Source organism: Lepisma saccharinum, unplaced genomic scaffold (genome assembly GCF_977018435.1).
Source record: "Lepisma saccharinum unplaced genomic scaffold, izLepSacc3.1 HAP1_SCAFFOLD_519, whole genome shotgun sequence".
In the NCBI taxonomy this organism is placed as follows: Eukaryota; Metazoa; Arthropoda; class Insecta; order Zygentoma; family Lepismatidae; genus Lepisma; species Lepisma saccharinum.
The window spans coordinates 55,958-196,201 of NW_028143201.1; the positions used below are offsets into that span (position 1 = coordinate 55,958).

Below are 140,244 nucleotides of genomic sequence, written 5' to 3' on the forward strand. Positions count from 1 at the left end.
ATTATATTACAAGGCAAGGACGCTACCACTGTGTCATCGGGGAGGCCAATACCCGGTGGAGGCACATAATGGTTCGGATCCCACTTTAAAATGTAGGTCCAGTCCCAATTAGCCTTACTGTGCATAAAGTGGACTTAAAATACCAACTCAATCAATCAAGTTGGTTTCGAAGTAGATTCTGAGAACAGTGCTTTAGCGTAAGTGATAAAAGGCTACCTCACTATTCCTATAGTAACCCTGTATGCAAGAGGGGTATTCATATTATATTTATTACATTTATTGTATTATTGACAGTCTGATCTTTCACTTCTCCTTCGATATTTTGAAAACTTTATGCTGGAAACTACACGAAAAAGTTATGAAACGAGATTTATGTAGAACCACCTTATTCAGTTCGACAATGGGTCCCAACTTCCAAAGGCCGGTCCCTGTGGTGGATTGGTTAGCATATCGCGCTACGACGCTAGGGGTCCCGGGTTCGAATCCTGGCCTGGTCATGGATGTTTCTGAGTGTCCATTCATCAATTTCAACACATCATCCCTCATTCCCATCTTCGCAAATTAGCACAAAAAGCGAAGTAAAATCAAGCAAATCAAATAAAATAAAATCAAACTAACTTCCAAGGCAAGTATCGCCACTACTGTTATCGCTTATTTTCATAATGTTCGGGAATTCTCATCTGACGTAGGAGCATGAGGGGTTTTCTATAGGACAAGTGTCTCTCTTTCTCGATCCTATCAGAACAATGCTGTTGCCATTTTCGTAGCTATAAAGTTCCTGAATCCTGATCGACAAGATTACATAAAACTGCTTTTGACGAAGCAAATAACATTTATTGTATTATCGGTGCAAACAATAAGAACATTAGTTACCGGTGGAGGAACATCGGATCCCACTTTAAACAGTATAGGTCCTGTTCCGATTAGCCAATTTGTGCATAAAGTGGACCTCAAACAACAATTCAACCAAACAAACAAACAATAAGAACATTAGAACTAGGTATATGATTGTTGTGAAATGTACAGTATGTATTCAATTTAAAGAAATTTCACTTCTTTATTCTGTTAGCTAATCAACTCTATACATCATGCAAATATAAAATTCTTGTATGTGAAGATAGTGTTGAACATTCCTAAAAAAATATTTAATGAACGTCTAAGAAAATTTCACTAGATATGAAATTTGATTGGACAAAGACAAGACAATGTGGCGGTAAATGTTGAAAAGTGCTATGAGAGAAGGTAAACATTTAAGATTAGTACATCTAGCAACTAGGCTAGGATGGATGCTAGGAAAAGGGTTTTATGTTTTGGGGTTGAAAAGTGTTTACCTTATTTTCATATTTATATACATTCGATATTATTATTCTCACCGTCGTTGTCTTACAATACCCGGTGGAAGCACACAGTAATTCAGATCCAAGTTTTAACTGTAGGTCCAGTCCCAATTACCCCTTTGCGCATACAGTGGATTAAAAATCAGCTCAAGCAAATTTAATTTTACATAATAAGTAAATGTCCTCGGAAAGATTGTGCGTGTGTTTGTGGTAATAAACAATTATCTTTAAAGCAAGCTATTATTGTTGTTATCATATCTGTGTGCAGACTCTTATACTCAATAAATCAAATGAGCTACTATCCTGCTATAAGTGCTTTTTTTCTATAATTTTATCATATTTCATACCTGAAATACATACTTTTCCATTTTGTTATTAACTTTTCAACACCTTGTGCAATAAAAATCTTTGAAAGTTAGGGGATTTTTTTTAGTATGTTCATGAATTTTACGCTGTGTGACCTCTCATATAAAGATTGAGTTTTGAAATGTTGATTCATTTCGTTATTTTACATAACTTCTTGGCCACTTGTGTCTTTTGACGATGAAGACGAGTCATAATTTGAATTGATTTCATTTTTATTACTTAGAGTCGCTTTTCTTCCACTTTTGGCTAGTTCCGACGATGTTGAGTGATGATAAGGTGAAATTGATGAAGAGACACAAAGAATACCCAGATTGGGATTCGAACCCGGCACCCCTGGCGACGTCGCGTGCTGTGCTTCAAGCAGTGTTGAATCCAACCATTTTCCTCCGGGGGAATATCAAACTTCCCGGGAGGGAATGTCACAATCACAAAATTATAATACTAATAAAAACAATACTAATATTATTAATTTGCCCCTTACCTCTGATATGCAATTAAATTAAATTAAGTATAATTTTCGACGAGACTGCACAAGCACGTCACCACCATTCCAGAGCAAAGTGTTAACACTGACTAACCATTAAAATAGCTGCGAGAAGCTGAAATTCGTTACAACATTAGAAGCTTACATTATACCAGCCCTGCCGTTCTACACCTGCCCGTTGTTGAGTTTCAATATCTGACGATAATTTTTTCTTATTTTGCCATTTAATTATAAAGAGGACTGAATCAGTGCTTATTATTACGAAAACAAAAGGAAAGTACATGAAACAAACCCAAAGTGAACATAGTTGCCAAGTTTCTTAGCTATTTGTCGAATGTTCTACCTAGTTATTAAATTTCTCGGGGGGGGGGGGGCTATTTCTGGAGGAGATCCCCCGGGCCACCCCCTGAATTCATAACTAGCTTCGAGTACTTTACGAGTTTTCGTTTTAAGTCCACTTTATTCACAGAAAGGTTAATCTGGACTGGACCTACAGTTTAAAGTGGGCTATGAACCAGTACGTTCCCTTGTAATCAAGGGGTCCCGGGTTCGATACCCGGTGGAGGCACAAAGTGGTTCGGATCCCACTTCAAACTGTAGGTCCAGTCCCAATTAGCCTTACTGTGCATAAAGTGGACTTAAAACGCCAATTCTTTCATTAATTAACCAGTACGTGCCTCCACCAGGTATCGAACTCGTGTCTCCTTGATTACAACGTGACGGCGGCACCATTGCGCCATCGAGAAGGCCTGCGTGCTTTTCCAACCACTCCGCCACGGTTATGGAATTTTAAAACTTTGAAAAATCATGGAACCATTTATACTTTATATTAAGTGGTAGAATTAAAGTCATGAAATTCTGACTTGGTTTCAGCATTTTTCACACAATTTTTCGATTGTTCTTTAAACTTCTTTAAAATTACCTGAATAATAATTAAATTGAACTCTGTATATCTTATTAACTATCAAAATAATAAGTTTTGGTTTTTCTTTATTACTAGTTTCAAATGAGCTATTCTAATTTATGTAGGGATGGTAAACTGACCGACCAACCCCCCCCCCTTCCCTCACTCGCTACGCCAATGACTGCCACATCAAAAGAAGGGAAAATACCACTTAAATATACTTTTGTAGCAAATATGCATTTGAATATTTCCTATACCTACGGCATCCTCTTCGCATTGTGGAACATTCTTGTTCTGTATTGTTTGGTAGATCTTGCAACCGCCTGCCCGAATTGTAAGTTCGTTATGATTTATGAAGAGCTGAAAGATTATGTAGGAGGGCAGAGCGAGGGACGAGCCTCGAATAATACGCCCCTGCGTCCCCCACGGCTCTTGCGCCGCTGCCGACGACGCACGTGGGTTGAAGACGTTATATACACCGCGTCGCGGCGCTCAGTTGGACATCGCAGCCACCACCACATCGACAGACGCCCGAAGACCCTGTTGGAACTGCAACGACGGACATCGTCACAGAGGGCAGCACCTATACTTCCAAACAATTTCCATTTGCAGTATCGGTGAGTATTGCATTCATCACAACTGCAAAAATGTGCAAGGGCAAAGTTTCACGTTTGCTAATCGTGCTTTTCTAGCCAGATATCACTGATACACAGTGCTTAAGCAACAATATTTGAAATGTCGGAAGGAAAATGTTATTATAACTTCATTTTATTAGTAGTTTATCCAATATTTATGATGACTTCTTTTTAAAAACTAAGCTCAAGGTTACTTACAACCATCATCACATCACCCCATCGAGCACGCTACTGACATAAAAGCAATACCGACGGTACCAGGTTCGTTTCCCGGTTACGACACATGTTATGGTTTGCTGATGGGCTTTCTTGGTAATAGTAGAGTGCATTATTGTTCTTTTTGTACTTGGTGGATATCGACCGTTAGGTTAACCACCAATATTCACGTAATTTGTGGGCGATAAAGTGAATAAAAAGTAGAGAGAGGACAATGCTACTCAGAAAGTCTAGCAGATATCATCCGTGTAGTGGTTGAATTGTTGTTTAAGTCCACTTTATGCACAGATAGGCTAATCGGGACTGGGCCTGCAGTATTAAGAGGGATTCGAACCTCTGTGCAAGTGCCTCCATCGGTATCGAACCCGGGACGCGTTGATTACAAGCCGACAAAGTTTTACTGGATGAATTGGAATTTAATTATTACCAAATCATTTTTAAGCAATTGGCTATGCCTAATGTACTAAGTTATAAATCTAGTTTTGTTGTGTATCCAATAGTGTTCATAGATTGAAAAAATGCAATACCATAGATCCAGAAATATTGAAATGTAATGAAAATTCAGCAAGGAAATTCTGATTTTCATTTATATATCAATGTTTTTATAAAGAAACAATCGAAATATCTCTTAACTTTGAAATATAAATTCGAATCTCAATACATGGATACTTCTAGCATTACTCGACCACTTTGGAAACAAAGCATTTTTTTTCCTCTCGGCTTTAACCACTTGTGTTCTGAATAGTGTTCGAAATGTTGTATTTTCTTATTTCTTAGTTAATTGCTGCGAGGAGGTCAACAAGTCAAAGTTCATGCTGAGAGAGACTAATTGGAACCTTACCTACACTTGAAAGTGAAATTAGAACACTGTTCATTATGCCCCCGGAGGGGATCGAATACGGCACCCCTTGATTACAATGCGACAGGTTATCACTACGCCACCGGAGGGGTGTATTAAGAGGAGGTGATGTATGATTAGATGGGATTGTTGCAAGGTAATACAATGGAACATTCATATCATTTCCGTGATTCGAACCGAGAACCTTCGTAGGCGATGTCGTGAGTCGCAAATTGAACATGTTCGGTCATTGGCAGCGTTCCTAACCTATCAACACATCAAAACCGATCTCCAGGATCGTACAATTGTGCGATTGAAGGTACAGTTATCGAGTCTCACCCCTTAAATATATAAATCCGCGGGGTGAACTACATTATCAAGATTGCAATTGCTGTCAGAAAACAAATAAATAATTGTGGACTATTTTATTTTTCTGATTACAGCAGTTCATATTTGTCGGAAAATCGACAATGTTTTTAGTATTAGGAATGTTTCTGTTCAGTTTTTAGCAGTTATTTGCATTCAAAGAACTTCTTTTTTGTCATTTCTTAAAGTTGTTGGTTATTTCCACTTCCCGTCACAACATCAAAATCAGAACTTTCACATCAAAGTTGACATCATTGCTAATTCTTTTGGATACCAGGGTCGTACAATTACCGTGTAGTCCGAGGACAGACCTCGGACCGTACGCCCGCACAGGACATGAAATGAACATACATTTACTATCAGAACCGTACGGTTGGCAACGCTGGCAACCGAGAGTCCATGTTCGAGATCCGTTTCTGCGTTCGAGTATTTCCCGGTTAGTCTGATGGATCAACTACATTATATTTACTGATTCTGATATTAATTTCTTCATTTCATACTTCCACGTTAATCTAGGTGCAGAAATACATCACTTTGTATATTAGTATCAAACCGCTGAATACAGTACAGAAATATGCCAAACAACCAAATTGATGATATTTAGACAATGCAAAATTAACTTCATTTGGGAAGTGATAGTCCATACATGTACGTATATTCTACCATATATTGCGACTTATGACAGTACAATGTACGTATTGAAGCTCAACGTACTGTACAGAAGCTAGTACAAACAGGTTATATACAATTTCAATTTGTAATGTTGGTTCAGAAACGTTCGATAATCCGATGATAAAAAAGGTTTTATAAATTATTATTATTATTATTATTTTAAAGTCATAGTTGTATAAACACAGGCTAATCGGAACCGGATCTACAGATTTCTGTTATTGAAACCACGGAAAGTTCACACTTATCATTCATGTTCACTCATTTTTGCTATGCAAGAGAAATACCACGTGTTCTAAATCTGAACTGACGAATTCATACATCAACCCTCATTTCCACGATAGCTTATTTCAAGTGCGTATAAGAGCAGTAATCATTCAAAAAGCTATTATCGGGATTGAATCCAGGTGTTGTGTGCGTATGATTGATTGAAAATAATATTTTGGGTGCGTTAACGGCAACAAGGCTAATTTTTTATTCCTGCCACGGATGAAATTACCCCCGTAAGAATATAACGATCGTATTTAATGCTGTGACACAAATATTTATATCAGCCTTTTAAATTGTTTGTTTGTTTCAGTTAGGTTTAAATCCACTTTATGAACATAGGCTAATCGGGACTGGACCTACAGTATAAAGTGGGTTCCAAATTAAATATAAGCTTGTTCATGATGTAAGTACCGTTTTGCAACTGACTCCGGTGTGTTGAGAAAACACTTTTCTGCCCCACATTTCCATTACAATTTCAATGCATTATTCAAGGAATATCTTTACAATGTTAATGATTTTCAATATGTAGAAGAGTATTCGTCTGTGATTTATGATGGCGACATTAACATGAATTCATAACAAATTACGTGCATCATCTTACCTGTAACTTTCAGCCCTTGTCTCCCAGATAGGTGGGTTTCATGTGACGTCAGGAGGCGCACAGCCGCCATGTTTGGGGCCAATTTTATTTGTTGTTTGCAAGGAAATATCCACCACGTAGCGTTCGTTACATCTGCACCAATCGCATGTTTGTTTTAAATCCACCATGACTGTGTTAGTATCTCCTGCCCGTCCGCTTGAATTTCGTATGCTTACATGAACTGGCCTCAATTATGGCTGCTCGAGGCCACAATGCAACAGTTTGTGACTTAGGTGAAATACACCTACAGAGGACTTGGAACAATTTCTTGCTTTAAATGTTGATTAACCTTTGCACATGCATTACTTGCTCCGTGGCGAAGTTGTCAAAGGAACGGGCTACGAAACCACACGTCCCCGGTTCGAAACAAGTGTTGTCTCTTTACAAGCACAAAATGTCCGTTTTCATTCAAAATTCCCATCATATTTTAGTAGAAAAATGAAACTGCAATCACCGAAGTTTCTTCACATCTTAATGTTAGGAGTAGCAGTACTACTACTACTAAAAGCGGATCCAGAATTATGATCCACATTAGATCAGAATAAGCATATTACAGACATAACAGTGGAAACAATGTAATTTTGTACGCATTAAATGCAGCCATACTATGCTAAATTGCAATTTGTTTTTTCAAAAGAGATTAATAAATTTGGCAATGTTTCTCTTAGGTTTACTTTGCGTTCGCATAAGCTAATCGACATTTGGACTTTCATATTACAAGGCGACGATGTATCTCCACTGATTGATTTGCTTTAGTTTACTTCGCCTTTTGTGCCACTTTTGGCTAATTTTCGAAAATGAGGATGAGTGAGGATATGATGAAATTGATGAATGGACACTCACAAACATCCATGCCAAGGCCAGGATTCGAATCCATGACTCCTGGCGTCGTAGCGCGATGTGCTAACCACTCCGCCACGGAAGCCGGCTGTGTCTCCACTGGAAATTGAGCCTGGCACTTCTTGATTACAAGTCGACGACGAAGTAGCTTTTAGGAAGAACACGTTGTTCTACAGTACTTCTAAAAATATTAACAATTAGCTGATTACCCGGCGTTGTCCGGATATTTATTTATCCCAATCTTGTATTAGACAAGAAAATAATGAATTCTAACTATAGTGTAAAACGTAACTAATTTTAAATGTGATCGTGAATGTCACCAATTAACTTAGCGACTCCGAAAACTATGGATTCGACACTAATCTAGGTCATTTGTGGCATTTTATTTTTCACCCCCTCTCACAACCCATGCCGATAGGCGATGAACTTGGAGTTGAATCGCTTTGGGAGTGTCACGAAAACTATGGATTCCATTCGCAACACAGCCTGAATGTTAGACAACCCGAGAAACACTATCGTCGTGCGGATTGCATAGAGTCACGGATGTCTGTGCCGAATTTAATATCGGTGGTTCTCGACAATTTGTACATGTCACCCCTTCCCACCCCAACCCCTAGGGGTGCCAGGGGTGTCTTACTCCCACAGTATTTAATTCCAGGTTGCAAGTGATACGTGTGCCAAGTTTGGTTGAAATCGCTCCAGGCGTTGCTGAACAAACAAACACACACATATACACATATACACACATACATCCATTTTTATATATACATAGAAGAGATGATTTAAAAAGGAAAAATGAAACTTGAGAATTCGCTTTCTGGAGCAAAACTGTCACAATCATTGGAAAGACTTTTGTGTGGCCTAGATTTTAACTTCATTAGTGTAAATTTGCAAATATTCTCATACTCCATACTTTATCCTTTAAAGGCTTTCCCAATGTCGTTGTATTAACGTAATCATTTTATAATCAAGACGTCCCAGATTCGATTTTGGATAGCGCACATTCCAGTTTTCAGCAAATTCAGTTCTAATTAACTTGTTTGTGATTTGCTTTGTGAAAAATAATATTACCGAAAGTAGGCATTTAAGGATTCTGTCTGCCTTGTGTTAATCGAACACTTTTTGTTTGTTTGAATATAACGATATCATTACTTTCTAAGGCGTTTAATATTTTCCATTTGGGAGGAGTACGTGCGAAAGTATGTAATTATATGTAAATCTTAGCCCTGGTAATAACAATACTCCAAGCTGGAGAACTGAAATTGTAAACATATCAAAGAAGACGGTAATAAACGAAGCAAGAATATTAACCCGAAACGAAGTGCGTGGTCTGTCACCAGGCCAGAAGGTTCCTCTGACGCACAGCTTCTGGAGCTTGAGCGAGACGTTGCCAATCCAGGATTCCTGTTGCCCAAGTATGACTATTCACGCGGAAACTGACGTTGGAGTAGAAGAATTCGCTTTCGCCATTTTTAGTCAGAAACGCGGGTTTGCATAGACTGACCCTAGTCTCAGGCCCGTAGCTAGAGGGGGGGCAGAGGGGGCAACTGCCCCCCCTGTGAAAAATACGGAACACATTCCTACCTGGAATTCTCTCTAATCTTTACAATTATATCATATGTTACTCTAGCATCATAACAAAGACACTTATTGATTTTGTGATTTATTAGGGTGTATGGGATTCTGTATAATGTCGTATCAGGATTGGGTGGGGGGATTCCCTTCCAGATTCAGACTTCGGGAAATGATTTCGCAATTTTCAGTATCTAGAACAGTTGTGACATTTTGAGTACGGTAGTCTTGTATTAAAGGTACCTAATGTGGTCGGATATTTTTCTTGGATGTGTTACTTGGAACTGCTTAAATATCTGTTTCCCAAGTCTACCTTTTGGTAATAATGATTCATGTGTTAGAGAGAGGGAATGGATATTTGATTTTTGTTACTACTTAGCGTTGCTTTTCTGCCACTTCTAGCTAATCGCAGCAATGAGTGATGACGTGAAATTGATTAAAAGACACTCATAAACAGTGCCGCAACCACATGGGGGCTGGGGGCATTGTCCTCCCCGCCCCCCGAACTTGGATGGAAGTCCATTATAGGGGAAGCAAACATTGAAGTAAAAAAACAAGACTAGGAGAATCTAAGAAAAGCAGGACAATTGGATACTCATGATGGAATTAGTTTTCACGTGTTCCTTGCATTTTTCTTCCAGACGGCCAAGGGCACTTGCAAGGGGAACAGAGGGGCAATTGCCCCCCCTCCTCGATTACAAATTTTATACAAGTAAAAGTACATTTTGTAAAATTTTCTTGCTCGCTCCGCTCGCAAAACCTGCTGTTCTTATAGTCCAAGTTCAGAGCCATAGTTATGAGGCGGCGGGAGTCGGCCATGGGAGCCAAACAATCTGTATGAAAGAAAAATGTTAAAGAGAATGCCATGGCGCCCCGTAAAATTATTTGCGCCCTGTTAAAACAATTTCTTTCTATGAAACTTAATATGAAATATTAATGATGACACTGTAATCCAAGAAGTCGTTGATCAATCAAGGGATTCCTATTTGTTTTTCAGGTGTCAAACACATGTATTTCACCTATAATTCACACAATATTTTGCAAAATGGTTAACATAACCAGTAGATAACCAGTAGACAAACATTGTCTGTAGTGATTCAAGAGTCTCCCCTTTGAAGGAAATGGAGTCTAAGGGACCAATGTTTTAATGTTTTAGCAAGTAAAAAAAATGTATTACAAATTTTTACACAATTCATCAAAGTGTAGATAATATGTAACCATTATTATTTAATTAATTCGATTTTTCTTCCATAACACAACACAATGGTGTTGTTGGATTCTCGTTAGATTCCTTTGTGCGTAAATATCTTGCATACTGGAAACTAGAGGGAATCATTATGAAGCATGATTTATAAAAGGCTCCCTTAATCAGTTCTGCAGAGATGCCCAAAGCTGTTGGTACAAATTAATTGTCTATTAATATTAAAATAAATTTAAAAAATGCGTTGCGCAACAGCCCATGAAGGGCCTAGGCATACCTACCGACTGCCGGTCTCCCTTCCACGCTTTCCTTCGTCACCTCTAAGATTATCGACCTGTAAATATCAAGTAGATACAGTCCCTATTAGCCTATTTATGTTAAACTTTATATTCTTTGGCAATCTGGAAAGCTCATTATCGAAATGTTGCTATTTGATCTTGCTCGAAGTTTTTTTTTTTTGTTCGTTGGAGTTTCAAGATATCATCCCTTTTCTGTTACTTATCTCTTTGGGGGCAACTGCCTCTATGTATCCTGCTATATCTGCCAATGCGACACCGTATATTAAAAAATTGCCCCCTCTAGGATTGACTTCGCCCCCCCTGCAAAGAATTCCTGGCTACGGGTCTGCCTAGTCTTGGATTTCAGTCTTCCCGTTATGGCTCTTGGTACAAAACTTCAAGTGGCTATCACTGATGTGGTCTCCTGCTCGCCAGAACAGTGAGCCATTACGAAAGTGGGGGAAATCGTATTCTCAAGGGAAACGGGATTGGCACTGTCTCTCCAAGAATTATGACGGAAGTCCGTTTGTATGTGTGCAAAGTACAAGTTTTGTTTCCTGGAAACGAAACATTCATGGCATGGCAATTTACAGAGGGCACAGATCAAGTTACGAATGGTACAGCAACAAGAAATTAGATTGTACGTGCCCCTCCCAAAATGGAAGACTAAGTATTTTAAATTAAAAAGTATTGATAACACTCTATTACTCTGTACAACGAACAATGGTCGAGAAATCCTTTCTCAGTCAGTAAAATAATCTCGTGTACACTAATCGGGACTAGATTTACTAATCACTTTAATAAAGGCCGAATTACACGGAACTCGATTTCCAGTAGGATTGTGCTGGCTACCCATGTGTTAGTTTTCGCCTCACACGATACTTGTTATCGTACTTGCAGGTATACTTTTCTTCCCATAAGACATGGCGCAGATCAGACAAGATAAAAAGATTGATGGGCGATTTGAACAATGGTGTAGAAGAATTACTGCTGTTATTAAAAATTAAAAAAGAATTGACTAGAAATTGGCTGGAAGGAAAATATGGTAATCAATACGTACTGAACAAGCTGTTTAATGAACTCGAGTATGCATATTCATGCATGAGATTCGCAGAATTCATTCAAAACAAAAATATTTGGTTCAACTAAAGTTTCAAAATAGGCTATATCAAACATTCGATACACTCATAATAATAAGAATTTTCATTATTGGCTAATCATATTTGTCACGTAAAAATTCAACCAACATTCGCAAACCACAGACAAAAAAACTTTCCTTCGGCCAACTCACAGATTATCTTCACATGCCAAACTTCGCTCTGATTGGCTGTTCCACATAATCCACTCGAGGCGAGGAAAGCCAGTTGTAATTAGAACATGGCCTATTCCTCAAAACCAGTCAAGCAGCCCGCCGGGCGGACATGATTTCCAGCCAGGTAGCCAGTTCAGAGCCAACCAGGGCATTCCTACTGGATATCCAATCCCACGTGATTTGGCCTTAAGTCGATACCGGAAATCAAATCCGGGACTTGTTGGTTACAAGGGAATAACGTTAACGATGGACACTAAGGAAGAGATCAATATTTCCCATGTTTATGGCATTTACAATCAAGCTTGACCTTCCCTGTAATCATTGTTAATACAAATAACTAAGAACTTCAAAAATCTACTAATGGTATCACATTATAATCAAAGGATTCTGGGTTCTTTTCATGGTGGAAGTTCAGATTCCACTTTATATTAGTTTATCTGACCACAAATTGGGCTTTGAAAAGCCATTGTAATTGTTCTGACGTGAATATCACATTACGCACACACGGCTATGAGGCTGTGCTCGCATGGCGGAAACTGTACATTACATTTCCAGTGTTACTATGCGTTGATGTCGTATGCTTGCAGCATAGTCTGTGCCCTCCCAGAAAAAAAATCTAGAACTGCCTGTGGCTCAAGCCTACCGTCGCCCACCCAATGGCGACGCCCTCCTAACGCCGACTCTGGTTTCAGGTACTGAAAACTCGATTGTAATTATCTGAATCGGTGGATTTTCTAATCGATAAACGGGTCCGCGTCGGGGCGATTAAAAGAGATCTAAATGAGAAACCTCCAGGAAAGCGTTTCGAATTTCTCTTTTCACTCATCAGGCAGTGATTTCGGCAATTTCCTGCTTTTGCAGGGGACAATTTCGGAAAGGAAGTGCTTTGTATCTCTCCCCGAGTCTCTTCCACGTGTCAAATAAGATGAACGAACAATGAAAACAGAACAAAAAGTCAGAAGTTGGACCACATGACGCTCTCAAATGCTGAAATAGGAGGAAACAAACAACAGACATTCAGTAAGATAATGGGAATGTACAGGTGAGTCTCAAAGTACATATTATAGAATGGGGGCGCCATGATTGCGAGCCTGGCAAACTTGACCTAACATTGGAGCAGCGGAGTATTTAAAGCTATGATTCATTGTGCTATGATCTATTGCTAAGATAGCATCTTCCGCTTGGGGTGTAAGGGGTAGTAGTACACCCTGGCAGGAGTGCCCACAAGGGGGGATTATGGAGCAGGATGCGCCATCGAGATATTTTGGGGGGATTTTTCCCCTTCAAATAATATAAAATTCAACATTTATATATTTTTCCAAAAAATATTTTTAAAATTTTACACCTTAACGCACCATATTTAATCCATTAGATGAAGAAAAGAAAGTGTTTAAGGGTGTTATTGAAAGGGGGGAGAAATATCCAACTATTACATATTAGGCCTTATTTGACATGTGGGTTCTGGGGGGGGGCAGTATCCAACTCTAGGTCTTAGATTATGGCGGTCTTTTAATTAGAGGGAGATTGAGCATTAAATTGAGGCTGTATCAATTCTTGTGTATTACTAATGTTTTATACTATTGCTGCATTACAAGACATAAGCGATATTCTCGATATTCATTAATAACACCACTTCTCGTATAATGCTTAGTGTTGCTATACTGCTTAATTTAAAGCAGGTGCATCATTTGGAACAAAAATATATCGAATCCGCATTTCTAACTACTTGTCACAGGAAAATTTTACTTTAACAAGTTAAATTTGCACTGAAGATAAAATCCACGTAATTATTGTTATGGGTTACTAAAGAAATTATATTTACGATTACGATATGGTTTGAGGGCGCGAATGATATGATTTGGGGGGACGCATGGCATGATTTTGGGAGGGATACGCCATTGGCCTTGGGGGGGATGGACACCCCTGTACCCTGGACTGCAACTTGCAGACTATCGAGGCTTTGGCGGCTGGATCTACAGTCAGTAGGGCTGTGTGTGTGTTGTCCTGTGTTTTGTCCTTATGTGTGCTGAGTGTTCCTTTACAGCCTCAGCTTTTAACCCAGGTAAGAATATTTTAGTCCTCCGACATTACAGCTATGCTATGTAGTTATATTTTAGTTATGGTAAGAGGGCTGTGACGGTTGCAAAATAGCCCAAGTGCTGACGGACCCAAAATTTCAAATTCAATGAACCAATCACTCAATCAAGCATCTCCCGCTTGTCATTTAATTCTCTTACGATTATCAAATCTGAATGTACCAGGGCTGAAGAATTTTTGACAAGAAGGACCTCGCTATGGTTTGCGAGAATACACCCTATCGACCTTGATGAAACAAACCTAAATTACCCAGTGTGGACTGAACATTTTATCTCAGGTATCTACAATTACCATGTACCCATGGGCGTCCGCAGGATTTTTTCCAGGGAGGGGCAAGGAAGGATTTTTTTCCAGGAGGGGCAAAGAAGGCACATTTTCTCCCATAATAGTGTTGTCCCTCAAAAAACATTGCTTGAATTTGAATTTATCATGTTCATGCAATAATAAACACATATTCTTTTGGCTGAAAAGAAATTATGTGTGAAATATATAATTTTTGGTTGACTTTCATTTTCCAGGGGGGCGTGGCCCCCCTTGCCCCCCATTCCGGACGTCCATGCATGTCCAGTGGCGTATACTATCTCACTATGACATCTGGTCCCAGCCTCCCCGATGGTAGGTCGTCGCCTTGTAATCAAGAGGTCTCAGGTTCGATACCCGGTGGAGGCACATAGTGGTTAGGATCCCACTTTAAACTGTAGGGCTAGTCCCGATTAGCCTTGCTGTGCATAAAGTGGACTTAAAACACCAAATCAACTAACCAACCAACCAACCGACATCTGGTCCTAAGCTGTGGAAGAAGGGAAAATACCAGACCTGCATAAACGTCGTGTAGGAGGTGGTTAGACACACCCATTTCGCTCGTTCTCGACGTCTTCAAGGAAATCGCGTTGCCATTCCAACGGCAGCCAGGTTGTCAAACTCCTAAGAAATCAGGTTGCCAACTTTAGAAACACTATCATTTTCTTATTGTAATGAACAATTTTACTCACAATTTCTAATCTAATCTATTCTTCTTTGATTTAGTCACTGGGCTTCAGGCTTCAGGCTTCGCAGATAGCCTAGCTACATAGTAGAATATACGCTCTTGTGTATTTAACCGGATAATTGTCGCAGATTTTATGCCAATTTTTTTTTGCAAAACAGTGGGGTGCGACCATTGTGTGAAGCTTTTACTTTTAAAAAACATGTACCGGTATTTCCAGAACTTAAGAAACCAAATCATTCATTACTAGGTAAACTGTCTTTGTTGCAAGATTACGATGTACGGAATACTCGTGAATATACATTAAAATTGAATAGTTCAAATCGACGCACATAATTTCCTCGTGACAGTTTATCCAACATTTTTCCCGTGTAAAAAACGTTAACACATTAGTTGTTATTTATGTATGCATTATAGTCGAAATATTACACTCGAGAAAATTTACTACAGTTTTACGAACTAAATTTAATCTTCTATGTTCGAAGTTTTTGCACCGTTATCATTGGTTTTGTTATCTGACGTAAAGATTCGACGATTACGTGATGAAATATTATAAACCAATTTCTGAACTGAAAAAACAGGGTGCGACGATTATGGTAAGTAACTTTATATATATATATATATATATATATATATATATAATAGCCCGTACCTCATAAGACAAGGAGTGGAAACAGTGTTCTTTTTACGACGAGCTTAAGACACTCGCGTCCTGGCCTGGATTCGAACCTGGATTCCTTTGCATCGTAACAAGCTGTGTTAATCACTCTGCCACGGAGTTGGTTTCAAGTTTTGTAATACAGTAAACTGTAGTAAATTTTATTGAGTGTAATATTTCGACTGTTAACTTTGATAAACTGTCACGAGGAAATTATGTATGTCTGTCGTTCCTCTGCTAGGTATGTAAGAAATCGTTCAACAATCTCTATCATCTTGTCAACAATCAACTTATACAGTATTGTAACCAACAGATTCAGATCAACAATGTGTTCAAATGTGTTTTCTATTCTTTAAACATAGCGAGTACGAGTAACATCAAGATTAAAACTTGGGTGGAATTGCTCGACAATCGAGATCATCGCGTCAACAATGAGCTTATACGTATTTAACCAACAAATTCAGTTGTGTGTTCAGATGTGTTTATCTATTCAATTGGACACTTTAGAACATTTTGCTGCAACATCGGAATTGACCGCTAGTTTTACGGAAGCTATGAGTACAGTTGGCTGTGAAGTTAGAGAAAAAAAGTAGAATTACTTTCGGAACATCTCCAGCGAACTGCGCGAATCTGTCTAGCGAGCCTAGTGGGCGTGTAGAACGTGAGCAACGGGCTTAGCGATAGGTTCTGGGTTGAGATGACGTCAGCGGCTCGCTTGGTTAATTGGCTGCTTCGACAGTTGTGACTCGTTCCGAAGCTTCAAATGCATAAGAGCCAAAGATGTTACGGAAATAATCTTCCTCTACCAGGCATTTGCGTTCCCGTCTGCAAGCGCAATATACAGGAATTCTTCACAGAAAATGATCTGTGAGTGTTTTTTTTTTTAAAGTTAATTACTGTAGTACTGTAGTAGTGTTTTCTATAATGACATACATAACATGTATTGTGAATGGTTAATGTGTAGAAAGAACTGTATTGCAACAATAAAATTGAGTCCCCGGTTAGCACGATTTTTTTTAACACGAACTCTTGATTTTTCGGTCTCTTGATATTCGTGTTAACGAGGGTTTACTGTAATACTAAAACATTAATGATTTCCTTAACTTATTTGGAGAGAAAATTCATTCTCCTCTCTTTCAGTTATAAATTCAATTAGAAATGTATCTTTTTATATACCCTCATGAATTATCTTTTCCCTGAACAATGTTTAAGTCCGCTATTGGCCTCCAAAGTTCTTTATCGTCATCCTATTTGGGTTGCAGCAGCACGCCACCGATTAATTAAGTGAAAGAAGCAGCACTAGCAAACGACGTGAAACATTACAAAAGTCCCGCAGCCAAACCAAAATTCAAGAAGTGCCGGAATAGATTTTCAGCACGAAAACAAGTGAAGGAAAGATAACGGTATCTTCTACTTGAATTTCTATCCAATTGACAATTTTAGATTGTTGACTCACAAAATAGAATAAAATTTCAACATTGCTTTTAATTCTTAGAAATAGATATTCGCTTTGTCATGGAATGCCCCCAAAAGAAAACAGTATACTTCTCAGAAAAAACTAAAACAGGATTTCAAAATTTCTGAAAAGTTACAGTATTAGTGTAGGTATCTATTTTGTTGCTCAAAGTCAAATTTGTCTTCCCCCTGTCCTAGCATAAAGACGTCTTGTGTTGTTTTTAAGACTAGAAAGAAGATAGGAAAGTTTGTCTCACCCTGTATAATAAACTTAATTTAAAAAATATTCACTTTTTTCTTATATTATTATTGGGATGAAAATAACTTTGTTGTTACAATTATTTTATTAAACTCCAAAAAATCTTGTACTGTGTTATAAGAATCTAGGAATAATTGAGGACTAAAAGTGGTAAACGTTGTAAGTGCCAAAAGCGAAAGTTGTGGGAAAATCGCATCGTTCCGCACATCAGCCCGTAAGAACGTTCACACTAGTGACCTCTTTGCACGCCCTTTGAACTACTTAGAGGGCTACCAGCCACTTTTCACGTTTACCATATTATAAAGCATGGCACATTTCACAGTTTTACGTGGAAAACGGTGTTTGAATTATTGTGGCATTTGATGAACACAAAAAAAAAACTTGTAAAAAAGCAAAAAATTACTAGGTTTTATATTTCTAAATTGAACAAATTAGAATCTTTCGGGTTTCATATGTCACATTTAATTGATTGATTGTTCTTCTCTTTTCTGCCACCTTTGGCTCGCCAATCGTCGCAACTGTACGACCATTACTAGAATATGGTACTGAATTGTGGAGCTCAGCAGTTAAATGCCATACGAAAAAATAATAGAATCAGAAACTATTTGTCAGTTCACTGTGTATGAAAACTATAATTGCTATGTGACATTTAAATATGAGCGGTTACAGTCTCTTAATTAACAAACACTGTATTTAAGAAGGTGTAAAAAGAAGTGTATTTGTGTCTGATAAAAGATTGATATCGACTATTTCTTGAGTACAATTGAGTTATAAGGTTCCCAAATATAGGACTAGATGGAATTATCTTATTTTAGTACATAGCATAGTCGACACGCTAACTACGTTAACGGCCGGCTGGTTTTGAAGTCAACGGAGCGCGCCCAGCAGCTGCAACAATCACATTCAACCCACAGTGTTGCCACACATCTACTCTACGCCAGCTTGTCCCTTCGCGCACAAGCACCTTCCCACGGTCTTCACATTGAAGTTGCAAAGTACGACAACAGCGTATCCGCAGTCATGTGGCTGAGACTCCACGTGGAGTAGACGAGCAGAATAACAGCTGCGCCCATTGGCTGAAGGTTGAGTGTGATTGGACGAAAACAACTCGCCCGCTGTTTATCCCCACCCACGTTCGTGGTGGCAGCTCTCTTTAGATCTTGGACGTTAAGCAAGTAATCGCGTCATCTATAATAATGGTGGTGGATAACAACTCTTATGAACAAATTATCAAGACATTGGGCTTAGTGCTGTATCTGGTCATTGTTGCGCTCAGCAGTAAGCAACAATAAACATTTATTACTATGGAGTTGCGGAAAGGGGCGCTGGCCGGTATACAAGGTGACGCAAGCACACCCCGTGGTACCCTCCAGGCGACGCCTATCTTTTTAGAGGTAAGTCTTCCGAAAATTAAGTTCGAAAACTGTTTCTGAGATTCGTTATCGTGAAGAGATAAGAAGAAGCTGACTAGAAGACCTCGGCGTCTTGAGAGCGAGTCTGCAACTCCTTTGTGAAACGAGTTCTTTGGGCGGGAGTTTCCTTTGTCTCAGCTTGCTCAACAAGTTCTCCAGAGTTGCACCAGACCAGAATCTCTCTCTTCACGGCGGCCTAATATGCTTCTCACTCGCTTTAATAGCGTGCTGTCAGACACGATAGGAAATTACTGCCGTTCCAAGCAAAGTTTATTGCGAATGGAATATCAATCTGCATGATTCTATGAATTCCAGCGCTTCGTTCGTCTCTGATTCCGGAGTCACTTCACGCAGTGTTGCCACGTGAAGGGAAATTTCCCTTTTGCAGGGTCAATTCGGACACAATTTTAAGCGGGAAGGCAATGAATTTTCTAAAAGCTACAATCTGACCAAGGGTAGTTCTCTTATTCTACCAGCCAGTTGCTCTTCTTAGGCATGTCAAATATGCAGAATCAAGTGTAAAGAGACTTCCTGGAGTGCTGCTCACAGGTAAACAGGTTGTAATTCTGCTAATATATAGGAAGTCAAAACTTGACGAATCGGCGTGGAGGAAGTCTCCACTGGCAACAGGGACAGAGGAAAAAGGTAGAACGATCATTCTTTGGTTTGATTGATTCGAAGGTAAAAAGCAAAATTCAGTTAAAAATACCAAACTTTCAGGGAAATTTGAAGACATCAGACTCAAGGGTGTCCCTCCCCCTTATATATCTGGAAACAGTTCATGTATTTCGAATGGTGAAGGACAGTGGTAGCGTCGTCGCCTTGTAATCAAGGGGTCCTGGGTTCGATTCCCGGTGGAGGCACAGTTTGGTTCGGAACCCACTTTAAACTGTAGGTCCAGTCCCGATTAGCCTTACTGTGCATAAAGTAGACTTACAACACCAAATCAATCAATCAATCGAAAGGTGAAATCGTAGTGATATTTTAGTACAAACATTTTCCATTCAAATGATTGTTCTTGCACTTTAGGAATATAAACTGTTAATTTCAAGAAATTCCAGACACTTATAGTGCAGAAAATATCAAGAATTAACGTATTTTAAACAAGATCCTTTGGAATTTCTCGGCTGTTCAGGATTAGGAAGAGTCGGATAATGGTTTCCGAGGTCGGAATCTGACCTTGATAATTCACATCCCGTCATTTTGATTTTTTTTTACAGTACCCTTTATCACTCAAACATAAATCAGAGATACCATGAAGGACAGGAAGCAAGGCAATTCCAGTTTCTATCTAAATAATAGTCTGAACTTGCAAACAGCGCCAAATATTTTCTAATCAATTTGAATATTATGATTTGTAAAGTAAAGTAAAGCGCTCCCCTGTGCTTTGCGCCACGCCATGAAGGCGTATAGGGGGTATGGAGTTAGGGCCCCCCACTTTCTTGATCACGGACAAAGGTGGGGATGATGTGATCAGCACCACGCTCCTAGCCGCATTTACCTCCCAGAGTTTCCTCCAGGTACCCACTTTATACGACGCTGGGTGGCCGCCGGAGCCACTGGAACAGGTGGAAAAAATCCCGGTTCTCCGCCGCCGGGGATCGAACCCGGATCTCTCGCATGTTGATTTGTAATTATTATTATTATTATTTTTATTATTATTATTATTATTATTATTATTATTGTAAAGTAATAGTAATAATAATAATGAAGGAGTCCCGGGTTCGATACCCGGTGGTGGTACATGGCACAGTGGTTCGGATCGCACTTTAAAACTGTAGGTCCAGTCCCAATTAGTCTTTCTGTGCTTAAAGCGGACACAGCAATTCAAAAATCGAAATAATAATAATGATAATAATAAAAGTATATAACTGAAGGGTAAGAAATCTTACTCTGCTCCCTCTGAGAAAAAATCCTGTGGGCCCCCTTGAGCAGACTTAATATCAATACATATTATATTAAGTTCCAGTTTCATATCCATATTTATGTGCTGTTATTTCTTGTTTCCACTCTGAGTATAAGCCTATATTATATGTTCGTTCATGAGGGCTGTGTCAATACCGACGCCGATGTACAGTCACCGGCAATAAAATTGGGACACCTAGATCCTGAAATATTCGCTTCCCTGTAAAGCATTGTGTGTGTTGTCTAACTCTACGGCGTTGGTAGAAGTTGCCATTCGAAATTTGCTGTTGAAATCCACTTATCGCCGTTGATTTAGGCAAGACACATAACACCTTGCAGAAAAGCGAGTATTTCAGGATCTTGGTGACCCATTTTTATTGCAGGTGACTGTACAAGCAAGTGGGTAATTTTCCAGTTTTACTTTTTCAATTGTGAAAACTTATGGATCTATTTGTTTCTGGGGTAATGAAAATTAAGTTCTGACATGGTTCCTGACGCTGTTTATTCTTTGCATTAAACGGTAGAATATGAAACATTAAGTTCTGACTTGGTTCCTGCAAATGTTTATTCTCTTAATAAAATGGCAGCATATGAACCATCACGATCTTACTTTGTTGATGTAAATGTTTATTTTCTGAATTAAATTATGTAATATAAAACATTTAGTAGTGACCTGGTTCCTACATTTTACACTCAATAATTTGAGTTATCATATTTTCTCGTTTGATTATTCTGCTGGAATAGTCATGAATTACTTATCATGATTATTATGGGATATGTGACGTAAAAAATAGTTCAGACGGTTCAATGAGTAAACAACCCGAATGAAATATTCATACCTTACGATTCTAATCTAGCAGTTAGGTATACATGTTGTCACAAAGGCTGTTTACTATTCACCGTTCGTTTCTTGTTTTGTATAAAAAAAATAAAAAATACATATTAAAGAAAAATAAAAAGCAATGAAATTCACTTGTTTGTTCAAAATGCTTAGATATTTGTAAAATATTCGTTCAGTGTCTGTTTACTTGGCTTTATCAAAAATTTAGAATTTTTGTGGGAACATGCAATACACACACACTCAAGAAAAATATATGCAACTGAATTTCCACCAAAAACGGAATAACGCTCAAACTCGTGTATCACGACACCCGAGTATTAACGGCATCGGCACTTGGAATTGTTTGACAGCAATTGGTATAACAAGACAACAATCAACGCCGATTGTGGATTAATATCAAAAGGAGTGTCCTGTTGTTACCACTTATGGTGGCAACTCAGTTGCATATTTTTTTAGAGTGTATGCTTTCAGGAATTTATATATTTGCGCCATGTTTCATATTCAGATACATAGTTCACCATATTTTGCTAAAATCCGGGCTCCATTTAAGTAACTGTCGATATCAGTTAACTGTGTCCTTGTAAGGGTTCTGGGTTCACAACGGAGTCACATTCCGTAGGTTCAGTCCCGATTATCTTCTCTGAGCATAAAGTGGACTCACAGCAAACTTTTTGACCGCCTATAAGTACAGGGTGTCCGAAAAAGAACTCCTGGGTTTGGAATTCAAGTTATTTTATTTATCTATTCTGAATCATACGTAAATGTAACGTATTTTATGGAAGCAATGTTCCAAGTTCACCATTTACAGCCCTAGACATCAAGCCGATACCCCACTTCAGATCATACTTTGGTAAGCATATATTACATATCATATAGGAATTTCATTTATAGTTGTGGCTATTCTTTGAAGTGACTGTTTCTTTTTCTTAATATACAATGTATTTTACGTAGTACCCAAAGAAAAAATCCATGAGCGTCAAATCGGAACTTCGCGGTGTTTTCTTTTTTTTTTTTTTCCTGCGAATCGGTTGCACGGCTTCTATGAACAACAGCTTGTACAGCTATTTGACTTTATTGTTATCTGGTGAGGAATGTGTGTAGTAAAACTTGTTTGTTGTCGCTTCACGATTACGCTAAAAACGCTAAAAAACCAATACACTCGTGTTTGAAACCTGGGAGTTATTTCTTGGACACGCTGTATATAATAGAGTCACTCCTTTTTCGGTCATCAAGGTTGCTGGAGGTTGACGCTCGTGCCATCGGAAGTAGAAGAAAAATATTGGTCGACAACTCCATCTTCATTCATCAATAAAAGTGCGGAGAAGATAGAAAGAAAGCTATAATGAACATTGAGAAATATAAGAATTCGTATTGACAGAAGCACGAACGTTCCGTCGACCGATGTGGACCTGTAGATGCGAAGGGCTGAATAGGCAGTTCTATCTTCTTACTAGCGAACGAAATAAGACCAAATAAATAAACACTCAAGAATTTTTCACAACCTGTACCGTTACAAATTTGCTGGTAATGAGTATGCGAATTTTGTCGACGTCAGAACTTTCAAAGCTATCATTATTTGTTAATTTGGCAATCATTATTTTAAGAGTTACTACGGATGGAATTTCATTGGTAGGGCTGCCCCTTGAGTAAAATATCATTCGGCCCCTACAAAAAAGTTAACTGATCGGCAAGGTTAGAATTGCATTAGGATATAGGTTTTACTGGAGTAAAATAAACTAGTAAGTTAGAAATAACGGGATGGATGATACAAATTTATTGGAATCCTAATATTAATAAGCTAACTCGTGGAATTGAGAATCTCTCTTGTATTCATAGAGAAGCCATTAGTTTAGAAGAGTTGAATTAAAACTGTAAATAATTATGATCATCCAATCAAACATACATAGTATGTTTCTCCTGTCTTTTAGGACTCAAGGCATTTGTTTAAAAATATGTAGAATAGCATCCACTTTCTAGTTTTTCGTGATGCTTCTAACTTACAAAAAACAATGATTTTGTGTCACCATCTATGATCAAAAAAATAAAAGCTTTACAGAGTCAAAGAATCATCTAAAATTTGTAGATAATAGCATAAACTAAGTTGTTCTTGTAGCATTGTAGCAAGGCTGTATACTGAGTCCATCTTTTCGGCGCCCTTTGGGAACAGGGCGTCATGTTAAAAGGGCGCAGTGGGATTTTGCCCGGAGTCCCGGTGGGCCAGTCCTGCTCTGCCAATCAGCACCAAGATTGTCAAGACACTTCTTAGCTGTCCTGACTATCCACGATGTGTTCGAATTCATTTCAAACGTAGCCAACCAATTATGAAAATCGACCTCGGAAAGTAAGTTCACTCTGAATTCCCACGATAACTTTTCAGGTGACAATTTCTATATCTTGACAAATTTATGCTTGAACTGGCATGGGAAATATTCTTCACAGTCCATGATGAAAATATCCAAGCAGACACACTGCACTTGCTAACAAGTGGGCGGAACCTCGGGAAGTTCTTCTCGACCACTGATTGGCTGTTTTCTCGCCGGTTGGTGAATCAATGTCTAGAATTCAAATTATGCCAATGTGACATCTCTGATATGACCTTCTGCCATTCCACTTCCCTTGTTACTGATAAGGAAGTGTGAATGTATAGGGCCCCAAGCAGTTTCCATCTCGGTCGTAGGTGAGGTGATGTGATCAGCATCACGTACCGGTCGCCTTTACTACCCACGGCTGCCCTATGCATCCACCAATCAGAGCGAGTTAAGTGGTCACCTTTCGAAATTCACGTGTTCGAGTCCTGCACTGGGCATGGTTGTAATTTGTGTTCATCAATTTCAATTAATCATCACTCATCATCATCGTCGCGATTAACCTAAATTGCAAGAAATTCGACGTTATTCGAGATTATGTATGCGTAACTTCATCAATAGATACATCAAGCCATGGCCTTGTAATTTCCCATTTGTTAATTTTTTCACGTTCAACCAACAATCACAAAGGAAATAATTGCTTTACTACTACTGCCCTCTTCCTTAGATACACTTGCAAATTTTCAGAACCGATCCATTGATCCACACAGTCTTTACCGCCACCAGCATTTTCACATTTCGTTCATTTCGAAAGCAGATTCTCGATATTGCAGAATCTGGAACTCGTAATGCTCACTTTTTTCACTAACATTCTAGATTCACAAAGAAATCTAGCTCATTGTTCTAAAAAAATGATTTCGTAAAGAGTTATGCTCGTGTCAAAAATTCCATGTAGGTTATCTTCGCGTACTATTGTTCCAATCGAACAAATACAGACGTTCTGTGGTGACAAGTTCGAGTCACGTGACAACTCACATTCTTCGGATGGCATTTTCCGGGCAAATTCCGCTTACAAAGAAAAGGAAAGAGGGGAGGTGGTCTTCGACCTTAGCTATTTGTTTGACAGTTCCAGGAATAGAGCAGCATTTGACGCCACATATGTGTTCGTCAAATAGAGCTTCCAGTTGGCTACCATAAAGGTGTTGCAATTGAATGGCGAAGTGGGAAAAAGCAACTGAATTGCCAATAATTTATTCTTCCCCCCCAAAATATCATTCCCCCTCCCCCAGGAATAAAATGTATCAAGCACAGGGGGTATTTCCCCCCACCCCCTACAAATACCACCCTGGTTATAAGTGCTGTTGTAATGCCGCAACATAAGTACACTATAGAACAAAGAAGTTTTACGATTGCTTTACTTGCAATTGTGAAATATTTTAATTATACTAATTAACATAAATCTATGCGGTTGAGTTAACGGGTTAGGCGCCTTTGATTTCCTCGACAAGAGGAGTGGTTCTTGCCGCTACACAGGCACGCGTTCGACCGACACAATAACTAAATAAAGGCATTGGCCCTTTAAAATTAACATTAGATCTTCTATAAACTGCAACTATGTAATCGTGAAGTTTGAAGGCTACAAACGCTGATGTGCACAGCAAAATAGCACTCCCCTAAACAAAATTATAAATACGCCCTTATAGTGTAACCATTTTGTAAAATGTAGTGAATATAAACATACATTTGGGTGGAATAGAAAAAGATGAAAACACTCACTACATTTTGGGTTCATAGCAGAGCCTGATTAGAAACATAACTAGTATAGGGAAATTTCCAGACATAAGTAATAAGCAAGGTAGATGCTTTGACAGGTCGTTTCAGAACTTCTCTTATGAATTTATGGACCAAGTGTTTTTATGGAAGAGTTGAATTTAAACATAAATTTTTGTAATTATTTAATCAATCATACTTTATTGTTTCCTACAATCTTCTACGAATCAATTATAGTGACCAAAAAAACTGTAAAATATTCATCAATTTGTAGCTTTATTTCATTTGGTGACGAATAAAAATTAACATTCAGCCCTGCCATCTATGAACGAAAAATATAAGTTTGATACCCATTGGTTCGAGAGGCTAGCGACAGCCTTATTAACTTCGGAGATATACGCTAACACAGCATTAAACTTGACCTGCCTAACCTATCCATGTAAGTATATAATAGCAGAAATAAGCATAAAAATAGGTTAGATAGGTTAAGTTTTGTTTATTTAAGCTATTATATGCATACGTGGATAGGTTAGACAGGTCAGATTTGGTGCTGTTAGCATGTGTTTTCAAGTTGGTAAGGCTGTTGTTAGTCGCTAGTCCCATTGGTGTGTTCTCCTTAGGTTCAGCATCTTAAAGGAAATAACTCTAAATGATGGACAGTAGTTAAATATAAGGCGGACTACTAAAAAAAAAGACATAATGCCCCCTCTTTTGAAAATCCTAACACGCCAATGTTGCTAGCTGATTTTAATTAGATAAGTGAAACTCTGGAGAGTGCAGTTGCAGTAACTGAATTCCAAATTTCGTGTAAGATTTTATATCGAATTTTGCACTTGACTTGGCAATATATCATAATAAGGTTTTTAAAAATTAAGAATAAAGTGTGTAATCTTACACTTCGTGACTGCCAAAAAACAAATATGGCAACCAATACCTAGAGGAACCCAGTTTTCTTTTGTTTGTCTCTAATTAGGCCTAAAAGATTGATTCATTTGACTAATGATGAGAGTTTTGTACTCTTTTCACTTACACCTCAATATGCATCTCACTTGCTATTTCTCTACAGAAGAGAAAATATATCGATAATCTTTTCTTTTGACAGATAAAAAGATTTTGAAAAGTTGTATTTTATGTATAATGTTTTAGCAGTAATGAACACGTTACATGTGCTGCCATCTATTGATTTTCTGGATCCATGTATAGTCTCGAATGGATGTCCATTAAGAAGACGTCGATAGTTTTGCATAATATATTCACAAGATGGAAAGTAATTTGGAATACTGCATAGAACAGGGACAAAAATAGAGACTAATGTTGTTATTGTAAGTACCTAGATGAGCGAATAGTCATTTGAAATTAGACTAAATATTATATTTAGTTCACAGCACAGCAAGAGCAGTTTAAAAAGGACAGATAAGTGTAACCTATGAGGAATACCTAAAACGTCTTCTTCTTCTTCTGTTATACCATAAGAACAGGAAGACATTAGTGTTTCATAGAAAGTGAATGATATTCAACAACAGTTTGGAACATAGATATTAACAATAGAACCTGAACTCAGCAACTTTGGCTAGAAATTGCAAACGCGGTGCGAGCCATAAAATAAAGAAGAAGAAGAAGACCTCAAACTTTGTTGATCAATTTATTTATTTAAAATGGCATACGTCATTATGAAAGTGAGAATCATGGGGGAAATATTTCTCACTTCTCTAATAATAGAATAAACTATGGTCATTATTCCATGCAAAAGTTATATTAAAAGGCGGATAAGGAAAGAAGGAACCGTAAGCACAGGGACGGGGGAGGGGGTCGTAGCAAAGATCCAAATCTTCATCTCCAGGCCCCGGACAAGCCATATAATTTAATCAAATTATCAGACTTCGCTTGCAATACTGTCAACGACAGTTAGAGATTTTATAAGGAAGATTGAAGTCGAAATTTCTAGTTTGCACACACAGATTACATTGCACAGTCTCAATCCAGCTACTTCTTCTAAAAAGATAAGAAACGAGATTGTACAATCATTTTTGTTTCCTTGCACGAAACCACCAAGACGTAAATTTATACGGCGATATCAGTTCAGAAGTTGCCTTTGTACATCTACAAACGTTTGATTAAGGGATTTCGCTTTCAACTCATCGCGTTAAGCCAAACACCTCACAGACTTTAAGACCGTTTTCGCGTCCTGACTGAAGCACTGAGCAAACAGCTGGGAGCTAGGACGAAATCCCAGGAAGTAAAAATAGCTGCATTTAGGGTGCTTTAATATGGATCTGTTGACAATGAGACAATGGTTAGTGGTATACAGTTATTATATCTTTCAAGAACTAAACATTTCAGTCAATTTACCGGGATGAAAATGGTATATGTAGTTACGTCATAACCAACATTTTAATTGACAAAATTGTAGAGACGAGAGGGAGAAAATACAATATTTTCTTTTTCACATTCATATGTACTTTTGATTGCAATGACCTACCTAATATGCCAGACACAAATCAAACTGTCTTCACAACAAAGTGTACTTATTAAAAGCCACAGACCATGCTTGTTTAAAAGAAGAATGCAATGTTGTGTAAGAAGTTTAACTTACAATTTCTGTTTCCAATATTTTCATTACACTTTGCATTTCGGTAGTGTACTATTTACACGCAATCTACGGGGGCGTAGCTAGCGAGTGATGGCAGGCGGGCTTCAGCCTAATCTGAAATAGCCTGCCTACATGAGAGATTTACAGACTATTTTTTAGTAGAGCAAGAATAACAGACAGAGTGGATGGGTTTGAAAAGGGAGAAAGGTATAGAAAAGAGAGTTAGAAAGAAAGACATAGAAAAATGGGCTAGTGATAGAAAAGAGGAAGAATGAAGAGCATAGAAAGAATGAGACAATGGCGATAAAATTGAGAGGAAGAAAGACGAGAATCGAAAAATGAGTCAGATGGTGATAAAAAAAGATGGAAGGAAAGAATGAAACAGGCAGTGATAAAAAGAGGAAAAAGAAGAGTATAGAAAGAATGAGACCGATAGTGATTTAAAAAGGGAGAAAGAAAGACGAAAATAAAATAGAGAGAGATATATAATGATAAAAGTAGGGAAAATAATGCGCCAAAGAATGGTTCAAGAAAGGATAAGAGAGTGGTAATAAAAAGAGAGAAAGAAGTGTACAAAAAGAATGAGACAGATAATAATAAAAAAGAGGATGAAAGAGAGAAGAAAAGTTAGAAATGAAGTAGGATAGTAGGAAGAAGCAAAAATGAAATTGAAAAATAGGATGAAGGACAAAATGGAACAAAGAAAGAAATAGAGAAAGGGGGAAGGTGAAAAATAGGATTTTTGGATGAAAGAAGTGGAGCGGGAAAGAAAAAGAGATAGAGAAACAGAGCAAGTAAGAGAGAGAAATGAAGAAGTAGAAGATGAACACAGAAGAAGGGAAAGAAAGTTAGAAAGAGTCAGAGAAAGTGAGAAAAGGAAGAGAATCTGAGCATTTCCTCGACCCTTCAGTCCACCAGAAGAAAATTCCTGGCCACATCACTGTGTAGTCTAAAGTTGAAATATTTATATCTATTGTGAGAATGTTTTCTTACAATAAAGCATAGAGGGAGCAAATTCGACTATTTCGACTAGACCGCGATAAAAGTTGACAATCAGGGTTTCAAACTCAGGGCTCTCAAATACCCTGTATATCCACTGATCAGAATCGTTGGTTGTTGTCTCAACAGTAGCATCAATTCACACACATTGAAGAACTCAGAATCCCTTCGTTTCATTTCTTCATAGGGTCTCCAAGATAATGGGATATTTAGTACAGTTTCCGTTCTATCAGTCCTACGTATCTTCGTCACAAGAAATAATGAAGTTGACCGACAGATCTATAATGTTTAAGTGCACATGGAAGACCATTGCATTGATCATCCGTTCAGATAAGAGTCCTCCTTTCTGGATCTATTTGGCGTGGAAGAATAATAAAGATGTTGGTTTTTAATTAATACCTGGTTTCGTGGTCCTTTCTTGAGAGAAGATGAAGTATGACGCAACAGGTTTCATTATTCATCAAGAGGACATTGCATCAAAAGGAACTGAAGTATTTCCTTCCTGCTACTAGTGCCACAATGTGCATGTTTCAAAGTTATCCGCACAACGTGTGGGCACAGCTGATGGACAGTATTGGCGAATGAAGGATGAGGGAGGATAGTGTCCGTCCTTCTTCATACACACACACACACAGGGTGTCTCCAAAACATGTATACACATTTTAAAATCAAGTGTCAATTGCATTTTGAATCACTGGAATTGGAAGAGTTACATCCCAAGATGAGTCCATGCTCTCAATTCACATGATCCGGACCGGAGAGTGCAGTTTTGTGAGTGGTACTTGAGAAAATGTACCCAACTGAAGGAGAATAGAAGAATACCCTTCGCGTTCACCAGACCTCATTCATTCAAATTGTGTATACGTTTTATTTGGGACACCCTGTATATATAAAATACTAAACGAAACTCCTTTTGAGTTTGAGTTTAAACTGCCCTTGAAGGACGAAGGTCTGTAAAGCGGATTTTCATAGGGTGATGCGTGCTCACTGCGTCGAGTCCAATCGCGGCTGTTTACTGGCTTTCGAGACCGAACCAGTGGCGCAACCACAGCGGGGGCAGGGGGCATTGTCCCCCCCCCCCAACCTTCGACGGAAGTCAATTCTAGGGGGCAAGGGGGCAAACATTGACGGCCAAGGGCACCTGTGGGAAGGGGCACAGAGGAGCAAATACCCCTTTCGATTTAAAATTTTATGCAAATAAAAAATACATTTCGTAAAATTTTCTTCTTCGCTTAGCTCGCAATAACTGCTTTTCTGATTTTCGTCAAGTTCAGAGCAGTAGCTAGGGGGCGGCGGGAGTCTGCCATTGGTGCTGAATGATCTAAATGAAAATAAGTTTTGTCAGAGAGAATGCTTTGGCGCCCCGTGATATTATTTGCACCCTATTAGGGGCAAATAGGGAAGTTCAAGGGGGCAAACATTGACGGCCAAGGGCACCCGCAAGGAGGGGAAAGAAGCAATTGCCCCCTTCGATTTCAAATTTTATGCAAATGAAAATACATTTCGTAAAATTTTCTTCCCCACCTCGCTCACAATGCCTGCTTTTTCTCAGTCTTGTCAAGTTCAGAGCCGTAGGTAGGAGGCTGTGGGAGTTGGCCATGGGCGCCGAATGATCTAAATGAAAAATAAAGTTGTGAAAATGTGTTGTATACATGTATTGAATTAACTTAGAATACCTACTATATAATTTACTGTTAGCATGTTACATATGTGTTTTCTTATTTTATGCCGCTTCATGTTGCATATGTGTAAAACATATGTTGTACATGAAAGTTATACATGTTTTATGTAGAAAATAATTATCTTCGGAATGCATTTATCATTCATTTTCTGCCATTCAAGAATACGGTTTGTATGCTTGTTTTTCATTATTAGCTAATGTGAAATTTAAGGTGTTGAAAAAATATTTCAAATCGTTTGTTCCAAACAAATGCTTTAGCACAGACTTCTACCCCCTTTTTTCGTAATTTAAGAGGATAATAACGTCTTTGATACTGCTACTACCACTAGTAGTAGTAGAAATAATAATAATAATAATGCCATTATGAATGTTTTTGTTGTTATTATTGTTATTATTATACATTATTATAACATTATATATATATAAATGCCATTATTAATGTTTTTGTTATTATTATTATTATTATTGGTACGTTTATCCTTGCCCCCCCAGACAAAAAATCGTGGTTGCGCCTCTGGACCGGAGTGCACTACTTTTTCTTTTCAAGTAGTTCCCTAATTGTCCTCACGATACTGGGTCAGCACATGCATTTTTTGACTCTCCCACCAGGGATTTCTGAATTTCTTCGATTCTGATTAGAAAAGTAAATTCTCATCTAATTTTCCGGTCTTGTACTATATGCCTGTGACTGAAATTCTTCGATTCTGGATACAAGAGTAAATCCTCACCCAAAAGGTACGTACTGCATAGCAGCTAAATCGCAACTTGAAAGGAAAGCATAAACATAATCACAGATATGCAAGGGAACAAAGCCGATAAAATTGATTGCCGAGATTACGTTACATTAAAAGCGCGCCTCGAGGTGTCAAATTAACAAGCTCTGTCTCCCTTGCTGTGATTTGATTATGAAAGCTTTTTTATGCTACGTAACGATGCACACGATTGATACAAGGGCTGCTTTTGCAATTCCAGAGATAGAATCGGTTTATGTACACGAGCCGTGTTCAAGCGGTAGTGTGGGAAATATTATTAGTGCAAAACAGTCGGCGTATTTGAATGTTCTTTCGTATTCTACCTTGTGGAATATTGGCAAATGGAAGTGTCTAACTCAATACAAATGTGGAGGTAAATTGTTTGCATAAATACAATCTAATACACCCCGTTTCGAGTTTATCGAGTGAATAAAACAACGAAAACGTACTCAGTAATGAAAACTGGAATGTATAGTTGAATGCATAAATATTACGAGGCAAATTGCCCACTACCGTATTAATTTACTTTGTTTCACGCTCAAGAATTGAAAGAAAATACCAACGAAGCCGTTTACAAGCTCTGCAACAGTAGCAGAACAATTATATTCCTTACAAACTCGTATGGTGTAAGGGAGATTTCACCCCGAAGCGCCAAGCAGCACGAGCCACATTCGCTTTCGGACGAACCAATCAGCAGTAACGTTTTACGCTGTATCGGCATGAGAGGCCGGACAAGCCGGCTTTCGATGAAATCCTCAAGGGGCATTCCACGAAGAGTGGTCCTACTCCGTGTAAATAACAAAATGAATTAATATGGAAATTATTGTTGTTCTTAATTGCATTAAGGTTAGATGTTTGTGAATACATGTAATTTGCACATTTCATCAATAAAAGTTACTAGCATCTACAACCTATATGCTTCACAGACAAATGAAGTCAAAATTTGCTACATTTTTAAAGCGTCACACACTTAACACATTTTTGTTAATGCTTTGCGTGCATTCAGCCTATGCCTTCATAGTTTTTTCTTTTGTTAGCAGACACCACAAAGTATTTCATAATTCTGTGATATCAGTTCACTATGAATATCTTAATCCAATATCATGAACCTTAAATTTTGTGTATAAAATGTCACACACGTAACGTTGAAATGCCTCTCGAACTACACGTGTCGCCTGTCGCTTCGGTGTGAAATCTCCCTTAGGGAGCTTTCCGTAGGGGCATGACAGGCCGCACAGCGTTTGCTTCGGCGTGAAATCTTCCATAAGCAAAAGAATCACCGCGCATGCCCAACAGATTGAGCCGACACGATGCACGACACGTATTGAAAAAACGACTCAGTCCGAGTTTCACGTAAGCGACAAGCGACATGTGCAGATTGTCGTAACGCTTCGGTTTGAAAATCTAGTCGCCTGTCGCGTGTCGCTTCTGTATGAAATCTCCCTAATATCCAGTTTGGATATCCGCCTCTAAGAATAGGGGTGTTGATTCAAATTAAAAGTCCACTTTAATACATATTTTACGGTACCTTAACACACTCTTGCTCAAGACTAGTATCTACTGTGGGACGCTGCACAGTCCGCCATAGTAAAGAGGTAAAATTATATACATAAATACTCTTTTAGTTCGAACACGCATTTTAGTATATCATCTAGGTGTATAATGAATGGGACTTCCTCCATTCATTTTTTGTGACGTCAATACTGGTAGTAATCTATTGATTCGGGGAATACATCACCATTTTACTAGGTGTTGGCGAGGTTGGTGTTAGATGCTTGTGTATAAAGGATATCGTACATTTTTATTGAGAGTGACGGCGTTAACTGGCAGACCGAAATTTTATACCCTAGTTGACTGACGTTCTGAGATTTAATAACCTGCTGAAACTTCATGACATCACGTGATAAGAGTAACACCGTTATTGCTATTTCGGACAACTTAAGATGCTCCTTACACGACTGAAGAAAGCTAAGAAACAATAACTCTTTTATTATTAATATAAACTTACTTTTAAGTACAAAACATAATTTCTCCCACACCTCCCGCATAGCGTAGTGGTAAAGTCGTCGCTGTGTGATCAAGGGGCTCAGGGTTCGATACGCGCTGGAGGCACTTGGTGGCTTATTTGTGCATAAAGTGAACGTAACACAAAAACCCATAATTTCTACCACCAAATATCCTACTAGGAAAAAGGCGATTCGGGGTTTTATTGAATTTATTGACTTAGTTTATTTTATTTCGCTTTTATGCTAATCGCGACGATGAGGATGAGTGATGATAAGATGAAATTAATGAACGGACACTCACAAAGAACACTAGTATCCAGGCCGGGATTCGAATCCGGGACCCGTGGCATGGAAGAGCAGAGGGAAAAAAAGTGATTGAGGGTTTTATTGAAGTCTTGGTAATAGCAAGGAATCATAATCTCAAAATGTCAAGATTAAATGCATGGAAGTGGAATGTAAGTCATGTTATTTTTGTTTTCGGGAACTTTTGTAGGTTTGAAATTACCATAAATTTACACAAAATGTAACTGTTCTCAAATGCCTTTCATTTTCTTTTTCTTTTCTTCAAGAAAATTTGCAAAGATGATTCAGTGTGAGTTCACACACACGTATGTGGAAAATTTATTATTTAATATTATAATACTATTATTCTTCTGAAAATCAAGAATATTGAAATCATCTCTGATCGTTTGGAAGGATATGTGTTTGACGCAATCATATTTCAATAGCGAATAAACATTCACGAGTGATCTGTGAATTGTTGAAAAAGATAAACAGAAACGCAACCATACTGTCCATTTTCTGTACAAAGATTCACAGTAGCAACCTGGGCAATATATAGCAATGAATAATAGCATAAATTGATATTTAGATGAAACTTTACACGCTTTCAATTTCGTTGCTAAGAAGGAATAATATCTTGATAGTCACCAACTAGTATTACGTATTAATCTAAGCATAGAATCCAATGTAATTTCATATTAAATAATTTTCAACATAAAAATTGCAATTGAAGACTAAAATTGGCAAACGCTGTAAGTGCCACAATAATTCAAACACGGTTTTCCACATTAAACTGTGAAATGTGCCATGCTTTATAATGTGGTAAACGTGAAATGTGGCTGGTAGACTTCTAAGTAGTTCAAAGGGCGTGTAAAGAGGTCACTAGTGTGCACGTTCTTACGGGCTGATGTGCGGATTCCCAACACTTTCGCTTTGGGCACTTACAACGTTTACCACTTTTAGTCCTCAATTGAAATAACAACATTTAGTCCCTTTTATATATTCTTACTTGTTCTTACAAAAATAATCGTACAGAAATAATTCCAATAGTCCAGTTGATGCCATTACTACATGGTCGTTTTTCACATCACCCTCACACCCTATACCCGAACGAGGTCATGCACGAGTCCTAAAACTCAACCCGGGAGCGAATAAATCGGATTGGCTAGATGGTTGGAAATCGTTTGATTCTTGGTGTGAAGCGAAAGGATGACAAGTATAATCACATTCTAAAAAGACCATTTCTAATCATGAAAGCGTTAATCTCCAATATTTGCAAATCGAACTGCTATTTTTGTCCACTACTGGAAGAACAATTTTTTTCATGCAGGCAGATATGTCGTAGGGATGGAATAGATTAATCGCAATATCGATTTAAATTAATCGGTAATGATTGCTTACCGAACTCACAATGCATAAAAATTTTCTTGATCGTTAAGAGGAATTATTTTGAAATTCATGCAAAGTGAGATATTTGTAATATTCGTCGACATTCACATTTTATCATTGACAATGCCTTTCTTAAATTTTGTTATTTTTTCCTCAAAAATAACATGAGACCCCCACTGTTTTATATTTCCCTTGTGTTAGTACATATACTCAGCTACAAGATGTATATGTATATATTTCTATTGCTCTGATGCTTTTTTGAGAAAATCTTAATTTTAAAGTTTTGGATTTTTCAATTTTTGAGTATTTAACATGCTATATCTGCTAATAGCATAAATATCCCAGTGAAGTGCTATATCAATTAGTTTGTCGTAATAGTAAGCTTTCATGCTCAGTAATTTTTGGGGTGCTGTTGCTTAACCAAGATAGTAAGGGCAGAAAATGGGGGAAAACTGGATTTTGGACACTCTTTGTTGTAGCACAACAATCGAAACAAGTGAATGTTTATAAGCAAGCAGAGTTATACCAACAGTATAGTATATATAAGAAGACAGAAGTTTGCAGTGTTGGTGCTTTCCAAAGATACAGCACTCTGAATCTACTCGTATTTCACTTTTCATGAAAATCTGAGAGTATCACCTTGGATTTTGACACTTTCTACAGGGAAGGGGATGTTTTCTCAGGATCTCAAAATTATATAGTATTAATTTCTTATGACCTATTTCAACATAAACATATCAAGCCAAACAAAAAATACAACTATCCAACTATCTCTGGTTCGATTCACGGCGGCAGCATATTTTAGCGGTTCAAATTCAATTTAAAACTGTGGATTTTTTGGCACGAGTAGCTAATCTGAGCATAGACTATCACGTGTATTGCTGTCAACAACGGAAATATTTGTACAGTCACCGGCAAAAAAATGGAACCACGGCTGTGGTAGACGTTGCCATTGGAAATATGCTATTAAAATCCACTTCTCGTAGTAGAGGTAGGCAACTCACATAATGCAAGGAAGCTAGTATTTCAGGCTCTACGTGTCCCATTTTTTTTTGCCGTTGACTGTACATTATACTATATAGCTGGCTATTCGTTAAACTTTTTTCATCAAATATTGTGTCATTTTGTTAATTTACTTATGAATACAAAACAAAATATTTGTGCACGCTGCTTTTAAAAGACTTTTTGCAAAACTGCGGTATATTGTTCTAATACAAAACCGAACAGAATCATCTAGTCATATCCGGTGACGTAGCCGAAGAAAGACGTACCTAAACGGATGAAAGCGTAGTAAAAGTTAGTTGCCCATGAATGGCGAGCTGTGACGTTGCATAACGTCAGATAACAATCAAGTTACTGAAATTTATCAGCCGTCCTGTCTTTTGTGCTTAAGTCTCGCAACTTATCTTCCAACGGAAAGCTTTAGGAGCGATAAATTCTCAGGCTCGGTCGCTGAATGACTCTCAAGAGAGAAAGTTCTCGGGAAATCTAAAGAGTGGCTAAACAAGCAGTCTGTTATGTTAAGTGAGAATCAAGATTGTAGCGCGAAACTTTGTACCTGAAAAATATAGCCAGAGGACAAGGTAAAAGCACGTAGGCTTGAATGAAGCTGTATTGTCCTGAAATTTCTTTGAACCGCCAACCAGTGAAACTCAATATAAGGATAGTTTTAGACGTGATTCTCGTCTCAACTTTCAAATGATGAACTTGTTCAGGTCCTAGGCAACCCTATATTTAATTTCAGTTATAATTTTTAGGCCTAATTATACCAGATGTTTACATTAAATAAGTATTTTTTTTTTTTTTTTTTTACATTTTGTGGCTCTTTTTCAAATAATTTTCCCCAGTGGAGGACCGGGGCTGTAGCCCCCTTAAAACCAGAGCCTAGTTTTGGCTTCTCGAATCTCCGAAAATATATCTAGTTTCTGTACTATCCCTGTAGTATGATTTCTAAACAAAAAATGGCATTACGTAATTAGTACGTTCGTTTCAATTTGCCAGCTTAAACAATACGACACGTGAATGCTTTTTCACTGATGAAAGATCATTCGTTATTTCAATGATTAAATCGCCTTGGTTCTGCAAACACTGAAAAACGGATTCGTAAGCCTTGATATGATTCGATTTTAGAGATGGTTATATTATAATTTATTATATGATATTCACCGTAATCTTTAATGTACATGTTTAATAAATACTATAGGAACTATGCGAAATTTCGTTTATCCGAATTGGGAGTGATCGCATCAAATTCACATAAACAAGTTTTTAGTGTCTCAAATATTTAATTAATTGGCTACTTACGACGCTGATATATATATATACAGGGTGCTCGGAAATTCCCCTTACAAACTCTTAGGGCTAGTAGAGGGGACTGAGTAGACAATATTTGGAATAGGAACCCATGTCCGGAGACGTTCCTTTTCCGTGCTACAACCATGACAATGTGTCGGATGTGCCTGTGTTGGTATGCAACCGGGTAGGCAGTACATGACTTCCGAAGATCACCTAATGGTCTAAAGTGTAATCATTTATTACAACATGTCAAATGAGGTGTTACGTAAGGTACACAATTGAATGATGTGTGACAGTACATAATACAAACAAATTTATTTGGTAACAATGCCAAGGGAATAACAAAGAAACGTACTATTCATTGATCACAATAACACTTGTGTCGACAGTGGAACGCAACAATTAGTTTCTGTCTTATGCACTGGATGTGTCGCATACGGCACTGCTCAACTACAACAGTGGCTCAATATGACGACCACCAACGTTGCACACATTATACGACGAATCATTTTCCGGTACACTCGCTCCATCACACCGGTGTCCCGTTAGTTTCTTGTGCAGCGACCAGAACTCGTGCCAGCAGATCTTCTTCTGTCTCTACATGAGTCTCGTACACCATACTCTTCATACGAACCCACAAGAAATAGTCCAATGGCGTTAAATCCGGCGATCGTGGGGGCCACGCGGTTGGATCACCTCGGCCTATCCATCTTTGCCCGAATCTTCGGTTAAGATGTGTCCGAACGTCACGTGTAAAGTGAGGCGGTGCGCCATCGTGCTGAAACCACAGTTGCTGACGGACGTTCAATGGCACAGCATCCAAGAACAGGGCCAATACTTCCTGTAGGAAGATCAAGTACGCGGCACCCGTTAGCCTGGCTGGATAACGCGGCAGGGTAGACGTCACGTGCCATCAGGTGATCTTCTGACGTCATGTACTGCCTACCCGGTTGCATACCAACACAGGCACTTCCGACACATTGTCATGGTTGTAGCATGGAAACGGTGCATTTCCGGACATGGGTTCCTATTCCAAATATTGTCTACTCAGTCCCCTCTACTAGCCCTAGGATTTGAATTTGAATTTGAAGTTAAAATTTTGGGAGCGTCAGCACTTAGGCTATTTTGCTCCCGTCACATTATACGGGGTGCAGCCCCTTATCATTACAAATAACAACTCTAACGTTGCATAACTAAAAATCTTAAAATCTTCTGACTTCTGTTAAAAGCTGAGGCTGTAAATGGGCACTCAGCACACACAAGGACAAAAAACAGGACAACACACACAAAATTATACTGGCCATAGTGCCAGTCGCCAGAGCCTCGTTAGTGTTTATTCCAGGGTGCACTACGTGGAAGTGAGGTTGACTTTTGGGCGCCTACGTGGAAGGTACCCCTTACACCCCACTAGCCCTAGGAGTTTGTAAGGGGAATTTCCGAGCACCCTGTATATGTGTTTTCTTTCTTCAGATTATTAATTATGGGTCCAGCCAGGGTTTCGACATAATAAGGGCCTCACACACATACATTTTTCATTAACGTATAACTGAGTTTTGTATGACAATTGTATGATGTAATTGATCAGAATATAATAATTTTTAATTTACGATTATAATTATTATTCTTACTCTGGAAATAAAAACTTGACACAAATTCTTTTTCGATCTGCTAGCTCATTAAGACAAGTATATCCCCAAACGAAAGGACCAATCTTTTGACGTCATCAGGCTTTTTAGCTTATCGAGGTTAGTAGTATCTCGGAGGCCCAGGTTGAGCACCTAACAAGAATGGGGTCAGAAATTCAAATTTCGAAAACAGACTCCCTGGTTTGGAACACACTCTATTTCGACCTGTTCATGGGAACAGAAAGACACCCACCCACGCGATTCTCTTGCACACAAATGAACTGACAGAATGGAATCTGTTTGAGATCCTTGTCTCCAAACGCCATTGGATCTATTGACATTTCGAGCTCCCCGTGGCCGAGTTGGAAGTGTCTATTAAGCCATCTCTCTTCACCTTCAAGGCTTCGATTTCACCCTGTGACGTAGAACTTTGCGCGAGTGATAATTGTACCCAAAATTGACTAAGTACGAGGCCATTATGTAAGCAAGAGAAAGAAACAGTGCGATAGATGACAATCTTTCCGATTCACCCAACAGGCCTTGAATTGTTTCAAACATTTTCCAAATATAACCACTTTCGTACAATATGTATGCACAATCGGCGAAGAAGATAAACATAGGAAAGTTTTATACCGCAATTCTCGTCCTTTCTTTACGTCTTTGTAAGGAATTGAATTGTATTTATACGAAGTGGAATCTGTTGCCTACTTATTGTTGCTTTTGTCTTAATTCTTGAACTTCACACATTGTGGTAAAGTAGAGTGAATAGACATAATTATGAAAAATTTACCTCTATTATCTTTTCCGTCGGATATACACTCAGCTGTTGCACGTTGGCATCCAACATGTCGGGCCTTCTCGATGGCGCAGTGGTAGCGTCGTCGCCTTGTAATCAAGGGGTCGCGGGTTCGATACCCGGTCGAGGCACATGGTGGTTCGGATTCCAGTTTAAACGATTAGCCTTACTGTTCATAAAGTGGACTTAAAACACTAAACTTCGGTTTTCTGCCACTTTTCGCTAATCACGAAGATGGGGATGAAATATGATATGATGAAATTAATGAAGAAAGATTCTCAAGAAACACCCATGCCCAGGCCGGGATTCGAACTCTGGAGGATGAAGATGAAAGGTGAGAAGATGAAATTGATGAAAGGACAATCATGCACATGGACAGGACACAACATACATATCCAACAAATGCTGTTGCTATTGATTGTTGTTATTATAATAATTACTCCGATTGACCATGTATGGACATGTAGGACTGTATATCCCATGTATATATATATATATATATATATATATATATATATATATACAAAGGCGCCCAATCCCCCACCCCTCGATTGTCATAATCCCCATAAAATACTGAATTACGACAACGATTCTACTGCTATCATATTACTGAAAGTCACTTTCTTAATCCTTACTGAACACTTTATTTGATCTGACCCCTTCTCAAATTCTTCCTTTTCTTCATCATTAAATTTGGTACAGCTAGTATCAAAAATGACTTGGAACGAGCTAAAGGAAATATGAGACATTGCGGATATTAGAGGAGAACTCGACAAAGGTCGACTATTCTTAAATTGTTGTATCATATACATTGAAGACTGTAGGAACTCATGCAACGTCTGACAGGAGTCTGCCTCGCATCTAGTACTCTGAACAGTGGCGTGCCCAAGGGGGGATTGGTGGGGGTTATAACCCCCTCCTTTGGCTCAGTACTCCTAAAAAAAGAACATCAAAGGTAGGAGAAGATGGCGAAATGAGGGCTGACTACCAGAAAAAGTGTACATAACCCCTCCCTTTCGAAAATCCTGGGCACGCCACTGACTCTGAATTTTGCTTAGAAATAATAGGACAGCTTTGAAATATTACAGACTTTTGGAAAACTGCTGATTCCCGCAACTTGTATTTTTCGAGTTCGACCTTAATATCCGCAAAGCCTCATACATCCATTTTCTCCACTCCCCCCGCCTTATCGCACATTAAATATATTTTAGAATGATATATACCTGTTTCTTGAATATTAGTCTATTTGAAAGAAAGAATCCCCCCCCAATAAATTTTGATGGCAGTCAGCTCCCTGTGGGCACCACAGAGGATAATACTGGCTGGGAGACCAGACGCCGGAGCCTCGTTTGTCTGCAACAATGCCGACTCTCAGAACAAGTTAAAAAACTTCATAAATACACGCTCTTTTTGATATGGTGTCTGCCAACTCTACCCCTCTCACTCATTCTGGTGCCATCACTGCAAGCGAATGTTAAGTCAGGGTTCGACACTGTTTGAAAAGGCAACTTCGTTGGTGATGATTCCTTATCTGAGAGTTTTTCTCTTTTTCGAATTTCCACCTCCTGCGATTCTCGTTTCATTTATTTCCACCTCTTTCCTCACACCCGTGGCCTCATTCACAACCCTACAGCAGGCGGGGACATGATCACTGGGATGCGTAAAACGAAATCGATATCATCAACTCCCTCTCCCTCGGAAGTTACAAGAAGCAACAGGTTCGCTCCTGGGGCTGTCAGAACAGACAGCAAACAACGTGCAGAAAGTTTCTGGCGAAATAAATTGAAGATTATGTCCGTTTTTTAACGATAATACGGCGAATAAACGGGCGTTAATAGCTCAATGGCCCTTCACGTTTATAGAATTAAGGAATAAAACACGAGCTACGTGTTATCGAAGATAGGGTTGTAGATGAGAAAGGTCTGCAGAGGAACTTTGTAGCCTCTATGAGTACAAGCACGTGGGGGCCATGTGGAAGCATTGGCGTCACGAAAAGGATGGAGGGGGCAGAGGTTCGAATCCTATGAAATTATAATTAGGCCTACTTATCTCAAAGAATGAACCGCTTAATCGATGTTAGAGTTTTCAAAATTCAGAAAGTTAGGTTTTTATGTAAAGGTGTAAATGAATTTAGAAAGGGGTGGCAACCTAAAGTAAACTTGATAAAATATAAAGACGGTGATTTTCTTGCTGACCCAAGCGATATTCTAAATAGATGGAAGAACTACTTTAATGACCTTTTAAATGTTCATGTAGGAGATAAATCAGAAGTAAATGAAGTGCACACAGCAAAACTTTTAGTTCCAGAACCTAACTTGACTGAAGTTAAAGATGCTATTAAAAGGCTAAAGAATAACAAAGCACCTGGCATTGATTTAATACCAGCTGAGTTAATTGAATATGGTGGAAATTCGTTAATATGCCAAATTCATAAATTAATTTGTTTAATATGGAATAAAGAAGAAATCCCTTAACAGTGGAGACAATCCATAATTGTTCCTGTGTTTAAAAAAAGTGATAAAATGAACTGCAATAATTACCGTGGAATTTCTCTACTCACAACAACATATAAAATATTATCTAACATTCTTTTAACAAGACTAACCCCATATGCTAATGAAATTATAGGTGATTATCAATGTGGATTTAAACGTAACAGATCAACTACAGATCAAATTTTTCACATCAGACAAACACTTGAGAAAAAGTGGGAATATAATCAAAGTGTCCATCAGCGATTCATTGATTTCAAAAAAGCATATGATTCGGTCAAAAGAGATAAATTATATAATATATTAGTCGAGTTTGGAATAACTAAGAAGCTTGTTAATATGATAAAAGTATGCACCAGTGAAACAGAAAGTAAAATTCGTGTGGGTATTAATATGTCTGACAAATTTACAATTCATGATGGGTTAAAACAAGGAGATGCATTATCTCCATTGCTCTAATTTTGCCTTAGAATATGCTGTTAGGAAGGTAAAAGAAACTAATGCAGGACTAAAATTAAATGGTGTGACTCAGTTGTTAGCATATGGTGATGATGTAGACTTATTAGGGGAAGATATAAATGTAATTAAGAATAATGCTAAAATATTTTTCAAAACTGCTAAAGAGATAGGTTTGGAAGTTAACAAAAAGAAAACTAAATATATGATTACAGGCCGAAACCAAGTGTTAGGTAATAATCAAAATCTAATTATTGATAACAACTCGTTTGAAACAGTTTCTAAATTCATATACGTAGGAGTAATATTAACAAATGAAAATTATATTAAAGAGGAAATAAAAAGTAGGCTTAATTCAGGAAATGCATGTTACTTTTCTCTTCATAAACTTTTGTCTTCTCGTTTAATATCTAAAAAAACTAAAAGTTGAAATATACAAAACAGTAATTTTGCCTGTAGTATTATATAGGTGTGAAACTTGGTCCCTTACATTGAAAGAGGAACATAAATTGAGAGCATTTAAAAATAAGATCCTTAGGAAAATCTTTGGACCTAAAAGGAATGAGGAGACAGGCGAGTGGAGAAGGTTGCATAATTTAGAACTAAATAATTTATATTCATGTCCACATATTATTAGAATAATTAAATCAATAAGACTTAGGCAGGCAGGCCATGTGTCACGAATGGGAGAGGAAAGAGGAGTTTACAGGATTCTTGTTGGAAAACCTGATGGTAAGAGACCTCTAGGAAGACCAAGACGAAGATGGAGGGACAACGTTGAGATGGATTTAAAAGAAATCGGTAGGGGTAGAAAAGAGTATATAGATCTTGCTCAAGATAGGGACAGATGGAAGGCCTGTATTGCTGCAGCCATGAAGAAGGCTAGAGAGTTAGTTAGTTTGATTTTTAGGTGCAAGGGCACGGAATGTAATTTACATTACTAAAATTCGCACCACCAACTTTTAAAGGGTTTTCTTGAACGAGGTGCTGCGCAAAATATTACCTAATAGCAAAGTAGAAGAACAATGCGGTTGGTATATTAATGGTATGCAGCATAAATAAACAGGTACTCAGTAAGCTTACTCACATCGCGAAATAACGTGAATTATGTAATTTTTCAGAATAACACCGAATTTTCCATTTTAACGCGAAAAACGCCGCGAAAATAACAATATGAAGTGGGGATAACCATACTTCGGATCAAAAAGAACTACCTGAAGTAAAGCTCTATTCTGTCATTTCTAATCTAGCTAGTGATAGTTCGATTCAAAAGAGATTGTCACGATTAATTTATTGCAGCAGTTTGGCACAGACATGACTGACAGCGTTTAACCTCGTCCTGAAATAGAATTCGCTCGGGGGGGGGGGGTCTTCCCAGAAGGGAAAAATATACGTTTACAAATGAACTTAGAAATAAGTACAGTTGTCTTCGAACGTAAAGTCTCGATGATAGCATAAAATATATTTATCAGTACATCGCTATCATTACATATGCATCACCTAATTCTTTACTAACTGATTGGCAAATACTAGGTACATTTTTTTAAAAAATGCTTACTGAAGCAAATTACAAACCCATTGAACAACAAAGTAAGTGTGTACACATTAAACAACAAAGATAATGTATCTGAAATAATGGGGCAATCATCTTGGTATATACGAATAGGTTGTGATTTGACATCTGTGGCAGGTTGGTTGTCGTCACATCCTGTGACAAACAAAAATGTTGTAATGTTGACTTGAGTTGTAAGACTTTCTAATGTGGATTTATGAACACGCTTGTCTAGAAACAATTCACAAGAAGGAAAAAAAAATTGATAAAGTACAAAGGCAGTAGAATAGAAAGAGAGAAAAAGAGAAGCAGAGGCATGACAGTAGAAGAAGAAAAGAGAGAGAAAGAGAAGACAGAAACAGAGGTAAAAGGAAGGTAGAAAGAAAGGGACAGAGAGAAAGAAAGACAAAAACAGAGGAAAAAGAAATAAGAAAGAGAGAGAAAGAAAACGACGGGAATAGAAAGAAAGAGAAAGGTAGAAAAAGAGAGAGAGAAAGAAAAGAGAAACAGAGGGGAAAGAACGGTAGAAAGAGACAGAGAGAGGGGGCAAGACAGAAACGAAAACGAAAACTAGAAATGATGAGGGGAAAGACAAAGCAAAAAGACAAACAAAGCAAGAAGGAGAGAGAAAGAATATAGGAAAAGAGGAAAACAGGGAAAAGAAAGATATTAAGTTGGACAAGAATTTAATTATTATTATTATTATTATTACTTTTCTTTAATGTAGCTAACAGGAAAAAGACGCTAAATAAGAAGATAAAATAATGTGAAATCATGTAGCTAAATACCTTTAAAATTCCTTTAATGATTATGGATATTATCTGTACTACGCACGTGTATGAAATACACATCTTATGAAAGTATTAATCTGTTCACAACGCTTAAATAAATACATTTAAATTCAATCCAACACGCACACACAGTATTGTCATTTAAAAGCAATGAACATAGAAACCTAATTTCCCATGCTTTGCTCCGAAAAGTACCGTTTTCAATTTTTTCTGGGGCTTATACCAAAACCTCTCTGAAGGCACGCCCTTGATATCGCTAAGGATCATTCTGGAAAAAAAAACGAGAAAAGTATGTGACGTTTCTACAATAATGAATCCCCATTTCATGAAGTACTTCAGGCTTTAATCCTTCTCCCTCTTGGCGCTCAACAAGGGTCGAAATGGAATTGCTCTGTCCTGGATGCAGTGAATGGTGGGCGTTATTAGGCACAAGGGCTGGGGAAAAAAACTAGACCACGAAACATTCCGATACAAGGATGGGCTTTCATTATCAAACGATCTCCGAAGCCTTTTAGCCAATCCGCAGACGAGAGAGGAAGGGGTGTACAGTGAAACAGGAGAGGGAGAACCTTTGTCTTTGTCAAGGTAGTTCAACACGAGTATTTTTGAAAAAACTGAACAACTTTAGTGTTGGTTGGACAGTAGAGAAGACGTGATTCCAAGCATCGTATATACTTAAAAAGTTTTATCCTTGGGTTTAATAGAGCGAAATATATATATTTTTAAAAAAAATTCCCTCCATATTCTCCATTTCGAGTGTAGTTGATCAGATACTTTCGTCGGTGTTCGGAAACTTTCGACTATATTCGTTGTGTCGTAAGAGTTCTGCAGCTTTTTTCTGTGTTTAGTGACTTTGATAGACATAAATATGTAATGTGGAAAATTTATTGCGAAACATTGTTAATATGACTATAACTTTTTCCTTTATTTTATGCTTTGAAGCAATAAAAGACAAAAACCTAATTATTTTTCTGAAGAGCATAACTGTAGTATATCATTCATGCATCAGTATATCGAATGCTTACTTTTGTGCACATCGTGCATGTATGGCCATGCTTTAATTTGCTTAGTTCTCACTTTTTAGACGTCAAAGTAACAACTTGTAGACAATCGTGGTCTTCCACTTCATCTGAATGAATGATTTCGTGTATTAGTACAAATCATTTTTATTATATTGTTCATTTTGCTCTAAGTCTGTTCCATATTTCATGAAATCAATTGCGTGATTGTGTTTTTACTTATAAAATCCTCACGCATCCCCACTTGACGTAATTTCTCGTAAGCCAATCACAGCTCACAACAACCTCATGAACTCGTCTCTATGTATTCACCTTGCCTCCAGCACTGAATCGCTGTTTTATTGGTTTAATTAACTAACTAACTAACTAACTAACTAACTCTCTAGCCTTCTTAAACCCGAAGGTTCATGGCTGCAGCAACACAGGCCTTCCATCTGTCCCTATCTTGAGCAAGATCTATATACTCTTTTCCATCCCTACCGATTTCCCTTAGGTCCATCTCGACGTTGTCCCTCCATCTTCGTCTTGGCCTTCCTACTGGTCTCTTACCATCAGGTTTCCCAACAAGAATCCTGAAAACTCCTCTTTCCTCTCCCATTCGTGCCACATGGCCTGCCCACCTAAGTCTTCTTGATTTAATTATTCTAATAATGTCTGGACATGAATACAAATTATGTAGTTCTAAATTTATGGAACCTTCTCCACTCACCTGTCTCCTCATCCCTTTTAGGTCCAAATATTTTCCTAAGGATCCTATTTTCAAATACTCTCAATTTATGTTCCTCTTTCAATGTAAGGGACCAAGTTTCACACCCATATAATGCTACAGGCAAAATTACGGTTTTGTATATTTTAACTTTTAGATTCTTAGATATTAAACGAGAAGACAAAAGTTTATGAAGAGAGAAGTAACATGCATTTCCTGAATTAAGCCTACTTTTTATTTCCTCTTTAATATAATTTTCATTTGTTAATATTACTCCTAAGTATTTGAATTTGGAAACTGTTTCAAACGAGTTGTTATCAATAATTAGATTTTGATTATTACCTAACACTTGGTTTCGGCCTGTAAGCATATATTTAGTTTTCTCTTTGTTAACTTCCAAACCTATCTCTTTAGCAGTTTTGAAAAATATTTTAGCATTATTCTTAATTGTATTCACATCATCCCCCAGTAAGTCTACATCATCTGCATATGCTAACAACTGAGTCACACCATTTAATTTTAGTCCTTCTTTAGTTTCGTTTATCTTCCTAACAGCATATTCTAAGGCAAAATTAAAGAGCAATGGAGATAATGCATCTCCTTGTTTTAACCCATCATGAATTGTAAATTTGTCAGACATATTAATACCCACACGAATTTTACTTTCTGTTTCACTGGTGCATATTTTTATCATACTAACAAGCTTCTTAGGTATTCCAAACTCTACTAATATATTATATAATTTATCTCTTTTGACAGAATCATATGCTTTTTTGAAATCAATGAATAGCTGATGGACATTTTGATTATATTCCCACTTTTTTTCAAGTGTCTGTCTGATGTGAAAAATTTGATCTGTAGTTGATCTGTTGCGCTTAAATCCACATTGATAATCACCTATAATTTCATTAGCATATGGGGTTAGTCTTGTTAAAAGAATGTTAGATAATATTTTATATGTTGTTGAGAGTAGAGAAATTCCACGGTAATTATTGCAGTTCATTTTATCACCTTTTTTAAACACAGGAACAATTATTGATTCTTTCCACTGTTGAGGGATTTCTTCTTTATTCCATATTAAACAAATTAATTTATGAATTTGACAAATTAATGAATTTCCACCATATTTAATTAACTCAGCTGGTATTAAATCAATGCCAGGTGCTTTGTTATTCTTTAGCCTTTTAATAGCATCTTTAACTTCAGTCAAGTTAGGTTCTGGGACTAAAGGTTCTGCTGTGTGTACTTCATTCACTTCTGATTTATCTCCTACATGGACATTTAAAAGGTCATTAAAGTAGTTCTTCCATCTATTTAGAATATCGCTTGGGTCATCTAGAAAATCACCGTCTTTATCTTTTATCAAGTTTACTTTAGGTTGCCACCCCTTTCTAAACTCATTTACACCTTTACATAAATCTCTGATATTTTTATTTTTGCTGTTTGTTTCAATTTCGTTAATTTTGCTTTTCAAGTAATCTCTTTTTTTACTTCTAAACGTGCGGTTAACTTCTCGCTTTATTCTATTATAATTGTTTAGATTTGTATCATCAGAGTTATTTAACCACCTAAGTCTAGCCTGATTTCTTATTTCTATTAGATTATGACATTCATTATCAAACCATGGCTTACTTTTTCTCGGTTTATGGTATCCTATACTTTCTTTAGCTGCTGATTCTATTGCATTACGTATGTGCTCCCAATTCTTATTTACGTCTGTTTCATTTATATTTTCATCATCATTTAAATCCTGCAAAACATCAAATCTATTGGACAGTTTAATTTGGTAATCTTTCTTCATTCTTTCATCAGTAAACTTTCCTGTATCAAATTTTAGAACTTTTAGATTTTGTTGCTTATGATTTATCACTGAGAGTCTTTCTCTTAATTTAGCAATTACTAAATAATGGTCACTGGCACAGTCAGCACCTCTATGTGTACGAACGTCAATTATACTAGTATGCCTTCTCTTATCAATGAGAATATGATCTATCTGATTATGAGTTTTACCATCTGGAGAAGACCAGGTATATTTATGGATATCTTTATGTTTAAAAGTGGTACTTTTCACAATTAAATTCTTTGAGGTTGCAAAAGTAATCAATCTTATACCATTATCATTACTTAATTCATGAAGGCTTTCTTTACCAATCGTAGGTTTAAATGTCTCTTCTTTCCCAATCTGTGCATTACAGTCACCTAACAGAATTTTCATATCATACTGAGAAAATTTATCAAAGACCTGTTCTAACTCTGTATAAAAATCATCTTTAGTATTATCATCTTTATCTTCCGTTGGTGCATGTATGTTTATTAAAATAATTTTACACCACCTACCCTGTAAAACTGCATATGATATCCTATCATTAATAAATTCTATTGTTTTAAGAGCCGAGATAATTCTATTATTTATGAAAAAGCCTGTTCCAAAATTATGATTTTCAGTACCACCATAGAAAAAAGTATAATTTTTAGTTTTACAATTCCCTTCTCCTGGCCACCTAACTTCCTGGACAGCTACTACATCTAATTTATACTTGACTATCTCATTAACTGTACACTGAAATGCCCCAGGCCGGTAAAGGCTCAGAACATTCCAGGTGCCTAATTTAATATTATTCTTATTCCTAACGTAGATCTTATCCTTAGTCCAGGGACCTCCCAAAGTAGTCCCCACCCGGAGATCCGAACGGGGGACTATTTTACCTCCGGAATATTTTACCTTGGGAACATCCATGCCCTTATATTGCTGATTCTTGACATGGCTTTTTACAGTGCAGAGTTGTCAGCTCTACGCCTAACCCCCAATATGAATGGAGGAACTACTACACAAGACAAACACAAACACATTAGACAGCACAACTACTACACAAGACACACACAAACACTTCACAACTATAACACAATATAAACACAAACACACCACAACTACTACACAAGACAAACACAAACAAATTAGACAGCACAACTACTACGCAAAACAAACCTACTAGACAGCACAACTACTACACAAACATACTAGACAGCACAACTACAACACAAGACACATACATACACACCACCGATACTACACAAGACAAATACAGGGTGGGAAATAACCCCTTGCCAGGTGTCCACAGTAAAAAGCAACAACAATAAAAAAATCACGGAAACACCAAATGCTCCCCACGACAACTGCGGCCACAAAAACAAAATTAAAAGTTAGTATGTCTGCCATTTGCTTCTTTCACAGCACGAAGATGATCAGGGTAGGAGCTCAGAAGATTCGCAAACAGTCCGTTGCAACTGTCCCCGGTGTGGAGCAGTTTGTTGCAATATTTTAAATAAAATTAACTTTTCAAATGTTACTTAACAAAATTAGTATATTAACCAATTTCTACAGTCACTATAGTAACGAATAACAAACAAAATAACATCAAAATTGAACAGAGTAGCACAACAGAATTTTCTTCATTCATCTCACAATATTTCTTGAATTTGAGTGGTTATGGTTAAAAGAAGTAAAGACATAAAACCAAAATTCTGCAGATTGGAAGGGAGGACATCCGTCGTGTACTTGAAACACACGCAGATCTCACACAAGGCGTCGAACACATTATAAATGATATGCACGCATAAATCAACATCATTTAATTAATCACAAAACTCCATTCAACAAACCACAATGAACTCCATTTATACAAGACAAAACACAATCCGTCCCCACGCACATTTTGACAACTTCAAAGGACTTACAAACCATACAGACCATCCACGCAACAAGCGTCACACATACGACATTCTTTTCAGATTATGCTCACAACTAAATAACAAAATATAATTGTATAATGTCTTTGAATTAAAGAACTGTTGAATCTGGCAGAACAGGAATTCATTTTGCATTTCAAAGATTTGCTTGTGTACTAATATATTACAGATCCGCTACTTCAACATTCTTCTTGTACACAATTTCATATTCATAATTAGCCAAGAACAAACACCAACGTTGAATCCTGGATGAAGCCATAATGGGTATAGCCTTTCCATATTGAAGTAGTTGTTTGGCGGGTAGTGAATCAGTCCATATTTGAAATTGCTTTCCATAAATATATTTTCTAAATCTCTTCACAGCAAATATAATTGAAAGAGCTTCCTTTTCATGATGAGGATAAGCCATTTCATGTTGCGAAAGAGTAGTAGATGCACATTTTATTGTTTTCAATTCCCCATTAATTCTATGGCACATCTGAGCTCCTAGTCCATAGCTCGAAGCGTCACATGTGATTACTGTATCCTTGCTAGGATCAAACGGAATTAAAGTTTCGGATGACTGCAGTGCTTCTTTAACCTTTTTGAACTGACTTTCACAGTCATCACTCCAATTCCAATGCACATTCTTCTTTAATAAATTGTACAAGGCTGGAATCAGTATAGTCATATTTGGAATGCACCTTCGAAAAAAATTCATGCCTCCCAAAAACGACTTCAATTCCTTCACGTCATGCGGACGTGGACAATTAAGCAATGCTTCAATCTTGCACTGGCATGGTTTAATTCCTTCCGCAGAGAGTTCATATCCTAAGTATTGAATGGATGATTTAAAGAACTTGCACTTTTCCAAATTAACCTTCACGTTATATTGTGCTAACCTGTGCATGACCTCAATACATCTGCTAACCGTTTCATTCAGTCCAGATCCACAAATTAGAATATCGTCTTGATATGGAATTATATAATGCAGACCTTGCAATATCTGTTCAATTACTCTCTGAAATATTTGAGACGAAATTTTAACTCCAAACGGTAATCTTGTGTGTTGTAATAATCCCCATGGCGTGTTCATTACAAGCAACCTTTTTGCTTTTCACTCAAAGCTATTTGCCAATAAGCTTTTTGCAAATCCAAACTAACAAATACGGCATTTCCTCTAACTTTCTGGAAAATATCCTCTAACAGTGGTAGGGGATAAGAAGCATTTTCTACATATTTGTTCAATGTACTTTTTAGATCGCAACAAATGCGTAAATCTCCATTTTTCTTTTTAATGACAACCATCGGACTGGCCCATTCACTAGTATTGACTTTTTCATAAATGCCATTTTCTACCAATTTATCCAATTCTGATTTTACTTTATCTTTAATTCCATAAGGTACATTGTAAAATCTCTTAAAAATTGGAGTTGCGTCAGGTTTTAATGGAATATCAGCTCTAAAATCTTTTATAGGCAAGCTTAAATCGCCATCTAATGTAGAATGAAATTCTTCCTTTATAATATCAACGATCCCTTGTACATTATTAGTTTTTATACAATTGTCACATTTATTTAATATATGCTTGACATTACGAACATCAGAGTTCATTGCATTATTTCCTGTGACATTGTGTGCAATAATATCAGATTGCGGAGAACAAGTTCCCCTTGCACAAATTTCAGTCAACTCACAATGTAACTTGGGTATCATAATTTGAATCCAACTTCTTCCTAAAAGCGGATATTCTAAATGACAGTTAATTATGTACAAATCTAGACAATAGAACTGATTTATCCACGCAACATTCACATTAACTTTTCCCAGTAAAGGTATTACATTATTATCAGCACCTTTCAATGTACAGTTAGGTTCAGACATTTGTACATTATGCAAAAACTTTTGATAAAAATCTTCACTAGCTACAGATGCATAGGATCCAGTGTCAATCTCAAACTTGGCTTCATGACCATGTACATTAATATCTATTAAATATGAGCGCTGGTTAATGTTGGAATCTAGTTCCCTTGTACACACTTTTATATCATTTTCCGAATCGTTGACCACATGTTGTGATGATTGAAGTTTGGATGCATGATCCACGATTTCTTCTTTATCAACTTTACTATTAAAGTTGATTTGAGTATCATTAGAATGCGTAAAAATAGTGGCAATAAATAAATCTTGAGTTGCAGCTGTGTTTGTTGGACTAGCTTCAGAGTTAGGTGCGGATTCTAACTCAGTTGTATGAGCAACAAATTTGTTATTGAGTTCATAATTTGTGGATTTTCTGCGTTCAATGTTAATCCTTTTATAACATTTCAAATAATTATGTCCTTGCTTCCCACAAAACGAACAAAAACTTCCTTCATAATGCCCTTGCACTTTGGACTTTGATTTATATGATTTTGAATTATTACCTTGACCATGAAGATTACTTTGCTGATTGCTAAATTTGGAATCAATCTAATTAGGAAGTCATTTACTTACTCGTCACCGCTTCTATCCTATTGGTTTCTTCCAGGCGAATAGTCCTGACTCGTGTCTTCAACGAGCCTGTAAGGCAAAATTAATAACTGCGAAGATATAGGATGGGTGCAATTATATAATGAGTACTATGAGGATCATCAAAAATTATTGAAAGTAAGGAGTAAGCCCATATATACTTTAGATTTTCCTGTTTGTGAATATAGAGATATTTATTTTCCTGAACAATATACAAAATATGATTACATGGAAAGATGGAAAGATTATTACTTTATATATACAGACGGTTCAAAAAGTAGTCAAAATGTAGGATGTGCTGTTTATGATGTACAGAAGAAGGAATCAATTATGATACATTTACCGGAAGATTTTTCCATTTTTACAGCTGAAGCTTATGCAATTTACCAAGCACTAATTTATACATATAAATTGCAAGAAAAAAATATATGAATATTAACGGATTCCAAAAGTGTATTATATTCAATTCAGTCCAATTATGATTTATTATTTAAATGCTCCCCATACATTATAAACTGTGTAAAAACTTTACAAAATTTAAGGAGCAGGGGAAAGATAATTCATTTAACCTGGGTTAAAGCACATTGTCAAAATTTAGGAAATGATATGGCAGATTTGTATGCAAAACAAGCTAGGGTAATTCAACCTGTACTGGAGCTGAAAACCTGGTACACAGACCTTCTACCGAGGGTGAAGAAAAAGTTGAAGGAAAACTGGACGGAATGGTGCAAAGGTGAATTTCAAAATGCAGGCAGCTTTTATCAGAGGATAGCTGATTTCAATAGAATGAGGCCTTGGTTTACAAAAGTTCAAGGTTCACGGAATGTGATAGTATTACTAAATCGTATTAGGTCAGGACATACAACTACTAAAAGTCATTTACAAAAGATCCGGATTGTACAAAACCCAAACTGTACATGTGGCAACAAGGAAGATATACACCATATCCTATTTGAGTGTAATAGATACACACAAGAAAGAGAGACATTCTATAAAACTCTTATAAACTGTGAAATTCCTTTTCCTCAGTGTTTGGAATCTTTGATTTGTGAACCTAACCTTACAGTTGGATATATATTGTTATCTTTTTTTAGAAAATGTGGTTTAACTATTTAATAGAAAAAAATATGTTCATAGTATATTTTAATAATAATGTACTAAAAAATGTAAGTTTATGTACAGTACATATATAGATATGGGAAAATTGCTTAGCGGTAATCCCAAGTAAAATGTAAATAAATAAATAAACGAGCCTGTAAAAAGAAAAGAAAAAATACAATCTTAGAATGGATACAGATTGCATATCAAGTATTCTCAAACATTAAAAAAAATAGGTGTTACTTCCATTTTTTAAAAGGTAATTACATAGCAAATACTAATACAAAAATCGAATTTAGAGCACTTCATATGTTTCTTTTTTTATGGCGCTTTTCTGGCACTTTTGCCTAATTGCAGCGATGAAGATGAATTATGATTAGATGAAATGGAGGGAAGGGGTCTATGCTGAAACGCCCAGGCCCACACTAGGACTATAACCTAGAACATTCATACGTCTTCCTTTTAGTAAAAAGATCGTATGAGAAGTCGTAGATTTCTTTTGTTTGTGTTTGAATTACAAATCACGAATAAGAAATCCCCACGAAAAATGGCCTTGTTTTTCCTAAAAAAAAAATAACTTTTCAACATTATTTTAAAGCTGAAATATGAAATTGAGAGAAAATTCAAGAAGCTTACATTTTTTAATTTTTCTAAAAGCACTTCTTTCCTGCGGTGGATGGAGAATTGCGGAAGAGATTAACTTACACATTTCCGACCTGTAAGAAACCTAACAATATTGACTAGTATCTTGGACTCTATCAATCCTCAGACATAAAATTTCCAACACAATATAGGTGGTAGTGGTTACTTAATGGATCTTAGTGTAACTTTATAGCGCACTTTTGCATCCAGACACGTCCACTTTTAATTGGTTCAGCTCTTTCTTTAGGAAACTTCTTGGAAGTACTACCACAGAACTACGTAGTAATCGTGACGATACATCCCATACCAGGATTTATGCAACGAAAATGAAGGGAGAGACTCTGAAAGAAGTAATCACATTCTCAGAATGCTTCTTCATAAACCCAACACCATAATGCAAGCAGGTCATCCCCACTCTGGGAAATACGACCTGGATTCCTAAGTAATTAATTAAGAGATAATGGTGGACTTGGTTATTGAGAAGGATTCCGAGGATGGGGGAGGGAGATATTTTGCTTTCGATGTCTCTTGTATCTTCATCACTTTATGTGGCAATTAGATTAATTACCTCGTGCAACAAGTTCAAGCCGGTGAAGAGGTAAGAGAGCAGTCGTATGACAGGACAAAGACATTCAACATTCCAGAGTCCAACCACTCTTTTTTGCTCATACGCAAGCAAGAGGACGCTTGTACTATTGAAATTTGTAATTCCAAAGTTGTTATCTACGAGCTTTAGATAGTATTACAGTTAATGGATAGAATATACAAGTTGAACAAACCAACTTTCTGATTATTAGATTACATAATTTTTTTATAAATTAGTAAATGGATATGTAGCTGTAAGAACTGTTTTAGAACCTATTGGACTTCAAGTTCTTAACGCAACAGACGCTACTGCCACACAGCGGCAAAAAAATGCTACACAAACTTAGAATATTGTGTGATGATCGGGTGAAGAATTTGAAATTAAATCACAATCGTTCTTACTTATGCCACTTCAAAATCTGCACATTTATAAAGACTGTGTATGTTATTAAGGGAGACATCGTATGAAGAGTTTGATGAGAGAAAATACATTTCTTATATGTAGTTACAACGCATCCTTGTCCGTGACCGTATGTAGTACAACCTTGGTTTGAAAAATGCCTATGATTCAAGGTAAGCCGGTAGCCTTACAAATGACTTTGCAGTTTATTTGTTCAAGACTAAATATCACCTGAAGTATATTTCTTGATTTGTGAAAAGACAATCAACCATGTCCATAAACATGCAGTACACTGTATTTTTGTAACACCGATGCTTTATATAATTCAAAAATTTTGAAACATTGCTTTCGGTTGAATGACACCCTTATAACAAACGTATACGTGTATTATTTTTTCTGTAAGTTAGATTGTCCATTTACATGAATTTTATTTGAAAAAGATTTAAAAACTTAAAGAAACCTCATTACATAATAATAACAACAATTCGAGTTTATAAATTAAAGGTTAGTTACGCTTGTGAATCAGCGAACAGTTTTCTTTAACAACATCTGAAGAACAAAATACATCTTCATTTCTTTTATAACTGTTTCAATGTCTGTAGGTGGGTTTCATGTGACGTTAGGATGCGCGCAGCCGCCATGTTTGCGGCCAATTTTATTTGTTGTTTGCAAAGAGACATCCACCACGTAGCGTTCATTACATCTACACCAACTGCACGTTTGTTTTAAATCACGGTTGTCTGTGTTAGTATCTCCCGCCCGCCCGCTTGAATTCCGTAAGAAGTGGCCTCAATCATGGCTGCTCGAAACCAGAATGCAACAGTTTGTGACGTAGATGAGACACACCTATTAACAGCGTGGATTGTTACAGCAAGGCCCATTGAGCGCAAATATACATCATAGTTGCACAGTTTGCTGGGTTATGTATGCAGTTCTGGCTTACTCCTCTGTTTTTTACCAGCGTAGTAATGTGTGTTGCCTAACACTACGGTGGTGGTAGAAGTTGCCATTGAAAATTTGCTATTGACATCAATGTATCGCCTTAGAATTAGGCAACACCCATAACAACTTCAGGATCTAAGTATCCAATTATTATTGTCGGGGACTACATCAAAAAGCCGTCAAGTTTAAGTTTGAGTTTCAAATCCACTTTATGCACAGGCAGGCTAATCGGGACTGGACCTGTAGTTTTAATGTGGGATCCGAACCACTATGAGCCTCCTCCAGGTGTCAACGAAACGGCGTTAAATATGTTCGTTCATAACATATCCAAAAACATATAAAATGAATTTTGTTTTTATGCAAACAATAATGAATTTATGATGGTGGTAAAAGCTCTGTATAATAATAATAATAATAATAATCTGATTGTAAGATACTACGTTTATTTATGTATATAGTAATAATAATAATAATAATAATATATCCCGTGGCTCTACAGCCCGTAAGGGTCTAGGCCTACAAAACAAAGCCGTTAATTTTGAGTATCAAGTCAACTGTATGCAAAGACAGGCAAATCTGGACTGAACCTGCGTTATAATGTGTGATCTGAACAACCTGTGTCTCCCCCAGGTCTCAAGAAAAGCCGGTAAATATGTTCGTTATAACTTATGCAAATACATTTAAAATTAATTGTATTTTTATACAAACAATAATGATTTTATGATAGTGGTAAAGGCTGTATATAATATAATAATAATCGTTTATTTTAAGTGTTGAGCACGGTATGAAACCTTATACAGCACTAAGTCAAATACAAATACAAAAGCACAAAGTTACACGAATAAAATACATAAGCTGCAGAATAACATAACATAACAAGTTAGCATATCCACACCTCAAGTTACAGTTTTCAATGAGATCCATTATATCTCTGATACTAATAATTGTTTATTGTTATATAATATTGTGCAATTAACTGTGTATTGTTCTAATAATAATAATGATCATATTTATTGAAGTGATGATAACGATTAAACAACCACTATGTTATACAAAATTAAAAAATTGAATACATAATTATAAAATAAAACAGTGGATCCTACAATTTTATACATCAACATAAATTCAAATTGTAGGTTTCAACAAGATCAGCTACTAAACCTCTTGCCTTGTTTAGGCATGTGAGAATTGAGATATACCTATGGGAATATCTGGGAATTTTATAAGCTATATTATTCAAAAAGTATTCACTGTCAACTTGGAAATTTAATATCTTCTCTACAAAATTTAACCTTCTCATTTTTCTTCTTTCTTCTAAGGAAAACATATTCAACTGTGATAACCATTCAGAGTAATGTTGGTCATAGTAATTTTTTTTAAACTTTGTGCATAATAACCTGATAAAAAGTTTTTGAACTGATTCAACTTTTTGAAGGTGACTGGTTGCAGTCGAAAACCATAATTCATTTGCATATTCAAGAATAGGACGAACTATCGTTTTATACAGGAATATTAAGGTATCTTTCTTTTTAAAAACTTTCCATGAGAAAAATATATAACCAAGCATTCTCTTTGCTCTTTTGCAAATTTCTGAAATGTGCTCATCAAATATGAGAGAGGAGTCTATTACTATTCCTAAGTCTTTATGACTGTCGCACACTTGGATTTTATTTTCATAAATAAAATAGTTTGAGACTATATAATGAACTTTCTTAGTACATCTTAAAACTTTACACTTTCTCAAGTTAATTTCCATTTCATTAATCTTGCACCAAAATGTCATTCTATCGAGATCAGCCTGAAGTTGAGCGACATCATTATTTGTTAAAATACTCTTAAAAATTTTTATATCATCTGCATATAGTAAACATGTGCTAGATTTAAAACATAATGTAACATCATTGATAAAAACAGCGAACAGAATTGGACCAAGTGGCGACCCTTGAGGTACTCCACAAAGTATTTCTTTTTTAGAAGAAGTTGTTTCACCAATCTTAACAGAGAAACTTCTATTTACTAAAAAATTGGAAAACCATTTCAGAAATCGTGGTGATAATCCCATTTGGTCGAGTTTGTAAATTAATAGCTGATATAATAATAATAATAATAATAATAATAGTTTATTTTAAGTGTTGAGCACAGTATGAAACCTAATACAGCACTAAGTCAAATACAAAAGTACAAAGTTACACGAATAAAATACATAAGCTGCAGAATAACATAACAAGTTAGCACATTTACACTTCAAGTTACAGTTTTCAATGAGATCTATTATATCTCTGATACTAATAATTGTTTATTGTTATATAATATTGCAATTAACTGTGTATTGTTCTAATAATAATAATGATCATATTTATTGAAGTGATGATAACGATTAAACAACCACTGTGTTATACAAAATTAAAAAATTGAATACATAATTATAAAATAAAACAGTAGATCCTACAATTTTATACATCAACATAAATTCAAATTGTAGGTTTCAAGAAGATCAGCTACTAAACCTCTTGCCTTGTTTAGGCATGTGAGAATTGAGATATACCTATGTGAATATCTGGGAATTTTATAAGCTATATTTTTCAAAAAGTATTCACTGTCAACTTGGAAATTTAATATCTTCTCTACAAAATTTAACCTTTTCATTTTTCTTCTTTCTTCTAAGGAAAACATATTCAACTGTGATAACCATTCAGAGTAATGTTGGTCATAGTAATTTTTTTTAAACTTTGTGCATAATAACCTGATAAAAAGTTTTTGAACTGATTCAACTTTTTGAAGGTGACTGGTTGCAGTCAGAAACCATAATTCATTTGCATATTCAAGAATAGGACGAACTATCGTTTTATACAGGAATATTAAGGTATCTTCCTTTTTAAAAACTTTCCATGAGAAAAATATATAACCAAGCATTCTCTTTGCTCTTTTGCAAATTTCTGAAATGTGCTCATCAAATATGAGAGAGGAGTCTATTACTATTCCTAAGTCTTTATGACTGTCGCACACTTGGATTTTATTTTCATAAATAAAATAGTTTGAGACTATATAATGCACTTTCTTAGTACATCTTAAAACTTTACACTTTTTCAAGTTAATTTCCATTTCATTAATCTTGCACCAATATGTCATTCTATCGAGATCAGCCTGAAGTTGAGCGACATCATTATTTGTTAAAATACTCTTAAAAATTTTTATATCATCTGCATATAGTAAACATGTGCTAGATTTAAAACATAATGTAACATCATTGATAAAAACAGCGAACAGAATTGGGCCGAGTGGCGACCCTTGAGGTACTCCACAAAGTATTTCTTGTTTAGAAGAATTTGTTTCACCAATCTTAACAGAGAAACTTCTATTTACTAAAAAGTTGGAAAACCATTTCAGAAATCGTGGTGATAATCCCATTTGGTCGAGTTTGTAAATTAATAACTGATGGCTGACACTATCAAAGGCTTTAGCCAAGTCAATAAATAAAATATCGGTCTGGGATTGCTTCCTAATGTTAGATTTAAGAGAGTCTATTAAAACCAATAAATTTGTGATAGTAGACCTTTTTCTAAAAAATCCATGCTGATTTCCATCAATATATTGTTTAAAAGAAAAAGACAAATAGTCAGCAATTATGTGTTCAAAAACCTTTGCCATGGAATTTAATATAGTAATTGGTCTATAATTATTAAGATCATTGGCTTTCCCATCTTTGTTTTTAGTTACAGGTACAATAAACACATTTTTCCAGATATCTGGAAATATTCCAGAAGTAAGTGACATGTTGTAAATTTTAGTTAACAATGGTACAAAAACATCTTTGTTTGCTTTCAAAATAAAATTAGGTATGCCATCAGGACCTATTGAAGACCTGCCTTTTAGTTTGTTAATTGTATCACTTACATCCTTTTCCAATATAACAGGTACATCAATTAAGTTGGTGTATGAATGAAGAATAATATTTTTAAAATTTACATGACTTCTTTTTGAGAAAGATTTGTGAAGAAGCTCACTAAAAGCATTAGCAATATCATATTCATTGAACAGTACATCATTATCATAAATAATTTCAGTGATAGTATTTTCTCTCTTCTTTCTATTAAAGTGAAACCAAAAAGCATTCTTGTCACCATTAACATTGTTTTCTAAGGAGGAGTAGTAATGCTCCTTTACATTAGAATATTCCTTTTTAACATCTTTCCTTAATTGGGAATAAGTACTGTAATATACACACTTATTTGTAAGTTTAAATTTATCATGATACCTTCTCTTTTTATTGATCATTCTCTTTAGTTTCCTTGTCATCCAAGGCAGTTGATTGTTTGTTCTTTTAACTTTTGAAGGAATATTGTTTTTTAATATTGCATACACATTTCTAGTCAGTTCCATAACAGATTGTTGTACATCATTAGATATTTCAACCATATATGGTAAATGCAACAATTCATTATAAACATTCACATAATCACCTCTGGCGAAATTAAGACATCTATAAATATTATTTTCCCTTGTATCTATATTGTCTTTTTTAGACCTATCCAATTCAAAATAAAATGAAAACGGTGGATGAAATTTATCAATTTTAGATAAAGGATGTTCATTAAAACTAATGTTACAAGTGGAAATGTTAGTAAGTAGAAGATCTAAAACATTAAAAGGCAGTGAAGGGTCATACGATACATTGTGCTGAATTAGATTAGAAAGTGTTGCGATTTCAACAATTTTTTCAGCCTTTCTTTTAACATAATAATTAGAGCAATACAAATTTCCAGTAGCCCAGTCAATTCCACCAGCATTAAAATCTCCAACTAAAATTATTTTATTGTGTTTCATTAACATCTCTTGAACTACCCAATCAAAGTAGTTTGCAAACAAGTCACAGTTTAAATCAGGTGGCAAGTAATGCAATCCTATTATGGTTGGATCAGAATTATTTGACATTAATTTTACCCAAATTACATCCAATTCTGTAAAAGGTGATTCCAAGATCACAAACTGAACCTTGTTTTTAATAAATAAAAGACAACAACCACCACCAGATTTCTGTTTGTTTAAATCCAGGTTTCTATCTTTTCTTATCACCCTGTACATTGGATCTAAATCTATAAAATAATCTCTATCTTGTTTACACCAACTTTCTGTAAGAAAAATTATGTCATAATTTTCAATATTTATATTGCTTACTAATGTTTCAAATTTGGTGTTAATTCCTCTAACATTCTGATAAAAACATTTAATCATATTATTACTAAGGAAAGACAAACTTAGTTTTTTGAAGTTGAGTTTTCTCCAGACTTACTGTTACTATTTGTATCAGATACACTTTTGTTTTTGTTGGCAACTATATTGTCATTTTTCAATTCGCCATAAAACCTTGTTACTAATACCCCTTTAGGCCAGATATTTTCATCGAATAGTACATCATAGTCATCCTGGGAAACAGCTACAGGGAGGTTATTTCAGTCGTTCACCGCCAGAGTGACGGCCGTTCGGCGGCCCCTTCATGCAACAGGTCCCGGCAAATTGCATTACAGGAAGTCCGTAACAGAAACCGCTTGTTTTCTAATGTTTCCACTTTTCACAATTACAGTTACAATTACAATTGAAATAAGCACGTACCTTGTCGCAAGGATGCTGGAAAAGGTGCCCTCCCAAATACAAATATTTCTGGCACCTTATTTCTGACATCTAATCTTAGATTAGACATCGCTACTTTATCCTCAGTTGTCGCGACAGCGCCGGCAACTTATCGGAGGTTGGGGGAGTTGTCAGCCGCGAGAGGGCGCTTCAAACTGCACGTATCGGCAGTGATGCCAACCGTAGGGACATGTCCCTACGCATAGGGACTTTTCACTAAATTTCGCCCGCGTAGGGACGTAGGGACAGATTTTGCCAAATGAGGGAAATCGTAGGTACTTTTTTCAATCTTGGAAAATTACATTTTATGTATTAGTTTATCTGGATACTTTAGCGAGGAGGAAAAAAAAGAACTAACTGACAAGTCTCCATCAGAATTTTGGAACATGTTATCGGTTACCAAAAACTTTCAAGGCACGTTCTTTTTTGAAAACATTTCCACTCTCGCGAAAATAGTGCTAACATTGCCCCATTCTGACGTGGAAACGGAAAGAATATTTTCAATGTTAAGTGATACAAAAACAACAAAGGGAAATAAAATGGGACCAAAATTGTTAAAGACTGCAGGAAATACAGCATATATCACCAACCAACATCTATCTCTTCACAGCAACACCATGTATGACTTCAAATAACATAATCAATAGTAAACGACTCAACGTTATTCATTAGGGGTGTGCGGGATCCCGAAAAGTCAGGACCGGGATCGGGAAAAAAAATTACCGTCCCAATCCCGACTTCGGGAAATGACTTCCCGACTTTTCGGGATCCCGAGCAGTCGGGAAATACCGAATGGTCACTTTAAAAAGTCGTTAATTCTCGACGTTTTCTGCATTGTAAGTTTTTGGAACTTATCGAAAATTGTAAATTTTTATTCTAGAAATGCAAAAACAATCACTTAAAGTGAAAATGACTTAAATTTCCAGTGCTTCGGAAAATTTCGAACATTTCCCGTCCCGAAAATTTTCCGACTTGGTCGGGAAATTGCAAATTTTTCAGTCCCGAATGTCGGGATTTAAAAAAATTACCGTCCCGATCCCGTCCCGACCCAAAAAATTCTGTCCCGCACACCCCTATTATTCATTAAGGCAAGAATTTACAATACCGGACCCTTCTGTAATTTCTATGCTACGTCTTATACTCACGAAATAATTAGTCGTGATGATTTATCTCAAGTTAACATGTTGGGGTGAGGTGAAAAAATTGTTCATTAACGTGTAGAAATTGTAAAATAAGCTTTTCAATTCTCGCAATGATTCTCCGTATACAAGTATGGTAGCCATATTTGTTGATATGAACAATTGACGTTTGCAATTAGTTACGCTTTCTACAGCGTTGCCACACTGTTGATTTCATACTTGGAGAGCATGAATTGTGTAATAATGGCGGAAGAGAACAGTAAAAAGTTGTTAATGTTGTACAGATTGTTAGGTTGAGTGTGCAGGAGGATGGCTGTGGGCTAATTAATAAACTTATGGATTTCAGTATATTGCCCAAAGAACGTCCTTACATGTGACAGCGACAATCACGATGTAGAAGAACTGATTTGATTACAGGTAAATTTGGCAACAGTACATCAATCATAAAATTGCAGGATACGAAAATGGCGTCTTCGATGATGAACGTTTGCCGTTAAAGTGCTACGAAAATAAGATTTTTTTATCGGTTCGTAATCACCATTAGCGCAAAACCATTCACGGATAGCCCCACTGACCATTCTCGGTAAGGTTAGGTTAAGTTAGGTTAGGCAAGGCAACCATAGTTAAAATTTGGGCTCGAAAAAAACATGCACGGGTAGCCCAACAAACCATTGACGGATAGCCCCACGAACCATTCAGGTACGGTTAGGTTAGGATAAGCAAACATAGTTAAAATTTGGGGTCGTAGTAATATCATGAATGTATATTTCGTTTTTTAAGTATTGGAAACACAAAATCTTCCGGTAAATAATGAGCAATCGTGCCGATCGCGGACCACTCAATTTAACTTATTTTGCAATTTCTACACGTGACCCACAAATTTTAACTTCAAATTCGTGATTAGGAGGCCTCAATTAGTGAGTATGCCAAATATTACAAAAATCGGGGAGGGGTCCTGTACTGTAAATTCGCTCCTTCATTAATTGTGGAAGCACCGAGCAGAAAGATTTGGTAAGTAAATGTGTATATTTTATCTTCTGTCTTGCATGCTCATGAGGTGTTTTTTTTTTTAGTCGCTTTACGTGGAGCAGGAACATTTGGTCAGTTGTAGGGACATTTTGACTACGTCTGTAGGGACATTGCCGAAAAATGGTTAGCAACACTGTCAGCTACCAGACGTAGTCACTGTACGTTCATGTTCACTTCTGTTTGCGTTTATCAGTACGCGTGTTGTTTATACTGTGTTATTGTAATGTGCTACTCATGGCCAGTGTTTATTGTGTGTTAATTGTTATTCATTCATTACTTATGCCGTTAAACAAATATACTCTTGAACAGAGAGTTTTTATGTACGATAATTACGTGAAAACGAATTCTTGCAGAAAAGTGGTCAGGGAATTACGAGAGACAGGATCTCTTGAACCTAAGAAGGTTCAAGGAGGTCATTTTCAACATCTCTTATAACACAGGAGGTTAGTGATCATCATTATTATTACTTTTAAATATCATTTTACGCTTTCGGTTTGCTTTATGCGCCGGGATGCTGTCTTCCCTTAATGTCAACTGAGGATAAAGTAGCGATGTCTAATCTAAGATTAGATGTCAGGAATAAGGTGCCAGAAATATTTGTATTTGCGATCACACCTTTTCCAGCATCCTTGCGACAAGGTATGTGCTTATTTCAATTGTAATTGTAACTGTAATTGTGAAAAGTGGAAACATTACAAAACAAGCGGTTTCTGTTACGGACTTCCTGAACGTAATTTGCCGGGACCTGTTGCACGAAGAGTCCGCCGAACGGCCGACACGCTGGCGGTGAACGACTGAAATAACCTCCCTGTACATGAAAAGAAGAGTAAGAATCATATTTAGTTTTCAGCCTTGTACATACCATTTTCTTTACGGAAGAAGTTTCAGCAATATATTGCTGAAGGTCAGAATTTGAAACTTCAGGATGAAGTCGAGTCACAAATAGAGCTCTCTGAGGAAAAACTTTGCGTTGCACTGCTAACCTAGTAGATGGATTCTGACCTTGCACTGATTTCTTCACGTCGTTCACCTGTTTGTTTACATTTTGCAAGGTCGAAGCTTGATGAGTGTTTTTGGAACCAGATGCATTTAAAACCTGGTTGTTTTCTATCGAATGCACTGATTGACCTAGAAACTTATCAGATCCCTTATCTGTGTGAGTTTTGTGAGCTACTGTAGATAAAGGTAAACAAGGAGTACTGCGGGGCATTCCGATTGTGTTTTGTTTTTCTTTCGGAAGATTCGTTTGAATTACGTGTGCATAAGTGTTTTGTAGAATCTTTTTTTCTTCTGTTTTCATTAGTACTTCATTCTGTTCTTTCAATACAATCACTTCGGCTTTAAGAGATTGAATTTGATCACTTAAATTCTGCACTGTCGAGATCAATGTTGACATAATGTCTTTAACATGGCAGCAACTGAAACAGTTTACATTACCTGGCTTTTGTCCTCCAAGTTGATGTTCTTGATCAATATCATCTTCATCACTATTATCACTATGTATTGCCATTTCTTCATTATTTTCTCTATTTATGTCCATGTTTTCATTGGCACTATCGCGAGCAGCTACACGATTCACCGGAACGGGTCGTGGCGTCACAGGAGTTTCATCGCTACGCTGTTGTAAACATTTCGTACATTTATAGGTAGATATGTCGTTCACCATAAAAAATTCAACTTCATATTTAGAAAGTTTCAAACATGGTTTAACGTGAAACCTTGTATTACACAGACAGCATGCCAATACCTGTTGCTTTCCATAAATTCCTTTGGAGCAAATTCCACAGTGATCAGAGGCAGGCGCCATGTTGAATCGGAATAATAATAATAATAATAATAATAATAATAATAATAATAATAACTATAATCTGGATGTAAGATACAACGTTTGAGACTAAACAAATATCAGTGAAGTAAACATCAAACCTCATACAAAGTTCCACACCTATAGATAGTAAAGTTTGTGGTAGAACTTTCCCTTCAAATTTACTCTTCTCTCCCCGTAATGCAATTCTGTTTCCTCCAACGGGTCCCTCGTCTCATTATGCGAGGATGCCAAGTATAAATCGCCGACGCACCCTTTCCATAAGCTTGCTCGTCGATTCCTTAATGAGCTCACTTGGCATGCGGCTCGCAGCAGATACAACTGGATTTAGAGGAGCAATCTGTCACGTGCTCACTTCCCGCGCGATTTCGTTGCGGTCCGCGCTGAAAAGTGGAAACTTGTGTCTGTCTTCGTAATAGGCTCTTAAAGACACATTATTCTCCAATGGGGGCACCGCATTCATGCTGTGGATCGTTTGTACAGTCAGAAGAAATTTTGTGTCGTTTTGAAATCATTTATGTTCACGCTGACATCTCCACAGTTTTATACTTCCTTTTAAAAAACAATATTTCAGGCAGAGATAGTATTGTTACTGGCACTTACACGGTCTCGTCTCGACTAACTCTAATCTCGTTCTCATCTCGATCTTATCTTGAGTATTGAAATAATAGTTTCAGAGATGTTAAAAAAAATACTTGCGAAATCAAATTAAAAAAACAGCATAGTACGAAAGTAACTACCTGTCCCATTTCGATTTTACGTAGGTACCCTATATGTATCGTTCTCGTTATGCTCTTGAAGAATTCCTCGACATCTGTATTATGATTCTTCCTTAAAGTAATGCACTTTGTTAATATTCAATAATTTCCAAAAAGTTGAATTTCTAATCACTTAAAGAAAAGCGTTACGTCATAACTGATCAACGTAATTACCATCAAGATCCAATCAATGTACTTATTGAAGATATGGATCCACCTAGAGATGTACAGTCATGGGAAAAATACTTCCCCAAAATACCGTATAGGGGAAGCATGACAGACAGTATTTCATCACAGATTGATTTCTGGTTCGGGAAAAAGGAGATAAATTATTATGCAATGATTAGTGGTGATATCACAGTGACTGCTAATAACCTTGAGTGACTGAATAACGAGTTAGTGCCGACAAGAGTTAAAATGAAAAAAATAAGAAAAATAATATTGTTTGTTTCTTTCTTGAACCACGTGTGTAGAGGATTCATAGCAGTGTTCACTGAGAGAGAGGTTGTAAATTGTGACCAGATGATTTTCACCGCTTTTTGAGTTGTTTAACAGTAAGTATTATAAACCAAAGTAATTTCAAACTATTTCAAACCAACACAGTAGTATCGGAATTAGATAACGTCAATCGCTATTTAATATTCGCAATTCATTTGCACGTACTTATAACTAATTTGCACGTACTTAGAATTCATTTGCAAGTACTTAGAGTACTTTACATTTATGTATTTGCATGTTTATAACTTTTTATGAATATATAATTATTTATTTTATGAAAAATATGTATATAGAAGGTAATTAGAGGTACTAAACGCTATGCATATGTTTTTATATTCATTACTGCAAAGTATGTAATGTATAAATCGATAATATTAATGTTTATAATATTGAAAATAAGTTTTCTATGGTTTATGAACCGCTATGAACGCTGGTAATGGGTGTAGGTACAGGTCCAATTACGAAAGAAGACGGTTCCGGTACTCGAACCCGCGATATGCAATATTATTAATTAGTACTATGTAATAATGTATGTTATTATGGTATGAAACACAATGGTCTCAGACGCTAGACAGAATACTGTCTCCGAATCTCGACTCGGCGATGAAGGTAGACGAGAAAGGAATTTGGGGAGTGTGCGTTCAAGGTCAAATGACGTCAGAACGTCAGAACAAAGATGGAATCCGATTGACCAATCAGAGAACGCGTCGGTAGGTTTTCAGAATCGGTTTTTTTCCCAAGGTTAACCAGTACGCAAGAACAGGGGAAAGCTATGCAATACTGTAGGGCAGGGGAGGGATTCAACCAGACAACAAAGGATGTCTGAAATGCGCAGCAAGGGTCAAATTTTTTGAAACTGCGCGTCGCTTGCATGCTAGAATATGTTTCTGTTTAAGTAAGCCAAGGTTACCGAGAACACTAGAACAAAGGATGATGGGAAGAAGTTCAAGGTGAACTAGAACGCAAGAACAAAGAAAGCGTCGGTTTATTTCAACCAATCAGAAAACGCGTCGGTTTTATTTCAACCAATCAGAGAACGCGTCAGTTTTGTTTATGAAGTATAAAAAAGCGCGTAAAAGCGAGAAGATGTTAGTTTGAGAAGAATTTCTGAACCATTGTGTCAGAAAAGATATCAACTTGTGATTATTGTCTGAGATTTGAAGACAAAGAACTCAAAAGAAGCTATAATTAAGGTAAGTGAATTGTTACATATATGTATTGTGTTTTAAATAATATGTAAACCAAATAATGAACCGAAGCAAGAAACAAATATGCGTAATATGAACAAGTACTACAACTACTTTTTCTATTTTTTTTACAGGTGATTCTATTGTCTGGGTGCGTGTGAATGGAAGGGACCATTAGTAAAAGATGGCGTCTTCAAGCTCCACAAACGAGGCTAACCACACTGCGGTGAGTACTGCGGACGAAATTATATGTAATTTTCATTCTGGAATGTATACTTCCCCACTAGAACTTGTTAATGCATACTATGATATGTGTGACAGAGTTATTTCCAAGACGATATCCCCTCATGTGATCCGACTTTTTTCTGTGAGACAGTGCAAACAGCAATGTGTCAATTAGGGGTGGGGGCAAATCAATTTTCTATTGTGGATGAAAGAGAAAGATATTTTAGACGGTTTGGAATGCTAGGACGGGAGGTATCCATTGAAATACCTAATCAGGTTGTGGGCGACCCTGAATATTTGGTTGGGTCTATGTTCCAATTTTTGATGAAAAAAATTTTTTTTGATGTGGCACCGGACAGTCAGGTTGGTTTGATTATTTTCGGCAATGAAACCAATAAGGATATTTATATCCCTTGGCGCCGCCTTTCGGCATTAAATCCCAAGATTATTCAACACTATGTGACCAAAGTGCTGAACAGCAATGAATCCTTTTTTGTAGATAACTCTCTGAAATGCATGGCGCATATTGTCGAACCCAAGCGTGGTAGAGGGAAGAACAAATACCCCCTGTACAGAAAATACGCCCCTTTACTATCAATAAACAACGCGAACCAGAGACAGCGGGCTATCACTGTTCTGACTAACGATGACAATTTGTGCTTGCCGCGCGCTATTGTATTTGCCCAAGCTAAAGTCGACAAGAACACAAACAAAATCCAATCGTTTCGAAGATCTGACAATAAATTGAAAGAAGCCGTTATGCGGTTATGCCATGAAGCTCGCGTTGATCCAACCAATGGGTGCACTGTAGAGGACATTGTTAAATTTCAAAACCATTTGGAACCAGAGTACCATATTGTAGTGTTTTCAATGAAAGAGGGAGAAAGGGAGTATGAAATTATTCGGTCAACACCGTTCGCCCCTAAGCAGATTAATTTACTGTATCACGATCAACATTTTGATATAGTTAATTGTGTACGCAGACTTCTTGTGAAAAATCATTACTGCCCCATATGCCAAGTCGGGTTCGCTCACAAGTATCAACATACTGAATGCACTAGGTATTGTTCATTGTGTGAATACACTCATGATGACAATGAAGCCACTAACACTATCCCCAGAAAATGCACTGCATGTAACAGGAAGTTTCTGTCCCCGAAATGTTATGAAAATCATTTGCGCACCGAAGGGCGGAAATCAAGTGTTTGCCAATCTATTCACCAATGTAACATACGTTACAAAGTAGTGAACAAGAGAAATCGCAAAACACCACACAAATGCGATGAATTCTTTTGTAAAAGCTGTAATGCTTTTGTTGAGCCAGCACACAAATGCTATATTCAGCCTGTAAAACCCGAACCAAGTGCAAAGTTTCTTTACATTTTCTATGATTTCGAGTGTATGCTGGTAGAAAGAGAAAATGACCAGAAACACGAAGTTAATTTGGCTGTTGCTAAGCAAGCCTGTCATGTCTGTAAAGACACTGATGTAGATTTCTGCGAGACGTGCGGTCCCCGTGTCCATATTTTCCCCAATATTCAAGAATTTATGCAATATATTCAAACTCCAAGGGAAGGGTTTGATAAAATTGTGTGTATTGCACATAATGCAGGGCGATACGATTCACATTTTGTTTTAAATTACCTGATTACTAAACAGAATATTACCCCCTCCGTAATTATGCAGGGTAGGAAAATAATAGAAATGTCTATTACCAAGAAAATAGTTTTCAGGGACTCGTTGAATTTCATGCTCATGAAATTGAAAGACTTGCCAGCAAGTCTAGGACTAGCGGAAGATTTGCAGAAAGGCGATTTTCCGTATTTGTTTTCAACCCCTGCAAATCAGAATTATGTAGGTCCATTCCCTGATATTCAATATTATGACATAGATTCCAAGTCCCCCAAAGAAAGAGAAGAGATGCTAAAATGGCACGAGGAAACTGTCCAAGCAGGGAAAATTTTTGATTTTCAAAAAGAGTTGCGCGAATACTGTATTAAAGATGTGGAAATTCTTGCTGCTGCATGTATTAAATTCTCTAATCTGATCGAAGATCTGACTGGAATACAGTGCTTTGTTCGCTGCCCGACTCTTGCGTCGTTAGCGTCTTTGATATTTAGAAGTAAATATCTTAAAGAAAACACTCTTATTAAAGTTCCGCCATTTGGATTTCGGGAACAAGACCAACAGTCTCTAATTGCATTAAAATGGTTAAAGTGGGTAGAAAATACTGAAAAGATCACTCTAAGACATGCAGGGAATCTCGGGGAGGCTAAAATAGGACGTTATAAGTTGGACGGGCTCCATGAAGAAAGCAAAACTGTTTATAGTTTCCAAGGCTGCTACTACCATGCTTGCCCGATTTGTCTTCCTGAAAACAGGGATAAGCCTCTTAACGAGACTGGGGAGCCCCTAGACCATAGGTACGAACGTACTGTTACCCGTAAAGAAATATTAGAGCAAATGGGGTACAAGGTTGTAGAAAAATGGGAATGTGAATTCAATGAGGAAATTAAAAAAGATCCAGAATTACGCAAATTTATTGCTGAGAATTGTTATTCCCTGAATAACCCACTTATCCCAAAACAAGCTTTTAATGGGGGACGCACTGAACTTTTCAGGGCAGTTTATGAAAAACAAGAGAATGAAAATACGAGCATGAAACTGCTAGATGTAGTTTCCCTTTACCCTGCAATGATGAAGCAAAGAAAAATGCCTACAGGGAAACCAGTGATTTACACTTCAGAGTTTCCTACCTTGGATAATGTGTTTGGGGTTGTAAAATGTGATATTCTCCCCCCTAAAGATTTATATTTACCAGTACTGGGCATGTCATGCAACAACAAATTAATGTTTGCTTTATGCAGAACTTGTGCACAAAGCGAGAATCAAGAACAATGTTCACACACAGATAAAGAAAGATACTTACATGGCACCTGGGTATCAGAAGAACTGAGACTGGCTGTAAAAAAAGGGTACAAAATACTCAAAATATATGAAATTTGGGATTTTCCTTCGGCTGACCAGAATGATAATGTGTTCAAAGACTATGTAGACACGTTTCTTAGACTGAAACAACAGTCTTCAGGATATCCTTCCGGCTGCAGTTCAGAAAATGACAAAGACAAGTATATTCAAGATTATTTCGATCGTGAGGGAATTCAACTTGTAAAAGATGAAATTGCACCTAACCCTGGACTTCGTTTTATTTCCAAAATTCTGCTAAATTCAATCTACGGGAAATTTGCCCAAAATACTTTGAAAACTAAGTCTATTTTTGTAAATACAGAACAGAAATTCCATGATATAGTGTTTAATCCACAGTATGAAATCAGTAATGTTGTTCCTATTTCCGAATCTTGTTTATTAGGGAATTATATTGATCTGGAAAGCAAAAATGAACCGTTAGTACTTTCAAATGTACTTGTCTCTGCGTTTATTACTGCTTATGGAAGAATGCACTTATATTCTTTTATGGACAAAGTCAAAGAAAGTATTCACTACGTGGATACGGACTCTCTGTTCTATGTAGAAAGAGAACATGAAAAACTTATTCCTACAGGCTCATTTCTTGGTGAAATGACGGATGAGATTAAAGAGCCCTACCAAATTACATGCTTTTTGGGTGGTGGTCCCAAAAACTATGCATATAAAATGGTGAACAAACATGATCCTCAGGATGAGAAACATGTTATTAAAGTAAGGGGCATTACCATGAATTACAGAACTCGACTCCAGATTAATTTTCATTATTTTAAGCAACTGGTCAAAGGGGAAATTGAAAAGCGAGTTGTTGAGAACCCACGTAAAATTAAACGAAAAGCCAATTTTGAAATTGTTTCTGAATCTGAGCAGAAAACACACCAAGCAGTCCACACAAAACGAAGAAAAATTGAAAATTTTGAGACGGTTCCATATGGAATCTAAATAAAAAACGAGTGTTTTGTTTTATTTTTTATTGTTCTTTACAGTCCAAGGGCCATCTGTAAAATCTCTATTTGGCGTGCTATCCAGGGGCACTCCCCGTTGACGCGCCGCCTGGCGCAGAAACCGCATCTCCCCTCTCTTCGCCGCCTCCGGCGCGACGAGGGAGGGGACACCGGGCGCAGGTGGTGAGCGGTTCTGAGGTGGTCCATGAGGGCTTTTTTTCCTCGGAACCCCACCTCCCAGCATATAGGGCATTCCCTCTTTATTTCATCCTGAAAAGAAAAGATAAAATTAATTTTTGGTATATATTTGGGCCATTGTGTGTCTGCGCTTCAAGCAGAGAACGTGTGTTGTTCAACATGGAATTGCGTTTTACACACCCGTTTGCAATGATGGTTTGTGGGCCCTCACAAAGTGGAAAAACCACTTTTGTGGATAAGCTTCTATTTTATAAACATAAAATGTTTACACAAGTTCCAAAAACAGTAATATGGGCGTATGGTGCGGTTCCTCCCAGATTAAAATTAAGCCAAAATACAAATATTCAGTTTATTGAAGGGATCCCTGATGTAGCAAATATGGATATTGAAACTCCTGGTGATGATCTAATGAATGAAAGCAGCAAAGATTCCGCTGTTGCAGATATATTTACGAAATATTCTCATCACAAAAATATAAGTGTTATTTTTATAGTACAAAACTTATTTCACAAAGGTGCTAAAATGAGAGACATAAGCCTCAACTCACACTATCTTGTGATATTCAAAAATCCACGTGACAAACACCAAATATACCATTTAGCATGCAACTTAGCTGTAAAAAAAGGCCCATCTCATTGTAGTTACGCTCAAACTCAACTGCATGAAAACAGGATCTACTGTATACAGAGTACCAGTGAAAGTAAGCTGTTGTCCCAGTCCATTCTTCTAGGAAATTATTTTTACGAATTCAAACCAGAACTTAGATCTTTCCAATTTTATTTTTAACAATGCCAGAATATAGAATTCTAATAAACAAATAGTTTATATTTCCCTTTCTTTTTATATCAAATTCAAATAAATTAATATCCTAATACTTAATAGATTAATAATTGGGGGACAATACGTGAGTAGTGCACGCGGCCATACGACTGAGAATTATAGATTAGGTTCCTGGATACTGATTCTAATAATAATCTAATTATCCATTGAAATTAACAAATCTAATATTGAACAAATAAATAAATATCTAACTAAAGAATTAGAAGGAACCCCAATCTACTTACATCTCCCATCGGATAGCCACACTCACCATTCACGTGTACAGTAAGAGTCACTCCACTCTTTCCCCCTTAACGGATGCCTCCCGACTGAGCAGGCTTGATTCTTCCTCATGGCTCTGAGCATGCTAGCCAATCAAAATGAGGCAAGACGTCATACAATGATACCAACTCACTTCGTGGGCAGAGGGTTATAACATCCCCTCCCCCTAGTGTATAACAAACCTTAACCTCTGAACACAAACATCTTCAACAGCTTTCAAATCAATTACATTTACCAAATTACATTCATCATATTTTCATAGAAGTTGCTCTGGTTTATCCAGAATTTCAGGAATCATATCTACGAATTTCATTTTAAGTTGAAGGGTTGTCGACACAGGTTCCGCAGTAAAATCCTGTAAAATAAAATCTGAACCAGAAACTGGAAATTCTATGACATACAAATTATTTTAGGTGCACCCTGTATATACTCTTTTTCAATGATTTTCCATATGTTGAATTTTTACATACACTCTTACAATTATCAAACACGTAACATTATCTTTAGTATTACAAAACATTAAAAAAAACAATACAAAGAAAGGGATTAGTCAAGTAAACAATGAATGGTCGGGAGGCATAGTGACCTAGGCTCAATTCATGTTATCAACACACCTGGGCAAATATCTCTTCAACGAAGTTACATGGCAACGTTTGTGCTTAGAAGGGTTGTTGACCTCCACTGCCAGCACACTGGCAGGAGTGAGGAATCGTATTAAGCGATAAGGTCCCGAGTATTTTAGTTGCAGTGACCTTGTAGTCTGTTCGGGGCCAGAAGAAACAAGTTGAGATTTTATCAAGACAAGATCGCCTATTGCAAAGGGTACTCTCGTAAACTTACGTGAATAAAGGCGATTCCTTTTTTCCCAAGATTTCTGCATGTTTTCAAGAGCAGATTTCCATTTTAATTCTAGTTGTTCCTTTGACAATTGATCATTTTCTGAGTGTAATTGCCATCGAACTTCCAAGGGATCGAAAAATACACGCCCCATAAATAATTCTGACGGAGTGTTACCAGTAGCATAGCTTTCTGAACAATTAACAGAATACTGTATCTCTTTCAATCCTTTCATCCACTCATTTTGTCTGTCGTGAAAATACGCTCGAAGAGAAGTTTTTAAAACTTTAATATATCTCTCCGCTAAATTACTCTGAGGATTATATTCGGTGCATGTAATATGTTTAATTCCAAAATTGTACAAAAATGATGTGAAATATTGCCAGACAAAGTAAGAGGCATTGTCACTAACCAATTCCATGCACAAACCGCTGTTCATAAACAACTCGTAAAGCTTATCAACTATAACTCTGGAGTTCAAAACTCTTAACCCTTCCAAATGAACAAATTTGGTTGCAGCATCAACTATTAATAAAAGATATTTACAATTCTTAGAACATGGCAATGGCCCCACAATATCTACATGATATCTTTGGCTGGGTATCGTGATTACACGTGAACATAAAATGTTAACAGGATTCTCATTTCGTTCTTTAGCTTTCTGACACAAGTCGCAGGTTTGACAGAACTCTTTAACCATGGACTTCATATTGTCCCAGGTAAAATGTTTCTGTACTCTTTTCAAGGTTTTAAACCAACCACAATGTGCTCCACTATAAATATTGTTGTGAAAATACTGAATCAAGGATTTTTGAGTGTTACTAGGTACACAAATTCTATAAGGCATCCCCGATACTTTTGTTTTTTTGTACAAAACATCCTTGAACATTTTATAATCTTTTACATCTTTATTTTGTCGAATATTATCTATTATAGGTTTCAAGATTTCGTCTTTGTATTGTTCGTCCGACAAAATATTACTATACAAAGGATGAGACCACATTGTCAAATTGAGGTTTGTGAGCTCTTCCAAATCATGCGTCTCTGTGTCAAAATTCTTATTATCATACATCCTGGACAATAAATCAGAACATACGTTATTTTTAGCAGGAATATGTTCCATTTCGAAACTAAATGATAACAACTTTTCCAAATAACGAGCATATTTAGTGAACTTTGTTGCCCGCTTGATCATCCAAGCAACACTCATGCTATCTACTTGAATTTTAAATGGCCTAGCTCTCAAATAATAATGAAACTTATCCAAAGCTAACATTAAGCTCCATAATTCAATATCATATATCGTACGATTTTTATCTCGATCTTTCAAACGTTTCGAGTGAAAAAACACAGGACGTAAATTACCAAATTCGTCCTCTTGAAGCAGGATAGCTCCATAGCCTGTCAAACTACCGTCAGTTTGGACAACAAAATCTTTATTCATATCAGGCAATTTAAGTACAACATGTTTTTCAAAAAGAAGTTTAATATGATCCAGAGCGTTCTGTTCTAAAGATCCCCATTTAAACTTCACATTATTTTTCTTTGTCATTAAGAGGGGCTACAACTTGTTGGAAATTAGGTATAAATTTCGCAAAATATTGCAAAAAGCCCAATAGTTTCATCAAAGCTCTTAAATTTTTAGGAGGACTGATATTATGAATAGCTTCTACTCTTTTGGGGTCTAGTTGCAAGTTTCCCTGAGAAATTTTAAAACCTAGGAAAAATATTTCATCCTGCATGAATTGACTTTTAGAAGGTGAAATTGTAACACCATATTTACGTAATATCTCTAGTACAATTTTGAGATGTTTCAAATGACTGGCTTTATCTGGGCTAAAGATTATCAAATCATCACAATACCAAAATAAAAATTCTCCTTTAAGATGACCAAACATAATTTGCATAACTCTCGCTAGTGCACTTGGACCTACGCTTAAACCAAATGGTAAGGTACGATACTGCCATTGTCCCGACTGTGAGACGAAGGCTGTTACTTTCTTACTTTCTTCATTAATTGGGATTTGATTGAATGCCCGTTTAAAATGAAGAACAGAAAAAACTGTGCCCTGACTTATTTTAGACAAACTTTCTTCCAAAACACATGGAGGAAAAGCGTCAAACATAATATGTCGGTTAACCTCTGAATAATTTACGACAAGACGTTTGGTGTTGTTTTTAGAGTCAATCAGGAAACAAGGACTAGCATACGGGCTGTTAGAAGGTTCAATTACATTTTGGGCTAACAAGTCCGATATTATAGCTTCTAGTTCTTTCTCCTTCTCGGCATTCAATAAATAAGGGGCTGATCTAACTGGCACATTATCTTTCATGTGAATATGGTACACAAAATCTTTTATAACGCCAATCTTATCACAAATGACATCACGAAATTGATTCTTACACTCACCAAGTTGATGTGCAAAATAGTTCTCGTCTTGCGATGTCACATCAGGAATAGTCTCCCGAGTAGGTGGATTCTTCCAATCTCCATCACTGGATCTATCACTGGGTACAGCAGTCTTCTTGCCTAGTTGTCGTCCTGGTCCTCTTCTTGATGCATTTGAAGAAAACTTGTTAGTAGTTCGATCATGGAAACGGGATTTTACTGTAGAAGTAGAGGGGGGATTTTCCTGAAAAACACGTCCAGTATTAAAAATGCTGTCACAGTTCCACATAATAGGAAATTTTTGAGGCAGAGTTTTAAATTCTAACAAGGCTTTGTCCATACGAAACACCATCTTCGTTCTGATATGAAACTTTACTCCCAATATCACATTTACAGGTAACGTCGGAGACACATACAGTTCCACTGGCCACGTGAGGGGCCCCAGTTGAACAGGCACACACACTACTTGCGTCAACTTTAACTGTTCATCGTTCCCTAGGATGACGTTTAGATTCTTTTCTCTTACTTCCACTTTACAAATTTGTTGAATGCGTTCTAAAAATCCTTGGCTTATAACATTTTCAGAACACCCTGTATCTAAACACAGCGGAGTTGGAATGTTAGCCAATTTTCCTTCGACAAACAATGCTTTTACTTTAACGGAAAGGTCTCTATTGTTATATTGAGGCATCATATAAGTGTTCTTATACTTAGAAAAACTTTGTTTTTGCTGGGGAACTACAGGAAGGCACTGATTGTTTCTTAATAAATTCCCATCTCTAACCAAATTCCCAGTTTGTGTCTTACTAAAGTTCTTACATTCCATGAAATATTCACGACAAAGATAAGCATGTTTTTGAAATATCTTAAGTTTATTTCTCAACTCGTGAATTGAAGTAGGAGTGTTCGAAAATAACAATTGTTGAGACAGAGAGGGATGAAGTCTATCAATCATGAGTCCAACGAACTCTTCTTCTGAAAATTTCACTCGCAATATCTTGGCTCCTCTTAACCTAGTATCCAAGAAATCCACCGGGTCATCTGAAATTTCTTGCTTTCTTAATACCTTTTCAGATATTAAACTATGCACACTTAGACTGTTGCAAAATTGTTTTACAATACTGTCTAGAATTACGTCCCACTTGGAACCTTGTTGAATATGTTGTAACCATATTTTACTAATTCTACCTTGAACTTTAGATATTACAGCAATCAAAATATCTTTTACCGGAAACATTTTCTTTTCTATAAGCATTTGAACGGAATACATAAATCTAAAGATATTTTCAGCCTTTTCATCGTTCAAATTGGGAATATTTCGCAGAAAGTGATTCAAAGTATATTGTGCCATATTATTAGACAACTTATTCATAGCTCTTCCAGAGAATACGGAAGTACAGTTGGAATCGTCGTCAGAAGACGATTCAGCAGAAAAATCTATTAAATTCTGGGACGGTCTTTTATTCACCCAACATGGTTTATGGGGAAATCTACTATAAGTCTGTTTGACTGAAGTTTCCTCCTTTCGGATATCACCAAATTGCAAAGGAGGTTTTGGCAAGGCAGGTGAAAACGGGTTTAATGACTGACCTTCATAAAGTGTGGAACTTATAGGTAAGCCCTGGTACATAGTGCAGTCACCAGCAAGTGGCAGCAATGTGTCTGGCACACCAGTCAAGTCGACCGTGTGGAAGGGATTTCCGGTCGCATGACTCATCTTTAATGCTTTCGAACAACCAACTATCCACCTTCTGATTTTCAAATTTGATCAAACCAATCTGCAATTAAAGATACTATCAATTACAAATATTCGTAACCAAAATTTCCTAGAACTAGAACCATGCTCTCTTGCAACTTAGCTGTAAAAAAAGGCCCATCTCATTGTAGTCACGCTCAAACTCAACTGCATGAAAACAGGATCTACTGTATACAGAGTACCAGTGAAAGTAAGCTGTTGTCCCAGTCCATTCTTCTAGGAAATTATTTTTACGAATTCAAACCAGAACTTAGATCTTTCCAATTTTATTTTTAACAATGCCAGAATATAGAATTCTAATAAACAAATAGTTTATATTTCCCTTTCTTTTTATATCAAATTCAAATAAATTAATATCCTAATACTTAATAGATTAATAATTGGGGGACAATACGTGAGTAGTGCACGCGGCCATACGACTGAGAATTATAGATTAGGTTCCTGGATACTGATTCTAATAATAATCTAATTATCCATTGAAATTAACAAATCTAATATTGAACAAATAAATAAATATCTAACTAAAGAATTAGAAGGAACCCCAATCTACTTACATCTCCCATCGGATAGCCACACTCACCATTCACGTGTACAGTAAGAGTCACTCCACTCTTTCCCCCTTAACGGATGCCTCCCGACTGAGCAGGCTTGATTCTTCCTCATGGCTCTGAGCATGCTAGCCAATCAAAATGAGGCAAGACGTCATACAATGATACCAACTCACTTCGTGGGCAGAGGGTTATAAGCACGACAATTCAAACCTGACAATAGTAAAAGTGTTTTGGAAGCTTTTCAAGATGCAACTGAAACACCACACAGTTATTTAATGTTCGATTTAACACAAAATACACCTGAAATTTTACGTATGAGGGCGCATATTTTCCCCGATGAACAAATGGCTATTTATGCCACTGGAAAGCATGTCAACAAACCATTTCTTGTGCGAACGTCAGAATGACATCACAACTAAAAGAACATGCTCCGGCACTTAAATTATTGTGTAAATTAAAACCTATTCAACGGAAACGCCTTTTGCAACGAGCAACACCAGGACTAGTTCGTGTACTAGGACAATGTGCAGCCAATACAGTACGCGGTAATATTCCGCTTTCAGGGGTACAAAAAACTAAGCTTCAAAAGTATAAAGCCAGTTTGCGTAAACTAGCGGCGAAGGGCACTTCGCTCAAAAATAAAAAGAAAATATTAATTCAAAAAGGCGCCGGCTTTTTACCATTTTTAATCGGTCCTATTATATCAGCGTTAGGTAGTGCATTGTTTTCACAATGAGCGTGAGAAAAATGATTCTTGTTCCCGAGGACTTTGCCACTAATATGCATGCCTCCGTTGAGAAAGCTCAGAGACACGAATCAAGATTAGATTCTAATATTCGTACAATATTAGCACGTGAAGATATAGGGGAAAGTGAAAAATGGAAACTTTACCAACAGGCACTTCGACAATTTGTTAATTTTACTAAGCCTATTCCCACACACCTACCATTGATCGAAGAAGAAAATAAGCTGCCACAAATAAGTGAACCAGTGCAACAAGACGACCCCCCTCCTAGTGTTACTCTCAGGGAAGAAATTCTTGCTTCAGTACCGAAAACTGTTCAGAAGAAAACAGAACTTTTACTTAAAAGACTATTCTCTTCTCAATATATAAATTGGGACGCATATGGAACAGTGTACATAAATGGAAAAAGAATTCAGGGTTCAAATATCATATATCTGATTAATGATTCTGTTCGCCCCCGTAAGAAAAGTAGAGATCCTGTCGGGAGAGATCAGTTCCAATCTATCCTTCATTCTCTAAACATACCCAAAGAATATATAGTTACACGCACGCCCCCACCCCCTTCAAGAAATAGGAAAGCTGAGTTTATATGGGAAGATATATAAAGTATGGATCTTAAAACATTGTATTATACACATGAACTACCGACTTCATTTTCCAATACTGAAAAATTATCCAAACATTCTACGCAATCACAAAAGAATATTTCTGAGTGGCTATCAAAACAAGATGCATATACTTTACATGTTCCAGTTAGAAAAAAATTCCCACGTAAACGTTACGAAACCACTTTTCCCCTGGAACTTATGCAAATGGATTTGGCAGATATGCAGAATATCGCCAAATACAATGACGGTATGCGCTATATACTTTGTGCAATTGACGTGTTTTCAAAGCAAGCGTTCTGTATACCAGTGAAAAGCAAAACGGATGAAATTATGGCAAAAGCAATCACTAAAATTATAAACATGTTAGAATATCCTCCTGTTTACTCCCAGACAGATCAAGGAAAAGAGTTTTATAACGCTCAAGTGAAAAAAGTGTTTGACAAGTACAATATTATTCATTATAGCGTTTATTCAGAACTAAAGGCAGCAGTAGTGGAACGATTTATTCGTACTTTAAAATCAAAATTGTATAAACACTTCTCAGCCAATAATACGTATCGTTATGTAGATATTCTCCCCCTTGTAGTAAAATCATACAATCACTCGTATCACCGTTCTATAAAAATGGCTCCTGTTGAGGTGAGCGAAAATAATGCGCTGCAGGTTTGGTCTCAGTCTAGAAACAATACAAGTCAAAAAACCAATAATATCAAATTTAAATTTAATATCGGTAACTACGTAAGGATAAGTAAAGCCAAAATGAAATTCGAGAAAGGATATCTACCTAGTTGGACAGAGGAAATTTTTATAATTAGCGATCGTATGAGTACTGATCCCCCTACATATCGTATAAAAGACTTGAGTAACGATCCTGTCAAAGGCATTTTCTATGAACCAGAATTACAAAAAATTACACTTGATCGAGACAAGCCATTTACTATCGAGAAAATTCTAAAACGAAAGGGAGACTTTGTCCTAGTAAAATGGAAAAACTACCCCCTCGCATGTGCAAGTTACGTTCATAAATCAGATATTACGCGTGTTTAGGTTAGTTGCCATTATGCCGCTGGACGAATTCTACGTTACATTACCTTCCAATGTAAACTTGAACTTGTTTCCTGATAATAAAATAGCACATTACCGTACTAAGCTGAGCGAACCAATAGAATTAAATGAACAATGGGTGGTGGCGGCCACAGAGCTTCATTTAACTTGGAGTTTTTATAATATTGTTTCCGATACAAATAGCATTTCATATCAATTTAAACCGAAAAAGAAGGACCAGATTTTTTATAGTGAAAGTATAGTTCCTAAAGGTTACTACTCCAATATTCAATTATTATTAAACAATATTCCCCCTTCAAAAAGAAAACTGCTTGCTCAACATGTCCGATTTGGCTATACTTTGTCCACGCATAGTATGTATACACAAACAACGCTAGAGGAAGATGAAATTATGAAATTGTATATATATACCTCCACAATTAGCTCCAGTGTTTGGTTTTTCGTTGGATACGCCTAAATCAGAAATATCTATACATTCGGTTATTGGTCCAGGTACGGCAAGATCAAGTTCTATTTATCCTTGTAATTTAGATTATCATATCCCCCGTGAAATCAACATATGCACAGATATTGTCAAATATCAAGCAAATATAGGTCCCGTAATACGAACGGTTAGTGTGGTTGATTATGAATATGGAGCAATAAAAAGTTATATATTTGAGCCCAGGCAGTATCTAAAAGTAGAGAAGCGTTACTTTGAAACAATTGAAATTATATTAAAAACAGAGCGTGGAACTTTGCTTCCATTTGAGTTTGGAGCGTCAAGCGTTACATTACATTTTAAAAAAGTGGAATAATGATTTCTGAAGGCAGTGATAATGATTACTATGTAACTTTGGTTTCAAATGCATCCAAAAATATTTTTCCGACTAATACACCTTCTCATTTTTTAACTAAACTTTCTAATGCTGTTAAGCTCGAGTCTGGAGGCTGGTTAGTGGGTCTGTCTGAAATTCATTTCACAAACAGTCTGTTTAATATTCAAAAAGGACAAAATGAAATTATGTGGACTTATTATAACCAAGAGTCGGATCAATCAAGTAAACAGAGCGGTAAAACAATCGTTCCCCCTGGATATTATTCAAGTGTGGAGTCTGTTTTACAAGTTTTAAATCAAGATCATATTGGAGAAGGGCTATTTCGATTCGGTTATAACCCGTCCAGCAATATTGTTGAGGGAAAATACAATGCACAATTATCTACACTGAACCTCTCTGATATTTTGGCTCTGCAGTTAGGATTCGAACCAAATAGAAATCTTGTTAAACAACAGCATAGTTCGAAACAGACCAACCTAAATATTGGTTATCCCCAGCAGGTTTTAGTATACACTAATGTACTCAGTTACCAGTTTGTAGGAGATACAAAGGCACCTCTTTTAAGAATGTTTACATTTTCTTCGGTCCCTTATGGCCGGTCACAATCTATAATATTTAACCCCGTTCATTATATGCCTGTATCGAAATATTTATTTGATACAATAGAAATAGTTTTAAGAGACAACACAGGTCGTAAACTCTCATTTGCCTTCGGAGATCTGAGTGTTAAACTACATTTCAAGCGACAATGAGATACGATAGACGTCAGTTATATCGAGATTATTATCTCAACCAGGCGGGAACAGGTTTACCTTATTTTTCCGGTCCTCCCTATCAAAAAGGCCACGGAGCCCTCGGTTCAATATTTAAAAGCTTGTTTCGTTTTGCGGCCCCTTTATTAAAACAGGGTGCTAAAGCAATTGGCCATCAAGCATTACAATCGGGAATGGAATTTGTTGGGGATGTTCTACAAAACAGGCCTCTCAAACAATCTTTCAGAGATCGTGTAAATCAGGCGGGAGAAGTTCTTCGTGAAAAAGGAGAGAGAAAAATTTCTCAGATTCTTTCAGGTAAAGGCAGACAAAAAAGAAAGGCTAAAACTATAAAATTCGAACCTCCATTTATTACCTGCCAGTCACGCAAAAAGAGGCGAAGGGTACACAGAGATATATTCGCTAATTAACTACCATGTCGTTAGTAAACTGTAACTCATCGGAATGCACAAATACAGAATTGGATTTGTTTTCTCTACCATTAACTCAAACTAGCATTGAAAATTCTTGTTTAGTGGAGTATCGTCCCATTTCATCTTTAAGTAGTAAAAGTCCAGTCGAGTTTGCCATTACTGGAGACAGTGGGGAATACATTGATCCAGCACACATTTATCTGTACCTAAAATGTAAAATAACTAAACCAGATGGTACGGCCTTAGCTGCCGATAACCTGGTTGCCCCCGGAAACAATTTTCTACATACAGCATTCAGTCAGGTCGACGTTTCGTTAAATGACAAATTGATTTCGTCCTCTGCAGGGTGTTACGCTTACAGGGCATACATTGAAACATTACTCAACTATTCTAATGAGGCTAAAAAATCTCATCTCACTGCTGCTCTCTGGTATCGCGATACGCCTGGGAAATTAGAAAATCTAACTGAAAATAAAGGAATTGAAAAACGAATGAGTCTTGCCGCGCAAAGTCGGTCATTCGACATGTACGGGCGACTGTATTCTGATTTTATGTGCCAACCTCGTCTTCTCTTGAACAATGTGTCCATGAGAATTAAATTACATAGAACAAACGATGCATTTTCATTGATGGCCGCCGAGAATTCTTCTTATCGTGTAGAAATACAGGACATTTCTCTTTATGTAAAAAGAGTTACTGTATCTCCAGATATAGGTCTTGCTCATGCAAATGCTCTTGAAACTACTACAGCTAAATACCCAATTACACGCGTGGAAGTAAAATCAATAACTATCCCTCAAAATATTACTTCTTATAATCTAGATAATATATTTTTAGGTACTGTTCCTAAACGTGTAATATTAGGTTTTGTTGAAAATTCAGCTTTCAATGGTCAAATACATAAAAACCCCTTTAATTTCCATCATTTCGGATTGAATAAAATTCAACTCCAAGTTGGAACTAGAACCATTCCAAACCAACCTCTCTGCCCCAGCTTCACAGACAAAAATATTATCCAAGCATATTAAAATTTATTCTCTGGAACGGGAATACATTACCAGGATACAGGAAATAGTCTCTCCCGAGAAGATTTTGATAATGGATTTGCTTTGTATCCCTTTATTCTTTCACCCACAATGGAAATTGACTCTACTTGGGACATATTACGCGATGGGCGTGTAAGTGCTAAACTGTCATTCTCTGCGCCGTTGCCTACGGCGGTCACGTGCATTATTTATGGAGAGTTCGATTCTCTGCTCCAAATAGACAAACACAGAGGTATTTTCCCAGATAATACAAAATAATAATCAGTTGAGTACCAGCCAGGAAGGAGTACGGATCACAATATGAGGGCTGTCGTTGATTTTCAAGGATTCCGAGACAATTCTGGCAATTTTATTCCTAAAGAACTAGCTATAGTCGATGCAGACTCAGATAGTATGCAATCATGGATATTTCTACCACCTTACGAATGGGATACTTTAGATATTGGAGCAAAAAACGAAAATATGTGGCAAACACAAAACAAGCATTCTCTCGAATGGCCTATCGGTGAACTTTGCTATTCAAAATTGTTTTCTGTACTTTCCCAGTACACCGGAAACGCATCAGTTATTTATTCTTTTGGAGCTGATAAATGCAAGTTTTTGATTAAAGTACTTCACCGCACTGTGGTTAACCTCGAGGACCTAGGATGCCCTAAAGCGTCACTGTTAGCCTTCCCTGCACAAAATTGCTGTCGCAATTATCACAGATTAAGGACAATCAAATGTGCTCTTAGAGACGCACATTTATACGCATCTTATCTCCGTAGCTTCATGCTTCAACAGCATATTATAGGAGAAGCCACAAGGACTGCACCTAAACAGAGCACCTCAACATCAGACAGTGGATATTCCTCTTTAGCTTCGTTTTACAACGACGTTTCAAGTGTGTATTACTTATCCGAGCAAGGTTGCTCTTCCGAAAATAGTGCATTTTCGGATAGTGAACAATGAATAACATTGAAATTGAAAAAACTGTTCAATCAGACAAATGTCTGTCTTTTATTTTTCGAGGTGTTTTTGCTAATAACACATTGCCAAAAAATGTGCAATTGCCTGCTGCATTGATTATTAACACCGACAATGAATCTGGACCAGGGATACACTGGACAAGTTTGTTTATAAACAGTGATAAGGAGGCCATGTACTTTGATAGTTTTGGTCAGCCTCCTAGTGCAAATGTACTAAAATTTATAAAAAAGAACTGTATATCATGGTGCATCAGTGAAACGGTGGTTCAAAACCCAAACTCATCAATGTGTGGAATTTATTGTATTATGTTTTTACATTATATGTGCCGCGAGTTACCCCTAACCTATTTTCTGTCATTGTTTGGAACAAACTTAAAAAGAAATGACAGAATTGTATGGACAAAATTCTCAAGTGCCTTTAATTAATTTACAGTGTGCCTGCAGTGAATACTGCATCGAAGACCAGTGTCTTATTTTCTCTATTGCACAAGCAATAGTAGAAAAATATCCCAAGCCTACATGTTCTGAATGTGAACTTGGCGAACCAAAAGAAGAACTTCACAAATGTCTAAATCTTGAGTGCATAGAAAAAGAGAAAATGGAACAGTTGATCAAAACTTACAAGGGTGTTATTTGCTGCTACTTCCAGCAGGCTCATAAAAGAATATTTATACATGACAGAAAGGCGTTCGATGCAAAAGTGGACAGTGTAGATATCGAACTAGTTATGAAACTGTATACTAAATTTCTGCATAGTACATTTTTCTATAATAATCATCATATTGCATATACATGCAATGATTCGTGGGCTCCAAACAAATCAAAAACAGAACAAAAAGGTGTAATGTATATAAATGAATTTATCACCTGTAATAATAATAAAGTGTACTTTTCTGGGGCGCCAGTACAGACATTACGCAGAAGAGAATTGTACGGTAATCCCGTACGTCACTGTGTGTTTAAATATAATGAAAAGCCAACAAAAAATTTTCACTTTTGTGGGCAGGGATATATGTATATACCCGAATGTATATGTGCGTTGGATTCGCACCGGTTTCACTCATATGATTTTTCTTTGGAGAACGAGTTCTGGGAAGCTATTTGTTCCACAAAGTAACAACTTAAAAGCATTGTACTTTGAGTAGTTATAATGTATAAATATAGCAGCGTAGTGTTAAAGCTGTTTACTATCTATGTACAATTTTGCTTGAGAAAATATAAAGCGTTGTGTGAACGCTATGTATTACAACATGTGTACAAAATGACTTATAAAAAACTGTAAAGCGTTGTGTTAACGCTATGTGTAACCTTTTGTAAAATTAATTTGACTCTGTATTTATTTTGTAGTAGATTAGTTTTAGAACAATAAACTTGTATGTAGTAGACTTGTGCGTTTTATTTCTTTTAAAAAATAAAAGGTTTATAGTTATATGTAGAGTAAAAAAGCTAATATTGTTGGTGCAAACGGTCCTAGGTTCGATCCTTGTTAGGGATCTTGCACAAATCTCAAATACATTAATCGCGAGTGTTACTACAATTCACTTTTATTCCGTCTCGCCACGCTAAACACTTTGCCGCTAAAACAAAAAAACACAACCGAGATAGAACTTGACAAGTTAGTTTGTATTTCGGATAAAACACTAGTCAAATTCCATTCTCGTATAACACTTGTACTTAGATAAAAAAAATGCAATACTTACAATATGAATCATCATCTTCAAAAACAGAAAACTCAGCAGACACCAGCAAACTCAATAGAAAAAAGTAGAAATCTGAGGACAAATTCGGATTCCCAAGTTTAAATACCCCAAAAATCGGGCCGAAAAATCAAAGCCTTTTCTACCCACCCTTATTTTCCATACTGGAAACTAACAATCTCTTTAAATTCACGCTGCCTCGTTAACTCCACGAGTCCAAATTTAAAACCCACAGCCTCTCTTTCCACTAGATAAATTCCTTACGTCCACCCGCCTTGAATTATATCACCTTCACCTCATGTCCTTTTAACTTAAAATCCTTTTTTCGTCCAAATTTTGTACCTGGCTTGGCGCTTACTATTTTACTGCCCGTATCGCTCCACACACAGACGGACTTTTCCGCTTAGGGGAGACTTTTAAAATTAGCATTTTGCAATCTTTTGTATTTTTTCACGGGACACAATCACCCCGTGATACATTTTCTTTTTCCACCTGAAATCGGAGCGGATCGTATCTCTAACCAATTTATTTTACCCAAAATGACTTGTTGTGTATTTGTCCGTCACAACAACATCCCGCCCACAACCCTTTCGCCTTGAACGCACACTCCCCAAATTCCTTTCTCGTCTACCTGCGCGGAATATTAATTCATTCTCTCTGTCTGGCATCACCGCACTTCCCCAAATTCCTTTCTCGTCTACCTTCACCGCCGAGTCGAGATTCGGAGACAGTATTCTGTCTAGCGTCTGAGACCATCGTGTTTCATACCATAATAACATACATTATTACATAGTACTAATTAATAATATTGCATATCGCGGGTTCGAGTACCGGAACCGTCTTCTTTCGTAATTGGACCTGTACCTACACCCATTACCAGCGTTCATAGCGGTTCATAAACCATAGAAAACTTATTTTCAATATTATAAGCATTAATATTATCGATTTATACATTACATACTTTGCAGTAATGAATATAAAAACATATGCATAGCGTTTAGTACCTCTAATTACCTTCTATATACATATTTTTCATAAAATAAATAATTATATATTCATAAAAAGTTATAAACATGCAAATACATAAATGTAAAGTACTCTAAGTACTTGCAAATGAATTCTAAGTACGTGCAAATTAGTTATAAGTACGTGCAAATGAATTGCGAATATTAAATAGCGATTGACGTTATCTAATTCCGATACTACTCAACACTAAACTTCTCAGTCACGAATGTAAGTGTTTTGCGACGAGCCATATGGAAAGGCCACTCAAATTTAAATTAGTCACAAATAGGCTAATTCATACGCAAGATTCTGTGCTCCAATGCCTTGTATGCGCGAGACGAGGTCCTTCGAGGCTTGTCTAGAAGAGGCCGAAAGCCGGACTAACTGTCCCAGAAAATCTCGTCTTGTTCGAAAATTCTGTAAATTAGAGCAATGATTCTCAACCGATCGCGACAATTTTACGAGTAAATATCTTCCTAATTTTTAAAACTTTATGCTTTAATTAATATGTATCCTTGAAATTAAATATTAATAAAAAAATTATGGAATAATCATAAAGAGCAATACTATTAAGTCCCCGCTTTTTGACAAATATAACATTAAGTTTAAAATAGTTGTTAACCAAGGGGGGTGATTTATTGTAGATGTTTTAATGAAGTCAAAGAATGTTGTTTTTTGTTTGTTGTGATAATTTTTCTTCTAATTATTGTATGTATTATATTATTAGACTCACGCTCGTTTGGTATAGTGTTCAGCCAGCCATCCCTACATGAAACAAACAATGCAATTCGCTGGCGCTTAAAAATCAACACCCCCACCCCACCCTTCGCTCTCTGGGGTCACAACTCGTTACAGCGCTGCTAAGAGTAAGATTTACTTTAATGAAAAACGCCCCTACTTCAATTACAGGCAGGTCAACAAATTACTTTTCTTGGGTTTAGTCCTTGGGCCGTTTTAGACGAAAACGTCTGTTTGAGCATTTTAACTAACACAAATGTTTACACTATCATACTACTTTACACAAAGTATTTTACAAAAATCATTTTACTATTTATTTAGTCGAGTAAGTGTAAAAGCAACTCAAAATAATAGAAATGGAAAGAATATGTTATGTAATAGGCCTACAAAGCGCAGCCGTACAATATCATAGTGCATAGAGGACATAAAGGAGAACTAAACGTTTTGCTAATTTCGGGTTCATTTCAACACTATGAAGCATTAGATAACTGTATATTATATCCTGTTTGTATCAAACCACGACATATATTCAAGGTTGTTATTGGCAGGGGGTGCCATCCACCCCGCAAGGCCAATGACGCATACCCCCTATAATGTCACAATCCCCATAAAGTACGATATTTAGCTAGGTGTAATTACAACAGTGTGTCTATTACTATCCTATTATCCAGAATTTCCTATCTGGGGGTTGTAAGTTCGTGTTTAGCGAATGTAAGGGGTTTGAGTTATTTAGGCCTTTTAAAAAAAATTAAGGGGATGTTGAGGTAATTTGGGAGGAGGTGCTAGGGGTACGTGGATAAATCATTGCTATTACTGGGAGTTTTTTTTTAGGTTTAATGAGCACTTTACTTGATGTGCCGTCCATTAAATTCTTCCTTTTCTTCAACTAACGGATTTAATATGGTGCACCTAGCAACAAAAGTAAATTAGTTAGGAAATGTATTCTGATTCCCCCTCCCCCGCCTCATCTCACATATCGCTGCATTGTGCCAAGGTGTAATTCCTTTACACCTAATCGCCGCCACTACAATGATATTGTTTACATCGTGCGCTATTGTTTTATTTATCAAATCCCACACGAAAAGTAAATGTCAGTGGCAACCATGAATCTATACCGCGTGGTTGCATACATACAGAATAGAAAATTAATGGTTTAGAGGGTCCGCACCATAAACTAACTTTAGCTCATCTCTTTCCCACCAATCCTTATTGAACGAAAGAGCAAGAGAGAATGTCATCAATCGCATAGCTTGCCTGGATACAGTTTCTCCCTTACGCGTCCCAGAAGCAAGACATGCTGTAGTCGTGCACAGAGAGCGATCGCACATTTTCACAGACGAGCCGCACCAGTGTTTCTCCCCTTCAAAACCGCCGCTTCGGCCACAAAACCTCGTTACAGCGTTCCGGTACGAAGGTAACGAAATTGGACCCAACGGTGTTTTGTCATTCTAATACCAGATGGCGTTGAAGTTCTTACAAGAGAAATGACTCGTTATTATGATTAGACTGCAAGAATTGTTAAATAACAAAACTAGTAACTAGAGAACATCGATAAGCTTTGTTTATTGAGATTAATACGACAATATTTCGCCGGTTGAGTACTATGATGTTGTGTGTCCATCCACACTAACTTTTCAAAACACATTGGCTGGGTTCAAACACTTGAGTTCTAAGTTCACAAAAATCTCACAAATTCTCCCTTCCATAGGCGCAAGGCACTTTGTCCCCTCCCAAATTCCTCAAGAAGTATATACATTATACATAACAAAATATTGTTGTCAATCTTCGCCCCCCCCCCAATATTTATATGAAGTTGGCACCCTTTCATGTATTATGATATTAATGCACAACAACAATCATCTTTATTTTTAAAAAAAAATCTATTACATAATGATTTCGATAAGCAGTCCACCACGAATCACAATAACGAATATACTAATAACAACACGGCAAATTATTGGGTGGGTTCGGGCTCCACGGGCCCACATAAGTTGGCACCACTTTCGACGTATGTGGATTTTGAATACACTGTACGATTTGCGCAAACATTTTATTAATGTTGATAATTCACACCACTTGATTAACGGTGTGAATGGTATTAATGATTATTAGCCTGTGTTTTCTGATTTTACTGTATTTTGTGAGAAAAGTATTTTTAAAAAACTTAACCCATGGTACAACAGGCCGTAAGAGCAGTGTTACCAGTCTACTTACCGACTGGCCGAGACTTGAACTTGCCCCTAAGTATTTACATGTCTTAAAGACCTCTAAGAATTAATAGCCTATGTGTGTTGCAGGGAAATTAAAAATAATAATTTTATTATACTTTACATCTTAAAGCTTTTGTAAACCAAGAAATAATCGTTAAAATATTCAATTCACACTTGTTAGGTCGCCATGTGTTTTCCAATGCCGGAAGTAGCTGAATGGTTCGGGGAGTTTGGAGATCTGGTTTAAATTGTTCTTGTTTGCAGCACTATCTGAATGCATACAAACTTTTCTACTTTTTTTTTCAATGATAAAACTTGACATCTTTCTTCGCCTTTATAAGATTCTATTATACTTAGAAGTGGCTTCATAACTTCGACAAAGCACAACGTAATGATCTGATTGAAATCTAGACGACATGCGAGTTGGACAAAGGTTCTCATAGCTTCAGATTACAAAGAAAAGGTAACAAACACAGAATATAAACTTGGTTACCTTTTCTTTATAATCTGTAGACCTCAAACCAAGAGTTACTACAGATTTTCACTTTGACTAAAAAGATTGGCATAATTTTTGTATGGTTTCGCAACACTGCTTTACTTCAGTGATTTCGCATGCAGCATAATTCAAAACTAAATTTAAATTATGGCTTGCATTGCTTAGTGAACATATCTCGCGTTTTTCTCTTTTCTCGTGTTAACCCTTAACTATCATGTTTTTTTGGTTACACAATTACTATGGTGTAGTCAAAACTGAACCCGATTTTTTAAAACTTACTGAGGATGGACTACGTATTTTTTGAAGGTTCTAATTGACTGTGACCATTCTTTGTATCTTTAAAAAGGCAGAAAAGTATAATAAATTATCAATCTGTACAAAAGGATCTATTTTTGAAACACAGTAAAAAAGTAACACTTTTTCCAAACGAAATTCAAACCCTTCTTTAAGTATACCTAACATAATGGATACCCACTATGACAATGAAATTATGCTCAAGTATTGTTGTAATGGTAGGAAACTTAGAAGAATAGTAATCAGATTAATGTATCATAGTAAAGAACATAACATACATGTTTTCGATATAAGGAAAAAAAATATATATTCCTGGTAAAATGTACCACTACACAATAATTTCCTCTTCACTCACAATATTAAAAGACCAACTTTTAAACCCCCAGGACATTTCTCAGATATGGAGGGAGCATGAAAATGTGCCTTCCTTACACACACTTATAGCATATGTGTCACACACACATGGTCATTAATTTCTGAGTGTATCAAGGACACTATGTTCACTTTCGTTGTCACTTTCCTCCACGTTTACATTTGCAAAAGTTACTACTTGAGACTCTCGCCAATGTCTGACTGTTGTAAAAATGTCAAACTATCTCAGTTAGTTAAGCGCCTGGACATGTTTTTTACAGAAAGGATCACCTGATCACAAAGTAAAAAAGGCTACGCAACTACTATTGTGAGGTCTCGTATGACCCCTAACCGTTATTTCACCACAACAGTTGTCACTATCTGCACGAGTTGTCTACTCTCTGCAAGCACACGGCCTGCATTGAGAATAGAAGACGGCACTTTACGAACAGAAACGCTTTAAGAAGCGGCAAACAAAAAAAAATGCTTTGGGTGGAGTCAGCCGTGACTCCACCATAGTAGTTGAGGGTTCACCATTATAAATCCCGAACATACGAGGTGCACCATCATAAGTTTGGCTTCGGCATTTACTTAACGAAAGCTCTTTTCCGAATATAGATGCGCCTTGATCTTTGTATTACTTGCTAAAGTTGTGAAGCAAATGTGTTTATGCTTTCTTTTGAACAGATTAAAAAAGGAGCCACAAGATAAAGAGAACGGTGGGGGGAGGGGGGGAGACATGAAAAATTAAATGGGTAAATTTGTTTAAGCAAGTGATCGTGAAAATTTGCATTAATGTTGTACATGAGAAATACGAGAATAATGTGTACTCTTTATCGGGCCCTGCGGGTACGCCCCTGACTTATACTGTACGAATACATTGCCAGCAAAACTGCACGAGCGATACAATTGTTTGAAGCTGCATTCCGCTTGCATCACTCTGCTGCCATCTATCATGTAAAATTGAACTAATCTCTCCCCGTCATTAGTTAGACACAGGAAGGAATCAGTTGCTGAGTGGATACATTAACCTATGACCTGCAATCAAGCGATGAAAAGAAACCTATTACTGCCACTCTGCGCATCATTTGAACTAGGGAAAGAGCTTTTCAGCAACGGAAGTGCAGCTTAGAACGATTGACAAGCTTGGTGCGAGTATGCTCTCTATTATAATGGATATACAAGATATTCTTGACAATGGGCACGTGTTAGAAAGAACATGAACATTTGGCGATGATAACGCCTATAGTTAAGCATGAGCTTAACCTGTGTTTGTATGCATCGAGTTACATTTTCAAGTGAGTACAACTGTAGCTAGTTATTTTTTTAAAAAATGAATAACTGTAACAGTGCCGGATCTATAAACAGCAAAACCCCGCAGTGCGGAGGGAGGTTGAGGAAGCCTTTAAGGGGTCCTTGGTATACTCAAATATGAGTATGTAAAATAATAAATGTTGTAAGTCGTCCAGCACTGCAGAGTAAAGAAGAAAAGACCACCTAAATATTGTAAGGTGAAAGGATTTCTTATTTGTTGTAGGTTTCCTGACATGTAATAGTTTTTCGGTTAATAACTTCTGTTAATGATCCATACCACAGACTAAAATTAATTTCTTTATAATCACGAGTATTTCTTCTCTAGCTAAGTAGTGCGGGTTGCTGCTTGGGACTCTACGTACAAATGAGTAAAGACGTGGAAACGGGTCATATGGTTCGAGTCCTCATTGGAAACGCCAGTTCGGTATCTTTCACACAGCTCGAGAGGAAGCCGACCGGACGCGTATCTTGTTACCAGCCAGCACCAGTGTTGCCACATGAAGGGAAATTTCCCTTTTTGAAGGGAAATTTTGAGCTAATTTTAAGTGAAAAGGGAAAGGGAAATTCTATGAAAAATAGCGAATTTTCAGGGAAATTTTACGACAGACTGAATATTAATTATATTAAACATTATAAGAGATTCCAGTTTTGAAAATGAGATTTTTTTAAAAAAAAAATTGTCGTATAGTGGAACCACAAGCAAAAAAACCTGCGCAGAAGCACATCGCGCCGGCGGGTGCGGGAAAGGGCAGGGGGGAAGGAACATTCAGCTGGCTCACGTCAGCGTTGCCAGGGCTATTGATTTCTCAGGAGAAATCCTTAATAAACTATTGCTATGGAACCTCAAACGGGCAGCTCAAAAACACGTTTCCTGCTCATCTTACTTGAACATGGAGGGAGATGTGGAGTGGAACTCCACTCAGACGTGAAAAGTGCTGTTTGAACTGTGGAATTATGTCAAACGCTACTCAATTGTGCTAGGACATTATTTTATTACTTTTACTACATTACTATTTTTAGATGGCTGTATTTTATCCCACCCTAAACTCTATTTCTATTTTAGTTATTTTACGTCGCTTTTGTGCCTCTACGGGCAAGTACGAAAATATGGATGAATGAAAAACTGATGAAATGGATGAAGTGACACAAACACAGTGAAACGTCCTTGCCTTACGAGGTAGAAACACTGACTTCGTAGCGTGGGCAAATTATGTTATACATGTATGTGTGTGTGAGTGTGTGTGTATTTCTAGTATATGGGGAGGATGGGTGGCACCCTAGCATAAGCATTGCTATCTTCAATTATTGAGGAAGACATGCTGTCTAATTCACCAAATATATATCACATACGTAATGCATTTTCTCATTATGGTGCAGGACGCGTATCCACCCCTATCGATAGCTGTACACCGAACACCAGCAGAAGGCAAATTGATTTGTTTTTGTTAGCATTCGACTTGAAAGATTGTGGAAAATCGCCGACAACGAAAGGCGGCACGTTCATCTGTGAACACAACTTTCTACCATTTCCTGTCATAAAAATTCCTCGCGATAATAGAGGCATCGCAAACCCCTTGTGTCGGTGCTGAGAAAGGGCAAATTTGAGGGTGTTTTCCACGCACCCTCTAACCGGAAAATGCGGAAGAGATGAAAGATGTTGGTCGGTTCCCTCGGGCGGTTTACTTTCTTTTGTTTGAAACATGTCCACTCCTGAAAGCGGGGTTTAGCAACATTGTTACAAAAGTATCTGTGACGTTTACACCGTAAACAATGAGCGCCACTCCCCCCCCCCCGGTGAGCACGACTATGCCGCCCCTCCGCCCCCAAGAACGTCGTTCATCCGCTACTATTAGATCATCGGATTTTGTAGCAGATCTTCTGGTTTCCCAAGGAACGATCTCCCGAATTTTTCAAATCTGACCTGGCAACACTGCCCCGAACACCGATAACGGCACGGAAGTTACGCGAACGCTTTGGACGGAAGGTTTTTTTTCCTTGTGGTCGAGCTATAGTATACTTTGTTCTGAGAGGAAGGGTGGAATTTGGGTTGGTCCACATCTGGCTACCGTTTGGGGCTGGATGTTATTGACCATTCACCCTTATGTCCCGGCTTTGGGAGTAGGTGGCTAATTGCAAAGATGGGGATGAGTAATGATATGATGAAATTTATGAATGGACACTCACACACAGCCATTCCAGGCCGGGATTCGAACCCGGGACCACTGGCGTCGTACCATTTCAAAGTTAAATTATTTAACATTTTATACATGCATACAAACATGGATCAACGATAATATTTATTATTATTATTATTATTAATTCTTTAAGTGAAGGGAAAAAATGGGCCAAAAAGAGAAATTTTACCCCTTGCAAAGGGAAATTGTGCTTACAGATTGTGGCAACACTCGCCAGCACCTGTTTTTTTTTTTTTCTTTTTTCTGAAAAGCTATGTTCTCACTTTTACCTACAGTGTTTAGATACCCACTCATTCACTGCGACGTTATTACTCCTAAGGTTTCTACATTGCATAAAGAAATAGCACAGCAAAATGACACAACCTAGCGAAGATAACGCAACCGCAACTTCACGTTAAGAAATCTATAATGAAACTGAATTGGTAACATTTCATTTACTCCACGTGGACTTGACAAGTATTGTCAGTTCCTAAAACGCTATTGGTGTGAAAGATTTTAGGGGAGGATTTTCTGGGCTTCACGTGGACTTAACATATAGTTGTCAGAGGAAAACTGGTCTTTCGGAACTTTGTTTGAAGTAAAGTGGCGTTCCAATGAGGATTGGGACTTTAGTAGAAGTCTATCACTGCGGTGCAAGGGACGAAAGGCCAGTGGATGGAACGCCAGATTTATCTCGCTGTAAAAGCCAAGTTTCGTACAGTGGCCTGCAAACTTCACAATTGTCGCAGAAGAAAAAATACAAAACCGACTAACTAACGATCTGTAAGCAAAGAAATATTTGCAATTCAGACAATGTAAAAAGTACAACATAGATTTTAATGTAATAATTTGCTCACTTGTGGTTACACACGGCAGTATGCCATCCGTATCGTCCTTATGAGCGACCGCCTTTCTCTCACTGTCTATCGCACTGAGACAAGAGGAACTTTACCTCTTTCCATCGGAATTTAGACATGGTCAGTAAATTTCTTACAACTTAACGCTATTTCCAATGGTGGCGATAAGGACCCTGCAGACCACTAGGTGAAACATAAAATGAAAATTAATATGAAATATCATTGACTGTGATCAAAGAAATAGTTTATTAATCAAGAGGGTACAATTTGTTTGTCGAGTGTCGAAGAAATACTTTTTAACAATAAAAAACGAACACAATTCTAACAACGCGCACAATATTTCACAAAATTATATAACCCGGATACTTTGAAAGAATTTTGCTTCCACAGCAAGTAAAGTTCGTTTCGTTGTGTGTTTCTACCATTCTATTTCCATATCCTAGTATTCATCACAATGTAGGTAAGAGGTAACTATTATTGTTAATATTATCATATCAGATTTTGTTATTTATTTTGGCTTTTTATACATGTCGAAGTTATGGCTAAAATGCCTATTCTTCCACTTACGAATATTAACTGATTGTTTCCGCATAGGCAGAGTTCTGGAGGGGCCAGGGGAGGCCTGGCCCCCCAACTTAAAAAATACTATAAAATAACACATGATTAAGTTCAGTTACTACATTTTTGTTATGAAGCCATACCGCAAATCTAGACGTTTGGCATGATGTCATGTGCGGTAATTGCGCCGCAATAGCGGGTCTTAGACGATTTGATTGACGTGTACAGTTTGAAGAAATAAAAACGTAAAATGACTTTGTGTTGAGTCAACAGTTACTGCTGAGGCATCAAAAGAACTTTTAAATTTAATTTTTCTAAAGTTTCTGAAGCTTACTATTGTACCGTAACATTTTAAAAGTAATACGAGTATTGTATCAATAAAAAAATAATGAAATGCTAAATTCAATAATCGTACTGTTTTGCTTATTTTAAAACTGACAACCAATATACACGTACTAATTAATATTTGTTTACTTAAGCGAGGAAATTTAACATTTTCAAATATTTTCTTTTTTTAAAAATTTCCGGAGGAAGGCCTCCACACTAGGGATGGCCAAACGGATCCGGATCCGAAAAATCCGGATCCGTTCGGATCCGGATCCGGATCCGGATCCAAAAGTTCCGGATCTGGATCCGGATCCGAGAGTTCCGGATCCTCGGATCCGGATCCGGGTCTGAAAGTTTCGGATCTGGATCCGGATCCGAAAGTTTCTGATCTGGATCCGGATCCGAGAGTTCTGGATCCGAAAATTTTGGATCCGGATCCGGGTCCGAAAGATTCGGATCTAGATCCGGATTCGAAAATCCGGATACGGATATGAGAGTTTCGTATCTCAATCCCATTATAATATTACCACACCTTAAAGGGTATTATGATCTTCGATTACAAAGAAATTTTTCGTTAGTTCTACAAGAATTTTTTTCAAGTGTTGTTCCTACAATACTTTGCTAAGCATCGGCTAACACACTCGTGCACACATGTCAGAGGTGATTTTGTAAATGCCATTGAAACGAATATGTATTCATTCGAATGTATTGGAAATGAAAACACACATAAATGTGAGACATTCCATTCCAGGATGAAACCTTTAACACATATAACAAGATAGAAATGTTATACAAAAATTATACAATTGTTCTACAGTTACAGTTCTACAAATTAAAATAAAACATTACAATATATGCAGTGTTAAATAATTACAAAGTGTAAGACTAACAAGGGAGGTTATCTAAGTGTCCCCCTCCGATTTCCATGAAACTTGGCAGTATAGTGGTGCCCAAAGGAAGAATTAGGTGTTTTTTTGTTTCAGCTAAAAAACAGTTTTAGGGGGCAAAACCCCCTCAAATGTCAAGATGAAGACAAATTGAAGTGATGATCTGACCCCTGTGTCCCCCTCCGATTTCCATGATACTTGGGGCCCAATGGAAGAAATACGTGTTTTTTTGTTTCAGCTAAAAATCAGTTTTAGGGGGCAAAACCCCCTCAAATGTCAAGATGAGGACAAATTGAAGTGAGGATCTGACCCCTGTGTCCCCCTCCGATTTCCATGATACTTGGCAGGTGTGTGCATAAACGGGCCCAAATGAAGAAATACGTGTTTTTTTTGTTTCAGCTAAAAAACTGTTTTAGGGGGCAAAACCACCTCAAATGTCAAGATGAGGACAAATTGAAGTAAGGATCTGACCCCTGTGTCCCTCCGATTTCCATAAAACTTGGCAGGTGTATAGTGGGGTCCAATGGAAGAAATACGTGTTTTTATGTTTCACCTAAAAAACGGTTTTAGGGGGCAAAACCCACTCAAATGTCAAGATGAGGACAAATTGAAGTGAGGATCGGACCCCTGTGTCCCCCTCCGATTTCCATGATACTTGGCAGGTGTGTGTATAAACGGGCCCAAATGAAGAAATGCGTGTTTTTTTTTTGTTTCGGCTAAAAACTGTTTTAGGGGGCAACCCTCCCCCTCAAATGTCAATATGAGGACAAATTTAAGTGGGCATTTGACTTATGTGTCCCCCTCCGATTTCCATGAAACTTGGCAGGTGTATAGTGGGGTCCAAAGGAAGAAATGCGTGTTTTTTTTGTTTCAGCTAAAAAACTGTTTTACAGGGCGAAACCCACTCAATTGTCAAGATGAGGACAAATTGAAGTGGGGATCTGACCCATGTGTCCCCCTCCGATTTCCATGAAACTTGGAAGGTGTGTGTATAAACGGGCCCAAATGAAGAAATACGTGTTTTTTTTGTTTCGGCAAAAAGTTGTTCTAGGGGGCAACCTCCTCTCAAATGTCAATATGAGGACAAATTGAAGTGGGGATCTGACCCCTGTGTTCCCCTCCGATTTCCATGAAACGTGGCAGGTGTATAGTAGGGATGGCCAGAACCGGATCCTAGCGGATCCGAAATCCAGATCCAGAATTTTTTTATTTTAATTTGTAGAACTGTAACTGTAGAACAATTGTATAATTTTTGTATAACATTTCTATCTTGTTATATGTGTTAAAGGTTTCATCCTGGAATGGAATTTCTCACATTTATGTTTTCATTCACCCCCCCCCCCCTCAAATGTCAAGATGAGGAGAAATTGAAGTGGGGATCTGACCCCGAAACCACGTAAATATGGCATAGGAAGAAACAAGGGGCATACGGCCTCTCTATACACCTATCAAATTTCATGAGAATCGGAGGGGGACACAGGGGTCAGATGATCCTCACGTCAATTTGTCCTCATCGTGACATTTGAGGCGGGTTTTGCCCCCTAAAACAGTTTTTTAGCCGAAACAAAAAAAACACGTATTTCTTCCATTGGGCCCCAAGTATCATGGAAATCGGAGGGGGACACAGGGGTCAGATCATCACTTCAATTTGTCTTCATCTTGACATTTGAGGGGGTTTTGCCCCCTAAAACAGTTTTTAGCTGAAACAAAAAAACACGTAATTCTTCCTTTGGGCCCTTCTATACACATTTGAGAGGAGGTTGCCCTCTAGAACAAATTTTTTTGCCGAAACAAGAAAATACGTATTTCGTCATTTGGGTCCTGCAAGTTTCATGGAAATCGGAGGGGAACACAGGGGTCAGATCCCCACTTCAATTTGTCCTCATCTTGACATTTGAGAGGAGGTTGCCCCCTAGAACAATTTTTTTGCCGAAACAAGAAAACACGTATTTCTTCATTTGGGCCCTGCAAGTTTCATGGAAATCGGAGGGGAACACAGGGGTCAGATCCCCACTTCAATTTGTCCTCATCTTGACATTTGAGAGGTGGTTGCCCCCTGGAACAAATTTTTGCCGAAACAAGAAAACACGTATTTCTTCATTTGGGCCCTGCAAGTTTCATGGAAATCGGAGAGGGAGACTTAGACCTCCCTTGTAAGTGTATTAATTAATTACAAATCGCGCACGCGCACACACACACTATATATATATATGTGTGTATGTATATTATATATATATGTATATTAGCAGGTAACAATATGTTATAAGCACATTCTTACTTTCCAAAGAAGCGCATGTGGGATGGCAAAACGGATCCGGATCCGAAAATTCCGGATCAGGATCCAAAAGTACCGGATCCGGATCTGAAAGTACCGGATCCGGATCCGAAAGTTTTGGATCCGGATCCGAAAGTTCTGGATCCGGATCCGAAAATTCTGGATCCGGATCCGAAAGTTCCGGATCCGGATCTGAAAATTCCGGATCCACGGATCCGGATCCGAAAAATTTTAGGATCCGGATCCTTAGGATCCGGAACCAACCGGATCCGGATTTCGGATCCGCGAGGATCCGGATCTGGTCATCCCTACAGTCCAGACCCCTTATCAACTAGGCGATATTCAATAACCCTCAGGTACATCATATGCTTCTCCCAGAGTCTGCCCCCCCTCCCCCCCCCAAAGCAAAAGCTCAAACTCCGCCTATGGTTTCTGGTGGTTGAATTGTTTTGTTTATTGAATTGTTTTGTTGAATTGTTTTGTTTATTGTCGGTTTATTGTCGGTGACTACATCAAAAAGCCGTCAAGTTTAAGTTTGTATAAAAATTTGAGGTATTGGTTTGGTTTGAGTTGCTGGTTTAAGTCCACTTTATGCACAGTAAGGCTAATCGGGACTGGACCTACAGTTTAAAGTGGAATCCGAACCACTTGTGCCTCCACCGGGTATCAAACCCGGGACCCCTTGATTACAAGGCAATGACGCTATCACTGCGCCATGGGAGAGGCCCTTTTGAGGTATTGGAAACTGCAGAAATAAGTTATGTAGCTAGCTTTTTTGTAGGGCCCACTTATTCAGTTCTGTAAGGGTCCTAAAGCCGGCATCGCCGCCACTGTGTATTGCCAAGCGTTTTAACATAACACACTTGTCTTTATCAAGGAAGACGGTAGCATAAACTTCCATTTCTGAATTCTCACAAAGATACAAGCATATTGTGTTCGGCCAACAAGAGTGCAGTATTTTTTTACAATGGAAAGTTTGTTAAGTATTAAAGCTAATTCTCACCCTCCCACTGACAAATATCTAACCGGTCTGTGCTGCTAGAGAACCTCTCCTTACCCACAATCCACCGCACGAAGGCTTACAAGCAAGATGCTTGGGACAATTAACCGTAATGTAATTTGGAGCCACCTTCCTCAAGACACAGGCTCATAAACGCATTCCTCTTTCTTTCCAGAACCATGCCCAAAGGATGGCGGTACCAGACTCTGATGAAGTCTTTGACGCTCGTGTTGCTCATAGGCCTTTTCGTGACGTCAGACGCCATAGATTGCAGGTGGGTCAAGTCTTTGTTATTTTCCTTTGTCATATGGTGAACACTTTATATTTTTTTAAAAAAAAAATCATCGCTACAAATATTTCCAATTAATGAATTTGTAATATCGCCAAAATTATAACCGTAATTGTGATTCTTAAGCATTCATTCTAAAATTAACATTTCAAATTATAATGTAAAGTTAATGAATCTGATAGTACTGTGTAGTTTGTTTAGAACGATTTTGATGCACTTATTTTAATGTTTTGTAAAATTAATTTACTTCCACTGAGAAGAATTACACGAAGAAATATAAACTTATTCGTAAAAACAATCCCCTTTGACAAAAATTATGTGTAAAGAGGCGAATTGTGCCACTACTAAAAGTGAGGTGAATGTACACAAGTATAGCCCAATGTAAGGATACAGTGGGATTCATAAGTATTACCAAGCAAATTGCCTATTATCATGTTTATTCTGTTTTAACCAACGAGAGCTTCAAGAATTGAAATATAACCCACAAACAAGCTGCTAAAATCCTCTGCAACAGCATACGTAAAAATCCACGCAGGATGCAAGAGAAAAGTTATCTAAAATAATCATGGACAATTTGCCGAGAATATTTGTTCATCTGATTATCCTATGTGCAAGAATTACATAAACCCCAATCCAAATATCTCTCACTGCTCGAATACCTCTTAATTCAATGCCTTTTCAGTCCACGCCTACAAGCTAGTTCATGTTTGTTCATGCATAGTCATTGCTTAGTACACGCAACGGCAAAAGAAACAGTAGGCGAATTATCCATCACCATTTTCATTCGGTCTGTATTGCACAATATGATGATAATGAATTGAAAAAAAGAGGTCAATAAGCAGAGGGCAATGCCTGTTTCGCACCAACATAATTTCATTCCTTAAAACAACACAGGATGTAGAATAAAAAAGTAATGAAAATAACGATGGACAATTTGACTCCTATTATTACTTCTGGGTTACGAGACGGAATGGTACTCGTATAATTTATCTTCAGTTATAAACTTTCAAATTAATCTACATCCATGAGTTTTTTCGTGTATAGGTCAGTTGTGATGCATTTTAAAGAAAACAGATCTGTGCGAATACTGTGTTTCAATTTGCAAAGGTATGAAAGTTTCTGCTGATTGATTTGGTTTATTTTACTTAGCATTTCTGCCACTTTTGGCGAATCGCGAAAGATGGGGATGGGTGATGATATGAACGGACACTCACGAATAACATAATGCCCAGGTCAGGATTCGAACCCGGGACCACTGGTGTTGTAGCGCGCTGTGCTATCCACTCTCCCCGGAGGTCAGCTTGACTATATAATATTTGTAAAGATTGATTGATTGATTGATTTTAGTTTATTTTACTTCGCGTTTTGTGCCTCTTGGCTAATTTGCAAAGATGGGGATGAGTGATGTAATGATGAAATTGATGAATGGACATTCACAAACAACCAAGCCCGACCGGGATTCGAACCCGGGACCCTTGGCGTCGCAGCGCGATGTGCTAACCACTCGGCCACAGGGTCGGGCAATATTTGTAAAGAAAGGGGCGTATTTAGTGCATGTTGCAAACACATGTTGAATCCCTCGTATACTGACAGACAGATCTATTCATTTAAGTCTACCTTATGCTCAGATAGGCTAATCGAGATTGGACCTACAATCGTGATGGAACCCGACATCCGTTGATTACAAAGGCGTCAACTTTAACCGCTGCGCCATTGCGTAGAACCTGTTTTTCAGCAAAAGTAGAAACTCTACAGCCAAGTTCAAAGATGTAGCTAAATAAATGCTCAAAAATATATACGTAGATCCTGAAATATTCGCTTCCCTGTAAAGGCGTTATGTGTGTTGCCTAACTTTACGGCGATAAGTTGATTTTAATAGCAAATTTTCAATAGAAAGTTCTACCACCGCCGGCCTTGCAGTGAAGCTAGTATTTCAGGATTTCGGTGTTCCATTTTTATTGCCTGTGACTGTACGTCCCAATTTTCAACTCTTGCACGTGTGACGCAATGATGATTTGTATCGTTTCATACAAAGCTTTTCCTTCCATTCATCTTATTATTGATCATCATTAAGTAGTTGTCAATAAAGAAGACACTGTACTTACATTTACAACTGCCAATTTCTGATTCTTCATATGTAGTTCGTTTCAGCATACAACTACGTGCATTTTTTTGTAGAATGCAGTGTATTGTGATTGAGGTTTCAAAAGTGCTTGCAAAACACTTAACAAAAAAATCTACGTCCTACATTGACACTCACACTGTACAGCACAGGATAGTAACTCTGTTGCTGAGAAAATGGTAACTATTTCCTTTTTAAACATAGTTCGTTAATTTATAATCTACAGTAAAGAATAGCATACGGTGATTTTCCTAGTGTCAATGCGACATTACTTCTACATGAAAGGAACATGAACAAGTCTGAACTTGAACCCTTCGGCGTACAAGGATATTGAACGTAGTATTTGCACTGACGTTCTCTCCTACATGCGACAACAGCGCCGCAGGTGGCAGTTCCGGTATTTAATTCCTTCGAATTCTTTGAAAAAGACTTACTCTTTCACTGCAGAATGGAAGGAAACGGCAATTGTGTTTTAACCCAATGAGTGATATGAGAGCTAAGAAAATAAAATAACATATTTTATTTAATATTCAAACTGACGAAACCATTTTCTGTATTTGCGAGCATACAGTGCTTCAACAATAGAATTTACATGATAACAGTTATATTATTGATTTATTTAAAGCATTTATACTTGGCTAAATTTCAGCTTCGTAAAATATATAAATGGGACCTACGTCTCACACTATCGGACATCAGCGACAAATCAAATATACATATTTCAACTGGTACTGTATTAATCTTTAAACCCTTGCAATAAAAAGATAGTAGTCAAATACAGAAAACTCTGCTATTTATCGTTTATTTCCTTCAACACCTTGTGTTAATTACGTATAGATTTGGTTTAATTCATTTCAAAAAGACATCCCAACGAAAACATCCAAAGATACAGTTTGTTTTTCTTTATTTTTCCATTCAAAGACAGATGCCAATGATACAATTTCTTTGTTTTCCAGGAGATTCGTGTTCGCCCCCATGTGTCGAGGAGTAGCGGCAAAACGAGCGGCTGGGTCAAATCCTCCAGCAAGCAGGTAAATATAAACAGTTTTGAAAAATATGTAAGGAATAGTGGAAAACTTATAAAAGTGTACAGTTCAGAGTTATTGTCGAATCGTCACCACTAGAGTACTGCACGGGACCACTTTCGCTCGCTCGCTTGCACCACCACCCTCGAGCGTATACAATGAAATATCATTTTAATGTGACAATAATCGTAGACACACTATATGTAAAATATCTGCCTTGGTAGTTTCAGCCCACAATCATCTATTTCATTTTCACACATCATTGCGTATTGATAAGATTAACTAAAATACATTTTAACATGGAGATGACTATGTTCACTTAAGTTTCAATTTCATTGGGTCTAGCACTTCACGATTCATATTTGAAGATCCTCTACCACAGACACATTACGGTTATACGTGTACTACTGGGCTTCGGGTGTATGCCACTCGTCTTGCCTGTTCAAGCGTTATTGATCGAGCGAGAAAATTTCTCAATTCCGTACGCTATCTAGTGTTGTTCGTGCGAACTATTTGGCGCTCCAGCGAAATCTTCTCCTTGCAGCACTCTGTCTAAACACTACCACAAATTAATATTTTCTCATAATAATGAAAGCAATCTTCACAATGTTTATAAAATTGTGTAACTTATTCTTAAACTTTAGAAGATTCTATTTTTTAGTAGTTTTAATAATAACTTATAAATACCTCAATGTGTACTAAGAGCAAAATGTTAAAAGCAATGAGTGAAGTGATACAATTGTAAACAAATATTTTAGTCAAAATACTGTCAATGTGTGTATGAGCGAGGGTGCAGTTGCAAACACACACACACATGGGCGTAGCTTGGGACCTAATTTTGAGGGGGCAGAATTAAACTTAGGCCTAATTTTGAGGAGGAAGAATCTAACTGGTCCTATTTTTGAAAGGGCAGAATTAAACTTGGGCCTAATTTTGAGGAGGAAGAATCAAACTGGTCCTAATTTTGAAAGGGCAGAATTAAACTTGGGCCTAATTTTGAGGGGGCAGAATGAAACTGGGCTAAATTTTGAGGAGGTAGAATCAAACTGAGCCAATTTTTGAGGGGGCAGAATCAAACTGGGCTTAATTTTGAGGAGGCAGAATCAAACTGAGCCAAATTTTGAGGGGGCAGAATCAGAGTTGGGGCCGAAATTTGAGGGGGTAGAATCAAACCTGAGGATTAAATTTGGTGGAAGAGACTCGAAAAGTTTTTCATCTAAAAACAGCGTACATAAATATTTGATAAATAACTACGACGTTTGCGAAATCACAAATATTACTCTTTGTTACTTTGCTCAACTTGTAAATTTTAATAAACCTGAAAATTTTAAAGGGGCAAGTGCCCCCCTTGCCCTCGTCAAGTTACTCCTATGCACACACGCACACACACACATGCATGCACACACACACACACACATACATACATATATTGAGAGAGAGAGGGGTACATGCGGGCCTGTGTGTGTTCACATGCTCGAATTACCTTCATTTCGACTTTCAAAATTACATAAGGCACAATTCAAACAAACCTACATGATAAAATGCGAGCCTCTTTGGAAATCAGTTTTAGCTACGGGCCTATGGGCAGGGCCGGATTAAGACGAAATTTGGCCTGATGCTTGAAATCTTCGGTGAACAATAAACACAACGACGTTATAGTTACGTCACAGCGCAAGAATAATAGTAACTGTATGATAAGTAATGCTATGTCTAGGCGTCCGAAATTGGGGCTCCAAATTTCATTCTAAGATTTATTTTCAGGTTAATATAGCAAAAGAAAAACGTTCAGCTTTCAAAAAATTCTCGTCTATTTTCATCTGGGCCTATTTCAGGAATGGCCCTAGTGCTGCAGCATCAATAGCACCCACCTTAATCCTGCCCTGCCTATGGGTACTGTTACTTCGTAGGTAGCAGTCAAAAAAGGGCAATATCTCTGCCTACAGCCACCAACCTTTCTTTATTCTCTGCAACATTTTCGTGAAGTTTGAGACGAAAGAAAGACGAAAGAACATGTGAAAAATAAACAAGTACATGCATATTCCTTTTCACAAATATCCCTCTGCATGAAAGTTAGGAATTCCGCTACTTCACTACATCTTGGAGGCATTCAACCTCTGCTGCCCACTGGTGGCGAATTCGAAGTTTGTTTATCTTCGTTTCTCCTGTTGAATTGAGGGTACTGAAAAGAGGGAATAGTTTCGACGTATCTTTCAGAAGTTGCGTGCTCAATTTGCTAAAAATGAAAAGACCGAATAGGAAATGGATTTAGCCTGAGGCTTTTTGATTCTTTTCCGTCCGGACATCGTTAGCTCTTGCGTTCGTTCCTTAACTTTTTCCCTTCCTCTTTCGATGTCGGACACTGGGTCTGTAGAAACTTTCAGAATAAGAAAATCAAATACGCATTTAAGAAAAATTATATGATAATGAGTTAATTGGATTATGAGTCTTTAGACTACTGACAAAGCGCACATAGTCTGTTAATTCAGTGGCGTACTCCAGTGACGAGGTCGGGGGCAGGGGCGCCGACTTGTCAAAATTATTGTGGGGCCTCTGATCACTGAAATAAATGAATGAATGAATGACTCACTCCCTCCCTTTTTAAAAAATAAAAATTACGTCTTCTTATAGCAGTTTTTAAGCAGCTATTATATTCCTCATACAAATGAAATGTAACATGAAAAACGTGTGTCTGCTCATTTGTTTTTTAGATAACAATTAACATTTTTATTTAAAAGTAGGCTATGTATTTACATTAGGAGGCCAACATAACAGTTTTATGTCTGCCTCGGTAGCCGAGCGTGTTGGGTGGTCGACTCAACTCGCTTTGATCCGGAGGTCTCGGGTTCGAGTCCCGGCGAGGGCATGGGTGTGTTTTAATGTATGCAACAGACTTGTAAAGAAAGGACATGTGACGGGTGCAAAGAACCGTAGTGTTGACGTACCCATAAAAAGAGCCAATATTTACAATATTTAACAGTTTTATTTAATTATTTACATAAATGCTAACACAAATCGCAGGCAAATAGTTTTACTTTTTTGTTCTTGCTACAATATCTTACTTTTTAAATTTAATTTTGCAATAATAAATAAACACATAGCACGCCGTGCTTTAGCAATAATGCCTTTCATCATAGCCGTTCCCGCTTTTGCAATACAGACTTTTCATAAGCTTTCCTTGCGTACTTTACTGCAAGCCAGTGTGAAATAAACTCAAAGACTTTAGAATTATTTTCCCCTTATTCTTTGGACTAGAGGAAGAGATTTCGAGGATAACTAAATATCGTACATATAAATATTGCCTGAAAATCGTGTTTACAACCTCAAATTGTTCAGAATTCACTAAACAACATACTGGTATAATTGTCATATCACCTCGTTATTTTGAAACTCTTTTTAGTAAAAATGTTAACAATACTCATAATTATATACTTAGTATATAGTAATAAGTCGTGTGTTTTGCTGTCTCCGTTCATAGCCCCCCCCCCCCCAAAGTTGATGGTTTAGCGGTCTCAGCCCCCCAAATTTGATGGTCTAGAACATTTCAAACGTGTATTTAAAGTTAAGTTCATGTTGCACAATTCAGAGTAAACTTTACAAGAGAAGCAAAATAATACATTAGATCCTCTTAAGCAAACTTATTTGAGGGGCTCTGCCCCCACATCATTAACATTGGGGGGGCTCGAGCCCCCCGAGCCCCATGGAGTCGGCGCCTATGGTCGGGGGGAACATGAGAGACCTGTTCAGCTTAGCTCTTCCAGCAAAGAAAAACTACATAAATAAACGTTATTTTGGCCCAAAATATTCATTTTTGCATGGTACTCTAGAGTATACTAAACGTGACTATGTCTTTTTAGTATTATTCCCACCACCTCCTTACCCCGCTCATTTTATTTCTGACACACTCGCTGGCGTATCCACAAGTTTCGAAATGGAGAACGATATCAAAATTTACCAAGTTTCGATGTCTGGTGAAGGCACATTTATGGTGGTCGGAATTCACTATCTCGCTACCATGTGTTTATTCCCTACAATAACGATCACCCTTATGCATGCATACGTGCATATGGGGATTAAGGAGCGACCCGCTGAGAAGAGACTGGACTCCCAGCAGTATAATCCTCTGTAGGCTTGTATTGTGTCCTGTCCATGTGTGTTTATGATTGTCTTCTCGTCAATTTCATCTTTCCTTTATTTTGATTTGCTTTATTATTGTACTTCGCTTTTATGCCACTTTTGAATAATTTGCGAAGATGGAGATGAGTGATGAAATTGATGGGTAGACAATCATAAACATCCATACCCAGGCCTGGATTCGAACCCGTGACACCTGGCGTCGTAGCGCGATCTGCTAACCACTCTGCTACGGTGGCCGTCCCAATGAAGCAAAAGTGCCATGCATATACATATACATCAGATATGGTTAGCAAATGACAAGACTCATGCGTACATGTGTGTCATCAGTGGATTTAAGAGGATCTCTCAAGGCGATCACCTCCTCTCGAGACGCCAAGAATTAAAAATAATGAGTGAAATGTAAGTGGTGACCATCCACCGTTGAAGTCTAAAACTAAGCAATCACCCCATGAGACGACGCCTAAAAGGCTAAATAAACTAACAATAAAAGGTTAAAAGAACGGTCATCCCTCTCCACAAGAGATTCTTTGGGGTGCCATTCTTGTGCATGTGTATGTCAGAGTTTTAAAACACTTTATTCAATTGTACTCTTTTCGTGTAACATAGCGTGCTATCTGTATTTATCACAATCTTTATTCCCGCTCTTGTGCAGAGATATCCCATCGCTGGAGGACCTATTTGGGATGTTCATGGAGTCCCAAGGACAAGTGCCACTCACAGAATCGGATGCTTCTTCTTCGTCCGCGAGAACGTGGACTGATGATCAGGTGAGGTCACAAAGTCTGATTCTACTACCCCAGCAAAATTCCTCCCCCTTCCACTACGATATTCCGAAGTCAGAATTTCTTCTGGGACTTTCAAGGGAATCCTCGTGTGGTTTGCTCTCACTGTTATACAGATATCTGTGATACGAAATACTTTAAAGGTGCCAAGTATTACGGATATCTAGACAACAGCCAAAGCAAACCACATGAGGATTCACTTGGGTTCTCTAGAAGGAACATTAAATACGTGTCATTTTTTTAGAATTTGGAATATTACATCAGTTTTCGAAGGACGAGAATTTTCGAAAAAGGACTTCGTTGGGGCAGGCCCTCGTCATCCAAATAATAGTAAGCCACTATAAATAACCTGGACAATTACCTACAATAAAGGGATTAAGGGGGAATTCCCCCGAGAGAATGTTCGCCCAGGCTTGTTCGTTCTGGAAAAAATAAAATTTCCTCTTCTCTGAGTAAATGTGGACTGTCGTAGTTCCTTTTCATTATTCATCAAAAATTTGGAATAAAGTATAATTTAATTTAATATGAAAAAAACCTAATTCTATAGAGTGTCTATAAAATTTACTTACAACTACACTTTTGAATGGCAGACAAACACATACCTTGGTTCATGTGATACACAGAAATTCTTTATGGTGTTCAGGTGACTTCCGGTAGCACTTACTTCATCTAATTGGAATCCCAATTCTGTCCATACTCGACTTATAGTATGTCTTCGTCACCGTTTGTAGTGGCACGAGTGCTATCATTCACCAGAGTTTGGTACACTTGCACTTTCACACACCCTCACAGAAACTTCTGAAGTCTAATGACATAGGAGGCAATGTAATTCTCTCTCTATCACTCTAGCGCGCTGGAAAATTATGGTTCATTTCCAAATTATGCAACTCCTGCCACCTAGAATAGACAAAGACAGGTTATTGGTTGTGAATAAACAGAAGCAGATTCCCATATTCAAGTAACCGTCCTGTCCCTAAATTGTGAAGTTGCAAACAAACTTTTTTATGGACAACCTATTTATGAATAATCAAATCTGCGAAGAATGGAGATGTGTAGGAAGCAACCTACACATTCTCGATCTCGACCATAGCCCCAGATAACCCTTGATTAGAGGCTAGGTGAACAACAGATGCTCTTTATGTAAGGACATTATCAAAAACAAACAAAAATCGCACATCGACAAATTTTGAATAATGTTGACCCCTATCACCATTTGGAAATTAACAGCCTTCATTTTAGATTAGAAAAAACTAGCAATAAGTTTATTATTTTTATAATTGATAACAGAAATAAATTTATTTAATTACTATTTCATCAGAATATCTAAAGCAAAAATTGAGTTAGCTCAAAAAATTGATAGCCCAGTCAATAAAGGTTTCATGTTGGGAATAATTCCGTAAAAGTTGAATTTTGGTCAGTTGTTAGAACACTACTAGTAGTGCAAAATCTCAAAAGTCCCCGCCCCTCCCCCTGGTGCTCCCCCCCAGCCCCCACCCAAACATCAATTTCGAAAACTCTCAGTTATTGACCGACATCTCCGTAACCAATGGTCGTAGGCAGGTAATCTTTTTTTGGTCATAATCCTCATTGAATGGGCTACAAAGAAGATTCTGTTTAAATTTTCGATAATGTTGGTAGTTTTGCAGTAATTTAAAAAATAATCTTAAAAAAGTACTTTTAAAGTTTTTGCCTTGTAACTTTTGAACAAATTGACAAGAAATTGTTTCGAATAAAAGTTGTAGCCAAATTTATAAGCTTTAAAACGATATAAGGTTTAATGTATTTTAATGAAAGATGCGCCATAAAATATGTTTCCAAATGGAGGATAGTCTCCCAAAAAAGTGTGTCTTTATCACAGTCCGGCGGTTAAGACCGGAATCATTAACTTTTTTATAAAAACAAGAGACTTGGTAGGTACACTAGGCCTACTTAAGATATGTTCAGTCTAGTAGCTAATCGCTACCTGCGTGCTGACGCCCGCCATGTTGAAAAGAGTCCGCCATATTGGATATTTTTGATTTGATATAGCTACCTCGGGAATGGTGGCACCTATCAACTTCCGGTTCTTTTTTTCAGAAACGTTCCAAATTGTGTAAACTTTCATAATATATGGAATAAATCTATTATCAAAAAATAAAAATAGTAGTTTTGTAGAAAATCTCATTATTTACATTTTATGTTAATAACTGAATGTTGAAAGTCTTAATTCTCAAACCAAACAATAGTATAGCTGCTTTCTGCGTATTTTATGATTTATCTGTAGTTATCACCAGCAAACACATAGTATTGTCAAACATTGAAGTACCCGAGGACCACTGTCGCTCTGTACTCCTCCATCAGAAATCAGCAGAGCTGGGTTGACAACAAAGACACTTACAACAAATATAACATTATAGCTATAAGTGTTGGAGGTTCTTTCATGATACAGAAATTTTATTAATCTAAAATCCTCATGTTGACAAAAGTGGATCAAAGTAGCCCATTCTAACCATGTCAAAACGAGTAAAAACGATTGGGATGTTTCCCAATAATACATATTTCCGGAAAGCCTTAAGCTAAGAACACTTTTCTCTTCACAAACTTTTAGCCTCTTATATAATATCTAAGAAACTGAAAGTTAAAATATACAAAACAGTAAATTTGCATGTAGTATTATATGGGTATGAAACTTGGTTCACTACATTGAAAGAGGAACATAAATTAGGGGTATTTGAAACTAAAATCCTTAGAAAGATATTATTTGGACCTAAATGCGAAAAGGAGGCAGGTGAATGGAGAAGGTTACATAATTTAGGACTGCATAATGTGCATTCATGTCCATATATTATTATAATAATTAAATCAACAAGACTTGGATTGGCATGGCAGGCCATGTGGTTCGAATGAGAGAGGAAAGATGAGTTTTCGCAGGATTCTTGTTGGGAAACCTGATGGTAAGAGACCTATAGGAATGCAAAGTTGTCTGCCTGCCGGAGACTGAACCCGGGATCGAACCCATGCCGTCCCGCAGCCGCCGTCCAAAGCAAGGTGTCTTAGACAGCACGGCCACTGAGGAGGACATTATTATAAGTACTATTGTTCATTTTTATATCAACGACCTGACTCTATCTGCAAAAAAATAATGTCGATGTAAGTTACAGACTAACCATGTCTATTTCTATCTATTCCCCTACTTCTAACTTTCCATTTTCTTCTTTTTCAGGGTCCAAAGTTGGAGTCCTTCTACAAGTGGTACGTGAACAGAAAGCACAATGCAGAAGCGACGTACGACGAATAAATAAGCGTCTCAACCCTCGCTTGTATATCTAATTAACCAAACCCAAATTCTCAATTGAAAAAAGAACTCGTAATGCCCAACAAACCATGACAAAAGAATTGAAAAAGAAAATAATACCTAGTTACTCAAAATGCCTCGAATAATTAACGAAATTTTAGAACTTGTAGTTAATTGAGAATTGATTAACCCATATGTTTGTAAGTTAATTGTTATTTTACAAAATGTAAATTGTTTGCCTGTATTTAAAAATTATAATATATCGAGACCCTCAGTTCTAGTGGAATAGATTGGTTATGTAATTTCTTCTAGGAGCTTGCAATAGGGGCTGGCTGGCTCAGAGAAGATTCCATTAAAAATTGTCATATCCTCGTATTTATTGTATACATTTAGACAAACATAAAACTTATATTCCCCTAATAAGGTTGTTGTTATTTTAGTATCTGTTCATCCTGATAAGAATCATGGTGGAAGAAATCATGTCTTTATCTCATCGTCCATTATGAGTTCCCGAACTGCCGTGTTGAACATTCCATTTGGCTTTCGGAGAGACTACGTCTATAGTGGGACCACTGGCAAAATGACCTGTGCAGAACCGCGTCTCCTGTGCATAGTACTGGCGCGTGGAGGGTAGGGGTAGAGTGGGGCAGGCTTTCTTAAGGCACGAGTTGAACGGATGGAGGGGAAGATGCGCGAAGGTTTATGGCCGAAGGCTTTCTTGTTTGTGGTCGCTTTATACACTAAACTGCTGCATCGAGGGTTTTTTGCTCGAGCGTCTAATAGTTCTCACAGATGACGCTAGACGGAATTGACAGCTTCTTCGCTCGAGCGAATAACGCTCGAACAGGCAAAACGATTGGTGTACGCTGGAAGCCCAGTAGTACACGTATAACCATAATTTGTCTGTGATGGCCCTCAAATAAGGTCACTTCTGTTTCCACTGCATCATCAGAATCAACGTGAACTCCTCTCAAGTGTTTTTAAACTTTAGAACGCATCACCTTCAAGTTCGTAGCTCTGAAGCAACTGTTGGCTAATGTCTAATCTCTTCTGTTTCATGTCAGTAGTGAGCTTCCGAGGCACCCACCCTGCACAAGTTTTCTGTGTCCCAGATCTGCTATTATGGCCTGCACTCGCTCTGCCTGGGTTTTGCGACGGTTCTCTCTAGTGTGCGCGTCAAATCTTCTGCATATGGTCTTGAACGGTTGAACAGCACCAGCGAATCACAGACGTGCGGCGTTGCCTTGTTCCGTGACAAGGCTTTTCGCTCAACCACGCTGTCTCTTTTCCGTGTGAGATTTCGACATGGCACCGCTGCAGTTCGCTGCTATTGGCTATCGCCATGTGCAGGAGATTTGACGTGCACTCTAATGAGTTCATCGGCATGATTCCGACGACCTTCCGTCAATTGCAGTACGCTACCTTCCACTCCGTTCTATGTCACACACGTTGAGAGTTCCGCGGCTGGGGTTTTCATTACGAGCGCGAACAGCCCAACGTCGTACAGTACTGACGTCTCCACATCCATCCCCATAAAAAACCTTCATTCTCCGATGAATGACAATTAGGGCACATTTTCTGCGGTTAGAAACTCGATCACCACACGCTGACCAGTATAATGCATGGTCGCTCAAAATTCACCGTAAGAAAAAAAGTAGGAGGCATTACTTTTCAGCATGCACTCATATTAGCAAATTTCGAAGCAACCTAAACACATTGACACTAAAAAGATTTTGTTTTAAAAAAATAACTTACCTGTTAAAATTTCCTATCCTCAATAATAAATGTGGCTTCAACATATGAACGTCACTATTTGAAAACATACCGCAAACTGTGGACGATAGAAATGGCGTGATCTGTTTGTGTCGAGGTCAGAGCAATAGACACGCAACACGTCACCTGATTAACCAAAAGAGTCAGCATCTTTGAGAGTGTCGCTTCAATAATTTAATCATGTCATCTTCATCCTCACAATTAGCCAAAAATTATAGAAAAAGCGACGCTAAATAAGGATATACGTATAAAACAAAGCAAATGAGTCAACAAGCAAAATGGGTTGACTTTAGAAAAAAGTATCTTTATAATGCACGTAGTCAATATGCTTGGTGGCACAGAAAAAATACAATGAATTTTCCGGTTATTTATTTCGTAGCCCTTATAGTCATTGCGTGCGTCACAGCTTGCCATCTGTCATGTTGTAGAAATACTCATTGTTGTTGAATACGTTAAAACTTTTTCAGTAGAAAACTGGTCAGTCACCGCTCAAATAACAACTCCAGTGCCACGCAGAGAATCTTCTAATACATAAAAATGTATGTATGTACGAGGCGCATCCAGAAAGTAAGTTTCCCTATTTTTTTAAAAAAAAAAAAAATCAACACAGTTTCAGGAAACCATTTATTGGCAACAGGTACAGCAAAGGTTCAGCTATTTTTCAACATAGCAACCACTAGAATTGAGACACTTGTCGTATCGCGGTATCAACTTTTGGATCCCACTGTCGTAGAACTCTGCCGCCTGTGAATGGAACCTGCGTGTGACAGAAGTCTTCAGCTCTTCGTCGTTGCCAAAACGCTCACCGGAGGACAGGAATTTCTTGAGGTGCAAGAAAACGTGAAAATCGCTGGGAGCCAGATCAGGACTGTAAGGTGGATGATCAAACAACTCCCAGCCAAATTCCGTCAAAACAGCTGCTGTGCGCCGAGCCGTATGTGGACGAGCATTGTCATGGAGGAGCACAACACCTGCAGTAAGCATGCCACGCCTCTTGTTTTGAATGGCATGTCGCAATTTCCTTAGTGTTTCCAAGTAATGGTCAGCGTTCACCGTTTTACCTCTGGGGAGGAAGTCAATGAGCAAAATGCCCTTCATGTCCCAAAACACGATGCACATCACTTTCTGTACCGACAGCGTCTGTTTGAATTTCTTCTTGACCGGAGATCCACTAAGCCGCCAATGCATTGACTGCTGCTTGGTTTCCAGGGTGAAGTGCGAAATCCACGTCTCATCGCCCGTGACGATTCTGTCGAGGAAATCATTGCCGTCATCATGGTACCGTTACAGGAATGTCAGTGCTGCTCCTGAACGTTTCATTTTGTGTTTGGGTGTCAGGTTTTTCGGCACCCACCTGGCACACAATTTTTTGAACAGCAGGCGCTGCGTGAAAATCTCATGCAACACGGATCGCGATATCTGCGGAAAAAGGCTACTCAACTCCGTAATCGTGAAGCGATGGTTCTCTACGATGCGCTGCCGCACCAGCTCAACCAGATCATCAGTGATGAGGGATGGACGCCCACTGCGCTCTTCATCATGGACACTTTGACGACCTTCCGAAAACTGCCGACACCAGCGACGCACTATCTGCTTACTCATAATGTTCGGCCCATAGACCTCACAGAGCTGACGATGAATGTCAATTGGCGCAATGCTTTGTGAATTCAGGAACTTTATCACCGACCGAACCTCGCATGCGGCGGGAGAAGGAATACGAGCTTCCATTTCGGACCATTGCTGCCTCGCTACTGGCATGCGGCGGGAGAAGGAATACGAGCTTCCACTTCGGACCACTGCTGCCTCGCTACTGGCACCGGGCGGGATCTGTCCGCCTGGCATATGATTGATACGTCTTAGCTCTGCTGCGCATGCGCAATTTACACGGCTCATTATGTTTACTTTCACGGGAAAAAATAGGGAAACTTGCTTTCTGGATGCGCCTCGTATGTTTGTTCCCGCATAACTCTGGAACGCCTGGAGCGATTTCAACCAAACTTGGTACGCGTATCACTTGCAACCTGGAAAGAAATACTGTGGAGGTAAGACACCGCTGGCACCCGCGGGGGTGGGGGTTGTAAGGGGGGTGACATGCAAAATAATCGAAAACTACCCATATTAGTGTGGAATGCATAGTTTTCGGGGTCGTTAAGATGAATAGTGAAACTCCCAATGCAGTTCAACTCTGAGACACCCCTGGTACCCCTGGGGGGAGGGAAGGGGTGACATGTACAAATAATGGAAAACGACCGATATTAGTGTGGGATCCATTGTTTTCGGGGACGGTAGGAAGAATAGTGACACTCCCAATGCCAATCAACTCCAAGACACCCCTGCCACCACTAGGGGTGAAGGTGGAAAGGGGGTGACATGTAAAAATAATCGAAAATGGCCGATATTAGTGTGGAATCCATAGTATTCGGAGTCGCTAAGATGAAAAATGATACTCCCAATGCCGTTCAACTCGAACACTCCCCTGGCAGCCCTAGGTTGTGGGAAGGGGTGACATGTAAAAAAAATCGAAAACAACCAATATTAGTGTGGAATCCATAGTTTTCGGGGTCGCTAAGATTAATAGTGACACTCCCAATACCGTTCAACTCAAAGACACCACAGGCAGCCCTAGGGGTGGGGTTGAAAGGAGGTGATATGTAAAACGACCGATATTAGTAAAGAATCCATAGTTTTCGGAGCCGCTAAGATGAATAGTGATACTCCCAATGCCATTCAACTCCAGGACCTCCCTGGAACCCCTAGGGGTGGCGGTGGGAAGGAGGTGACATGTATAACGACCGATATTAATGTGGAATCTATAGTTTCCGGGGTCGCTAAGATGAATAGTGACTCTCTCAATGCCGTCCAACTCCAAAACACTCCTGGCACCCCTAGGGGGTGTGGGAAGGGGGTGACATGTAAAATGACCAATATTAGTGTTGAATCCATAGTTTTCAGGCTCGCAAGGATGGATAATGACACTCCCAATACCGTTCAACTCCCAAGACACTTCTGGTATCCTTTGGGTAGCGGGTGGGAAAGGGGTGACAAAATATGACCGATATTAGTGTGGAATTAATAGTTTTCTGGATCGCTAAGATGACACTCCCAATGACATTCAACTCCAAGACATCTCTGGCACCCCTAGGGGTGGCGGTGGGAAGGGAGTGACATGTGAAACGAACGATATTAGTGTGGAAACCTGTTGTGTAAGGTGCTGCCACCTAGGCAAACAAAGCTGCACTATGCCAGTGCCTGGTACAGTACGTCCTCCGACCTAAACCGGTATACCTCACTTATCTCTTGCTTCGGCTAGCACGACTAACACTACATGGTGGCAGCGGTGGGATCCGCATTCGGTCGAACGGAAGAATGGAATAGCTAACATGGGATCCAGATATCGTGGCTCTACTAGACTTTTTTGAGAACAGAAAACAAGGTACGTGAGTTTTAAACATGCCTAACAATAGTGATTCGTCGGTAACCGGCAGCGTTTTGCATTCGCTAGTGAATGTGAATCCTCCTGAACAATTTGACTTTGTTCGGCCAGAACTGTGGCCATTCTGGAGAAAAAGGTTCGAACGTTATCTAAGTATTTCGGGCTTGGTTAACAAAACTGAGGACGAAAAAATCAACCTACTTCTATACGTAATGGGTTCACAAAGTGAGTAATATTTGTTGCGTTTCCCGGAACCATATTCAGTGAGCGACTTGATGAACAAGTACGATTCTGTGTTTCTGCCACATCGTAACGTAAGTTTTGAACGATATAAGTTTAATACCAGAGTGCAAAATGTGGGGGAACCAGCTGACGTGTTTATCACGGATCTGCACAGACTGGCTGAACATTGCGAGTTTGGTAATATCAAGGACGATATGATTCGGGACAGGATCGTCGTGGGAGTAGCTGATAAACGTGTGTCCGACAAACTACAGATGCAGCGAGAATTGACGCTTGCGGAGGCAGCTAATTGGGTTAAGCAGTACGAACAAGAGCAGAAGAATTCACATGAAATTGCCGACCAAGGACAGGTACAACAAGTGACCAGACGACGCGAACAGACGACCGGCAAGGACTACGCTAGTAGAACCGCGACCGGAAGTGCAACGTACAGGGGAGGTAATTCTCGACCACCAGCTCGGAGTAAGTACAACACAAATTTAGAGAAACCGAAGAATTGTCCCTTCTGTGGAGGACCATTTCACCCGAAATTAAAGGATTGCCCAGCTAGAACAGTGGCGTGCAGGTAATGTAAAAAGTAGGACATTTTTTTTCGAGTTTGTAGGAAGAGAAACACGAAAACAATCAATCATTTTGAATTTGGTAATGTGAATGAACAAGACACTAACGAAAAATCGAGTGTGGAAGATAATTTTGTAGGAAATATTAAAGGATCTACTTCTAATTCAGAATTCAGTTGGTATTGTTCAATTTTCATTAAGGAACTTGGCGATAATGTTAATTTTTTGATCGAAACAGGTGCTGATTGTGTATGTGTACCTGATAAAGAGTTATTTCAAAAAATGTTAAGTAATTTAAATGCAAAGCAATCTGGCCTTAAAGGACCCGATGGTACACAATTAAAGGTGTTAGGTACTACGAATTTTACATTATGCTTTAAAGGCAAGGAATTATGTACAAGGGTATATGTAGTAGAAGGGTTGCAAAAACCATTGCTTGGTCGAAATGCATTCACTGCTTTGGAAATGCTGAATGTAAATAATCTGCAAAAAGACATACGATCTTTCACAAAAGTTGACATTAATGCACCAGAATATTGTAAATTGTTTCAGAACATTGGAGAATTTAAGAAAACAGATTCTATTACTATGAAACCTAGTGCAAAACCATATGTACAGGTTGTACAGTGTCTCTCAAAAGTTTTAGGACAACGACATTTTAAACTAGGCAACCCAATTTACACAAGCCGTTGGTGGGTTGCGTGCAGAGTTAGGCTCAATTTCAGAGTTGCCACATGCAAAATAGATATTTATAAAATACGCGAAAGAAATATAAACAAGTATTATTGTATAAAATTATTAAAAATATCACTATTATATCGCAAATGACAAAATTCTTTCTGAAAGAAAAAAAATAGGTTTTCTAGTATTTCATCGGTGATGAGTCTACAATAAGGAAAAGAGGTGAGAGGAAACGAAAGGTTACAAAAGAAAGAAGAAAGAGAAAGCGAAAGGAGAAGAGGAAAAGTAGAGGAGAGAAGAATGATAGGATAGACGGGGAGAGGAGATGTAGTGAGGAGAATGGAAAAAGATTCGAGGAGAGATGAGGAAAAAAGAACAAAGAAGAGAAAAGAGGAGGAAAACGAGAGGAGAGGAGAGGAGGAGACGAGAAGACGGAAGTGGAGAGTAGAGTAAAGGAGAGAAAAAGAGAAGAACGAAAAAAGAGAGAATAGTGCAGTGGAGTCGGAAATCTAAGACAGGAAAGGAGATAAGAGGAGTGGAGAAGAGTGGGATGGAGATAAGATGCGAGAAAAGTAGGGAAGGCGATATGAGATAAAAGCAGAACGGAAAGAGGGGAGAGAAGAAGGAGAAGGAACTGGAGAGAAGAGGTAGTTGCAGAAAATATCGTCTGAGCGTCAAGAATGGATGCATTGGTCAAATTATCGACATGAAACATTCAATAACATTTTGAAATGTACTGGAGAATATATTAGATCGGTGCGAAATGCCTTTTGGCTGAGTTCAGAGCAAATTAAAATCTTCCATGTAAGATCTTTGATTTTACCTGCGATTACACCACTAAAAAAATGAACGTAATTTTTAATATTTATAAGAATTATTCAATTTTTCTCCACTTCTCGGTTCGTTGAAATGGAGATTTTGTAATTCAATATTTCCCCTCCCCCATCGTTAATTCCAAACTGAATCATTCCGTTTCACACTGCGTGGACAATGAACACAATGGGATATGTCTAAAACTTACGAAAATTTTCTGCCACCGGAAGGGTTTGAACCTACGACCATCAGATTGACGATCCTGAACGGTAGCCACTACCCTACAAGCTTTAGCTCCTTAAACCAGGTAGAAGAACCACTACACCACGCCTTTACCTTCGAATGAAACAACAATTTTTTTAAAGTATTCTGTCCCTCCAATATTGTAAATGTCGTTTGGTATACGTGTAGTTGAACTTTTACTTTAATTTTGATTTGCTTTCTTGTAGTATAACCGATATCTTCGAGAAATAATTTTCGAAGTGATTAAAAACGAGAATATTGGTAGTTGTGAAAATGCGAGTTATTTCTTCTAACTTATTATTGCGATTAGACATTATTAATGGAAAATACCTAGAGGCTTGAACATTACAGGACGATGTTCTTTTCCTGTGATACTGTAACAGGCAAAATGCTTGTTTACTGATGCAAGTCTTGTGTCCAGAACAGTCTTATGAAATGTATTTGCTGTTGCGTAAGATAACACGAAATAATTACACCGTGTGCGAACTACCAAATCTGTGCAACGTTATACGTAAACAGGCGGAAAATTTTATTCATAAAATCACTTCACATTTGACAGTGTTAGTCAAGAGAGACTCGTGGGACACTGTGTTAAGGTGCTGGACTAAATCCTTCTTATTTTTCTTCCTCGAAGAATAACAATTTCTAAGGAAGAGCAACAGTGATGATCTTTCTTATTTCTTTTAAATGCTTACACTTTCCTTTAATTGGGTTACAAATAAATAAGAATATTGCTTGCATTTCTGTCATTGACGTAGACCAGAGAGAGAGGCAGACAGACAGACAGATATTACAAAATAGTTCAAATAGTGCGAGCGCCATTAAAAAGTCATGATAATTCTATGTTGCGTACTTAGAATTATTCATACAATAAAGAACATGTCTAATTGTGAGTTAACAAAAAAAGCAATAATAAAGAGACATTTTCGCATCACGATTGCAGTTCGAAAAAGTCGGGACAGGGATTGAAAGTAACGCACTGTCCTGACTAAATCGGTGAATCGGACGTCTGGTAGCCTTGCATCAATGATTATAAAACTAAAACCACCCAATATTGCAGCTTGAAGACTTTTGCGCAAGAAACAGATTCATTTATACAAGAGCAAAATTGAAATTTTTACTCATTTCAAAAATCGACGATGTTATTTTCGTATTTATTTATTTATAGGTTCACATTTAAATATTTTAGGGTTCGAGGGGGTAGCATGACCCACATGGCCCCTCCCCTGGGTACTGACCTTACGTAGACAGTGGAAGAGAAATTTTGGAGAACCTTTCCATTAAATTTAGTATTTACATTCACCTTATGCTCAGATAGGTTAAACCGTTTATTGACAATCGTGAACTTTTCGTTTAATAGATAATATTTGGTTTTAAACGACGGGAGAACATTGGTCGAATTTCCTTTCTTGCTCTTTTGAGAGAATATATACTTCTACAATAGCAATCGCGTTCGGAAACCGTGAAAAAAATGACTTGGTTTTCTAAGGCAGACAAGCTTGGTAGTCTTGCTTGCTCGCGATCAAAGTGACTCACTCAGGCTATTCAAGGCCGCTTCTTATCGCAAAACACTGTGCTTCTATGCACAGTGTCTGCACTCAGCACGTTACAAGTGACCAGAGTCAAATTTTAAAGAGAATCTGAAGAATGATAGATTTCATCAGAGGGGGCTAGTAGGCACCAGCTCAATATGCAGTAGTTTAAGTGATAATTCCTGACAAACAAAAAACCGTATTGAATAATTATTGGGATAGTAATACGTGTATCCGCTCCTTCTTAACAATGTAACCTCGAAGACAATCTGTATTCCATTTATTTATATTGGCAACTTGGTCAACCGGAGGTTATTTTATCGCCTTCGATGATCGAATTGTCTGATCGATTATTTTTTGCTTACCCAGGAACATGCCCCATAGGAGATTTCCGAGACCGGGTTACGCTACTCACTCGTAGCTCCCCAATTTCTTAACGATGGTGGGTTGCCACCTGTCCCATACACAGGCCGAGAACCTAGAGAGTGAGCATAGGCGGACTCGAATCCTGCAGTCGGAGGTCACGGAGGAGGACTTTTCTTATTTTACCTTTGGCTAATCGCGACGATGAGGATGAATAATGAATAGAAAAATAAAGAAGGTCACGCACAAAGTAGAGAACGATCTTCAACCTCTTAAGTGACGAGTTCAAGCCCTAAATATGATGATTTCAACCTAAGACAACCTCAATTTCAAAATTATAAACAAAATTCCTACTTACACTAAACTTCTCATCAAGGCCAAAATAGTTTGTAACTGTGTACTACCCCTGAATACAAATTGACATTTTCTTTCCATGTGAGTAAGAATTAAATGTGTGGTATACAGAGATAGAATAACTGGAAACGGATCACACATAATTCCCTTGCCAAAATCTAGTGGTCGAAAATTAATTTCAAGACATTTCATATCTATTCACCATATTCCAAGTTATAAGGAACTATTTCGTAGATGTTCATGAAACCGTTATAAAATTACAAATAAAATATATTCACAAGCTTAGATATACTAATACGAAGAAAGAAATTCAGAGTTAAATTTCAAATGCATGTGTATAAAGTAATTCTAGAAGTACAGAGCTATATCTGAGTATTTAACTTCTTTTTTGTAGATAACGTTTACAATATTGAAGCGAAAGAATAATTAGGAACAGTAGCTCCAAGAAATCAAAGGGCGTAGTGTATTGGTTAGAGTTCTTGAAAGCATTGCGGTCCCACGGTCGATCCTCCATACTAGATGTTCCTTAAAAAAGAATCCCTTCTATTAAACAAGAGCATGGTAACATTATTTGTAATAGCAGTATATAGTGGCTACATTGTTTTGCATATGGAATTTATATAAAAAAAATAAACAAATAAATGAATTGACACACGTTCAACGGGATATTTTTATATATAAGATCATGGATTATGATACTCTAACGATAATTGTGTACTGCTTCAAAGACATTGACAAATATTAATGAAATAACTATTTATATGTGTGGCAATTCAGGACATGCTAATTTTACCCATTTTCCCACTTGAGTTCAATGCAAGGATGTGTAAAAATTTCAATTTTGCTCTTGTATAAATGAATCTGTTTCTTGCGCAAAAGTCTTCAAGCTGCAATATTGGGTGGTTTTAGTTTTATAATCATTGATGCAAGGCTACCAGACGTCCGATTCACCGATTTAGTCAGGACAGTGCGTTACTTTCAATCCCTGTCCCGACTTTTTCGAACTGCAATCGTGATGCGAAAATGTCTCTTTATTATTGCTTTTTTTGTTAACTCACAATTAGACATGTTCTTTATTGTATGAATAATTCTAAGTACGCAACATAGAATTATCATGACTTTTTAATGGCGCTCGCACTATTTGAACTATTTTGTAATATCTGTCTGTCTGTCTGCCTCTCTCTCTGGTCTACGTCAATGACAGAAATGCAAGCAATATTCTTATTTATTTGTAACCCAATTAAAGGAAAGTGTAAGCATTTAAAAGAAATAAGAAAGATCATCACTGTTGCTCTTCCTTAGAAATTGTTATTCTTCGAGGAAGAAAAATAAGAAGGATTTAGTCCAGCACCTTAACACAGTGTCCCACGAGTCTCTCTTGACTAACACTGTCAAATGTGAAGTGATTTTATGAATAAAATTTTCCGCCTGTTTACGTATAACGTTGCACAGATTTGGTAGTTCGCACACGGTGTAATTATTTCGTGTTATCTTACGCAACAGCAAATACATTTCATAAGACTGTTCTGGACACAAGACTTGCATCAGTAAACAAGCATTTTGCCTGTTACAGTATCACAGGAAAAGAACATCGTCCTGTAATGTTCAAGCCTCTAGGTATTTTCCATTAATAATGTCTAATCGCAATAATAAGTTAGAAGAAATAACTCGCATTTTCACAACTACCAATATTCTCGTTTTTAATCACTTCGAAAATTATTTCTCGAAGATATCGGTTATACTACAAGAAAGCAAATCAAAATTAAAGTAAAAGTTCAACTACACGTATACCAAACGACATTTACAATATTGGAGGGACAGAATACTTTAAAAAAATTGTTGTTTCATTCGAAGGTAAAGGCGTGGTGTAGTGGTTCTTCTACCTGGTTTAAGGAGCTAAAGCTTGTAGGGTAGTGGCTACCGTTCAGGATCGTCAATCTGATGGTCGTAGGTTCAAACCCTTCCGGTGGCAGAAAATTTTCGTAAGTTTTAGACATATCCCATTGTGTTCATTGTCCACGCAGTGTGAAACGGAATGATTCAGTTTGGAATTAACGATGGGGGAGGGGAAATATTGAATTACAAAATCTCCATTTCAACGAACCGAGAAGTGGAGAAAAATTGAATAATTCTTATAAATATTAAAAATTACGTTCATTTTTTTAGTGGTGTAATCGCAGGTAAAATCAAAGATCTTACATGGAAGATTTTAATTTGCTCTGAACTCAGCCAAAAGGCATTTCGCACCGATCTAATATATTCTCCAGTACATTTCAAAATGTTATTGAATGTTTCATGTCGATAATTTGACCAATGCATCCATTCTTGACGCTCAGACGATATTTTCTGCAACTACCTCTTCTCTCCAGTTCCTTCTCCTTCTTCTCTCCCCTCTTTCCGTTCTGCTTTTATCTCATATCGCCTTCCCTACTTTTCTCGCATCTTATCTCCATCCCACTCTTCTCCACTCCTCTTATCTCCTTTCCTGTCTTAGATTTCCGACTCCACTGCACTATTCTCTCTTTTTTCGTTCTTCTCTTTTTCTCTCCTTTACTCTACTCTCCACTTCCGTCTTCTCGTCTCCTCCTCTCCTCTCCTCTCGTTTTCCTCCTCTTTTCTCTTCTTTGTTCTTTTTTCCTCATCTCTCCTCGAATCTTTTTCCATTCTCCTCACTACATCTCCTCTCCCCGTCTATCCTATCATTCTTCTCTCCTCTACTTTTCCTCTTCTCCTTTCGCTTTCTCTTTCTTCTTTCTTTTGTAACCTTTCGTTTCCTCTCACCTCTTTTCCTTATTGTAGACTCATCACCGATGAAATACTAGAAAACCTATTTTTTTTCTTTCAGAAAGAATTTTGTCATTTGCGATATAATAGTGATATTTTTAATAATTTTATACAATAATACTTGTTTATATTTCTTTCGCGTATTTTATAAATATCTATTGTGCATGTGGCAACCCTGAAATTGAGCCTAACTCTGCACGCAACCCACCAACGGCTTGTGTAAATTGGGTTGCCTAGTTTAAAATGTCGTTGTCCTAAAACTTTTGAGAGACACTGTACCAAGAGTAGTACCCATACCAATGTTGAAAAACTAGAAGTAGAGATTAAACGTTTGAAAAATCTGAAAATAATTGAACTGGTGGAAGAAGTAACAGACTGGGTTATGTTGTGATTATACAAAGTTAAATGAGTGGGTGTTCAGGCCACATTTCCCTATGCCAAAAGTAGAATCAACTCTTGCACAATTAAAGGGAGCAAGGTATTTCAGTAAAATTGATTTAAATACCTCGTTTTATCAAGTAAAATTAGATGAAAACAGTCAACTGTTAACTACCTTCATTTGTCCATTTGGAAGATTTAAATTTTTGCGTATGCCATTTGGGATTTCTTGTGCTCCGGAGTGTTTCACAACACAAATTTCCATGTTATTGCAAGGTGAAAAAAATGTAATTTTTCATGTAGTAGACATATTGTGCTTTGGGAGTACTATAGAAGAACATGATGAAGCTCTTAAAAGAGTCTTAAATAAACTGATAGCAGAAGGTATTACTATTAACAAAAGCAAAAGTATCTTTGGTGTAACTAAAGTTAAGTATTTGGGTCATATCCTGTCTGGGAAAGCTATTTCGATAGACCCGGAGAGGGTAAAATCTATGGTAAACATGGAAAGACCTACTTGCAGATCAGAGCTACAAACATACTTGGGTATGGTTAACTATGCAGGAAAATGTATTCCAAATAAATCAGATATTTTAGCACCTTTAACTGGTTTGCTTAAAGATGGTGTAGAATTTAATTGGGGTGCGGAACAAGAATGTAGTTACAAAATGCTACAGCAAGCTCTAACTACAATCCCAACCTTAGCATATTTTGATCCTAGTAAACAGTGCATTGTTAGTGCAGATTCATCTTCATATGGCATAGGTGCTGTGTTATTTCAAATGAAAGGTGCAAAAAGAGAAATCGTTGCTTACGTTTCTAGAAAATTAACACCTACAGAACAAAGGTATGCACAGATTGAAAAGGAAGCTTTAGCTTTAACGTGGGCTATGAAAAAAATTTTCAGAATATGTTTGAGGTCTAAAAGAGAATTTGGAAACTGATCATAAACCATTAATTCAGATTTTGGGTTCTAAGAACATTGATGAGTTAACTCCAAGATTGCAAAGATTTAGAAGAAGGTTAATGAGGTATGACTATACAGTTAATTATGTACCAGGCCGTGAACTTATATTAGCAGATTATCTGTCCAGAAATCCTATTGATGGCTGGGAGAGAGAGGAATTAGGTGAAGAAGTCATGCTTTTGTAAATTTTGTTATTCAACACTGTCCTGTGAAAGATTATTACTTAGACAAAATTAAACAGTGTCAAGTAAATGATAACATATGCAAGAAACTTAAGTACAGGGTGGCTCAATAAGTCACTTAACACCCTCAGTACAAGGCCACTGCGCCATGGAATTTGAAATTGGCGATGACCAATCGTTATCTGGCCAAGGGGGAACCACATTGACACCACCCACACGGTCGGCGGCCATCTTGATGTCCGCCATCTTGAATTCAACTTCAGAATTTTAAATGGGAAGGGGATCGTGCGACATATCAAAATGGACTAGAATTTCACGAGAAATGCAATGGTGAAGGTTTTTTCGACGTATCTTTAACCAGTAAAAAGTTATGACTGAATTCTTGTACCAATTTGCTCCTTTTCGAGGTGTTAGAAAAATGCCTTAAAATTTGTTTAGCGCTTCGGTAATGCATCGAGATCAAAGTGACGTCTAGGGAGAGAAGTTCGCATGCCATTGCACACGATTTTAATCGGATACATCCATGAAGAGCTGTGCATTATGAGTGGTTGTCGCGAATAATTTACAGTGTGACGCTTCTATTGAATTAAAAGTCCTTCACAGTGACAAGGCTAATGTTTATGTTCATAAGGAAGTTTATAAACAGAATATGTGACCCTTGTCATCTGATAACTAACTTTGGACAAAAACTGCTTCATAACGTTCCCATAAGCGTTCTGGTGTTCTTCCCTATTGAAAAAACTCTGTAAAAAGTACCTTCTTTCATAAGCAAGGATGAAAAAATCTGTTTATTTGACAAATCCAAGTAGCCCTAAGCATTTAAGGTTCTGTTGATGAAAAATTGACTAACCAATCGTGTTCCACACAGCACGCCACACCACTAACTTACCAACACTAACCATTCAGCTTTGATCTGTCGAAAATGGGTTATCAGATAAAAATCATCGAATATTCTGTTTATGAACTTCCTTATGAACATAAACATTAGCCTTGTCACTGTGAAGGACTTTTAATTCAATGGAAGCGTCACACTGTAAATTGTTCGCGACAACCATTCATAATGAACAGCTCTTCATGGATGTATCCGATTAAAATAATGTGCAATGGCATGCGAACGTCTCTCCATTGACGTCACTTTGATCTCGATGCATTACCGAAGCGCTAAACAAATTTTAAGGCATTTTTCTAACACCTCGAAAAGGAGCAAATTGGTACAAGAATTCAGTCATAAAGTTTTACTGGTTAAAGATACGTCGAAAAAACCTTCACCATTGCATTTCTCATGTCGCACGAGCCCCTTCCCATTTAAAATTCTGAAGTTGAATTCAAGATGGCCGCCGACCGTGTGGGTGGTGTCAATGTGGTTCCCCCTTGGCCTGATAACGATTGGTCATCACCATTTCCATGTTGCGCGCTGCAGTGGCCTTGTACTGGGGGTGTTAAGTGACTTATTGAGCCACCCTGTACTATACTTTGAATGGTTGGCCTGAGAAAAGTAAAATTACAGTTGAACTGTTACCATACTATCAATATAAATTAGATTTGTCAATAATACATGATATATTGTTAAAAGGTTCTCGTATTGTAATACCAGGTTTGCTACAAGAGGAGGTTTTAAAATTCATACACCAAGGTCATCAGGGTATAACGAAATGTAGACGTCGAGCACAGATGTCAGTATGGTGGATAGGACTTAGTTCACAACTTGATGCTTTAGTGAAAAACTGTTCTCAATGTACTGAAATGAGAGGTAACTGTAAAGAACCATTTTTAATGGAAAGTTTACCTGATGGACCGTGGTAACAGGTGAGAGTAGATTTGTTTAAATGTAAAGGTGTATGGTACCTTATTGCCACAGATTACTATTCAAAGTTTTTTTAGATATTTCCGTTGAAACAAATGACTGAAGAGGTGATAATCACAAAAATGAAGCAAATGTTTGCTAGATATGGTGTTTGTAATGTAATTAGATCTGATAATGGACCGCAGTTTCAGTACAAATTTCGCTGTTTTGCTAAGGAGTATAACTTTATTCATCAGACAGGTTCGCCATATCATAGTCAGTCTCATGGACAAGTAGAAGCTACTGTTAAAATTGCTAAACATTTGTTAATGAAGAATGATGACATATATAAAGGTTTGCTTGCCTATAGAAATACTCCATTAGCGAATGGTTATTCTCCTGCAGAATTATTTCTGAACAGGAAATTAAGATCAGATTTACCGATGTTATCTGTAAAATTACTACCTAAAGTGTTCAATCGTAGCCAAATTTTGTACAGGAATAAGAATTTAAAGAAAAAACAAGCTGACAATTACAACAAAAGGCACAGAGTTAGACATTTTAGAGACCTAAAGGTAGGTGAGAGGATCTGGGTCAAGGATTTAAAACAATATGGTACAGTTAAAACTAAATTGAAATATCCTAGATCATACTTAATACAAACGAATACAGGTACTTATCGTCGAAACAGATAGCTCCTTATCCCTGCTCCTCAGGTAATGGACAGGGATGATATTACATTTCCTGAAAGGGCTCAGCCCAGAGTAAATCCAACTACACCAGGACGAGATAATAATAATAAAGAAAATAAGTTAGAAGCTGAAAGTTCGGTGTATATGCATCCTCGAAGGGAAAGAAACCCTCCAGGATGGATGAAGGATTATGTAGGTTAAAATATTATTTGATATTATTCGTTCTTTGTTAATGATTGTGGATAAAATAGTTAAATGTGTAATTTTTATGCTTTGGTTAAAACATCACTGTTCTTCAATTTGAGTTAAGAGACAGAAACTTTGTTTAAACTGTTTTGTAATAAGATGTAAGATTTATGTAGCATATGTAAAAAACATAGCTTCAATAAAGAAGGGGGATGTTGTGTAAGGTGCTGCCACCTACGCAAACAAAGCTGCACTATGCCAGTGCCTGGTACAGTACGTCCTCCGACCCACACCGGTATACCTCGCTTATCTCTTGCTCCGGCTAGCACGACTAACACTACAAAACCATAGTTTTCGTGGCCGCTAAGAAGAATAGTGACACAATGCCGTTCAACTCCAAGTTCATTCTGCACTACAGTTTGAATTAATTATTTTCCTGTCTTTAATGTAAGATTGGGATAAATAAATACCCGGGCCACCAGTAATCGAAAACTACCCATATTAGTGTGGAATCCATAGTTTTCGGGGTCGCTAAGATGAATAGTAACACTCCCAATGCCTTTCGACTCCAAGTTCGTCACCTATCGGCATGGGGGATGAGAGGAGGGTGAAAAAAGGTGATAAGCAATATTATTAAAGTTATTAACAGTATAGGGCTACCAACTGATAGTTCACAAAAGCAATATCAATAAGATAATAAAATGCGATAACATGCTGTACTGTAGCCTTCATGTTTATATGCAATTAAAATACACGTTTCATAATTTTCTATTTTGAAAATGCCTTATCTATCATTTACAGTATATTATGTAAATGATTGATAAGGCTTATTATGTAAATACAGTATATTATGTGTGCCCTGAAACCCAGCAGTTCTGAATTTTGTTTAATTAAGTCTAAGTCACGGGAAAAATCATTTAGACCCGCTTGAGTTTCAAAGTATTAGGTTGGTTCACTTGGCACCTGATGCAGAGGGTTATTTTATGTGGAGATGATGGCAATTCCTCGTTGCTACTTTCTTCACTTTCATTGTCGATCTTATTTGCTTGTCTAAAATAATGGAAGGCTTTCAGAGTGTGGCACTGGTCTCATTGTAAAAAGTAGTGTAAACTATGAATCTCTTAGATTTCCTCTTTGTAAATCCCTGTGTATTCGTCAGTAGTTGGAATAATAGTTAGTGTCAATCGCTACTTAATATTCGCAATTTAATTGCATGTACTTATAACTAATTTGCACGGGTGTTAATTAATTTGCACGTACTTATAACTAATTTGCACGTACTTAGAATACTTTACATTTACGTATTTGCATGTTTATAACTTTTATGAATATATAATTATTTATTTTATGAAAAATATGTATATAGAAGGTAATTAGAGGTACTAAACGCTATGCGTATGGTTTTATATGCATTACTGCAAAGTATGTAATGTATAAATCGCTAATATTAATGTTTATAATATTGAAAATAAGAGTTTATGGTTTATGAACAGCTTTGAATGGTGTTAATGGTACGAAAGAAGACGGTCCCGGTACTCGAACCCGCGATATGTAACGGTAATAAACGGTTAGGCTTATAGTGTATACTACGTATGTAATAATGTATGTTATTATTGTATTAAAGACGATGGCTTGAAACACGAGACAGAAGACGGTGAACTCCGCGCAGGTAGACGAGAAAGGAATTTGGGAGATGTGCGTTCAAGGTCAAATGACGTCACAACGTCAGAACAAAGAAAGAACCCGATTGACCAATCAGAACCGGTTTTTTTCAAGGTTAGCCAGTACGCAAGAACAGGGGAAAGCTATGCAATACTGTAGGGCAGGGGAGGGATTCAACCAGACAACAAAGGATGTCTGGAATGCGCAGCAAGGGTCAAATTTTTGAAGCTATGCGTCGCTTGTAGAACCGGTTTCCGCCGTCAATTAATATTCAGCTCAGGTTTGCCTCCAGGGCACTGGACGCTTTAGGGCAGGTTTAGGCTAGAGCTCTTGCATGTCAGAACAGGTTTCTGTCTAAGTAAGCCAAGTTTGCCCAGAACACAAGAAAAAAAGGATTTTTGGATACCCAATTAGATTGGAGCGAGAATTTTACCTTGAACAAGGAGAACGAAGCGTAAGGGTTTTTTATCTGTACTATTAAGAAGGGAGAGCTACCAGGGACTGGACCTACAGTTTTCATTATTTGCTTTTATCACGGGGTATCGAACCTAGGACCCTTTGATTATTGATTTAGGTACTAAATTTATGTTACTGTGTGCTATTTAACATATTATTGAGTTTATTTTTTACCAAACTTTGACTTTATGTCAAACATTTTTCCAGCTTATCCTTATTTTTACTCAAATAACACGATTTGAACGTGTTTTTATTACATTTTGGACACACAAAGTGTATTTTGTCCACCTTTAAATTATTATTTTACCAAAATAACACAATTTCATCTATTCAGGAAAGACTTTTAGTTATATTTTCGACACACAAAGTGTGTGTTCTCAACTTCTATCTGTTTATTTCACAAGTTTAGGTTTATTATTATTCAAATAACACAATTTCATCTGTTCAGGAAAGGCTTTTAGTTACATTTTCGACACACAAAGTGCGCTTAGTCAACTTCTATCTGTTTATTTCACAAGTTTAGGCTTATTATTATTCAAATAACACAATTTCATCTGTTCAGGAAATATTTTTAGTTACATTTTCGATACACAAAGTGCGCTTAGTCAACTTCTATCTGTTTATTTCACAAGTTTAGGCTTATTATTATTCAAATAACACAATTTCATCTGTTCAGGAAAGACTTTTAGTTACATTTTCGACACACAAAGTGTGTGTTTTCAACTTCTATCTGTTTATTTCACAAGTTTAGGCTTATTATTACTCAAATATCACAATTCAATCTGTTCAGGAAAGACTTTTAGTTACATTTTCGACACACAAGTGTGTGTTCTCAACTTCTATCTGTTTATTTCACAAGTTTAGGCTTATTATTACTCAAATAACACAATTTAATCTGTTCAGGAAAGACTTTTAGTTATATTTTCGACACACAAAGCGTGTGTTCTCAACTTTTATCTGTTTATTTCACAAATTTATACCTATTTTTACCAAAATAACACTATTTATACTATTCAGGAAAGACTTTTAGTTAAATTTTCGACACACAAAGTGTGTGTTCTCCACTTTTATTTGTTTATTTCACAAGTTTAGCCTAATATTTACTCAAATAACACGATTTGAACGTGTTTTTTTATTACATTTTGGACACACACGCACTCACACACACACACATTCACACACACACGCACACACACACACACACAGAGAGAGAGAGAGAGAGAGAGAGAGAGAGAGAGAGAGAGAAAGAGATTTTTTCCAAGTTTACAGGATTATTCTCTAGTTTACTCAAATAACACAATTTAGATGTGGTTTGAATTAAATTTTGTACACATGAAGTGTGTTTCGTCAAGTTTTACCCTTTTATTTTACAAGTTTATGTTTAATATTACTCAAATAACACAATTTAATCCAGTCAGGAAGGATTTGTTATTATATTTTGGATGCACAAAGAGATGTTTTCAACTTTTTTACTGATTTTTTGCAGGGTATGTATTAATTTTTATTTATTTTGTTTTGTATCATATATACATTTACAAATTTTTAACTTAGAGTTTAGTATTTATTTAAATTTTTCAAAAACACTAAAGAAAAAGTACTTTTAGCTAAAATGTAAGCCACAGAATATATTATTATTATTATTATTTTTATTATTATTATTATTATTATTATTATTAGGGTTTACTGATTTCCACTAAGCTATTTTTGGTTCTGTATTTCTATATGTATTTATTTAGGTCTGGTTACGCCTGCTACGTAGGAAAGGTTGTTTATTTTAGAGTTTGCTGAGTATTTTGTTACTTTTATACTAAGTTTCCTAAATATATCAGGTAGGGCTCCATCCATATACTTTTGTTTTTGCTGTTTGGAGATGATGCGATCAGCATCACTCTCCATCTGCTTTTTATTTTATGTACCCAATATTATTTTGAGGCTTAGTGAATTCTAGAGCCTATTTATGCAGGAGAGAAGGCTTGAAAATTTTGATCTCAGATAACCCACAACTATTTGTCAGAGTATTTTAAAGGATATTTTATATTTATTATGTGCCACTAGTATATCAAAGCTTGCTTAATTTTTATGTCTGTAACGCTGTTATTGTATTTCTAGCTAAGGCTTACTGGATAAAGTACACGAAATGTTTATCATTTCGACTATTTACCTTTATACGAGGCCAAATTTTTAGTGTAACGAAAATTATTGTGTGTCTATGAAGACTGAATTTTTTTACCGATGGGTCCATAACTGGACGCTTACCAACATTGTTCCTTTTTTTAAATATATATATATATATATATAACCATTTATCAATATATTGACAATTCACAGGACGAGACGAAGTACAAAGACAACTGACTATATTGACCATAGGTCCATTTGCTAAACTTTTTTTCTAAGCTAGAAGAATAATTTAGCCTTATAGCCTTTTTCAAGGTATTTTTGAAGTATTACTGGTTTTTTGGGTGCATCAACATTTGGGTTATTTCCATTTGGTTTATTATACGAGGCTACAATCACTATCTGAACACTGAAATCCTCTGATTGAAATTGAAAGCTCAGGCTGTAACTAGTACTTAGTATGTATATCGACAATTTATAGGACAACACGAACCTTACAAAGGATTATAGGTGATGTAAACTCACACGCCAGAGCCTTGTTAATCTTCAAGAAGCATTTACAGCTAATGCTACGAGGAAATGAGGTTGATTTTTTACTGTTTCACAAGAATGCTACCTTTTATACACCCAACATTTGCTTTTTCAAGTAACTACATGTACCAGAAGTACTTACAGGCCAACTCTAACTAGACTTCGATTTATATAAATGTGGCAAGAACTATATTTCTGAGGAAGTACGCAAAAGCAGATTACCCGATTAAAGTATCTGAAAAACAGATTTTTCTATGTAAGTATATTTTTATTGACTGGATTATTTAACAGATCAAACAGGAGGACTGCAAAATTCATTAAATGTAGTTCTATAGTATAGGTGGTTTCAGAGATATAAAAATAACAAATATAAGATTTCGCTTTTTTTTGCTTCTGAGGCTAATCGCGACGCTAAGGGTAAATGGCGAGGAAATGTAACTTAGGAGAAACAGTCCCAAAAGTTATGGGCTGCATGTAAGTTACTACCACAGAGATATTACAGTAGGTGTAGGTTCTACCACCAGAACTTTTCTATTATAATAATACTGGTTATGCTGTACTGTTAGCAAAAGATGCTGATATTTGAGAAACTTAAAAGCTTATTTGCAAAATTTTAAGATAAATAATAATCTGTTAGACTGTAAATATATTTTATATCCATTCTGCACAAGATCCGATGACAAAATTTAAAAATTGTAATCGCCCAGACAGGGACTCGAACCCTGGACAGATAGGTTAAAAGCCTAACGCTATACCAACTAAGCTATCTGGGCTCAAGGTATTCTTTTCTTGAAAAGTTAGTTATGTTAAGAAATATATTGAAACATTTGAGAACACTCTTGGTCTGGTTCGACAGAGAAGGAGACAACATTTCCAAATTTTTACAGACTGGGTGTATTTTTCCACTATAGGGGCCTTCACTATATGTAATTCGAAATGCTAAAGTTCAGCTATCTTCCAAAATTGAGGTAAAGATTGTGTTTGGCGAGATTAACAAGTTACATTTATATCCAGTTACGGACAAATAAAGCTAAAACTCTCAGATTTACTGTACTAGCCAAGTTTTAGTAACATTTTCTTCACTTTAGTACAAATGCCAAAGAAATAGGTATATTTTATTTATAATTTGACAAAATGTACTAGTATTTAATTCACAAAGTTAGGTAAAAAACAGTATTTTTTAAAAATATTGTTACTGTCTTCAAATTTTATGTTATTTAGCCACTAATAACTGGTTTACACTGTTTGGAATTCTTTAAACAGGAAAAGAAGGAATTATTTGTTTAGTATTTTTACTATTTTATATTTATTTAAGAAAACAATTCTACAGTTTAACTTAATTTTAACAAATTGTTACTAATTTATATATCAAAGTTATGTTATTTAGAGTGTATGAAGGCGTATAAAGTTGATATTTGTACTTATCAGTTCAACTAACAATTATATTTTACACACAAAAGATACAATTAAATTACTTGAATCAGAGAATAATATTTTACATTAATTGATTCATTCAGCACTAGTCAGTACTTTTATGCATCAGAAAGTTTTCTTAATTTTCTATTACGCATGCTATTTTGGGCTATTCTTAAAATGTATTTCTAGGGCAAACTGGTTTAATTTTCTGCTTATAATGCAAAGTTGACAGTTTTCGCACAATGCATTGTACATTTGTTATATTCTCTACTTACAATCCAAATATTATGCTTATTTAATGTATAACTAACTAACTCTCTAGCCTTCTTAAACCCGAATGTTCATGGCTGCAGAAACACATGCCTTTCATCTGTCCCTGTCCTGAGCAAGATCTATATACTCCTTTCCTTCCCTACCAATTTCCTTTAGGTCCATCTCTACATTATCCCTCCATCTTTGTTTTGGTCTTCCTATTGGTCTTTTACCATCAGGTTTCCAAACAAGAATCCTGTATACTCTTTTTTCCTCTCCCATTCGTACCACATGATCTACACACCTAAGTCTTCTTGATTTAATCATTCTAATATTATCTGGACATGAATACAAATTATGTACTTCTAAATTATGTAACCTTCTCCACTCATTTGTCTTCTCAGCTGTTTTAGGCCCAAATATTTTCCTAAGGATCTTATTTTCAAATACTCTCAATTTATGTTCCTTTTTCAATGTAAGGGACCAGGTTTATTTACTGTATTTAACTTTTTTATTTTTTGTAATTAACAAAAATTAAAAGCTTATACTGTAGTTATTATATCTTTTTCTATCAGCTTATTTTGAAATTAATATTATTAGGTATAGTCTTTGATTTATAACTATATTGCTTTTTTATCAATTTATCGAAGAGTACACGCAGACAAACACAGGTGTACACACATTTATGTAAATAGATATGCCTTTTATCAATATTTTAGTATGAAGATTGCACTTTAGCTATTTAAGCAAGGGTAGGAAAGGTAGGATTTCTGAGAATTTGTTGCAGGATTTTGTTGTCCAAGGATAGATGAGAACTGAGCTGGGAGACTGTTTTGAACCTTTTCATGAGAGTTTGCATGTGAACTGTATGCAAATTGAGCACTATTGACTGTGCATGCTTCTAAGTTTTGCTGTTATTTCACATCAACTCTGTGAGACTGTAGACAGTTTTCCCATTTCAAGTAATTTTTATTGATTGTATTTGTATATGTTTTGGGGACTTAGCAGTTTTATGTTATGAGGCAGTTTGTTGTAGAATAATTTTATCGGATTGTTTTGAGATATTGAGTGTCTGCTGTTTTACTTGTAATTATTTTCCTTCTTGTGTTGTGTATTTGACTATATTTTGTCCAAGTTCGTAGTATTTAGAATAATTGTTATTGACTTGTAGATGTAGGGAGTAATAATCCTTTGCAAGATGCCCTATACTTTAGTCTGAACATTATTCTTAGTGTTCACTTTTGAAGCCTTAGTATTCTGGTAGTATTATTAATGTAGAGGTAAATTAGGCTGAAATGTAGGCATTTTTCTGATAAATTATACTCACTTAGTTGTTTCAGCAGGTAGAAGTTGCATGAGGATTTACTGCTGATGATGTTAATTTGCTCTTCTTATGTACTACGTATGATGTAGCTTACTTGAGTAATTGGAATTTTCTACTGAAAAAAGGATTGCTTGTCTATTTTATTCCTATGTTGTTGAGTTTGTCCATAAGCAAGCCATGTTTTTACTCTATCCTATGCCTTGGAAGAATCTAGATATATTGTGTTTGCAGTTTTATGTTTCTCTAAGGTTTCAGCTATGTAGTTTTTTAAACTGTGCTATGGGTGTGAATATTGATTTCTCTTTCTGGATGCCATGTTGGTTTCTGTGTATTCCTCTTGCTGCTTGAATTTGACTTAGGATGTTAGCTTTTTTTTAATATTCTTTTACATAAAAAATTCAAAGTACATTGATAAAGTCCAAGTGTGTTAAAATTAAATTTTTCAAAGTTAAAGTTTTAAAAATACAATTTTCTAAAATTTGCTTTTTCTTAGATCTTTATTTGTTTATTTGTTCAGTATTTTTTAGTTTTTGAATTTTAATTACTTTAATTTTACATTAACTAACATATTTTACTTTAACAACAAAAGAATTTACTCTAGTATAAAAACTTCTACTATCAAAAATGTACTATTATAACTTTTAATTTTAGAAAATTGTATTTTTAAAACTTTACCTTTGAAAAATTGATTTCTAATTACTTTAATTTTACATTAACTAACAAATTTTACATTAACAACAAAATAATTTGCCCTAGTATAAAAACTTCTACTAACAAAAATATACTATTATAACTTTTAATTTTAGAAAATTGTATTTTTAAAACTTTAACTTGGAAAAATTTAATTTTAACACACTTGGACTTTATCAATGTACTTTGAATTTTTTATGTAAAAGAATATTTAAAAAAAGCTAACATCCTAAGTCAAATTCAAGCAGCAAGAGGAATACACAGAAACCAACATGGCATCCAGAAAGAGAAATCAATATTCACACCCATAGCACAGTTTAAAAAACTACATAGCTGAAACCTTAGAGAAACATAAAACTGCAAACACAATATATCTAGATTCTTCCAAGGCATAGGATAGAGTAAAAACATGGCTTGCTTATGGACAAACTCAACAACATAGGAATAAAATAGACAAGCAATCCTTTTTTCAGTAGAAAATTCCAATTACTCAAGTAAGCTACATCATACGTAGTACATAAGAAGAGCAAATTAACATCATCAGCAGTAAATCCTCATGCAACTTCTACCTGCTGAAACAACTAA

The 140,244-nt window shown here is 37.1% G+C and overlaps 1 protein-coding gene across 2 annotated transcripts; it reads left to right on the forward strand.

Annotated features, from left to right (window-relative positions):
- The first annotated feature begins 56,065 nt into the window (after positions 1-56,065).
- Positions 56,066-114,652, forward strand: LOC145982987 (uncharacterized). Of its 2 annotated transcripts, none has more exons than XM_083116268.1 (5): positions 56,066-56,179; positions 102,793-102,891; positions 105,985-106,059; positions 110,840-110,954; positions 114,172-114,652. In XM_083116268.1, exons 2-5 carry the CDS (start codon positions 102,797-102,799, stop codon positions 114,244-114,246), a joined length of 360 nt encoding a protein of 119 aa, XP_082972394.1. In that variant the 5' UTR covers positions 56,066-56,179; positions 102,793-102,796; the 3' UTR covers positions 114,247-114,652. The 2 variants fall into 2 exon arrangements, with proteins under 2 accessions (XP_082972394.1, XP_082972393.1); XM_083116267.1 differs by lacking the exon at positions 56,066-56,179 and adding an exon at positions 94,409-94,523.
- The last annotated feature ends 25,592 nt before the right edge of the window (positions 114,653-140,244 follow it).

Coding starts and splice junctions, on each gene's coding strand:
- LOC145982987 (XM_083116267.1), top strand. CDS start 94,459: ATGATAACGCCTATAGTTAAGCATGAGCTTAACCTGTGTTTGTATGCA. Junction 102,892..105,984: donor TCAGACGCCATAGATTGCAG/GTGGGTCAAGTC, acceptor TTTGTTTTCCAG/GAGATTCGTGTTCGCCCCCA. Junction 110,955..114,171: donor GAACGTGGACTGATGATCAG/GTGAGGTCACAA, acceptor CTTCTTTTTCAG/GGTCCAAAGTTGGAGTCCTT.